Source organism: Pelmatolapia mariae, linkage group LG15 (genome assembly GCF_036321145.2).
Source record: "Pelmatolapia mariae isolate MD_Pm_ZW linkage group LG15, Pm_UMD_F_2, whole genome shotgun sequence".
Lineage (NCBI taxonomy): Eukaryota > Metazoa > Chordata > Actinopteri > Cichliformes > Cichlidae > Pelmatolapia > Pelmatolapia mariae.
Window position 1 is genome coordinate 16,591,672 of NC_086240.1, and position 144,179 is coordinate 16,735,850.

A 144,179-nucleotide genomic window follows, 5' to 3' on the forward strand; every position below is an offset into this window, starting at 1 on the left:
TGCTCCCTTTAGGTGTTGTCTCAAAGGATAGTGTGCCTGCACCTCACTCTATCCTCTGCATCCTTCTCTTTCACACCACTTCCCTGCATGTCCTCCTTAAATGCATCCTTCTTTGGCTTCCGCATATGCAACATGATCCTTTGCCCAAGATATTCAATCTCCCTCCTCTGAATAGGATAAGCAGATGATTGATGGATGGATGGTTAACATTTCATGTTAACAGCTGTCAGTCAAGCACATTTGGAGCAGAGAATTTAGTTTTACTCTTTGCTTTAAAGTAGACTTGCTATGCTCAATACCAGCCCCGTATTTTTCTTGTTGACCTGCTAGGGTAGCATTGCATGATTCCTCTCATATGAAATCACCCTCTACATGAAATCCGTTATGTTAGCTACAACTACCCCTCTCTTCCCTAACCCTACTTTTTTCAGCTTGATTGCCCTTCATAAAGACAAAGGGCCAGATTTACAAAACGGGGCACAACAGCATCCGTGGGCAATCTCAAAACAGCACTAACAGGCATGATTAGTTTTACGGGTAATTTACAAAAGTGGGACTGTTTTCGAAACACAGGCGCAGTCAGTTCATTTCAATAGCAAGCACAAAAAATAAGACTTTTTTTTTGTTAAATATTAGTTTAGATTTTTTAAAATCATGTTTTCATCCAGCACCACAAATAAATTGACACAAGTGGAGAAATGTTTCACTTTTCTAGCACGCGCTCTTAAATCTCTGCAGTGCCGCCTTTGTGCAGCAACAACTACCACTGTATCAGACACACTGGACTTCTTTTGTTTTGTGAAGACGTGTCACCTCTCATCTTCTGTTCTAAAAATCAAATGATGGAGAGTCCCAGGTATTTAAACCCTAGTGGGGGTTGCCTCCTAAGAGGGTCGTTGACCCACTATTAATCATGTGCCTCATCATATGAGCCAAGGTGTGGGTCATTACTACCAGAGGTTTCTGGTGAAACCACTGTGACACATTACCTCACCATATTATGTAACCTATTTTAAGTAATCGAAGAACTGAAGAAGCCTCTCGGATGAGAGGTCAAAACTCTTCATGAAACAAAAGAAGTCCATCCGCTTTCTTTGACTGATTTAAATACTCTCCTGCCTATATTTTACACCTTGAGAAAGGAACTCCCAGAAATGCATATGCAACAGGGTCAGTTACAAAAATCTGTTTTCCCTCCTCCTCCACGCAATCTTGTCAATGTGCTCTCTTTGCAAATACAGGCAGTACTTTTTGTACCCCCAAAACCCAGTTTGCCCTGGAGGGGTGTGTTAGTAAATCTGGCCCAAGGTTTGAGCAGCAGGGAGGTGTGGCTGATGGAGAGAGCTACGGCTGAAAAGACCACATTAAGGATATCTATTCTCACTAATACCAGAGCCAAGAGTGGTAAAAAAAACAGCCTTAAACAAAGCATTTTGAAGGCTGAGCTCTGTAATGATAGGGTTTACTTGTGTTTTACTATCAGAGGGAGTTTCACACATTCCCAGTTAAACCTACAACAATCCACTGATGAAGTTAACGATCAAAACTATTAAACTATCGTAAGACTGAAGCTGAAGCAAACCACAATTATCCTTTAAAACACCATTGTACACGATAATAACAATATTAGATCCACAGCCATCATTATCCTGCATTATTATGACATCATTGCTAATAACACACTCGGTCTTCATCTGGCTGGTATAACAAAGAGCTTTGTCTGGTTTACAACAAAGGAAGAAACAGAGAGTCGAGCGACTGCAGCTCAATTATCTGTGGCATAACCCAGCTCTCAGACCAGCTGTGCTCTTTGTGAAACAACTTGCTGTGAACAGTGTTCTGCTTTTATTTTTAACTAAAAATCAGTACACCGCTCTTAATACGAAATGGAGGTTTACAGGTATAGTACTTTAAATCTAGTATCACCAAATTTAGTGTACCATATGTAAAGTTGAAGATTGTCAGCAACTACCAGTGACTTATGGAAAATGTAATATATATCAATAGATATATATTTGTCCTTGCACAATGCATCACAATCAGGAATCCTGATGCTCACATTATGGATTTACACCTGCTTCCAAGTCATCTCCTGAAAAGCCTGAGCGCATTGTTTCTTTCAGTTAAACCAAATGGATTTTGCCACTGCCTTTGTCTCTGAGCCATTTATTTTAATAATAGTAACAATAATGTTTATTCATATAGTACCTTTGAATTCAGGGTTATGCAGCGCTTTATACCCCTCAGAGCAAACAAGCACAGCGATACAGGGAGGAAAAAAAATAAATGAAAAATAATATTAAAATGTCACTCATAAGAAAAGGGATAAAAATGAGTTTTAAAAGATAACTTAAAAGAACAGCGCTTTGATGAGCCCGAGCTCCTCTGTCAGATCAGTCAAAGACCTGGCTCACTTTAGTCTTAAAGCCAGACAGGGAAACAGCCAGCAGGTTCCTGTCGGAGGACTTCAGGCTGTGCACAGTTTGGTGGTGGTGGTTATGGTGGGGAAGCCCGGCCAAGAAGAGACTTAAGAGTAATCAATCAAATCTTTAAAAGACTATTCCTTTCTCTGCTGCTGTCAGCTATCATTTCAGTGTCTGATTGATGAAACTCTTCTCTGCCTCATTCATCTTCAGTTTTCCTCAGAACCGGCATCCGGTGAGCTCATCAGCTCACATCACATCCATCCAACTCAACGACAACAACTGCTGTTAATTTCTTTCTCCACCAATGCTAGGGAGTGGATTCCATCAGGCAATATTCCTGATCAGTTAATGTCAAAATAGCCTCACTTAACAACACGTAAAACAAATAAATATGTCTAACTTTTGAGACTGTCCTGGTCTAAGTATAGTGTTTCTCACAACTAAAGAAGTGAAGCAAAGTAATAAATCCTTTCAAATTTCTTTCTTACTATCATAACATCAGCCTCAGAAGGAGAGCGAACCTGCTAAACTGATCTTGTAAGAACAATTTAAAAAAATAACAAAGCCTATAATTTGTGCTGTATATAAATATAAATAAGATGCCAGGGTTTGCGGTGGTTTTTATTTTCCAAATAATATAGTCTCCGGTGAGTCAGCACTCCATTAAAACTACTGATTTAGTGCATTCACAGCAGGGATCATAGCGAAGTGCAGCACATGTGCCAAATAAAATGCCTTTGTGCCTCTGAGCGATGATGTGTTTCTTAACCACTTTAGCTGAGCCCGCTCCGTGCCAAAAAACAGCTTTATAGAATGAGCTTCATAGTGACGCGAGATAACAGCTGGGTTAAAAAACAAATAAAAAAACAGAGCTAATAAAATCCAAACCCATGCTAATTGCTGAGTTGATTTAAAGTGATGATGGGAAAGATTGTCACCTACAGTCTTCGCCCTGTAAAAACCTGACCATTTCTAGTTGGAGTTCCTCCCCTCAGCTTTGATGTGGGCCAGCTACCGTGGGGCAGACTTCACTTGTTACTGCTGTGCCAACAGAGTACTGATTGGAGCCAGCCTGGACTACAATAATCATTTCCATTCCCTCTCCCTTTTTTCATGAGTCAGTCAGAATTAATTCAGCTGCCCTTTACAAGATTAGAATTCCACAAGGCGATGGGGAAACCACTTATCTATAATATGAATTCCATCAGTTACACGGCCACATTGAAATCTCAGTCTGTTCCCACAAACTTAAAAGGTAGGCTCACATTTTTGAAACAACAATCACATGTCCTCACGTACATTGAAGAGTTATTAGTCACCAGATTGGCTCTGAAGTAATCGTCACCTTCAGGTCACTTAACTGTAAGAAAGAGGGCAATGCGAAGTCCTTGAGATCAGATCAGCAAGAGCCAAAATGAAGCTTTCCCAGTCCGAGCTTGTCTGATTTAAATGCTCGACACACTAGCCTCTTGATTTTATGCATGGCAAGGATCATGCTTGTCTATTCTCTGAAGTCTATTCTCTTTATAGTCTTTTCTTCTTCTTCTGTCATCTTGTTCCTCTCACCAGCCCAACAAGTTGCGGCAGATGGTTTCCCCTTCCTGAGCCTCGTTCTGTTGATGGTCTCTTCCTCTTGTGCTAAAGTCACACAAGAGAAAACGATGACTGGAGACCGAGGCAAGGATGAAATTCTTGAAACCATGTGCAATGAACTTGCAATCTTTTCAATTTTGAAATGGCTGCTTCAAAGACAGAATGATTTTGGTGCATCAAGACGACAAAAAAAATGGGAAAAAGCACCAAGGACGACTGCTATCAGTCTGCGGTTGAATCAGGTCAAGTTGGCAATTATAAAATTGGCAAAAATTGAATATCTGTTAGCTTCTATATACACAGAAATTCACATTAACTAATTACTTTTAAACCACTCTCACAGTATAAAGCCTGTACTAATACTATTTAATTCGTCATCCTGCTGTTGTAACACAATAATTTCCTTGTGGGGTCGATAAACCATCCAATTAATAAACCTGTAGCTGCTGCAGACCAGCAATTTAACTGTAAAATGACATAGGTGCTTGGCAATAATAATGGCAATAAAATACATATATGAATTAGATGGTAATTATTTGCAAACCTTTGTCAGTTTGTCTAAGAGAGATTGGAGTCAGTTTAAAGGTTTGAAGACGGGTCGCCTCACACCAGGTGAACTGTGCAATTGCCTTGCAACCAGTAGCGGAGCGTGCAACAACCTCAACCTCTGGGCAACCAACTTGAATGAGCAGGCAATCACCAGTTATTCCTAAAGAAGCCTGACAACCTATTTTTACACTAGTGTAACTGAACAGTTTAGAGGCTTCAGTTTTATCTCTCTATAAATATAATTAAATAATTTTGGACTGATTTATCAATTTCTTTGGTCCAGACAGAAATATACAGAAAAAAAATGTTATTCCATTTGCAGGCATTGACCTCCACCAACTTAGGTGCTCACTTTTTCATGCTGAAAGTGAAATATCCAGGTATGGTTGAATTGTTATGAACTTTAGATATTTAAGTTCTATCTGTCGTTTGTATGCTTTGACAGCTGTTTGTTCTTTTAAACAACTGCCATTACCATGAGCTCTACCTTAACATCATGAACTCTTTCTATGGTGAACTGTACATGCAGTCACCTACAAACTTACATATTAGGATGCTCTGGTTAGCGTTTTGTTCACAACTCTGGTCTCATAGACCCAGAATTGCTGGCAGTGAGGACAGTTTTCTATGCTTCTGGTTTTTATCTGTTGCAGTGTAATCACATTGATAGGGGGTCTCTTTATGACTCGCAGGAAGTTTGTCTTTTAAATCTATGTTTGTGTGAATATTGCTCTATTAGTCTAAGGGAGAACTGAAAAAAAAATGGTGGAACTGTGGAGAAAACGCATGCATTTGGAACTGAGTGAGGTAATCAGTTGCGACAATTTCCCTTTTAACACACAACTGCATGTGGGGGGTCCACAAATGGCCTTGCAGTGCTTTCAAAGAGCCGTGCAACAATTACACCAGAAGTGCAGAGAAAGAAAGCTGCCTGCTGCAAAATCTGAACGCTTTCTATCAGGAGCGGTGGCCAATTAACAGAATAATTAACTGAACTAACGTCTCTCTTAAACAACTGTTACAGGCCACTGTGACAGCAACGAGTGTATTTTAATTAAAGTGCCCTCCAGTTAGCTGCGTTTATATAAAGCCCACGAGGGACTCTTTTTCCAGTGAAAAAGAGATGTTCAATGAACTGCTGCACACTGCATGTGCATTGTGAATGCTTTGTCGACGTGCGCTAAATTGGTTGTGGATTGTTGTCAAGCGTTGGAGGGGGAGGGGGAAACAAAAAAAGCAATAAAACTATTATTCTCCCTCAATCGTACCAAAAAGCTCATCATCTCTACCAGTACCACGGCTTTCCTTATGGGTGTCCAATGAAGCATGCAGATCAGCGTCGAAATTAAAGAGGGATCTGTAATGAAACTCCCAGAGCCCCCTGAGTAAGAAAGTAACAAGACAGCCCATAAATAAGACACAGAGAACAAGATCATAAACGATTTAGACACGCAGGAAGTAGGAAATAGGACAGCAGACAAGAGCAGGAAGTTTATGAATGCCTCGCTGACGTACCTACATTGTGAGTCCACAGGGAAACCTGTTTGGCATTTGGGGCAGAAATGTCATGTAGCTGTCACAAGCTATATTTAAATGAAGGATGGCAATGTCTCAGTTGTGAAGGTAGTGATCTTGGTGTTCAGTTTGAAATGTAAATCAAAAGACAAATTTAAAGAGTTCCTGCTTTGAAATGACTCAAATAAATTCACTTTCTTGCTGAATGATTTATAAAACAAACTACTGCTGCTTTTGAAGTTAGGAGCTGGCTCTAATCTGAGGGTTCCAAAATGATATCACTTTGAGAGTCGGCAGGGGCGTAACTTCCAGGGGGGTTCGGGGGGTTATGATCCCCCCAATAATCAGACCCAACCAATATAACCCCCCTCAATAAAATTATGAATTATCTTGCACAAATAGGCTGTTGATTTTCTTTACTAATTTCAGGTATTACCAGCAAAATAGTTGCATGTTTAATCATCTGGGAATTTACCCAGATTTATTTATTTATTTAGACAGCGATCTTGACACCCCCACCCCCCCAATGTTCAGCACAAAGTTGCGCCGATGAGAGTCGAGGTTCTCCTGTTTTTTTACTTTTTTTTTTTTTAATGGAGATACTGAAAGATCAACTTCGGGCGATGAGTTATGCTCTTGAAAAATGGATGGATGCCCTTCAGAATATGAAGCCTCGATTCTCAGCTTGTAATGAGTGCAGTGTAGCTGAAGCATGTTTAGCCTGATTGAGTGAAGCGCTTGTTGAGAGTTAAGAGACGGAGGAGCAGATGGTGAACAGAACCAGACCGGAGGGGAAAAAAATGCAGTGTTGGTTTCTCAAGTTTATTCGATCTGTGGTTATCAAAGACAATGCCCAAGAACATAAGTTATGAAAAACAAAAAAGCCTTCATGATGGGGAATTTTGATATGACATATCATTATTATTTTCAACATAGGCATATTTTCCTCATTTATTTTAAAATAGCAATGTTAAAATTTTAAAAAACAAACAACAAACAAAAAGAAAAACAGATGGACAGAAGAAACAGCAAAGATGCCGAAAAGGACATTATCTCAGTGGAGTGCTTCGTTTGGTGAGCCCCGGGACGGCTCTTGTGTCTGCGTGTGTGTCTGTGCGCGTGCACTGTGAGTTCACCACACTCCACATAATCTTACCATTGTTCGTTACTGGCGGAGTGACTGGTGTTCCCCGTTGTTCTGAGGGGCTGAGGACAGTCCCCACTGTCGCTGCCAGTCTCAACTGCACAAACATTCATTCGGGGAAGGGAAGGAAGAAATAAAAAAACAACAAAAAAAAAAACTGCTCACCAGTAACCAGGCACCTGGTCATGACATGGCCCCTTAGATTTAAACAGCACACACAGGCACACTTTGATCGCACCCATTCATCCTCTCTTTCAACACACACTCACACACACGGACACAGTACAGTATACAATGCACAAGCCCCATACATACAAAATTAAGACCTTAAAAAGACACTTGATAAAAGCACAACATGGTATTGTAAAATTAATTGCATGTGAAGAGACGAGATGGAGGAAGCACAGTAAGAGGGGTAAGGAGGAAGGGGATCGAGGGGGGTGTTGGGGCGGTGAGCATGGCGAGAAGAGGGTCCAGTACATTCAGTAAACAAAAACAAGAGAAAACGAACAACAAAAAAAGGCAAGATTAGAATCAAAACCACTGAAAATAATTAAATAAAAAAAAAATCAAAACACTTCTTTTCCAGTTTGTCATTTTTTTTCTCTCCTCAGTCATTGATTCGAAGCTCACTCTACAGTAGTCCCAGCGCCGTCTCGGGAGAGAGACAGCTCGGTCGGTTGTGTAGATTTTTAATTGTTTTCTTGCTTTATTTAAAATCAATGTTCACGTCTAAATGTCTACGGACCCGATATCAGAACGTCAGGCGGGGGAGTAGTGGTAGGGTGCAAGTCTTCCATGACCTGACATATGCACAGGCATTTACACAAGTGCGCACACGCGTTCTCTCCCACATACACACACATTCACGCTCACGCATTAACACAGAGTGCATTCGCATTCCTATCACCCCTGGGTACAGGCCTCCTCTTTTCTTCTCAGCTTAGCGCACTAAGTACGCCTCTCTCTTCTGTACAAAAGCAGCCTCCTTCTCTGGAATCGGAGACTACATGTTTTTTTCCTCACTCCTTCTCTTAATTTTTTTTCGATCATTTCTTCTTTTACTTATTTTGAGAGTTGAGCAGTTTGTCTGCCTCGGGGTACGTCGGGTACTTCACGGTCTCGATTTTCTCTCTGACCTTGTAGGAAGGGTAGAGGCCGGTGCGGCCCAGTTTGCGGTTGATGCCTTTGGAGTAGCCGTCCCAGTGGTTCCCGGCCACGCCGATCACGTCGCCGGGCTCCAGGGGAATGTCCTCGCTATTGCGGGGCTGGTGGGGGTAGACAGCAATCTGATTGTGGGCGTTTTGACCTCCGAAGTAGTAGATGTCATCCAGAGAGTAGAAGAAGGAGGAGGCGTCTGGATGCAGTGTCTGCATAATCTCATAAGCCACACGGCAGACCTGAAACAGAAGCACAGAAAGGTGTTATTTTTATAGAAACATCCATACATGCTCAAGATCTAAAGCAGTCTTGGTGATAATCGTGTTGAAAGACGAAGAGGGACTTCTTAGAGACATAGACATTTTCAGTCCTAGCCAAAGAGAGATAGAACATCATAAGTGACTTATGGATGGGAACTGTGTGTTTGTTGGTGACCGCATGACTGATTATCAAAGTGGATCACACTGATAAATTCGAAAGCTTCCTCACATAGATTTGACTTTTTATTCCTACAGCACATTTATGAATGTGTACCGACTCTCTCAGGTGCCTCTAACAGACTTTGGGCTGATCTCAGTGTAAGGAGCATTCATTTGTGGATAAGCAAAGAGCAGGAATTTAATGCTTGCTCCCGAGTGCCGTGGCTCTTAAGCTCTGCAATAGTGCCAATAGTGAGCAATGCTAGCTAACGACAGCTTGTTGATGTGGAGTCCATTAATCACTATAGACTCCCCCCATACTGGCCTAGAGACCGGACCACGACCATCCTTCTATTACTGTCACTACATGACAGAAAAATGTGAATTCCCAGTCTGGTTGGCAAGTATTATGCTAGGAAATCACCTGGTAAAGCCTCTATTACACAAACCTAGAGACCAGTCAGCAACTCCCTAGAAACCACTGGTTGCTATGGAAAAATGTGTATTCCCTGACATGTTGGCAAAAACCTCCTCGTGATTGCTTTGCTTGCTAGCAGATTCGCACGCTCGCCTGTAGTTTGAATGAAAAAAGCAGACTTCTCTACAAACACACCAGTGAAATTGTGATAAGCATGATCCAAACCAGAGATGGAGAAAAATTCCCCTTCAAAATAAAAGTTTTGCCTTTTAAAATGTGCTGGCTACATTTCTGATTTGTGTTACACTGTTTAAAGTCAAAAGGCTGGTAGTAAGCAAGTGTTTGCAAATAAGTCAGTGGCTTCCATGTAAACTAAACAACCATAATATGACCGGCTTCACCGAGTGACAGCCAAGAACCTCTAGGATACATTTGTCAGTTAGTCTGGAAATACATGATCTTCCCTAGTGACTGGTGGGTTCATACTGAGGTGCACAATCCCCAATATGCCATAAAACGTCATGCAATGCAAGCATGAAGTCATGTTTATTTGCTAATGTTTTTGATTTTTAAAAAAAAAATCCTGTCAGAGGGTAAATGCTACATGGTGAAAGCTAACGCTATCATCATAATATGGTATGTAGTATGCTAAATGCTAAATCCCACATGCTAAATGCAAGGCCTGTGGTCCTTTAAGTTATATAAAGTGCCAGCTATAATATGTCTCTCAAAACAGGCATGCACAAGCACACCAGTTGGACTACACCCAGGCTGTATTGCGATAGCTGGTATGTTGGCATGTTAATTATGGCCTCTTGACTCTTGACTGACATACTCAGAGTCCTGTGATCATCCAGTCGTTTTGAGTTAAAGAAATGAACAAACAAAAGCCGGACTTTCAATACAGGTGGGAGGAAGAGCATCTGCTCAATAACATAAGACAAACAAGTTTATCCTTTATGTGTGGAGCTCATGTGGAAAAATGAAAGAAAATACCATCAGACGACATGAGCAAATGAAGCACCAAAACAAGCACTGGGATGTGCACATACAGCAGAAACTCCAGAAGGTAGAAGAGTTAAAAACAAAAAAAAGAAAAAGAAAAAAATAGTCTGGTGTCACAGCAGACAAAAATCAAATCTCAAAGTAAAGCTGCTGTAAAAGCCAGATTTACTGTGGTGGAAGAAATAACTACATCGCAGCATTTACTGAAGTTGAGTTTTTGAACCAATGTATGGTTAAAGTGCGCAATGTCATGTGTCAAAGTCAAAAAGCAAGCAGTTTTTGAGGTGAAGCTTAAGCAGAAAGGAGTGCCCGCTATGTGCAGAGAAAAGAGCAGCCGTGTGAGCATGCTGAAAGAAAAACTGCACACTGCGTCACACACCAGGAAGGTTTGTGTGTTAAAACTCTGAAAACTAAACATGTAATGAGCACAGCAACACCCACAGTTAACTTTACATGAGCCAAAGGTTTGAATCGTCGCTAATTTCCTTCACCTCTGGAGGAGGTGAGTTCCCAACGTGAAGCTCCGTCACACTGAGGTGCGCTGGCTAAGCCGATGGAAAGTGCTGAACAGATGTTTCGAGTTGTCTGAGGAAATTTGTCAGTACATGGAAAGCAAGGGCAGAGACGCCACAGAGCTCTGACATGAAAAGTGGCAGTGTGAGTTGGGGTTTCTGTGCAACATAATGAAACATCTCAAAGCGCTAAACCTCCGGCTTTAGGAGTGGGACCGTGTGAGTATAGACATGTACGCTGCAGTCAGAGCTCTTAAAATGTGGGAAAAGCGGGAAACGCTGGTCTCTTCCTGCATGCTGCCAATCGATGACAAAACAGGTCTCTACTGCTACATTTGCTACAAGTGGACGTTTTGCTGAAAAAAAAAACTGAGCATGCATAGTACCGAGCGCACGTGGACATTTGCCCAGAAAATTAAGTTTCACTTTCTCAGTAAATTATTCTGGAAAGAGCACCTGCAAACATTTAAATCAAACTCCAGTTTACTGAAACACTCAAGACAAAGTATGGCTACGTGGGCGCTGCGCAGTTCCCACGTTTTATCGCCAAAACGATGCCCCAGCTCCGCCTACAAGCTGTGAGAAAATGATTTCATTAGAAATGACTCAGACTTTAAAGAAAGTAAGACACAAAAACTAATGTCACTTATGTATCTTTTATTTTTAATGTGATCTCATCTGTTTGTTTACTCTCTAAGATCGGTTTAGATCTTAAATCTGAATTCTAAGAAGTCTTGGGAGAAGATAGTCATAGAACAGATGGAAAAAACACAATAAATTCAAGTATGTTTCTCAATAAATATCAACACAGTGTGGCTGTTTGAGTTGGATCCAGGTATTAATTTTCTGTGACTGAGTTTGACACCCCTGTGCTAAGTGGTGCTGATTTTATATATTTCACTATTTCAGCACTAGCCAAGAACAAAGTAAGGCGCTGGCTATAAGCCAGCCAAATCAAATTCACCATCAATATACTTATACTTGGGTATATAGTATAAACACTTTTTTAGTTAGTGTACAAAACAAATTACAGGCAACATAATAGTGCGGGAAAGTGTCATGCATGCCTCGTTATTGTTTTGGCCAAAGCTAAACTACACCTCAGAGTGTGAGAGCACACTACAAAGGCAAAATATAGGATGCTGACAACAGATCACTGAAAGGCTGCAGGTCTTATCAATAAAGCAGCTTTTACGCAGGTTATGAAAAGAACCTTTAAGCGTAAGCTTGAGAATACTTGAAATATAGTTAACAGCACATCCTGACAGATTACAAGGTTTATTTTTACTCCACATCAACTATATTTGCTTTCTCGCCTCCGTGTCTGAAAGCATCAACATTCCAGTCAGCTCTCCGAGTTACTCCGAGCTGCTTTCATCCCAACATCAAATCCATCCTGACCTTCAGTTTCATGTGAAAACATATCAAAGACACCGTTTCGTGCTCTCTCCAAAAATGAACTGGAAAGCGTGAACTGACCTGTGAAGAGAAAGTGCAGACCAAGAAGTCGGTTTGGGAGAGGAAGTGGATGTCAAGAATGACTCCTCTAAGTGAGTTCTCGGTGTAGCGGTTGTGAAGGCCGGCCGACCACGAGATGGAGTTATCGCTAATGAACTCATAGTCTGGGTACCTGAAAGTGATATGCACACAGAAACACAAATAAACTTTAAATACACACTAAGGAAGCAAAATGAACACGGGCAGATACAAAAACACGCTGTCACGTACACATCAGTCGGACATAAACACTCTTACAGATTACACACACACACACACACACACACTCCTAGACACTGACTTGGTCTTAGCTTCTTGCAGCAAAGATGGGTCATCGGTAGCTAGGTAAACCCGTTTCTTGTCGACGTGAACACGCCTGGCCAGATGTTGGAACTGCTCCTCCACGTGCAGCATGTACTCCTCTATGGGATGGAAGGCTGCCTCAGTCCCCACTTTATCTGTCCTCCTCACATGGACTCTGGAGACAGAGAGAGACAAAGATAGGGCAACAAATTAGTCATCTATGTTAAACTTACACCATTAGGTTACTACTAAGCAAAGGTTTTTCATTGCATTAAACTGGTTATTTGTTTGGCTGTCTGATATCTTGAATGAAGTCTGTGTTGAAATGTTCGGCATTTTCTTTCCAGGCCACAAAACAGTCGTAACACAGTTATGATGGTGCAACTCATAATTGCGTCACACGGTGCCTAGTTCTTGTGCTTACACTGCTGGAGGAACGTATTTTCTTTCAATACTGATTACTGGTTGACTAAGCTAAAAATTTAATCTACAACAACTGGAACATCTGCAACTGCTGAAGTATTTTGAAGATCCCAGTGATTGATCACAATATTTTTACTGCGCCTTACAAACCCCCCCCAAAAACTAAATAAATAAATAAAGAAAAAACAAGTCTATATTCAAACACATTCAGGGAACCCAAACTCTTATGACTTCCAAAGGAATTACAAGTGCAAGTAGCAACCAAGTGTGATAATCAGATGAACCTGGTTTATTGATCATCACCACATGCGGCTGCCTCTATAAAAAACACAGGTTTTGGCATTTTGCTAGTGTGGAGCAGTCACCACAATATGAGAAAAAGACAAGTATGGCTCATCTTGAAGGGTTTCTAAGAAAACGCCTTATCTCTCTAAAAAAGAGCATAACGCACAGATTAGATTTGCAAAGTTTCATCTGAACAAACCACAACACTGGAAAAATGTCCTTTTGACAAATAAAGGTGGAGATGTTTGGCCATAAAACATGGTGCCATGTCTGGTGAAAGACATATAGCACATTAGCACAAATGATGCATGGTGGTGGGTTTGTTTTGGAGCCACAGGAGCGGAGCACCTTGAACTGATTATGAACTCCTACCAAAGTATTTAAGAGTGAAAGAGGCCACATGTATGACACCAAAAGCTTGGCCAATCCTGAGTCATGCAACAGGACAATGATCATAAGCACAGGAGTAAATCTTCAACAGAGTGGCTGAAAAAGACTGCATAGAGTCCAGTGAAAACTTTCACATGACTGCAATGCTGATGGATGTTCAATAAATATGGCCAAAGTTCCTAATAATGAGGAATGGAAAATATTCAGATTAACTGAGGTGACAAAGTTAAGGCATTTATTTTTAAAACGGTTAGAAGTCAATAACAGTCGGGGGAAAAGAAGCACACAGTCGTGACGAGAAAAGAAAATACACCGTCATTGACGAAACCTAGTTTTAAATCTACACCGATCTCAAAATAACAGTAAATTCATGTTTTGTTCACAACTGCATTTATTCTGCTGCAAACGTAAAAAGGAAACAGCACTTTTACTTTAATGGCATGTTTTGGGAATCTTTCTATTGTTGGTGTAAATGCACACCCACAAAAAAAAAATGCTAGGACAGAGACAAAGTAAACAAGAAAGGCCAACAGTGACAAGAGAGAGAAGTTTAAAGGATGTAGCGAGACAGAAAAATGGACAGAAAGAGCAATAACCAACCCAGCTGTTTTTATTCCTTTCTTTTTTTTTAAGTATCCTTGTCCTCGCTTCCAGTAAGAAAGGACAAAGAGAGAGTGCTGTCACTGCTGTACATTTGACAAAAAGAGCACAGCTTGAAAACGGAACAAACGATGAGAACTCCTCCTAGGACACAAAACCATCTGTCAACCTGATGGGTGCAGAAACACAATTTTATTCCAACCATAACTATTCACTTACGCAACTACCCAGCTATATCTACATTGTGACTTCTGCCCTCAGGGAGAAAATGAAATTTATAAATATGAGACTGGAGAAAAAGACATTTTAAGTGTTCACTTCTTTTTTGGGGGGGCAAACATGTGTGCCTTTTCCACATTAATATAATTCCATTATGGGAGCCGGCCAGTACAACCAGCTGTCTGCTGCTGGACAAGAAGCAGTTCCACTGGAAAATCTACAGTCAGAGGCACCTAGGTGAAACCTATTAGTCTTTTACTTCCACTTATTCGGGATCTCTCAGCTGCTTTGGGAGTTGAAAAAGTTCTGTAACCTCCCGGTTGCCTTGATCTCTTTTGTGAGAATGAAGCAGAAGTAGAAAAAGTTAGAAGAGTCAGACGTTGAGAGAATAAACACTTTGTCTCTAATTTCTACCACTGGCCACAGATCAATCAGTAACTATTGAGTTTGCTCGCCTTTATTTACGTGGCAATGAAACCCACAGAATGGAGGTGAGAACAGGAGGTGAATGGGCGCCGTGAGTCTTTCATTCAGCGTCGATGTCTCTGATCGGACAGAGGTCTCGACATCAGGCTTTCCCATCCTTTGTTACGGTGCCTCTCTCCTGCTCCTGTTCTTCTTTCATGTCTCCCATTTTTTTGTTCCCACAAACCCTCGTTTTATCTCGCTCTTTTCTCTCTCTGTCAGAGCGGCAGAGGCCGCCGTGAGGTACTGCTTCGCTCTTAGCCCCCCCAATCCCACCAGCGCTCTCCCACACAACTGCCACAATAATTCAATTCACTCCTCCCTATTCATACAATATTGCCAAGGCAGACTAATTCTCATGGTGGGTGTAAAAACATACATTATAGACATCAAACACCCGCACCCTAGACACAGCAAGCGCTGATCCTGGCAGACTACGACAATAGCATACAGACAAAATGAATTATTTGTTTGAGTATGACCTCAGTACTCTGCCCACCAGAGCTCTGGGCTGCTGGGCTTTGGAACTGTAGCTGCTATTAACATTTGAATCTTTAGAAAACAGCTCATATGATAATTACATACACAAAAGCTGTAGAATCACTGCTGATGCAACTTGTACTTTGACACCAAAACATGTCAAAGTTGTTATTAAGATTTATCTCCAGTGCTCATAATTATAGATTATGACAAATTAAATATAATGCCATCATCAAGTATCCTAATGAGCTGTCAGGGCTACAGTAAGCCTCTATGAGAGACTAAATTATATTCTCTGTTGGCAATTTGGTGATGGGTAGTGTGGGTAGTGCTATTATATCACCCCTAAATGACTTTAATGGATGAATATTTGGTGACTGTGATGGTCATATCATGATCCAGATCACACTCGGTGAGCACTCATGAAACAAAAAAGGTTATACTTTACATTCCTTTTAGTGTACACCAGACCTTATATAGAAAATAGATCAACTCAGATATGTATAATATATATGAAAGGCATGGAAAACTACAGTTTTGCTTTTCATATCAGCACATTTTAAAACTTGTTAGCATGTCATCTATTATGAGATTACCGCCAACACAAAAAAGGGAAAAAAGATGCTACTTCACGAGTAATATGATAGATTGAAAATTACCTGGATTGTTTTTAAAGGAACCAAAAAGCTTTAAAAAAGTTGAATAAAAAGCAAATATGCTGCTGTTTATACACTAGAGTCTCTTTAAGGACAGAAAAAAATGTCAGTGAAAAATATCTAAAGCTTTTTTTTTTAAATGTAGATTTTTGTATTATTGATTTTTTTTATGTTTGTTCCAAAAGATATATTTTAGCCTGAGTTTACAATGAGCTGAGAGATTTTAAATGTGCACAGTCTAATAGAAGCTGTTACAAAAAAAAGGAAAAAAAAAAAAGGAAAAACAGAATACACATGACACAAGACTTCACGGTAAATTCACCACTTGGGAACCCCTCTATATCTGCAGTAGTGGCAGTGTTCCCACTTGCTTTTTTCCCCCTCTCTGTACCTCTAATATTAAATCGCAGCAGGCCGGACCTGCTGCTTTTAGTCCGTGGCTTCCAGCTTTTCTGCAGCTCGCATCCAAAGGGAGCAGCGGGGCATGAGTGGTGGTGTGGTGGCCGAGGCACGTGAGGTCGGCTGGCAGTTGCTGGTTGCTCTGGGGACAAGCTGCCTTTCTATCCCCTCTTGGTACTCTCTCCATCAACCCTAGCCTTTCCCACCAGTGCCGCCCTCTTGCCTTTTCCTTTCAGTCCAACTTTCACATCTTACATCCACCAACCCCCCACTCTACAGACACACTTATAATGCCTTCCCCCACAGTGCTGATAGAAGCACACAGGCACTTTGTTGCAACATCACTACAGAGTGGAGTGGCTATATCAAGAGCTGAGAAGGGAAGAGGGGGGAAAAGGGATAAAAACTTTGTTCTACCCAGCGCCTCATTTCAATAACCCTTTTCCCCAGCGATATGTAGGGAGAAAAGGGTGGGATATACGTATGTAGGGAGGGGGGAACACAAAGAACTGTGATAGAGATGTGTAGAAAATGATGAGAGAATTGTGGGTATAGATCTATGCCTTGGGAACATGAGGAAGAAGTGAGGGAGAAGCATAAAAACGGAAAAAATCCTGGAGCAGAATGAACAAATGAAGACAGAAGAACAATCATAAATGAGCGGATGTGAGACGATGGTAGAGATTGACTACGCTGGGATGAGTCACTGAATTTGAAAAAGAAAAAAGTGAAAAAGGAAGGGGCGGGGGGCTAAAAGAGGACGGGGAGAATGAGACACAGTGACAGGGGTGATGAAAGGCAGAGAAGTTAAAAAAAAAGCCCACAAAGAATAAGGACAGAGAGTCAGAGGAAGAAAGAGAGTGAGTGGAACAAGCCGGAGTGAGAACTAAAGCAGAGCAGGACAGGAAAAGTGAGGAGACCTGGGAAGCTCGCTTGCAGCAAAATGTAAAGAAGAAAAAAGAGAAGTTATGAAGGCCAAGAAGCTGGCACAAAAGACTAGGAACATATGGATGTGAGAGTTATGAAGAGGATGACAGAACTAATCCAGGCTGACTTCAAAAAATATTAGAAGATATCTCTTAGCTTTTTTTTTTTAAATTTAATTTTATTTTGAACTACTTCCTTCACCCAGGCGGAGGAGTCAGTCTCGTGGGATGGAGCAGAATTTCAAGATGATCTCAGCAAAGTACCTGGCACTCATTTCACATACTTTCAGATGACTGACAGCTTACTAGTGATTATGTGTCTTGTCCTAATATATAAAAATCCTCCTCCCTACTTCTAGACCAAGATGGTTAAAACAACTGCCGAGATATATTCGCAAAGTCTCATTTGATCCAGGTTTGAAGTGGTGCAGGAAGGAATTATTTATGAGCCAAGAGGGGCTGGCAGACAGCACATGGATGTTGGTTGACTGAGTGCCTGACAGGGATACAGAGAAAAGTAAACAAGTAAATAAACAGCTACATGTCTAACCCATTTCTTAGAAGGCTGCTGTCAAAAGTGGCTTACAGTACTGTGACTGTGTGCGTTCCCACAAAGGAGTGGCCCTCGTGGGAACGGATCTCGTCATACTTGTGACTACTTTTCAACAATGCTGCGCTGGACAATAAGGAGTATCAAATCACTTTCAAGCAGTGCGAGCCAAATCTCTGGAGGTGGCACAATACTAAGCATTAAGAATAAAAGCGAACACATTATCGATGACTGAAATCAGACCTGGTGATGACATATTTGGCAAAGATGCTCTCATCCGCACAGCTTATGCCAAGTTTCCTAAAAAGTAATGATGGGTTCGAATGATGCCAGTGATAGAGGATATCCTCAATAAGGTCACATGACTGTTTCCATAGAAGCCCCACTCACTTGACGTTCAAACCTTCTGTTTGCAGTGGGCAGCCAATCAAAAGAAAGAAGTCTTAAAGGTAGGGAGAGGAGCTGAAATGGCCTGTTTTTGATAGAGGATGAACTGAAATGGCTGCACCAAAGCCTAGTAAAAGATAACTAATGACCATTTTGAAATATGAACCATACAATGCTCTCCAGTGCTCCGGGAGTTGCCAAGAAGAAACTGTGGAATATTATAACGCTTCTGAAAAACATTTTCCCAAATTTTGTTTGTAAGCTCCCCTGAAATGTTACATATGCTACTATAGTTTATAGTAAACAGGTAGATGCAATGTATTCAGTATTGTGAATTAGGGTTGGGCGATATGTACAAATTTTTCAACCGACAATCATCTGTCCAATAATCGACGATGGGCGATGTGTTCGCGCATGCGCAGTCTTTTTGATGGGCGGTGCAATGTAATCATGCACGGACTTATTTGCGCGTTTACAACACAGAAGTCCAAACATGGACGAACTAATTTCCCCCAAAAAACATTAGGGCTGTCAGCGTTAACGTTAACGCGATTAAAATTTTTAAGGCGGTCAACCCATCTGGAGTGCAGAATGAACAAACTTTGGACAAACTGCCTGAAATGTGTTGACACAGGCATTTCAGGGATTTTGACTCAGTGTGCCGCGTGAGCAGACGTATAGAGCGAGCAAAGTACTCAAACACGACTAACTTGCATGAGCATGTGTCCACCATCCGGCTGAGTATGCTAGGCTATCACCGGCTTCTGCAGCTCCATCAACAAGCATTTGGGCGCACTCTGAGGAGGGTGCATTTGCTCGCACATGAAAGAGGGTCCTGTTAAAACAGCGCTATTATTTTTTTTCCTGTTGACTGCTTCTATTAGCTCCATCATTATTAGCAAACTTACTCATGGGCAAATAAATAAATAATAAAAACGATCGATAGTCGATATATTCGTTCAATCGTCCAATCCTATTGTGAATAACTGAACCTAAATGGGAATACTCCCTTTTAAATGTTAGAAGTTCTCTTTTTGGTTTGCTAACATTTCCAAATGACAAGCAGGTAGTCACAGAAGACCTTCGTCTACATGTGCCAAATCCAAAATGCAAAGATTTTTCACTTAAACTCATACAGTAAACTTTGAAATGCAGCATCTTAAATAGCTAAAAAAAAAAAAAAAAAAAAAGGATGCTTGAGGATAATTTCTCAACTTCATTGTGGAAAGCTACATACAACTTTGACTACTCACACAACACATGCTAGTGGAATAGATTCATTTTTCTTTATGATTTCCTTCAGCATAACAACAAATAAAAATAGCCAGGCTTAACCTTTAGGTAACAAGGACTGATGAAGGTAAAAGAAAAGCTGCCAGGCCACTCGTTTTTAATACCGTCGTAAAGGTACCGCTTTCTTGTCAGGTTTGACTGATTCTGAAATCACACACACCTTTAGCATTTATTTATATTTATAAGTCAAAATATCAAATCAGTATTCTCCATGGATATAGTAATAGGGCCATTACAATAAAAATGAGGCACACTCCGGTATAGCATGCGACTGCTATTAGAAAAACACTCAGTGATGGGTACTGAGTGATGACATTTCTTTAAATAGGCTGATTTGCATGAATATAAGATGTCTGAGTATTGACGGTGTGGTAATGGAAAAAGCGAAAGCATTCTAAGGGTGAAGGTAAGAGAAAATAAATAAATAAAAATAAGCAAACAAAACACGATTATCAAATTAAGTTAATTTTAATACTATTCTATTAACCTCATATTAACCTCACCCAAAGCAGTGTTTGTATTCCACCACAGCTCTCACAGCTATGTCTTTGTTTTCTCTCATTTCGTTTACTACAGAGCAATGCTATAGAAAAAAGCCATTATTACTCCGCGGCAAAGTAACATGCACATACAGACAAGAAAGCTGAACATATTTACCCAATTATGGGGTGTTTGAAGCCCAGCTTGGCAGTGGTCTGCTGGATCTCCTTCTCAAGCCACGCCTGAGGACGCACCAGGTACTTGACAAACTGGGACACCCACCATACGGACGGGTCGCCGTGCAGACGCTGCAAGCGTGGGGCTAGGTCCTCGGGGATCGCAAGGGGCAGGTATGGAGGGCGAGGGTGGAGACTGTCCACTATGGGCAGCTCCACAACTTGGACGTCCTTATCATGGGCCTCACCTACATGGATCAGAGCAGAGCAGGTAGCTTTAAAACTTCAAGGGCTTTGTCACAGTTTCTCAAAGGCCAAAAAACACAGCATGTTTCCTGAATACCAACTGAAAACCGAAAGATACTCCCTTTACACTGGAAGAAAGAAGAAGAGCACTAAATGAATACTTGAGTTTTTCCCTAACTGTTCAAACTCTTACAGGCGAGTTTTCCCCCCAATTATTCTAATCAGGGGTTAAAGCATAGAAGAAATGTGGAATAATTTGCAATGCCCTCTGTGGAAAATTTGTGACATTGGGCTATGCAAATAAAAATTAATTCATTTCCCTTGAAAGGCTTGGGATCAAACAGAGGTTAGATTGGGCAACTGACCAATTAAGGTAAGAAAACAGTATATGAAATCTGGAGGAAAACCATATGGCCTAAAATAAAAACAGGCAGTCAATTAAAAACTAGGTCTCACATGACACTTTTATTTCATTCCAACAAGTCATGTCAGAATGTGCACTCGGTTCACTTTCTTGTTAAAAGTTTGGACAGGCTTTTACTAGCCAGGGTTTACGTGTAGGACTAGGTCAGAGTGCAGACTACCACAATAACCAAAGCTAATGCCCAAGGTCGCAACTGCAAATGTCTCTGCTGCATCTTAGGAGATTCACATCTTGGATGTGCAGCAGTGTGATGCTATCATGTCAGTATGGATCAATATCTCCTCTAAATGTTTCCACAAAGAATTAAGCTAGTTCTAAAGGTAAACTGTGGTCAACCTGTTACTACCCACTACCATCACTTTTAACAGACTGATCAAGCAGCAATGCTAAGATTTCAATATCTGAAAAGGGCTAAATAAATGAAGGGCCCCAAACAAAAAACAAGTGAGGGGGGTACAGATGCATATGATATGCCTGGAAAAAATATTTCACAATAAAAAATTTTCTACTGGAACACAAAAGTATTCCATCTGAAATCGTTACAGGAACTGTTAAGTTTGCAGTGCAGCGCCTGGCGTGGACGTGTCAGGTAAGCTCTAAGAGTGCAGTTGTAATGCTTACAGACGTCAGCATGTTCTGATATAATTAGTTGTCCTGCAATGGTTCCATTATGTGTAAAGTTCCATCGCTCATTATATATTCCATGTTAAATTAGTGAGGCTGACAGTGAAAGCACTGGGTAGTTGGTTTAAAGACCATCCCTACCCATATGTTAACACAGAAAACTGTGTGCGGGTGATGCTCTGGCTGTTACTTAAACAAAGAGTTATGGCAGAGAAACTCAATCTTGCTGATCTGTCTAAAGAGCCAAACGCTGCTCACTACAGAATAACGAGTGAAACAAAGCAACTTGAAATAGCAAACAGCTGTAGAGACTGAAGGAAGTCTCTGTGCACATGACTATAACCAGCTTTCCTAAAAACTCTTGGAAATAAAAGCTTTTCAAGCCAAATGAAAGATGTAAATGATGCAGATAGAAAACAATCAGCATTCCTTTCAGACTTTTTTTTTTTGTCAACTTAAATGCTCACTCTATATACAGTATGATGAGTGTCATAGTTTCTATATTAATTCCTATTCTGGTTCCACTATCAGTCCAAATCCTCAACCGTAGTGTGTCCAGCTTTGATGACTGACAGCTATTGTTCACCTCTCCTTGCTGAAAGGCCAAGTCAAGCTCCTTTCTGTCAAGGTTGTAGAGGGCCAGAGGGCTGAGGCAAAGATTTGGATTTGAGGGTTTGGGGAGAGGGGTTGAAGGGGTGGCTGGTGGTGTGGCACCCTTAGGCTAAGTCCTTCTTGGAAGAAGCCCTGAGCAGAAGGGTTGAGCACGGCTGATTATGAAGGTCACCTCTTTGGGAAATAAAGAGCCCCTGAGCACTGCCAGACCTCCCCTAGCTTTCAAGGCCAACTGCCTCTACACAAAGACACTTGCAGGTGCATGACACACACCTGCATGTGTGAACAAAAGTGGGGAAACGCACACAAGCATGCAAACATAGATGCACCCAGTCACAAAAATGCCAGTGGGAACACGGACACATGAGCGTGCACATGTACAGAAGCTTCTGAACAGCGGAACAAGGGGTGGTTTGACAATGATAACTAATGGAGACCCAAATAAAAAGGGAAATATGTATTCACACACAAAAACACAGACAAAGAGCTCCAGCTAATCTCATCTCACCAGAAGGGATATGGCTGGCAGACACAACCTCCACTCTCTTTCAGTCTTAAAGCCTGAGCAGAGTTTGCGCGTAAACCCCGGATTTAGGTAAAAACAAGTTTGAGGCCTGTGTTCTGTCAAACTTAAGTGGCTTTTGTAACTGCCACAGACAGCCCCTAGTACAGCTGCAAACACTGCCTCCATAGCACACTTCAAGATAAATGGCATAATGAGTCATTAAAAATGGCCTTTCACAGAAAGGGTACATAAAAAACATGTTAAAAACAAGGGCAGCAACAGAGGCTTCAATTTGTGTGTGTGTGCATGCAGGAGCATGAACTGAATATAAATTGGTTGCAAGCATTAAATATTGAAAAGAAAAAATATTCCCAAGTCTGTCTTTGCTTATATAACAGAATTGGCATGATTCACATAAGGGGGAATGGGCATATTTTGAGGCCTTCACTTCTTGGCACAAATGTACAGATATGCAGTATGTCTTCCTCCCACAGCTACTTAATTAGATCACAAAGCTACTCTAAATTGTATCTCAGCTCCAAAACCCCTACATTCATTTCCTGTATGCATCACCACTTAGAGCATATGGGTCTGCACTGACACAGAATTCCTAAACTTAAGTCGCTGATGTATACCGAGCCTAATGAATATTTTATGAGATTAACATGGCTAAGAAACTGTTGAGCTGTGAGTGACACCATCCAGACTCAAACTATGGAGCCTCTCCATTCATAATACATTTGAGACTTAGTTTATGAACTTGGAGATCTCTTGTTCCAGTCTATCCATGGCAGGGAACATTATGTTTCTCCTGCTGCTCTCAGACTCGCACATAAGGCAGTAATATCTCTACAAAGAACCTCAAAGGAATATTCTCTCTTTGGCAAATTAGCTCTTTGATCAACGAACCATTGTTCCAAAAGAAGCCTGGTTTCCTCTCTGTGTGTCGAGACTTTAGTCTGTTATACCAGATGAGTGACGGTGTTAAGCTCTCCAGCTGTCCACTGAAAACAAAAGTTGTGGCAGAAGAGCAACATGAACGAGTGGAACAAACAGTCAGCAGGGGTAGATATGGAAATGCATTATTTTTTGCCATTTTTTGCAAAGTGTAAGTGTTTAAGAACGGCAGCAACTCAGTCACAAAGTAGCAGACCACGTAAAGTTACAGAGCGGTGGTTGTCGAGTGTGGATGCCTGGTGTGTCATAGTTGTTAACACTCTGCTAACTCAAAAAGCGCAGTGTTTTCCAAACCTCCTCTGGCATTAACATCAGCACAACAACTGTGTGCCAGAAGCTTCACTGAATGGGTTTATGGTTCTATCCATATAGTCTTTTTCTGTAGTTAGAGGGCCTATCTGGTGTAAATTATGTTTACCGTATTTACCGCACTATAAGGCGCACGTAAAATCCTTAAATCTTCACAAAAATCAACAGTGCGCCTTATAATCTGGTGCGCCTTATGTATGAATTTTGGTTTGTGCTTACTGACCTCGAACCGGTTTTATGTGGCACACTATGCTCAAAAATCTGTCAAAAAATATTTTTAGTGCCACTTTTTTGGAGCATTACGGTTACCGTTGCCAGGCGCCTCGCGGAGTAATACGTACTGTGCTTCAACACAACATTACCGTGTTGTGTGTGTATAACGATTCAAAAATGGCACCCGCGAAGAGACACGCTTATGACGCGGATTTTAAACTTCGAGCAGTTAGTTATGCAGAAGAGAATGGAAATAGAGCAGCTGCGAGACAATTCGGCATTAATGAGTCCATGGTGCGCAAGTGGAGGAAGCAAAAAGATGACCTAAAACAAGTAAAGAAGACCAAAAGGAGTTTCCGAGGGAACAAGGCGCGATGGCCGCAGTTAGAGGACAAAATTGAACAGTGGGTTATTGAACAGAGAACAGCAGGTAGAAGTGTCTCTACAGTCTCTATTCGACTCAAGGCAACAGCGGTAGCACGTGACATGCAGATCAATGACTTTCGAGGGGGACCTTCTTGGTGCTTCCGTTTTATGAAAAGGCATAATCTCTCAATCCGCACAAGAACTACTGTCTCACAGCAACTGCCAAATGATTACAAAGAAAAGTTGGCCATTTTCCGCACCTACTGCCAGAATAAGATCACTGAAAAGAAGATCCGGCCAGAACACATCACTAACATGGACGAGGTCCCCCTCACCTTTGACATCCCCGTGAACCGTACTGTCGAGAAAACGGGGACCAGTACGGTATCTATACGCACCACAGGGAACGAGAAGTCATCCTTCACTGTACCCATGGTCATTTTCAAGAGGAAGACTTTGCCAAAAGAAAAGTTTCCGGCCGGCGTCATCGTCAAGGCTAACTCAAAGGGCTGGATGGACGAAGAGAAAATGAGCGAGTGGCTGAGGGAAGTTTATGTCAAGAGACCGGATGGCTTTTTCCACAAATCTCCGTCTCTTTTGATCTACGACTCCATGCGCGCCCATCTCACCGAGACTGTCAAAACCCAAGTGAAGCAAACTAATTCGGAGCTTGCCGTCATTCCGGGTGGATTAACCAAAGAACTCCAACCACTAGATATTGGTGTCAACAGGTCGTTCAAAGTTAAATTACGAGCTGCGTGGGAGCATTGGATGACAGAAGGCGAACACACATTCACCAAGACAGGGAGGCAACGCCGAGCGAGTTACGCCACTATCTGCCAGTGGATCGTGGATGCTTGGGCTAAGGTATCAGTCCCAACTGTCGTCCGAGCTTTCACGAAGGCTGGAATAATCACTGAACAGCTAAGTTACAGCAACGAGACTGATTCAGATAATGATGAGAGGGATCCGGGCATGCTTGATGCCGAAATTGCCCAGCTGTTTAACTCAGACACTGAAGGTGAAGAGTTTGATGGATTTGTGGAAGTTGAATGAACTGAAAACGTAAGTGTATTGTTCAATATTTGATGTTTTACAGCTTAACAATGTTAATAGTTACTGTGAATGAGTTGGTTAAAGTTTAACTCATCCGATTGTTTTATTTTGCTGAATGCACTTTAAACGCCTTTTAATCCGGCGTGAGAGGGATCTGGGCATGCTTGATGCCGAAATTGCCCAGCTGTTTACCGTAACTCAGACACGGAAGGTGAAGAGTTTGATGGATTTGTGGAAGTTGAATGTACTGGAAAAAGTAAGTGTATTGTTCAATATTTGATGTTTTACAGCTTAACAATGTTAATAGTTACTGTGAATGAGTTGGTTAAAGTTTAACTCATCCGATTGTTTTATTTTGCTGAATGCACTTTAAACGCCTTTTAATCCGGTGTCAGAGGGATCTGGGCATGTTTGATGCTGAAGCTGCCCAGCTGTTTACCGTAACTCAGACAGGGAAGGTAAAGAATTTGATGGAACTGTGGAAGTTGAATGTACTGGAAAAAGTAAGTGTATTTTTCAATATTTAATGTGTTACAGCTTAACAGTGTTAAGAGTTACTGTGAATGAGCTTAATAAAGTTTGACTTATCTGACTGTTTTCTTTGTCTTAATGCGCCTTATAATATGATGCGCCTTATGTATGAAAACAGAGCCAGTCTTCAACAGTGCGCCTTATAATCTGGTGAGCCTTATAGTGCGGTAAATACGGTATATTTACTGTCCAAAAGTTGATTCTGTTCATCTGGATCAGGGGTGCCCAATCCCAGTCCTCGAGAGCTACTGTCCTGCAGCTTTTAGATGCATCCCTACTCCAACACAGCTGAATCAAATGGTTTGATTGCCTCTTCAGCATGCCATCAAGTTTGGCACATGCCTGATAACAAGCCATTCATTTGATTCAGATGTGTTGGAACAAGGATCCATCTAAAAGCTGCAGGACGGTAGCTCTCGAGGACTGGGATTGGGCACCCCTGATCTGGATGTAGCATTTTCAGTGGGAGAAACATTTTGTCACTCATCCAAGTGACCTCTTCAGTCTGAAGAAGTCACTTGGATGAGTCCAAAACCAACAGAGAAAAGAGACTAGAAAATACAAATACTGTATATTTATCACTATCCCAATCCCTAAAAATTGTTATATTTTATATTAGGGCTGTTTGATATAATGATATATATCGGATGACGATATAAAAACGTCTATCGTTTCATTTCACGCTATCGTTTGTTTCGTGGTGTCGCAAAATAAACTGTTTACGGCAATATTTTTTTCATCGTTTTGATGGTCACTGTAGTGGCTATATTAATTTCTTAAAGTTCTCTCTTTCTCTTATATTTAATATAACCACACAAGAGCCTGTTTTTTGTGCGTTGTCGTTAGCAACAACGGCGGTCCGCTTGTTTATTTTCCACATAAACCTTTCAGAATAAAGCTCAAGATCCTGTTGAGACCTTTCAAAATAAACTGAATCACGTGAAAGATGGATGAGAAGCAAAAAAGAGCAGTCAGGTGCTAAAAAATAAACCTTAGACTCAAACGTTAGAACAGGCTGTTCCCCGCAGCATGCTGTGTAATAAATACTCACAACGAAAACGGCGGCCGTTACCACTTATGTCTAAAAATGTATAGTTTCATGCATCGATTAAAACATTCGACTCCAGGTACACAATGCCCAGCTGGAAACACGTGTTTCGACTTGCGTGAAGTACTTCACGCAAGTCGAGCTGCCTGAGATTCACAGAATTTTCAGAAAATGTAAAATTTTTGTGATTTATATCGTTATCGGGACGATAGATGTCTTATATCGGGATATGAGATTTTAGTCATATCGCACAGCCCTATTTTATATTTTTTAGCCATACTTCCTATTGAAAGGCACATTTCTTGGTGTCAAAAGCAAAATTTGGGTAGAATCACAATGGTATACAGCTATTTTTTTCTATCCTTCTTTTTTTTTCAGCTGTAGAGCAAACCATAGAATGCAACCCTGTATGTCCTGATTATTTCAGGGTGGATCGTCTTGTAATGTTTTGTTTTTTGTTTCCCATTTGCGGAAAGAAAATCAGCGGGTCCCATAATGACTTTGTTGCTATCTTTGATGTTTCCCGCAAGCATTATGTTTTCCTGATAGAAACACCCTGTCACATACGCATAAACCATGGATCCTCTCTAGGTCTATAAATGTCACGTCCTGGGGGAAAACACTTAACAGAAAGTGGGATAACTATGTATAGATATACAAGGAAATTGGAATTGTGAAGGGCTGCTACACAATATACCAGAAAAGTCAATTTCACCACATAAACAGAAACAATACAAAGGCATAACTCAGTACAGGACAACCCAAAGCATGTTTCTACATGAATGTAAACACAAACAAGTGGTGACATTCACAACCAAATGATAAAGAACATTTTGAAGAGGAGAATTTGAGAGAAACAAAAGTAGAAAATAAAGTGTCCTCAAAAGGGAGCGCTCACTACCATCTGGGAATTCAGCTTGTATTGGCACTACTACAAGTTCTGAAGAGATCAGTATTCACTACATTAAACACTGTAATTGCACTGGCATGGGCAAACACTCCACTTAATTAGCGAGATATTCAATGTATATCTACTTATTAATCCAAGGCTTTAGCATCCCTTTGTGGTCTAGTGCCCAAAGGAAAGTACTTGCTTGCACTGTTAACAAAACAGGCATGACCACAGGCGTAGCCAAGTACCCAACAGGATTACATTAGCTATGCCCAGCTAGTTAGCTGGCTTGATTATCAGAAACTACTGCCTCTGCAAATTGCAGGCTTTTATAAGGACAACAATTCAGAATGCTAAAAGGCCTAAGGAGGGTAGTGACATTTGGAGGGAGCTGCCTGCTGATGTGAGCTGCCAGATGGCATATATGGATCTATAGGAGACTGTTTGCAAGACAAACTCCTACGAAATACATTAAAAAGTGGAAAAGGACACATGAAAGGCAGGAGAATAAGAGAGGGAAGGCAGAGGGAGAGCAGGAGATAAGAAGGGAGAGCCCAGGAGAGCACAAGTAAAATAATGTGATAGGAGAAAAATGAAGAGCTGAAAGGACATGGCGACGAGAACGAGGAGGCAGTGGAAGATAACGTGATAAAGAGGGAGGCAGGTACAGTCTCATAGTAACACTTCTAAGTCATAACTGAGCTCCCTTTACATATGCTCCGGTAATGTCAGCTTAGAAGTGGAAAAACAAACATATACTGTGGGACTCAGTCATATTAAAATTGCACTTTCACTTTATAAAACGGTTGAATTCATTTATAAATGATTCTGCTGCCTGTGCATTAGTAGGGAGACCTTTTTCCTCCCAACAGCCCCATCACTCTTTGGCCTAAGGTATTCTGGTATCAGCTGTACATACGAACTAACTTTTGCTTCAACGGTGTTCACAATGAAGCAAAGTGTGCAGAATTCTAATATCACGCAAAAATAACAACACCATGAATCAACAGCCATACTAGCATTGTCTGTATGTAAATCTGAAGGTGATGAGTATGACACTGGTTTTGCTGCCAGAGTATTCCTTTGGCAAATGCCTAAAGCTGTGCTGGTATGGGCATTTCTACTGTTGCAAAAAATACAAATGTGAAATATGAAATAAGAGACTCGGGTTTAAAGCTATGCCCAAAACCTGCATGAATATTTATATTCCCTTTAAGCGTCCCCTGGCATATACTTAAAATGTCTTCAAAATATAAAAAAAAATCAAGCATAGAATTAGTTCAGGCAGGCCACAAACTATGGCAGTCAGCTGATTTCAGCACCAGCACTTGTTGGCTGGCTTTTTAGCCAATATCCTTCCACATGTACTATGGACAGAGCTCACCTGGAATATGTGCTATTTCAGGTCCCCCAGGCACACAGCCCTAGTACCAATCAGTGATCCATATCAGCCACTGGTCGCTAAAGGAAATATATATTTCCTAACTGGTCGGCAAGTGGTTTCTGGAGGTTGAAGAGGGTGCTGCACCAAAAACCCTCTTGAGACCGCTTTGGTCGCTTAGCATATTGTCATGGTTTCTTGTTGTTTGCATGGAAGATACCAACTTCTCTGGAAATGGCTGCTAAGGCTTAGTGTGAAAGCAAATTTTCTTTTCTGGTTTGTTTGCACATTTCAGCTTTACTATTGATAATAAAAAAAAAAAAAACAGGTGGCAAGGGTTTGCAGACAAGTCAATTTGCATCTTCCATGCAAACTACGGTCAACTAATTCTTTTTGCAAAAATAATCACAAAGGGGATTTTTGTGCAGCACCCCTTACTGACTATCAGCCATCTGCACCCACTTGCCAGTCAGTTGGATAATACAGTCTTTTCCATAGCAACTTGTGGTTATGGGGGAGTCATTGACTGATCAACCTTCAGCAACCACTTGCAAGCCAAACAAGGAATACACATTTTTCTTGTGTGACTGGAGGTCGCCAGTTTCTAGGTTGATGTTGTATCTGGAAGATGCTTTGCAATTGACCTCTACCCTTGTTCCTCCATTTCACGCTGTTTCTAACTAAATCATTAATCATGTCATTGTCTTTCCATGTTTGTGCACTGAAGGGCAGGGTGTACCAGAACAGAGCAATGGTGCTAAATGTAAAGTACTGCAGATGGAATAACAATCCTACTTTGATGAAAAATGGTCCATGGACTGTTTATAAATTAAAGAGATCCTGTTTATTTTCACTAACATATGTGTAAAAAAGCATTTTTACATTCAGCTGAAAATTAACTTGGTGTCAAAATAGATTTTTGACAGGAAAATGATGCAATAGTGAAGCTGTATGGGAATATAAGACCCTTCAGTCAGTCTCTGCCACAGCCTGGGGCTACAACAGAAAAATGAGAACAGTCCTCTTAACTTAGGATTCCATAAATTAGCTCTAATTGATGCAGTTTATTTATGCTCGGTCTGTGATGAAACCTACAGGATGTGCAGGAAATTGTGAATCAGAATTTACCCTTCAATATCAGCCTCTAGGCTCTATCAGAGACTTTTGCACATATAAAATTACTGTAGGTCAGAGGAGTAAGGTGCATACAGAAAATGATTTTTTCTTTTTTGGCTATAAAATCTATGAACATTAACGTGCTGCTACACTGGCTGCCAAAACGTTTTAACAAGAATTGCATAGTAATGCTTAGCCAGGGAATTCACACTTTGCTTTCGCTGTAACAGCATGAAAGAAAAGGTCTGGCAAAGCCTGTTTTAGGTGGGATCGTCCAGAAATCAGCGCGCAACTAGTCACAACTGGCATCTCTGAGGCTTTCACTGTCTGTAATTCATTGTTGTGCTGTTAATTTTGTGTGTACTCACCTGACCAGTGTCCAGTGGTGGCCCCAGAGCGGTCAGTGCAGGTGTTACTGACGGGCAGAAAGACGGTTTCCCAGCCGCCGGGAGCATAGCGCCAGTTGTGAGACTCCAGAATGAGCGTGCGCTGGGTGCCATAAGCGATCATGAAGCAGTAGACGACATGGTGGAGCTGGCAGCCGTAACCACAGCCCTTATTGATGTTACACACCAGCTTTCTCGCCTTACTGCAGTCTGGGGGGTTCTAGGAGAAGGAAAGAGTGGTTCAACATTTTTTATTGCTTGACCTCCACCTTGTATCTCTCAAAGACCTACTCTGTGACTTTTAATATCAAATAGCTGATATTGTTTTGTGTCCTTTTCCTATGTAATACACCACTCTAATTTCACGATGCCTGCTTACTCCCAGGTTGCCTTTCCTGCTGTACATGCTATTTTTCTCTACTTTTTAAATTAATTTTGCCTCCTCCCCCTCTCCTTTTTAGTCTCATACCTTCTATTGTTAAAGGATATACATTCTATACTTCTTTACTTCTACAGTGTTACAGTGTTTAAGAATTATAGTGATTTTTATATAGACTCCCCTATTTTCAGAGGCTTAAATTAGTAGGATTATTCCCTGAAGAACAGTTTCATGGCCAGGTGAGGCCTCCCTCTTTACTACTGTATCTGTCAGACATGAGGGAGGCAGTGTTATGGAATAGGCATGTGTGGTTGGCAGTGGATCTGGGTCACTGGTGTTTTATTTATGGTAGAAACAGTGGGATGAATTGTGAAATGTACAGATCTATACTCTGCTCAGTTTTAACTAAAATTAAAATATTCTTTAATGGCCAAGTCAGTTGCATGATCTCAACCCAGCATAGCGTCCTTTCAGTCATTAGTTACAAAAATGAATGTAGAGAGGCCTACAGAAATAGCAACTAAAGGTGGCTTTGATAAAGGCCTGGAAGAGCATTTCAAGGGAGAAAAACCAGCATTTGAAGATGTCTATGAATTCTAGACTACAAGCAGCCACTGATGGGAAAGACTTTCATCTTCGTAATTAAAAACAATCCTTATATTTTAGATGATAATAGTCTGTTCAACTAATTTTGAGCATCTGACAATAGAGGACTGTGCACAAAAATGGCTATAATTCCCCCCCAAAATTCATCCAAAACCTTTTTGTTAAATCTCTTTAAGTATATCTACTTCAATCACATATTGATTACTACCAAAACCTTAATCCAACAAATTATGGCCCTAAAAATGTGTGAAACTGTTGTCTTCATTATAGTAAAAATAGTGACTGTAGAACATTTTCAGTTCCATACATATTTACTAGTGCATATAAACATTAAGCAAAGTATAGCTCCCAGTATTATATACCATGTATAAATATATAACACTTGATGACAGTTAAACTGCAGTTTACCACCTGTTTCAAGAAATTACTGAGCCTATAAAGACGACAAACTGTCAGATGAGCTCTTTTCCTGTGATTTGTTGACAGTAAGCAAAAACGTAGACTATTGAAAGCCTCATCATTTACTTTCGCTCATGCCTTCACGGTTCACAGCCCCTTTCTTTTGCTGCATTCTCAATGTTTCACCTTTACAACCACTCCTTTTACCACTCATGCTTTCTCTATACCGCTTTATTTCTTGCAACTTCCCTCCTGCTTGTTCCCTTTTCCGCTCCCTCTAATCCCCCATCTTCCCCACTACTTCAGTCTCATTCCTCTTCTTGAACATTAGCTTCAATATCATACAAAGTCTGAGGGCAAGAATACCAAATGAGAGGCGCTGGGGAAAGAAACAAGGATTTCTCTCTCTCTCTTTTTTTAACATTAAAAAAAATAAATAAAAAAATTGGAAACCAGAAGAGAGTGACACATGCTGTGCTGTCGATGAGTTGCCGGGCGGGTAGCGATTCGCTCAGCAGCCGGTCTGAGCGACTCCACAACGCTCATGCCAACCAGCTTCCTAAACAGCAATTACCGGCTGATGGGAGTGTTTTCCTCATTAGGCTGCTGCAGCTGTGGATGGTTCACAGTAATCAGGCCGCCCGGCACCCACCGGCTAACACGGCCTATCATACACTAGCAGGAGAGGAAAAGGAAGAGAGGGTGGAGGAGGAGGGAAGGAGAGGGAAGCGGCGAGGAAAAGGGATGAAAGCATTAAAAAAAACCAAAAAAAACTGTGGTGATGAATGTAAAAAGAGGACAGGAGGCAATAAAAAAAAGGAAAAGGAAAAAAAGGAAAGAAGAGAGGATCCTTTATGTGAAGAAAACTGATTACCACCGCTGCTGCTCAATAACATGAACAGAGTACAGCAGCCATAGAGGTGACAGAACAAGCCACACAGGTATTTCCCTTCGAGTTACAGGCTGCCGCTACTACCCCCATAGGTGTAGGCTAACTTACTGTACTAATAATCTACAGTGGCATCCTGAGCTTGTTTTCAGTGTCAAACCTGGCCCCCGAGTCACAGTGCGTGCATGAGATCATTCTGTAGAATGAATCTCGCGGCGTGGAGGCCACCGTTGGATGCCAGGGCGGTAATGGTGTAGCAGGAATGACTGCAGCGCTTAAGAGACGTGGTTCAAGGATAATGATGGCCGATGCATGCACAAAGGCAGCCTTCGAGTAGCGCTTTGTACTGTAGGTTAAGTGGCTGTTTAAATTGTTCTTTTTTTGAGTGTGAAACATTGCATCAGCTGCAGAGAGAGTCGCACTAGAGAGACCACGGAGATATTGTTTATTTAGGGACTATGGCTGAGGACCACTGAATTTGAGACAGAAGTATGCCGAGCTTAGGTAATTATCCACTGTGATGCTGAAAATCAATCATGACAAGTTGTTCAAAGGGCTCCTATTGTGTTTTCCTATTTTTGTCATATGCATTTAATGTTACCACACTGGATGATTATATTACATGTAAAAAAAACATGAGATCAGTGCACGTATGAATAAAAACCAGGACTTAAGACTGTTCTAAATGTTTGGTTTCAAGCAATTTTTCTACTCTTGGATCTGAGTGATGTCATAGAGAGGGGGCATGCTTAATACTGTCATCTCAGGCTCTGACTGTGAATGTTCTGTTTACAACAGGCAACCAATGAGAGGCCTACACTACAAAGAAGGATTTTGGCTTATCCAGGTAACATCTCTAAATCACCATGGTAACTTATGCTGTGAACCTAACCTGTGCTGGAGCAGGTTAAGATCCAGTTTAGAGATCAACAGGTATAAAATCACTACCTACTGATAAATCAGTTCTCCAGAAAATAGCGTCACAACTCCTGGAAGATCCCTCAGACGTCTGTGCCTGAACAGTAGAACGATTAACGATTCTTTTTAAATAGCATCAAATATCAGGAGCAGGTTATGTTCTGAGTTTCAGTTTCAAACCGGCTGGGACAAAATTAATTTCTCTTTGATCCGAATCAAATTGAAGCGATTTCAACTTCTTGTTTATTAGTTAGTAAACTTTAAGCAGGATCCATTTAAACGTTAAAGTTTGAGAGTTTTAAGGTGCAGCTGTCACCTTAGAAAATAAATAGCAGCACTTAGAACACAATCTATGATAAAACAATCAACTGGAATTAAAATGTTTATTTTAACTGTTCAATGCGCTAAAATTAATGATTAACGATCATTACGTGTCCTTTTTTCAACAGTGTTGAATTTTCTAGAAGTTCTCTATACATTTGATAATGTTTCTGTTGTAGGGGCTCATAGTGATCATTTTCATGGAAGAAGATGCCACTTTAAGGTGTGTCAGATGCTGCCAACACCAGCCCTTTTGTGTGAATGCAGGTTAACTTAGTGGATAACAACTTTTGTGTGATCATTTAAACAGATCGACAATGTTAGAGTAAACGAATGCAGTTAATGGAAAGATATCCTTGAACAAGCATCGTAGAGTAAGGCCCAGAACTTAAAGGGAAAGACAAAAGAGTGAAAACAGCTCATTTCAAACAGAGCACTGTAAGATGAGCAGTTATATATTAGTATTAGTTTGAACTAGTGCTGGGCGATATGACGATATATATCGTGTGGACGATAGAAAAGTGTCTATCGTGCCATTTGTCTTCTATCGTTTCTATCGTTTCTAACCCGAATTTTATAAATCATTACATAAAATATATCATTAACCCTTTACAACCGGTCGGAGCAGGCACACTCCGTTTTCCCTAACTATTTTTAAATCCCTGTAGAACTGTAACCACGTAAGGTAGCGCAATAATGTTTTTTTTTGCATATGAAACTGTAGGAGTTGTACTTACATCTTATTCCATTAGCTTGCCCTAGGTCACGGTTTTCTTCCACATATAGCTTTGCAAAAATTGCATAAAAAGCACTTCCAGCAACAAAAACATAATATTCCAGACTTGCAGCAACAAAAACATAATATTCCAGAAACAGGCTTTGCCGATCCGATCAGCTGTTCATAACACTTCCTACATTGGAATATAAGTCAGCGCAACTATCGCATGTCCGCCATTACCTGCCCGAAACCGGAAGTGACGTCATTTTCGCGGAAGATGTAGTTTTTTAAGCTTCAAAGCTTATGTTGGTGTTTTTAAAAGTCATGTTTGACTTTATGCTTTTCTGTATCATTTCTGGGATGCTTAGAAGTCAAATTACACTGTTGGAAATAGTTTATTTTGATGCACATACTGTGTTTTTGCAAATTTGCATTTATTTATTTTCATTTTTCCTGTAGTATATAAAAATTTGTGTATCACAAAAATAAAACTATGAAGACACTCAAAATAAATTTCTCGTGGTTGGAAACTATTTTGTCCAACTTTTTTGTATTTACAGTTTTGAGGGATAAGCCTCTTAAATTTCTCTAACTAGAAAATGTAAAAATGTATGTAAAAAAAAAAAAAAGATTTTCAATTTTTTGTAGTTTATTGCACTTTTTTGCAATTTATGTAGTTACTATGGACTTAATGCATACATATTATTAAAATTTGGGCTATAACAGTTGTATTGATGTATAGCAACTTGAAATGCTCCCACAAATGGCACTACAGCATGTAAAATGTAAAGATAAGCTCTGGCGGACTTGGTCCTATGGTAGATCTTAAAGGGTTAAATAGCCTGTGCAAATATATTAGTGTTGTCTTCTCACTATACATACTCTTAACTTTATGCAAGAGATAATAAAGTATAAAAAAAAAAGATATTTTTCGCAAAGAAACTCCATCTTGTGGTTTTGCGACATGGTGCTGTTTTACGTGCACCCGGATTTGCGACATGCTTTACGGTAACTCAAAACAAAGACTGCACCCTCTCCACTCGCTGTTTACAGACTGCATACTTTCCAGATGACCACAGGTCAGGTGGTATATCGTGATATATATCGTTATCGTGATATAAAATAATTCATATCGTGATAAATATTTTTTCCATATCGCCCAGCACTAGTTTGAACTGTGAATCGTGTGAAGTTACTCTAGTATAGTCCAAAAGTAGAATATACAATGCTGTAAATGAGCATAATAGACCCCCTCTAAAGTAAGACTCCAGCACATTTGAAGTAAAATCGGTGTTGCTGCACTTTGCTGGCAGGAGACTTACAATAATATGTTGATGTTTCAGCAATAAACTGCGTAATATATTCAGCTCATTAAAGCTTCTGCATTTTCCTCGCGGATGCCTTTTTAGGAAAAACACCTCTTGCTGACAGGCTGTGACATATTTTACACATGAAGGTGCAATAGCGTGTCATTTAGAGGGACTGGTTAATTAGCATGAACATCTACAACGGCTGCACGAGCTTCACCTGAGAAAAAACACAAAATCTAATATCATTATTAGAAAATCCAATGCAGGAAGAACTTTTTAAAAGGTTTTAGCATGCGTCGTTTCCTTCATTCATTCATGGATCATTTTATGAAATTATTTCAGATTCTGTTTTTCCTGATAGATTTTCTTTGTTGGAAGCAACGGCAAAATGTTTTGCATTTTGCAATTGGTTTTCTATTGAATTGTTTTTCCAGTTACACGAGAAGTCTCCTTTTTGTGAATGGGATTTAAACTCTATACCTACGCAAAAGGATACATGTAAGCACAACAGACAAAAGCTAACACCATAGAAAACAACATTCAATCATAGATCAAGTCTGACTGTCTTTTGATTCTTCAGCGTTAACAGTGTGATGGGATGAATGCTCGCATTCTTTATGTCTCTAGATGTGTTACTAACAGGTACACGATCTGCTTTCCTTCTTTGGCATTGACATGAGCACTTGATTTATGCCATGCCTTACTCCAAGTGATTAGTAAACATTACTCTGATTGGATCTCTGGCACTGAGGGGCATAGGTGATCAAATCTATCTGGACAACAATCTTAAAGCTGTAACAGGTGAACACAACCATAGAGCTGCCAAAGCTCCAGTTTTTACTGAGCTTGTTACAGTAGCTCTTTGAATCAAAACAGCTGCCTGCTGGGGCCAAAATTACACAAATAAAAGCAAAACAAATCAGCTGAAAGATGCAATAAAGCTTTGTAGAGCTGGCTAGGGTGATTGTGATTATAAGCACACCCTTTCGCACACAAGTACGCCATGCCAAGCACTGGACAGATTTATAGTGATAAGTGGTCTCTGGGAAATGGTGTGCAAAAGCACCAAAGATCAAAAACATGATTTTGTTCATTAGCTATTAACACCACTATGCAAAGGCTCATAGTGCAAAAATAGATGAAAGGCTTGTCCAACAGAGCGCCATCTGAAGAAGTGAGCCTCGATGTTGCGAGTGGACAGATGGAGCAGACGGAGAAATGGAGTTAGTTAAACCGGGAATGAAAGGAGAGGCTGGTGCGAGTGGCAGAGACAGGAGGACAGGAGGGAGGAGTCCGTCTGTGTGAGTATGTATATATGTGTGAGTATGGATAAGGGATGTTGAAAGAGACACACACACAAACTCACGTGCACACACTCTTCGGGTATGAGCATGTGCATATGTAAAGCTGAGGTTGTGTGAATGTGCGCCAGTTGCCCGCATAGGTGCGGATGAATCCATCTGTACACGAATGTGTGTATGTGTGTGTGATGAATTAGTGATGGCAGCTGGTAGAGCGGTGTGATCCCTCAGCGGTGGTGACAGCAGCTGTTAGTGGTGCTGTCTCCACCCAGCCAGACTGACTGGGTCCTCTTCGTCAAACGCACCGGCTCATTAATGCTGCAGGGCATGGTGCCGCACCACAACGCCCCGCCCGGGAACCCTGCAGCACCAGAGCTGGAGAAGGGGAGCAGGGCAGCTGAAGCGAGTGAATGCGTCCCGGGTCTTGAGTTGTGCATGCAGTGGCCTGTAAGTGTATGTGCATCTCTGTGACTCTTGGTGAGTGTGAGTGTGTGCATTTGTGTCTGTTATTGTAGCGCATTGAGATTTTTTGCATTCTCGCATATCCACATCTGCTGATCTGTCACTTTGCGTTTCTGTGCTTTGCTGCATGTGTGTAGGTGACACTAAACTGCTGACAAACAACAAGTTTTCAGCTTGTCGGATGTAACTGCTGAAACCGTCTGCTATCGTACCACTCACCTGCTAGTTGCGCAAACTGATGTTGACAGATATGGACGGTGCAAATGAGACAAGCAAGTGCGAAAGATATTTCTGGTGTATGCATATGTGCATTTATTTGTGTGAAGAAAATATTTTCATCGATGCTCACAGCATAGTTATGTCTCCGACACCTTTGTGTATGTTTGTGTGTGAAATGGTACAGTCCAGTTGGCTCAGCAGCTGGTGTGTCTGTGGATACCTGTAGATAGGTGATTCTGTTTTGGACCAGATCCGACAGGTCTTTAGCCTCCTTCATTCTCCATTCACCAACTCCATCTGCCTGGCTGAGGTAGTACAAGTCTGTCATGATGGACCTGCAGACACACAAATTTCAAAACTTTATCACTCGAGAAGTCTGCTAGGCACATGTAATTTGTTAGGTCTGCACCCCCCCCCCCAAAAAAAAACACCTTTTCCAGATGCGAGCATTGCCAGTAACGTCAGATTAAAAGCAGTGCATCTGCAAATCACTGCACTTCACATCTATGAGCATTGCTTTTAGTGCCAAACGCCCACAGTTCCTACCCAAAAAGCAAAAGTACATCTCTGAGAGGCTGGTACTTAATAACCTGACTGCAGTGAAACACACCACCCCGTATTTAGAACAGACACTCTTTTGCTCTCATTAACAGTGTCAACATCTGGCACAAAGCTTTTAAATGCAATTAGCGCACTTATATTAGGTACTCCTTGGTAATATGTGTACATTCTCAAAGATAATAAAACACACAACCTTATGTCCTTAACAGGTCAACAAGTTAATCATCTTTCGCTGTGCAAAGCATGAGCCTTTCAGGGTGTGTGAAAAGTATCCAGTCACAGGCTAATATTAATTAAGGACATAAAAAGTCAATTTGTTGGTAATATGAACATTGCTTAATATGAATTGTACTGGAAATAGAGATTACAATGTAAAATAATTAGAACTTTAATGACTAGTGGCTCATCTGGCTCACGATCAATCAGAATTCACAGGTTATAGTTCTGTGTGAAATACAGAAACAAAGCTATAGGCTTTGTTACCGCTGGTTGGCTGTAATTCACAAATTAATAGAATTCATTGCCACTGATATCAAGATATAAAAATATCAAAAAATAAAATTACATATTTAGTCCATAACCATATATGTTTGATATGTGGGCAGTATTAAATGTGCAACATCCATCTGCACTCATATGGAGATGGGCTGTGGGGGCAGCAGTGTAAACAGACAAGCTCAGACCTCCCTCACCCCAGCCACCTCCTCCAGTTCATCCAAGGGAACGCCGAGGCCAGCTGAGAGATATAAACTCTCCAGCGTGTCCTGGGTCTGCCCCAGGGCCTCCTCTTAGTAGGACATCCCAGCAACACCATGCCCAGGAGGCGCCTAGGAGGTATCCCCATCAGATGCTCGAACCACCTCGGCCGGCTCCTTTTATCTTTCATCTATATGATGAAATGATTCGAAAGGAGTTCTTACATAATATGTAATCAATTTTTATTCTAATCTCTATCTGCGCTTTCCTGGACATAAACTGTCCTCAATAAAAGGAAATGTTTCCTCTCCCTGTAGCATAACAGTTTCCCCAATGTTATAATGGTATACACCTTACCTGTGAAACACTTGGATAAGAAAATCAACCAGACAATAGTATATTGTGCGAGTAAAGCATTACAAAGTCTGAATAGTCTTTTATATTAACAGGAAAAATCTTTTAATGCTGACTGACAACAGTGTCTTTCTGGTTGTTTAGCTGCTTTTTGGATTAAGCTGGCCATCTGCATGCTGCTGGCAGTAAATTTGTGTATGTGTCACATGCCGCTTAATATCGTGACCATCCACTTCCAAAGTTACACGAGAACTGAGATATATGCAGCTAAGGGCAAATGCAAAAGCATCTCTCTCACACACACATATACACACAAACACACACGTGCAGACACACATAATTTATTAGTCCTTTGTTTTGACCCAAATCAGTCACATCCTGTGTGACTGAGAGTTCTTTAACGTATAATCAGCAGTGCATACAAGGACACACAGAGAAGATGAAAGTAATGCAGTGTTTCTTAAACATAAACTTCAGTTAGGTGTAGGTAGACCACCCAGGTATTTTAAGTCACCATTTTCTTATCTTTTTTTTTTTCTTTTTTAAACAAAAGCATCTCGATTTACTAGTAAATAATCTACTCACTCCAGTTTACCCCACCTGTTCCCATCTTGTATTTTTCCTATTGGGTGGCTTCCTGTCCAGGTTGTTATAGAGTTTTTTTTTCCAGGAAACTTTTTAAAGTGTTACAGCAGGGGACATGCATGTCAAATTATCAATAGATCAGTTCCGTTAAGAGACCCAAATGAGCTGCAACAGTGAAACAGCATGCACAAAAAATTGGAATTTCCTATTCATTTTACACCTGTGATTTACATACTGTGACAAGTCAAAACGTCAGCTCTGTAAGGCTCTATTGTGAGAGTCCTCTCTATATATATTTTGCTACTTTTCATGAGAGAATTTCATCCTGCCACTGGATGTGTGCCACATCCACTGTATAGACATGGGGCTTGCGACAGTAGCACTTCTTCTGTTTTGGGGGTCTGTTGAGAGCAGGAGCACCTCTTTAAGAAATTCTGCTGCAGAAAAGAGGTTCATATGCAGCTAAGGAAGTTCACTGAAGCTCCAGAACAAAACAGTCCAAGGCAGTTGAGTTGGTGTTAAGCCAAAGGACGAGAAACTGACTAGAGAGGCAGCTGAATATGCTGAAAAGTTAATAATATGTCTCCTTGACAATCCAAAACCCTGCAGAGGAGAAACCTGAAAAGTATTATTTCATAATTAATCTGAGAAAGCTTACGTGTCTCTTTTCCGCAACATATACGTCTGAAAATGCATTCTAAATGTGTGTGACACAAAACCGTACCATGGCCCCTTTTTAACAGTGTGGCACAGCGAATGGCATCTTACTTGTTAAAGCTAACGAAGACAGCATCATTAGTCACTGTCCCATTTTGAAGCTGGAACCACAGCGTGTAAATGGATGTCTCCTCCTGTAGTGCACAGGGGAGCCATAACCAACCCTCTGTGCAAAGGAAACGCAAACCTGGCCCGTTGCAAAAACCTAACAAGAAGGAATCCACAGACAAGCCCTGAGGGATTTGGCAGCAAGGCAGGAGAACACCACGCTGATATGAAACCTAGCATATGCACTGTATTATGTGCGGCTATGCGTGTGGGGTCTTATGGATATCTGAAGCTCGTGAGCTTTGCCACAGCCTTTGATTGGCCGAAAGTGAAGCGTTAAAGGCTGCAGCTGCACAACTTTTCTCAGCACCGACTGCAGAGCAATTACAGGTTTCAGATTAAAGCATAAATATCACCGAGTCAGTTGAGACAAATTATGTGCAAAAGGGAGGAAAGACAAGAGGTTCTTTTTTATCATCTAAATATTTTTTTAATTGCTGTGCTCTACTCTGTGAATTTATTCTGGTTTCAGTTACAGGCTTTCAGTGAGGCTTTCATTCTCTAGCAGCGCAGTTATATGAGTTTAGGCTACCCAGCGGATATGTTTGTAGCTCTGTTGAATATAACTTACAAATCCCTCCATCTTTCAGACATGTAGTAATTATCTCAACAGAAGTCATAAAAATTGCCAGATGTTCTGTAGCCCAAATTACACATTTCTTTCTCTGGGTGCTTTCTACAGTATGCAAATCAGTCTGATCAACTAGATTATTGGTGTTAGAAAAACAGAGTCTTTTTTCTGGAGATTTTGTCAATATCACATGATCTCCTTTAACCTCCTAGGACCTGCCGTCCACATATGTGGACATCACATTTTGGGTTATTTAGACCAAAATACTAAATTTTGCTCAACAATGGCCTGATATCCACTTACGAGGACATTATACTGCTACTGTTCTATCGAAATTTTAAACGAATATCCTCATACGTGGCTCTGATTTTTCTTAGAAACAAAAATCAGATTAAAAAAAAAAAAATCTGGTAATTCTTTGTTTTTACATTCATCAGGTCCCAATATGCCCAGATATCAAAGAGAAATTAAAAATGCATGCCGTGGAAGAGTTCGGGTCTTAGGAGGTTAACATGGCGTGCTTTTTAACTGTGATTTTAAACCGTTATCTCAGCTAGATTATTTTAGGCTTAAGGTTAAGTTTACACTGAGCTTACAGTGCTATTATAGCATATTACCGAGAAACCATAACACACACACACAGAGGCACCGCTACTGTGACACATTTTTGATTGCTTAATTTCCTGCTGCAGACAATCAAACTTTGACCTGCTGTTTTATGACAGTTCTTTATGAACTTCCACTTCATTTCAGCTACCTGTAAAACTTAGTCAAATTAAAAGCCCTCTATAATGCAGTGATCACTTTCAGCACTTTCAGTGGATAAAAGCAGGAAAGTACTTAGAGTCTTTTTTTTTTTTTTTTTAAGCGTGCTACATTTTTTGCCTTGGAAATTTTTAAGGCAATGACCTTTCAACCTTGCTGAGCAGAATTTAAATAAGGATTTATTTAAGTCAAACATTTCCCTGCTCTTTCCACCTCTGCTCCATCTTTGCAGCGAGAAGGGGAGGAGGGAGGGACGTTAGATGGAAAGCAAATGCGTGTGAAAGTCTGTGACTGTGTGCTCATGTCTGCCTGTGTATTAGGCGGTGAAATCAGTCTGTGGAAAGCTTCTTAGGCAGCAATGACTAAGACAATGGGTCTTATAAGCCACTTCATTGGGATTACAATGGAACCACTTGGCAAAGTGACACCCGGCTTTTCTCAGTTCAGCCCTCTGCAAAGCTGCAATCCAAATGACAGAAAGTGTGTCCATGACCTTTGCCCTTTATTACTCAGCAGCTATCGTAGCACTGCTTTCAAGATTATCAGGATTTTATCCCATTTATTACAGATGGCATTAGCACTAGTCACATCTATAATCCAAGTTCCTACAGTGTCTTTTTAAAAACCTGTTTTCCTAAATAATTAATTGGTTCCTTAATAATTATTTAGTCCTAAAGGTGACAAAAAAGTTTGAATTTATCAAAAGTAGCCATGACTGACAGTTGTGCAAGCCCTTTACACTTGGACACATGTATGATAAGCTGTGTGTGTGTGTTTTCAGTTTTACTTTAAAATCCTAACCAAAAGAACGGAGAGGCTCTGAAAAACACTTTACATATTAATAGGGCTCAGCGCCGTTTTTAATTTTTCAATACTGCTTTCGATGCGATACCCTAGTTTTTAAACTTATAAACTACTTTGTGAAATATGAAACACTTCTGATTAATTTAGCAACAAACAGATAAACTTATTTAACCAAGCATTTGATGTCAAGTTGGGATTTTTAACAGCTCCATTCTCCGTGGGATAATGAACTTATAGATTTCATCACTTGTCCTTACTGGCCTGGAGCACTAACCACAGGGACCATGAAACGAATTCCCCCGCAGATTGTCATTAACATCCCAAACAGCAGCATTATTGACCCTTCTGCTGCAAAAATACATATAATTGTCAGCACATTTATATGCTTTTATCCCGGGGGCGGTGTAAGGGTGGAATTACATGCGCTTTCGCAGGGACTTTTTTTTTTTTCTACTGGGATACTGCGCCAACTCCTGTATGTTAACTGCAAATGTTGAACATTTACAGGTGGTTTATATATTTTTGTTTCCTGATTTGAAAGGGTTGTGCTGTAGTTCTGTGGACTGTCCAGTGTTGGGGTCTCTTACATGACTAAAAAGTCTGAGTAGCTAACAGTTTGATAGGTGAGGGATTTTTAAATGCTTTTAGACCCTACAAAACAGTATAAAGTATATTATTTTCAGGATGTAGAATGCTTTTCCTCGACCGAACCTGCTGCAATTTTGCTCCGAAAAAAACAGAGAAAGCAAACCAACAGATAGCATTTATGTGCATATATTAAAATTTCCAAACCACATAAGCAACCACAATCACCCAGATTTTAATACAAGATGAAATCTTTGCAGACTTCATAAAGCCTTCCACACAGAAAGGAGCCATTAGTCAGGCCTACACCTTATTAAGGTGGCAACACTAAATCAAAGACATAAAACACAACAAAAAAAACCCCATGTTTTTTTTTTTAAATTTATCACTGGTTTCACTGTGAGTGTTTCCCACTTTTTTCCAAGCAGCAGCTTCATATGCCCACCTCTCCTGGTGTCCCAGGTCCTGCAGGAGTGTGTCAGCGTACTTCTGCCTCTCACTGGGCTCAACATTGGCCAGTTTCTTCACCTCACTGCGGACAAAGTACCAGAACTCCTTAACCCCATTCTCCACCCTCCGCCGCAGCTCCTCCTGAGTGGGCCCGGGACCTACAAGGACCAACAAAGACACTCAGCTTGTGTGACATTTTAGGCACAGGCGTAGAACTATTGAGTTACTCAGCTAGAAGAAACAAGGTGCCAGGAGGACTTTCAGAATATCTGAACATTAGATTATGAGAGCGTAAATAACCTACAAGCACAAAGCAAGGTCTGGGAACATAACCATTAGAGTCTTCTTCTTTCATACTCTGTCTCTGGGTGTTTTTTTGACCTCATTATTAACAACTTGATCACTTTTTCCCTCCTGCTTGTGATGGCGCTCTTGTGTTTTTCTAACACAGGGAGGATCTCTATACCCCTCCTGAGCCAAACAATGTGGAGTAACCTACATGGATAACACAGCTGCCTGCTCTCATTTTTGTGGAGAAAAACAGAAGAAAAAAAAATCGAGGGAAGGAAAGAACAGCCTCAAGCAGGGGAAGGAGTTGGTGAAGAGGGAAAAGCTCTTATTTTTTCCCTCGTTTCTCACATATTCTCTTTTCTCTTTACTGCCTCCCTTGTGGAAAAAAGCTGAAGGGTATTTTTAGCTTTTTCCTCCCCCTGCGGCAAGATGGAGAGACTGACCCTGCTCTGCCCTCCAAGCTCGCATGTCTTTTTTTCCCCCCTTTTCTCTAGGTCTGTTTTTTTCCCTCACCTTTCACTCTTGCCAATGGTACATCCACACTGCTTCCATTTCATTCACACATTTCTTTGCTCACCTGACAGCTTACCTGCCCCTCTGACCATGCTTAGGGTGGCAAATACACACCTAACCCTGTCCATCTCATCATGTGGCTTTGCCATTATTGCTCCAGAGCTAGAGCAGGCTTAACGCCAGACTAGACTCAGATTCTCGCTGCAGGAAAAAGCTCATAGGAGTCATAGACTCAAAGCTCATAGACAGCCCACACCTTGAAAATCAATTTTTTTTCCTCATATTTGTAAGCTCTGTGCCAAATTCTTCCCTGCAACCTTTTAGGTAACTCTACTCTGCTTACCATCTCCAGTAAGTTTCTGGAAGCTGTGGATCTTCTGTTTGGCTCTGGTTAGTTGGTCCTCCAGGGAGCGCAGCCTTCCTGCTGCCAAGGACCCGGCATCTGCTTGACCCTCTGGTATCCTGAGGGACACAATAGGAGATATAACAGGTGAATTTGGGAACATGCACATCACTAGTAAGAGAAAAAAGCAAAAATATCCATCTCTGCAGATAAGCTGTGCTGCAACTGTAAAATTAAATAGGTAAATAAAGGAGACACTGCAATAAATTCATTTTTCTAATCTCAATAATGAAGGGTCACACAATGTATATGTTGTGTACTTGTAAGTCTTTAAATTGCTTATTTAGAATTGACAAAATAAAGCCATGAGTTTTAAATTTACAGTAATTTTAATGGGCTAACAGCCAATATTTGACTTTTGATTCTTTGTTGGGTTTTAAAAAAATGTTTATCACAAATTTAGTTTAAGGGAAACAAATGGAACATTTTCCTAATTCTAAAATTGCAAATATATTTTCCAAATCATAACAAAGAAGAAAAAAATTCTCCAACATCTTTATAACTGACATATGCAGCAGGCAAGAGAACCTCAAAATCAAACTCTAATCCAAACAACCTCTAATTTGGTGTTTTACCCATTTATATCTTAAGCAGTAATCAGTTTGAGGCAAATCGTAAAAGTGTTGTGGTGACAAGCAGATGCACATACAGAAATTCTTTGATATATTAGAGAGTCTTTGAGCTCTTTGTCACACAATGCTTGAACATTTAGCCGGAGCGAAACTGACGTTTAACGACAGATAAAAATCGTTTGCACACATCAATGTCATGTTGTTTTTCCCCACCCAAGTCAAAAATCTATCAAAATGTCAGATTTTTGCAGATATGTCTTTGCATCTTTATTGAAAACAGGTAAAACACATGTAGTGCAAGGCTAAATTGATGTAAAAGTCGCTGGAACACAAACTCGATTACCACCAAACTGACTTTTTAACAGTCTAATAATGTAGCTGAGTATTCTGATGAATCAGTGAAAATGTTTATCTTCCATCATGCACTGGTTAGCGAACCACATCTCTTCTGACTTAAAAGCTGCTTTCAAAACTAAGCCACGAAAGCTGGCATCTTGCAGTTTTCGCCACTGAAAATTCCATTTCATTTACTAAAAACACCACAGCGCAGCGTTCCAGAGCCCTGTCCTGATTTATTTATTCAGAGCTCAAGATTATGCACAGGGCACGGAATCACTCTCCATGTTTGTTAAGGCCGACCTGTCTCCTACTCTACAGTTTCACAAAAATATCCCAAGAATCCACTGAGCAGTCTCTGAAGTGAAAGGCAAATGATGGTGAAATGCCATGTGTTACATTTGATCAAATAATGTAGAAGACAGAAAAAAATAAAAGCAACTCTTAAGCTAGAACATGGTTCTCCTTTTACTACAAGAATGGCAAATGCATTGAGTTTGTAATGCAATACCTCCATAGGCTAACGTTTTAACTCCTTAATGGATACAAATTTGATTTAGTGGCAGGATCATAGCACACAAAGATGACACTAAATTACCATTTCAGAAAAACCACAGCTACATAAAAGCTATACTAGAGCACTAAATTGATTATTTACAATTTGTTACTGTACTTTGACTGTTTATCGGCAGACGCAGTGGGAATTCCCTCTGATTACAGCATCTATCGTATGCTACATTAGTGCTCCGGAGACTATGGTGGCCCTTTTGTTACCAGGCACGACTGTGATGCTGGTACTGTTTTCGAAATCTGCGCTGGCGTCATGGCAAGATGCCGCCCCGGCGACACTCAGAGTAGTCGGATCTACTTAAAAGACAGGCATTAGTCCTTTGGCATGTATTTATACAACCGACAAACACAAACAATACAAAACTTTGACTTTCTATATGAATATGAATTACATGCATATAATAAAAATACAAATGAGCACTCTGACAACAGAGTTCAAATTAGCCAAAGGAAAAAAAATGCCACTGACATTATACAAAATCAATTTCTCTACATAAACTCATTAAAAATTGAATATGTCCAAATGCACAGGGGCATTAGTGAAGTGCTGCAAAGGCCATGTTAATGAGTCATCAAGGCATGCAAACTCAATTTGCTCCATGAATAAGGAACATCAGTCGCTGGCAGGCATAAAGATGAGACTTTTAAAGTTGCAGTAGCCTTTCTTGCCACACAACTTCCCCCTCACTCCCCAGAAGCCCTGGCCTCCCACTTCACTGAGCACTAACAGAGCATTGTGCTTCAAAGCCATGGAAACTGAAGAGAAAAGAGAGGTTATTTGACATCTAGGTTACGTAACTGCATCATGGAATGCTAAACCTCTGCATAACATTGTGGCACCACGGATATTTATATGCATTACTTAAATCAGGGCTTCTTTTCTCCGTGAAATCTATGATGTGTCCCGTTACAGCTTCCTGACACAGATCTTTTTTAAAAAAAGACCCAGGTGCATTTTCAAACCAAATATCAGCTGTAGTATCTTTTTTCACAGCTAACTCTGTTCAGAAAAGCCGTCCCTAAAGGCCTTAATCCAGTAGTTACTCCATTGTACAGGAAGTAGGACAGTTACAAAGTGACATCATTTCCTAGTGTTACTTTTTGTTCTTTGACAAAGCACACGGACACAAAAAACAGAAGACAAGGCGATCTATGTAACCTGAAATGTTTTTGGCATCTGCAGGGGATGAAAAGAGGCAGGGTTACATTGCAGTAGTGCAGTCTGTGGGGTTTTTATGTCCACAATTTCCCATTACAAATATAGATGTCTTTTTATGCAAGTATTTCTTTTGCTACTTATTTATTATCAAAAGTTCATTTTGCTGCCCTTTATGTAGAATTCAACAAAATGCTCTCAACATATCAAATCTTTAGTTATTTCTCTTTCACAGAGCTCAAAATCTACGATAAATATTGAGCCAATCTAGACTAAAAACTATTAACTTCCATTATTAAAAACATAAAAACAACAGCCAATTCCCACCACTGATCTAAGCTTGAAGTGGAAGACTTTGTCTTTACTGCCTACATATGTAGTAAAGACAGTCTACCTATATGTGACAAATTAAAGGGAAAAAAATAAGGTAAAATGTATTAGACCACCATTTGCCACCAATTCGGTTTTGAGAATAGTGCAACTCCCCTTAAATTAATGAAGTAATTTAAAAGTGTTTATTAGCTTATAAACCTTACAAAATTAATCAAATCACATTAAACAAATAAATTTCTACAGGTCAAGCAGAATTGATGCACTTGGACCCAAAGGAATTGAGGTTTCTCACATGATATCATGTGCACATTGGACTTGTCCTCCATACTACATTACCAGTTGCTAGGGAAGAAAATGTACTTCCTGACTGGTTGGCAGTGGTTCCTGGAGATTATCGGATCTTACTGGGTAAAATTTATTACAAAAAGGTGCTGCACCAAAAACCTCCTAGTGTTTGTTTTATTTGCTGGAAGACTTCCACTGTTGCCTGTATTTAACCATGTTTTCTGCATATACATACTAACTGCTAACCCAGACTTGAAAAAAAAAGTGCAATACAAACTGCCTTTAATGAAAATTTACCACCTTTTGAAACATGTTTTCGGTCTGTGCCCCACTTGGTCAACTGGTCTGTAGAAAGCTTCCATCACTCTCCAGCAACCACTCACAACAACTCGGGTAATACTCATTTTTGTTTCCCAACCAGTGATTGCCAGATGGATGTATATTGGTCTCTAGGCCTATGTGACTCGGCCTTTATTCACTTGATCCCACATTGGACATGTGACAATCATGATGACAAACTGATGAACAAATTAACGTCATATAGTCTGCAAAACCTTAATACATGTTCCATATATTAAATGCCTCAATGAGTGGATTTTTAACAGTGCTACAGTGTGGGTTCAACATAAGTATATCCAACCAAGATTCTGTATGCAGGAAAAAAAAAAAAGAATCTCTTGAGGATCTAAAATAGAGGCTAGACAAGGCAGCTGGATTCAACAGCATCTTAATCAAACAACACAGGAGAAGTAGCAGGTGAGAAAAAAAACTGAGTCAGGGGAGGTGGTACGTGAAGTAGGGGGGAAACAGCAGAGGAATGAAAGACAAAGCTGTGAAAGCAGGGGGTGATCTGCCCTGCAATTTTTGAGTACTGAACTGGAAAGCAGGTGAGGTTGAACATTCAACCCACTTTCTTCCAACCCAGTTTATCTGTGAACTGTTGCCATAGCTATCGCTCCACCACCTCCTGCACTTGGTAACCATGGAGTTCACAGGGTTATCAGACACGAGTAGAGCAGTAAGATTAAATAATCCTGAGGTTTACTTTTTAAGTCAACCAAGAAATGCCATGCATATGGATGGAGAGATCAAGAAATCTCGATGGTTTAGGGATGTAAAGACGAACACGATTTTCCTTTGCATTAATGAAAAACCTGCATGCTTATATACATCTCAATTATCACAAGCTTTTAAGGCTCGACTGACATGTTCCAGCCTTTTCTGGGAATTCAAACATCTTAAGTCACTTGACTCTAATAAGTCAAGCTAATAAACTACAACAATACAAGCATAGTGCATACTACAAATTGGTGGAAAAGCCTATTCTTACCATGAAAACTGCGACCAGTGTTCAACATTTGTTTTTAAAAACGGATAAATGCCATCACCATTTACAGTATTATTTGCTGACGTTATATGCGTAGATGTTTTGTAATTTTGCATAATATATTTCAACCCCGTGTCATATTAGTTACATTTTCTGCCTCCTTTCTTTGCTGCATCCACTGAGTCACTGTTCTTCCAAGTAAACTGATTCTGAATGGTGCATTTTTGCCTCGCATGCTTCAACGCCTCAGCATATCCAGGGCGAGCCAGCTCTGCTCTGAGTCCTACTTGACAGAGATGTCCAGACCCCAGACAGCTTCAACAATGGAGCTAGTGTCTATGGTAGTAGACCATCTCTCGCTGGGCCTGAGCGATGGCCGGGTCGATGGGAGTTCAGGTCTGTAAACGGCAGCAGCATCACAGCATAGGTAGATCTTCTCACTGCCCCTTTTCACACGAGAGAACAGTAGCCTCACAGAAAAGATATCTGTTCTAGAGATCAAATTTACATTTCTATTTAACATAAAAGGTAGCGACATATGAGGCAAATGTATGCAAAAAAGCACTGTGTAGATTTTACAACCTAATGTAGCCAGAAGCTAAACAACAAACAAGGACACACAGAAAGCAAGTAATTGAGGTCTAATGGCCAATGGCCTATACCATTAAAAGACAATTTTACCAAAGCCTGTAAAGACAATTTGTCTAAATCGTGCCCTTTTCTGTCCTAGATCAGGGCCACATGTTGTTGTGTATGCAAATAATTTCTTGTATCTGCTTTGAATCATGGACACTACATGCACTGGGTCACCTGAAACACTGAACTGTTTATCGAAGATAAATTTAGAGAACTGCCCGTTTTAGCGTCTAGTATTTGATTGTATATCTCAGCCTGTTAGCACTGGGGTAGGCTGAAATAACATTTAAAGCAGATTAAGGCAATGACTGTGGTCTCGGCAACCCTTCTCATCCCCTCGGTCCTCATTTTTCATTTCTTCCTTGCTGCTCTTTACTTAGCGCAGTCCTCACGCCATCCATCATGCTCCCATCCTCTTCTCCTTCTCTGCATTGTCCCCTCCCTCCCTCTGCTGGCATGCCTGGGGGAATCGATCAGGTCCTCATCGCTCAGCCCAGCTGTCACTCTCGCTCCTCGTTCTCTCCGATGTCAGACCATCAGGCTGGCGCGTGTCACCGTCTCCACAGGAGCACTGGCTTCACGCCTGAGGTGACAAGCAGCTGCAGAGAGGGTGGAGCCAGACAGACCGAGCAACTTGACCTCGTGCTCACCTCTCATTAATGCTACTGGGCGATTGGTAGGCTGGCACGCTGCCTGTCACTCAAATTGCACAGGAGTGGCCTGAATAACCGAATCGCTGCACTCGATCGGTAGGCCAGCCAGGTGATACTAATTTGAACCTAAGTGCTGATTGATTAATTTTATATGACAATTCCATTTCAGAAATGAAGAGTTCAGCAAAACTTTGTAAAAAGCGTGCAGAGAAATGGTTGTATAACTGAGCATTTTTTGTCATCTCAGCGACTTTCCTAATTTGTGATCAAGAAAATCAATATCCCGTGCAAACTGCTGCAGCTTCACTCTCTATTACAAAGAGAATGAGACAATGTAAACAAGATCCCTTCAGGTATATAATTAATGCACCACAATGCCTGATAATACATAACACATCTATCAAGTTCTGCTGCGGTGTGATGACAGTAACCGAGTTAAATTCTACTCTGAACTATACATCAGTGTCAGTGCAGTGGGTTTCTATTCAGCAAAATGTGCAATAACGCCGGTTTTATGGGTTTGAGGCCACTCGTGAAAAATGAGCGCACTAATGTGATAGTTAGGTACTTTAAAAGGATTGGCTCTGGTTCTTGTACAAGATTCAGAGATTCATGTTCTCGGACCAAATCTGCAGAACGTGTAAAACTGCGAATTGGGTTAGTCACGCGTTCCGCTAGTCTATCAGTGAGCTAGTGACTTGTTACATAGTCAGTCATTCTGTGACAACCTGCGGGATAGAGTCTGGCTCCGTGCCATACCTCTGTCAGCAGTTTGGTAGGAGAATGAGGCAGAGGAGAAGGAGGACGAGGAGGGAGGGTTGTAGGTGAAGGAGGAGTGAAACGAGGAACAAGAGGAGGCAATGAACAGAGAAGTAAGAGGCTGTGGCAGGGATGACGGGCAGCTCACTAACAGCCTTTTTGCGTCTATTAGAGCTCTAATATAGGGATAAGAGAGACGGCAGGATGAGGTGCTGGAGTTCTCTCTTGGACCTGTATCTGACTATTACGCAGACGCACACAAGCACACACATGCACAAAGAGACAACGACGTGAACAAGACAAACCAACCGCTGTTACTGTCGATAGCTCATAAAGCTTAACCTCAGAAAGCCCGTTGCCCGCTTTTGGCTTGCTGTGCTGGATACTTAGCAGAAGCTTAGAGGGACTTGTGAAGGCCCTGTAGCAGTGCCCCAGTAAACAACTGCGGAGGCCTCAGTCCCAGATCAACAACCGAACTCAATAACAAGCAACAAGCGTGCAGTGTGCCGGGGACCCATCTGGACACTGGCCGACTGAAAGCTGCACTTGTTTTTTATGCCATGAATTCCACCTTTGTTTTAAAGCCAATTTTGAATAATTACAAAAGCAAGGGATTTAATCAGGGACCAGCTGTCTGAAGCAATGTGCACGCGTGTGTTTTTTTTATGTTTGTGTACACTGATGAGGGCCCCGCATCAAAGTGAATCGGAATATCACAGAGGAGCAGCAATGGCAACATCTGAAGTTCCCTATTAATATGGCACACACTGGATCGCGCTACCACTTCCCGCCCACATGCATGCGCAGTCACAGGCACCCATGCACAGGCGTAGACTTTATGTGTGCATAGAAACATCGGCGGCATGCGGCGATAAGAGCAGAACCATCTGTCTCTCTATTACACATAGAGTGAATGTGCGAAAGACGCTGTGTGGTTAATGGGCTCGTACAATGTGCTATTGTCTTCCAAAATGACACAACAAAATCTGCTGAGGTGTGCGACAGACCATCCATCTGTCTGTCACAGGCAGCATCTGCAACACCCATGATCAGCTTTGAAACTGAACACTGATCAGCTGATAAAACCCATCTAAAGCATTTTAACTTTAAGCCAGATGCAAGATGCCGATTTAGACAGATGCTGCTTAAAGTTCCATAAATTCTTAGGAAACAATCATTTCATTGCCACATTCATTCATTTGAAAAACTACTGATTGGGCCACCAGGAATCTAGACTGTGTGCTCATTGCTGGACAGGAGGAAGGAGGCACTGCACAACAGAACTTTTATCAACTCAAAAGTTTACTTAAGAGGCAAAGCAAGAGATGCAATACATCTGTTCTCAAGTGTGTTTTGTGCCAAATGTCTGATCTCTAGATTTAGTAGTAACAAAACTCTGGGAACAGATCCATTTTAATAAAAACTTTTTAAAAAAACCTACAAATACAGATCAAAATGACAAACTCTAGCTTTGCTTTGATGCTACAGAACATCTTCAGAAAAGGAAAAAGAATAATAATTCAATGGATAATAATTCAATCCAGAAAGACACAACCAGTACTCATGTGCAGGTAAAGGGACTTAAACTGAAAAGAAATATTAACGGTTAATTATAGCATGCGAGTAAGTAAACATGCAGTTTACCTGAGCGATTCGGCCATGCGCCGCAGGTCCTCGTTCTGCTGCTTGAGTCGCTCCAACTTGGCCAAGATCTTGGAGAGCTCCCGGCTGGACCGCTCCGGATGCTCGCTGTCCCTCACCAAGTGACCACCAATGTAGAAGAGGAGTGTTCCCCAGGCCAAAAGCACCAGGGTAATCCAACGCCATGAACCCGCCCAGGGCCGCATGTTTCAGCAACGCAACCCAAAAATGCCTCTAGGTGTGCCTGTACACCCACCGACCCGCCGGCCTCCCAGCCGGATGCGCACACGCACTTTGTGCTCCGTCACCACAAATGCCACAGTGGCATTGACATCTCGGCAGGTGTGGGAAATGACAGATGGGAAATGTGTCTGTTTATGACCAAGGAGTGTTTGGTAAAAATACAGTGGGTGTTTCTCCGCCAGTAAACCAGCCTCTCCTCTGTGCTAAAGCATGATTGGCTAATATGCTCAAAAGTCTGAGTTTTCACAGCCTGATTGGTATCTTCTCTCCTCCACCCAGATCCCTGTTGACAAGGTCGTCCAACACCACCTTTCTGTGTCCTTCCACTCCCACAGGATATGTTTTATTCAAGTTGCATCCTGTAGAAACAAAGAAAGACATTGGACTTAGTTAAACCTGATGCACAAAGTTTTGATTTGCAAATACGTTCTGTGCTTGATAGGAAAACAGAAGCAAATTACAGCCACTGAATAGTTTGCCAAGTAGGTCAACTTGGCAGAGAAGTATTCCTGAAGAGGAGAAGCAGAGAGCAAAGCATCCGACAGAAGAGTGCAATACAGAAACAGTGCGGAACAGGCCAGACAAACAGACTGGCAGACAGACAGCCAAGATGCTGCTGACTAGTCCTGACATAACCCTGTCTCAGCAGCCTACAGGATTGATCAGTGTGACACTGCAATTTGCATATACGTAGCGATGTGCAGTCCCTGAGCTATGCTGCACTGCTGTCGAGGCAGGACAGGGACGCACACATATTCCAGTCTGTCAACAGTCACTTCCTCAACATGCACGCAGAAGTCGACATACAGAAGCCTCTATACAAAGACATTTTTATTTCACGAACCGGACACAACCACTAATTCACCTACATCCTCCTACAACCGCAATTCAGTCGTTAAAGCACGACTAAATCTGACATTTAACTATTTATTTTTGTGTGGAAGAATATTATTTTTTATTTTTTTGTGGAAGACTGACCATTCTTCTTCCCAAGTGTCCCCTGCCATCCTGGTAGCCTCAGTGACAGAATACAGCACTGCCAAGGTGATACAGTGAGTTAATAGGGCAGAGAAAAAAAAGGAATAAAAATCCCTGGATCATCACTTCCCTTCATTCTCAAAGCAGCGGGGGAGATTTTGATGGACGCGTGCCGGGTTTATGAAGCAACCTTCGCTGTCAACTCCCCAACAAAGCCCTGCCACGCAACAGAGACTAGTCCTGTGATGGGATGAAGACTGGCAGATACGCGTGCGTGTACAGTTCATCCAAGTGAATGTGTGTGTACGCTAACATCTCTGACTGTACACCACAGTGTGCTGGAGTAATGCCAAGCATCTTAGTCTTTATGTGAGCGGAGCTGGTGGGATGGGGTTGATTGACAACGTCACGGTGTCTCTGGTGTTTCTTGTTCTGAGCTTTTCAAGATAGAAGAAAACGTTCCTGCTGGAGTTCGCCTGGCAGCATGGAAGTAGGTTAAGAGTAACTAACCATGTATGCCATAGCAGCATAGCTGATATGTAGGCCACTAATGGTGCCATGTTGCAGTGCTATAGAAGCTGTTCATGCTTCAGTGGCGCAAACTGCCCAGAATGCAACAGCTGAGATCTCTGAAACAACGAGCTGTAAACAATTCATCTTCATTCCTCACCAAATGATGTGGGATTATTAAAATCTGAGCAGACATTCCTTCTTTGCCGGTGCTCCTGTTGTGACTAACCTGGGCTGACACAAGGGTGGCTCTCCTTTATGCATGCGGCACACAGATTTGCTGAGCTGTGTTTTATTATGGAAAATAAGAGGTGCGAGAGGATAGCACTCCACCAGCTAATGCACGACTGGGACTTTACTAAAAGCCAAGCTGCATAAACCCTTGTCACTGTGTTTGAGGGAATATAATGAGGTTCGTGTGCAGCAGACTAAAACTGATAAATGCGAAACTGCCGGATGAGACAGGCAACTGCTGCCAAATCGGATATGAGAAAATTCTGAGATAAAATTTCTAGCTATTGGTTCTACTTATACAAAAAAAAAGTTAAGCTGAGCTAGTAATATTTTAACCGGAATAATAAGAGAACTTTGGGGAAATTAACATAAGGAAATGGGCTTACTGGGACACCAACTAGTGAAGTGGTGTCAGTCAAGATAATGAAACGCTAAAAAGGACAAAATACACATATACACATACAATAAATACAAATTCAGGGCACTTTTTTGTAAACAAAAAAAAAGATTAAATTCATCTTCATGACAATCACTAACAGCACTTTAAAAAAAACAGCTGTATAAGCTATTCTGTGGCTCTGGATGAAGCCCTCAGAAGTCTGAGAGGTCACCAGTACTGGCTTGAGACAGGCTTCAAAAATATTTGACAGAGAAAGTGTGATATAAAGTGGAGACTTCACAGAAGAGGTTATTCAACAGCAGGGACTGGCAAATGAAGAGAATACCGCGTTGAATTATGGGGAACAGACCTATCCCTAAATCGTCACTCATACTAGACAAACTAAGTCTGAAAATGTTATGCTGTGCAAGTCCTCTTTATCACTTTAAGCTACTTTCGGCTGCCCCCTTATTCAGAAGGGGGTTGTCACATGATTTGGTGGATTTCCACACTGGATGCCTTTCTTGATGCAGCTCCAAAAGGGATTTCTGTCTCCTCTTGGGATCAAATAGGGAATCTTGTCCTTGTTCTCTCATAGGATGACAGACAAGGAGCACCTTTGATGGGTCACCAGTCTACTGCACGGCCGTGTAGTGTACACGGTATATCATATATGAAAACCAAGCACAATAATCTTCTGCACTAATGACTAAAGTTAGTAATGGAAAGCCACAAAGTCAAGCTCAGCCACTATACTGGCAGATCAGCCCATGGCTCATTTATTCTTCTTGGCAATCTCAGATATGTTGCATGATTTAACAGCTTGTCTCTCACTCCATATCCGCAAGCTGCTTTGCAACCCACCTCAGTGTGAGCTCCACTTTTTCGTGGGCTAATATCCATTCACTTATGGGCTAGATCTCAGTATGTCAATAAGGTTATTAAGCTCTCTAAATGCTGAAAGTGAGAAAAATTAGCCATGTCACTGAGAACACAAGGTGTCTAGATGTTAAATAACACAACCTTGGATCAACCACTTGCAGTTAAACCAAAAAAAAAAACAAAAAAACAAAACAAAACAAAACAAAAGAAACAACATAAAATAGAAATACTCATTAAGAGGTTGAAAACCTAGAGGATTATTGGTTAATTCTATCTCCTTATATTAAATCCATCTTTACTAACTGCACATTATGACAATTATCAAATCCTGTCAATGTCTCCATAAAATGAATGAGGAAGGTTTAACAATTCCTTTTCATCGTGCCTTACAGCTTAGCCTTGGCTGTGATGAAATGTCAAAGGAAAAGAGAATCACATACAATGACTCTTCTAATTAAATGAATGAGGAGACATCTATTCAATATGCAGAATGTGGCCTGATTAAAGAGAAAATGTTTTCTACTATGATACTTTTGATATAATTTATTCCACTGATGAAGATCTGTCAGTGAAATATGTTACTAGAAATATAGCTGAATCGAGCCAAGCACTGAAGATTTTTGCATTTTTGCAAACCTCTCACATCTGCCCTTGAGTCAAATGGGGGGTACATAAATAATGGAAATTATAATAATGTCAGTTAAATAAATGAAAGTTCCCCACTGTGGCACAATCATTTTTAAGCTGGACTGGTTGACAGATATGCTGACAATGAGATTTTAGAGAAGTTGGCCTTTTCGTGCCTCTTCTTTGTTCTGCTTCCTTCCCCCAAACCCCTCCTCCTTATCCCACCAAGTACAGAAGAACCCCCCCCCCCCCCCCCCCCAAGTACAGAAGACAGCCCCCCCCCCCCCTCAGGTTTTAGCAACTATAGACAAAATGAAATACGTGACTGCTTCGGCCTGAATGTGAAGTCCTACAATTTTATGAGTGGAAGGAATAAGTGCTGCTCATAAACAGAACCTTGGTCTGCGCCACCTACACGCTCCAAATCTTCCTTGTGACCTTGGGTTTCAAACATCATCATTCTCTCACTATGCCCTTCACGGTCAAGGCTGGTGTGGTACATGTGGCACTGCAGGGTGGACTGTCAGACCTGTCACAAAATGTCACTGTGCTGTGGCAACATAAAGAAGCCCGAGGGGTCAGCAGAGTTGACCTGTTTTCACTCCTGCTGGTGATTCTTCCGAGTGACTAAGGCTGCAGCAGAGGTTATCTCTTATCAACGGCCTCCGGTCTCCAGACAATAAGCGCCGGGATGAGGTCCACTACTGAATTATGCATGCAGCTCTGCTTAGGACGGCTTCTATTACGCCAACACAACCACTCTACTTCGAGGACAACTCTAAGAGAGTCACCTATACAGCTATAGATAGTAACTTATCGTTTTGTTGGCGGAGGAGATGCATTGGTGTGTGTTGCTAGGGCAACCCTGAGGAGGACATATAGCAGATTGTGTTTGTGCCGTGGTTTATAGCGCGGTGGCAGAGAGATATGATGCATGTGTCTAGAAAACAGACAGGTAGAAGAGGATAAGGAACAAATGCAGAGCAGCAGTGAAAGAATGCCGATGGGGGGAAAAAATGAAAGTGGAAAAGCCATTTACACATTCATAGCTCTGATGCAGAAATATCTCTTTGACAGATGAATCTAAATGTGACCTATGATTGAAAAGAAGATGTATTTTCTGCTGATACTGTCAACGTATTCAACAGAACTGTGAATTTTCCATCCCAGCATATCGCCAGTTGGAGACACGCGATTCTCCATATCAGCTTACGAGCACAAAGCAGGGGGCATTCTTGCTGGTGTTTGGACGGCACAGATGTAGCAGCGCTGGCGTCAATTTTTAACCATTATTTATCCTCCAGCGAGTGAACAAGCTGTTGTTGGAGAAGCAGCCTTTTAAAAAATAAATAAAGAAAAGCACAAAGCTGCGCTGGTTTCTTATGGTTTCCTTCCAAACGCTGTAGAGCAGCCTTTCTGATTATTTTCTCAGCTGGTGTTGAGGTGTAGTCCAGCGACCTTTGATTCCTTAGGCCTCCTGTTTACATGGGAAGGACGATATATGTAGTGGAGTCGTAGGGTTGACACGTTTTAAGTATTGTATAAATACATCAAATGTAAAATGAGTAAAAGAATCAGGGAATGGCATTTATCAGACTACCATTAATGTCTGCTAATATCACAGTGCCAAACAATGACATTTATCTTTGGCTGGTGCTTATCCAGGAATTATTCAGTGTGTTCACAACCCTGCTCTGTCATTAGAACAGACTGTGTCCCTTGTTCTTCATTCTCAAAGTGGGAGATAAAACCCTTGGTGTCTCAATGTCAGACTTGAGAGAGTAACAAGAGCTTCACCCACTGTTCCATTCAACATGCAAACTTATTTAAAAGAAACTCTAACTACCAGCCAAACTGTTATTTAAAAAACCATTATCGGGCCAGAATTTTAAAAACTGGTGCCTTCCTACTTAAAAAAGGATCCAAAAAGAAACAGCAACAGTTGAAATAGCATGGTTCAGGATTATGAATAACATACAATAGAGTATCCTAACCTGAAATGCTTGTCCTCCTGTTTTCAGCCATTTGCAACTAAATATTGAGATTGAATTTTGAGCGTGAATTTTTTTCCCCCCGCCAATATGAATACCAGCAAATGTATGAGTCATTCAATGCCAGAGTGCTCCCACTCGTTTCTCTGCTGGCTCAGAGCCAGGATACGGAGACACCCTTAGCTTTTTGGGGTGCCCCTTGTGTTTCATATGCATGCGTGTGACTCTGAGTGGGTGTGTGGGAGTCGCACGGCTTAGTACAGCCGACTGCACACACAGACACACACAGACACACACCTCCACACAGAGGAGAGCGGTGAATATTTCATGAGCTGCTGTTTACTTTACAACATTTCTAAGCAGAATGTGCAGGAGTCCATTAACTTAAGCTAAAAGGCAGGGTGAAAGCTTGGCGTGGGGAAAGAGGAGAATAACAGCTAGATGGTGAACTGGCAAGATGAAAGGGCATGATGTGCAAATGAATGTAATGTATTTTATATACATGAAAAGCCCATAGCTAATGCATTATACACTGAGATCATTTCAACACAGAGTTTAATTTCTGCAGTTGCAGGCAGGAAACACGGTAGCTTTAAAAAAAGAAAACAAAAAAAGGGGGGGTGCTGGCAGCAAACCAATACATTTATGCACGTAGATCTGGTCAAGAAAACCTGCTTAAGTTCAAACAAAATATTGGAATGGGAAGAAAGGTGATTTATATGATTTTCAGCGTGGCAGACAGGTGGTCTGAGTATTTCAAAACATTTTTTTGCTCAAAATCATCTCTAAAGTCTATAGAAAATGGTCAGAAAACGACATGATATCCAATGAGCCGCAGTTCTCTGGATGATGTCAATAGTCAGAAAATGGCCAGGATTTTTCTAGTTGATAGGAAGGTGACAGTAACTCATACAGCCACTTATTACGACAAAAAGCTAAAAGCACAACGACAAAATAAAGTCTTCGCAGGAATAATCTATGGTGGACCTGAAGCCATAAAACATTGCGCAAGCAAAGCCGTAACGGATGAGATATACAAGTGCGGCTCTTGCTGCACCACTTATTACAACAATGATGTGGAGAAGATCATTTCTGAATATGAACCCCGAAACAGATGGGCTCCAACAGCAGAAGACCACACCACCCGGTGTGGTACTCCTTTCAGTTAAGAATTGGAAACTGACGGTCCAACTAACAACAGAAATTTGCAAAAACAAAACAAAATTAAAAAAACAAAAACATTGTGCGGTCTGATAAATCTTGATATCTACTGTGAAGTTCAGGCCAAAAATTGGTGTAAAAAACATGAAAACATTGCCCCGTCTGCCTTGTATCAACAGTTCAGGCTGCTGTCGTTGTATTGGTGTAGGGGACAGTTTCCTTGGCACACTTTGGACCCTCTGGTACCAACTGAGCATTGTTTATACACCGCAGCCTATCTGAATATTGTTGTTGACAATGCCCATCCCCTTATGACCACAGTGTACCCATCTTGCGATGACTGCTTTCAGCAAGACGGCACACCATGTCACAAAGCTCAGATCATCTAAAACTGGTTTCCTGAACATGACAGTGCAAACATGCACTTTAGGTATGTGGTGGAACAGATGATTTGTATCATGGATATGAAGCCAACAAATCTAAGGCAACTATGTGATGCTATCATGGGAATATGTATCAAAATCTCCGAGGAATGTTTCCAACAGCTTGTTGAATCTGTGCCATGAAGAATTAATGCAGTTCTGAAGGCAAATAGGGGGATCCAACCCAGTACCACCAAGGTGGACTGAATAAAGCAGCTGGTAAGTGTGCTTGGGACATTATCAAAATATACTGAAATATCTGAACAAGAAGTATTTCATATAAATTAATATTTTAGTTTTATAACATTTTATAATACAACACAACCATCTACTATCCAGCCACCTAACATGTGACAGGTTGATTTATGATCTCTGATGTCTTAGAGATAACAGTACAGTAGAATCATAGAACCAAGGGTCACCAAATACAATGACTCCATACAAAATCTGGGTGAAAAAAAGAAAATAAAAAATTGTCTTCTGCCATTTACCACTCTCCAGTTTGTTATTTTGCTGGCCAAGATGCTGATTATCAAGGCTTAAATTCAAACTGGGCATAGTAAGCAACTGCGCTCCAGGGTGGATATTATTTACTTTATTGTTGCCAAGTATTTTTGCTGGAACATATGTTAATGTCTAGTTTGAGGAGCTTTATATTTTTAGTTTATAGTGATGCATAGTGTATCATTTTCTTAAACAGGTCTCACGGGAGCAAAGATTCGGTTTGAACTTTGTGAACACAAAGCAAATAACAGGCATTACTAAAACCAGCCCAACTTAATTTGTTTAATCAAAAAGGCTGAAAGCACAATGACAAAATAACAAAGTCTTCACAGGAATAATGTATGGTGGACCTGAAGCCATAAAACATTGCGTAAGCGGCTGAGATATATAAGTACAGCTCTTGCTACACCTGTTGGTGATTATAGTTCCCCACTGCCAGCATCCAAAAAACACCACCTCACAGTTAAACTCATTACAGTTACAGCATGCAAATAGCACAGAATGGAAACCCTAATGGTTGATGCATATGCGTAAAAACATTCTAGTTTTTTAAAATTTCCAGGTTACTGGAAAGAGCCCAATTCTTGAGAGTGTTGTAAATGTGACTGCATACATTCACACTTGAGCCACATTGACAGTAATTTGCAAATCTGTATGGGATATTAGGTCCAGGGTGCTTATTCAGGCAGTTGACTCCAAGTCTAAACTACTAAGTCCAGGGGTTTAAAACAGGTCTTTACAAACCAAACCAAAACAAACCATATATCCTTTAGATATAAACACTCTATGTAGAGCTGGGCGATTTATCGAGTTTTTTAAAAATATCGATATATTTTCATACGAGATATAAGATGTGACAATATCGTTTATATCGATATAGTATATGTTACGTTATAATTATACTTGTGGAGCCGCAAGTTTGCCTCTCTTTCGTCCATTTTTGTCACTACGCTGCGTTACTGGGCCTCACCTCTCCTTCACTGAACACAACTCCCCCTCCCCCATATCTTCACCTGCAGGCAACGACAAGATGAACACGGCAAATCTCCGTTAACGAGTTACCGCGGACCGCCCCGTGCGTGGGGCTGGACGGCGTCAACGTGTTAGCGAGCTAACCGCGCTAACGAGCTAGCCGCGCTAACGACCTAAAATCCTTTCATTTTCTCAAAAATCGACAGTGCGCCTTATGTATGAATTCTGGTTGTGCTTACTGACCGCGAACCGTTTTTATGTGGTACAGGGCGCTCAGCAATCTGTCAAAAATGTTTTAGTATGACTTTGGTAAGCTACGGAGCCGCACCGCTTGATGGATTGTCGGAGCATTACGGCTACCGTAGTGGAGCCTCGCGGAGTGATACGTACTGTGACAGCCTTGAGTTTGAGGATTTCAAACTCAAGGCTGTCAGTAATGCAGTAGAACTTGGGAACAGAGCAGCTGTGAAATCTGTCTCTTTGTTATTATGCTCAGCGTCTTTTAGTTTACATTTTGACTGCAGAATTGTGAGCTTTTTGTTATGCACAAAAACAACATTGTGTTTCTTTTATTTATGGAGCATTATTATTTAATAAATGCTGATAATTTATTTTTGAGTAATTTCTTCATGTACATCTATGCTGTATGTTAATAAAAGTGCCTGTGTGACATCTGGGACACAGCTTTGACTAAACTCTCTTTTTGTTCTTACCTTATGGGTTAAAAAAAATATCGAGATATATATCGTATATCGCCATCCAGCTAAAAAAATATCGAGATATGAATTTTGGGTCATATCGCCCAGCTCTAACTCTATGACACAAAACCAACATGGAACACAGCATATGTCTGAAAGGGGCTTTGATTAGGGCTGCTCAATTAATCGAATTTTAATCGTGATTACGATCTGGGCTTTCAACGATCATTAAAAATGACTGAGCCGATTATTAGCTCCTCCTCTCACGCTGCTCCGTGTGGCAAATCGAGCGCACCTCTCTGCGTTTCGAACACGCGTCACAACAATTAAGAGGAGGGAAGCTCGGAAAGCTCGGAAAGCTAAGCAGAAGTTGGTGAGGCGAGGATAATGGCTGCTGAAGAAAGAATGCCGTTGGTTGAAAAGAGAGGTAAAACGACTTAAGTGGTGTGGAAACATTATGGGTTCGTGGAGTCAGACGTGGATCAAGTAGACATAGTGTGGAAACTTTGCTACGGTGTCGTAGCTGCACCACGGAGCAACACTACAAAGTTATTCAATCATTTGAAGACCGCTCACAAAGTGACATACGATCAAACAATGAAGGAACATAGAGAAAAAACTCTTGACAACACCTGCTTCATCCTCACAGACTTCCATTCACGCTACCCTGTACAACGCGACTAAATATCCCACCAGCTCCCAGAGACACAAGGAGGTAACAAACGCGGTAATGTTTTCCTCGCCAAAGACCACTGCTCAATTAACACAGTGAACAACCAGTATTATGCAGTATTTTGAAGTTCACTAAACATAGATGTTTACATTTTTCATTTATTTTTTATATTGCAAACATTTGCACTGTTATCAGTATTTGCACACTATTTTATATTATTTTTTGACATCTTTAAAGCCATTATTCAATACATTGTTATTGTTAAATAAATATCGTCAAATAATCGAGATCTCAATTTCAGTGAAAATAATCGTGATTATCATTTTTGCCATAATCAAGCAGCCCTAGCTTTGATGATAACTTGGAGGCAGCAAGACCACTTCTGGCAGCCCACTTCATTGCAAGTTTGGGATTAAATCTCAGAGAAGTGGCTAAATGTCTCAGAGAAGTTCTAGCCACACAACCACTGAGACCACTGCAGCTTGGCATTCAGTATCAGAGCTCAGCACACAGCCTCTCCTTCAAGGTTATCTCTATGGAGAATTCGCTGACAGCAGGATACACGAGCACATGCATTCACACATGCACAGGTGCTCACATAGTGACAAAAGATGGGTACCCACAAACATGACTTCTCAAACTCATGCTTTAGTGCCCTCATGGGGTGTGGGTGGGCTAAGGCTTGTTTATGCCAGAGGTTTATACAAACAGGCTTTTAATTGGGACACAGGGACATATGATTAGCCGTAAAAATCCACCAATCAGTCCTGTATTTTATTACTTTTTATGCCCAAATGAAACTGGGCGGGTGCTCTGCCTGCCAAACCAATCTGTCTCCTGACGACTGAAGGTGGATCTCGGGGTCCAGACGTGGTCAAGGACATGATTGTAAATTCAACATTTCAGTGAGGGTGATGAACTGGCTTTGCAGGATTGCATTAGTGAATGTGTCTGAGAGAAGGGGGGGATAGAGCAAGTGTCAATGCCACTCATGCAGCTATATACATCATGGTTGGTGCATAAAGGGCATTAAGTTTCAGTGTGTGTGTTTATTAGGGGAAACTACAAATGGATTGTTTACTTTATGAATACCACAATTAAGTGGTATGCATAATGACCATCATTATTTATGAGCAGTAAAAAGGCACAAGCTCAAGGTCTGTGCTTTACCTCCACCGTGATCTATACTGCTGCTGGTACCCACACACACAGCTACTGTCCGTTCTAGTTTCTGTTACTCATAATGAGTCCCAATGACGGCTGACCTTTCACAGCCTGGGGTGCCGGGGACGAGCTAAAGTGATGGGGGCAGTGAGGGAGGGTGGCTGAGCCTGCAGTGACCCCATATAGAGGGTGCCAACCTTCATTCAGTCACTTCAAAGTGGTCTAATGAGTGGCAGAATACACAGGAGAAAGGCGAGTGGAGGGGGAGAAAAAAAAATGGGGATAATAGAAGAAAATCTGTGGCCAGAGAGGAAAGGTGAGAAGGAGGAATAAAGAGGACACAGAGAGCGACAGTGAGTGCATAGCTACAGTTACACTGTCCTCAACTGCCTGATTTTTATCATCGGAATATGCAGCGATGCATAATATGATATGTCCGTATCTACTGGATATGGATTTTTTCCCAGAATACAATCATACCTTTGGAACGAGACAGGGTGGACAGGCTCGCACTCTGTGACATTTCTTATAACTTGCCATCAAGTCACAATTAAATTGATAGTTAAAAAAAGGTGTTTTAAAAGTGCTCTAAACGGAGGACTTCAGTTATTACACTCTTAACAGTCTTTCTGATCCGCTACCAGAAGAAAAAAAGACAGAAAGGCAAAATCATGAGGAAATGACCTTATGTGTGACCAGCCCACGTAACAAGACCTGGAAGAAAGTAAAGGGAGAAAATAAGAAATGTCACTGCAGCGAGAACAGACAGAGGAAGAAGGTGTTTGAGGCTGGAAATCAGTGGTTAAGGGACACCAGCCACAGGGGGAGAGGGAGAGAAAATTTGTTCTGGTCTTCTATTGCAATCTTCCAATAAAAACCTAGATTGACGAGAACAGGGTCCTCGGCGGTCTCTTGTGTGATAAGTTACATTTTCAACACAATAAGCAGCGCGCCCAACCGCTGCACATTTCCTACCTCACTCATCCTCTGCAACAGAATTTACGGTCAGTGGTTAACTCCCATTAAACCCTGGCTCAGGGCAAATGTGGTTCCCCCTTCCACAAGCCAAAGTGCCCTTTTCCGAAGCCAAGGCTTGAATGATAAAGCAAGAAAACGAAGAGCTTTGGCTAAAAAAAAGAATTTTTTTTTTAAAAAGACAGCGAGATCTAGGCAACAACAGACAAGGAATACTAAGAATAAAGAAGAGGGAAAAGTAAACAGCACAAGAATGCCCAGACAGCAAGAATACCAAGATCTTAAAAAAAAAAAATAGTTGTATTGAAAGACAAAAAGGGAAAATAAAAACGAGTGTGGTACGAAAAGAGGAATCCATGGAGGTGGTAATCAGAAGAAAGATGGTGGTGGTAGACTCGAAGACAGAGGGAGAGATGAAAAATGTTCCCCGAGGGGCCCGAGTGCTGACTAATACAGAGAAGAAGTTCTATAAACAGCAGTAACACATAGCTCCCACAGATTCATCGCTCTCCGCTACATTACCTCCATCCTCTCGTCTTCACCTCTTAGCTACTTTGCTCTTTGACCTTAAATCCTCTACAATGCAAAAAAGACATATCACCAGTAACATGTGACATGCCTCTCTCTCTCTCTGTGTGTGTGTATACACACACACACACACACACACACACACACACACACACACACACACACACACACACGTACATACACACAGACCCCCCAAAATAATGAGGTGGTTCTATAAATTGGTGTCGGACACAGCAAGAGTGTCCTGGGCATTCCGTGTGAAGTTAGGTTAATTAGGAAATTAGGTGCTAACCACCTTGATCCAGGACACACTCTCAATTCTAAAGTTCTGTTTCTGAGTTTAAAAAAAGTTCAAATTATTTCTGATACGTTGCTAAACACCATGCTATTAAAAAAGAAAAAGAAAAAGCACTGAACAACATGAACAGGTCTCTCTGTTTGCGGGTGTGTTTGTGTGGAAGGGACAGGATTGAAACGCCCTTCCCTAAATTTATTACAACCTATCTGTCAGATATTCAAACTGAATAGTCAGGACTTCACCCTCCGTGTTTGCTTTCCGAGTTTCTCACAGCTTCGATGGTTTCCTGCTGCTCTCCAAAGACACGCATGTGAGATGAAATGAAAATTCAAATTTGCCAACAACTGCATGAATCGGCCTGTCTGGATCGGCCCTGTGATGGACTGGAAGCCAGCATGAATAAATGCTAAAGCAGACTCCAAAATTAATAATTGACAAGCTGAGATTGGGTGTTTTTGTGACTTACCCCTGCCTGACTGCTTCTTTGCAGGTGTGCTACTGTCCCCCTTTTAACTTCCCGCTTCACTCCCTTTTGCTTTATTCTGGTCGCTGGTTTCCTTTTAACTCCATTTCCTCTTCCTCATCTTTACAGATTTTTGTTAGAGCTTGACATTTAAACCCAAACCAAGCGGGACCTGCCTGGAGCAGACTTGGGTAAGCTTACACTGAGTTTTCCCATTTAATTGCTTGGCTTTGGGTGAGGGTTATTTGAGAATGTTAAAGTACTCTTACCCTCTTTTAATGACGAGAAAATACTTAGCACTGTTTGGATTGAGAGGTTTTGGATATTAACGAGTCTGGCTGTTGATTAGGCAGGAATTTGTAGAATCTGTGACACACGGAGTACAATTTTTTAAGTGAATATCCGATTTTTGCACGTTGCAGCCTATGTTTAACATCACTCTGTCCTTCTGCTTCCATGTTTTTTTTAAGCTTCTTGCCTTTTTTGTGTCCTTTCACCGCAGTGGCATGCATGCGTCACCACACAAGCCATATTGACAGACCTCCTCGTCCCCGTCAGGTTGTGTTTTCTGCTTCGGGTCCGTACTCGTTCGTCCGCCTCACTTCTCCTCTGTCTCTTCCACTCGGGCTCTACGTCTGGCACTGTGTTTGTCTGCTTTGCCCATCAGCTTCCGCTCGGATGCTCCTTCTACTTGATGTGAGTTGTTTGTAGGTCTTTTGTACTTAAATGTATAGACTGTGTAACAGTTTCCATGTGTGGACCATCAAGTGGAAGGTTTGTGGGATTTATAGGTAGCACGGCTGGCATGATTTCCTTCGCTTGTTTCGACAGGAGTTTATTCTGGTATTGTAGTAAAACAATCCTATCATCACACAGAAGCGTTTCTGCTTTAGTGGAGACACTAATCACATTCACTACATTCAGCCTTGACTTGCCTGAATTGGTTGTTAGTGTAATGAAACTGACAATTACAGGCTACAGAGCAAACATTCCCTCTGTGGTCTTTCATAACCAGAGGCCTTTTCAGTGTATTTATTCATGCTTGGCCCTAAATGGTTCAACTCTACGTTCCTCCAGAGGACAATAAAAAAAAAAAGTTACAAGAGTCCATGCAAAAAAAAAAAAAAAAAAAAAAAAAAAAAAGCAGCTCTAGGGAATGCTGTTTGCTAAATACTAAAAGGAAACACTGGCATGCAGTCTACCTTGACCCATATTAACAAGTCCTGAGAAAACAGTCACTACTTTTTTCCTCTCTACTAAGCAGAACCTGTTGCTCAAATTACATTAACAGCAGGTGAAAACAACTCAACGTGCCAAGCAGTGCTAACGCTGCACTGTTCAACTCAACTCTTACTACCGTCTCTTCCACAGGAAAATAAAGAAATTAATTAATGCGTTCCTGCAAAAACAGAAGTATGCGTTTTCTATCCAGGGAAGGCACCACTGAGACCTTATTAGTACTCTGTAAAGCCAGAGCAGGAGTTTACACAACGTGACTTTGTAAAATTTGGAAGTGAAGGGAGAGACTAAACAGTTCTTCCACTGCTGGCGGAACATTGTGATCCAACTGGGAGCAGCTGCATCCCTTGTTTCAATAACACGGCAACAACATACCGCACCCTTTACAGTTGCGAGGATCAGTCGGGAGAACCCGCAGGGAAAATGTCACGTTCTCCTTGGTGACGTTCTGGGATTCTACAAGACGGCCATGTTGCACATCAGACATGATGGCAACATTACACAGAATATGTAATCTTTCCTGCGCATCGAGTCAGCTGTCTTAAACATCAATGCTGAATCGAGTCTAGACAACAGGAAAGTCCATCAATCGTCCTCTGGGGAGGATGATATTTTGTTGCTTATTTAGTTCCCTTGGGGAATGATTGAGCTTTTACCCCACTACTTGCTTGCAGTGCCTATTTCCTAAGTGTGTAACAAGCTACTGTGCACAGCTGTCATGTGTCTAGGGAAAGCAGTGTGACTGACAGTCATTGTTCAAGACTGAATATGCATTTCTCCCTCCAGGACTGACGCATGCCAAATGAAGGACATTCCCCTGATTGATGACATCTATTTATAACAGAGCTCTCCCGTTTTGCTCTTGTACAGGCTTTCTCTACATTTCTCTCGGTCTGCCATGCTGACCTCTGACAGGCCCAGAGCTAGATTCCACCAGTGGGTAAACAGAAGGAGATGCACTTGAATGCCGAATCAAGAGTTATTGGAAATCTCTTATAGTTCACCCAAGTTTTCATTAGAGTGGGGGGGAGGAAAAAAATTCTCTGTTTTGCTGCAGAAATTATGCATAGGTAGGGAGGAGTAGGAGGGAAACGGGGAGGTGGGGGTACTCCCAAGCACCGAGGTTAGATCACAAACACAATCAATAATGCACTGCCTATTGTGTTTCAGCACTGCAGTCAGCTCAGCTCAGTTCCATTCAACTGAATCCACGATGCAGGACTGGCCGAACCCGTGCTAAGTCAACAGTTCACATGAAAGATGGGTCTTCCCGAAGGCACTGACAGAAAACAGCAAGGAAGGGAGAGAAAGGGATGATGGCCTGAGCAGATGAGAGGGAACAAAGGCGGTCTTGGCAGGAAAACGAGGCACTGAGGGAGTGCACGGTTGCCACTGCTGCAGATGTTGTTTATGAGTCTTTACACAATGTTGCATTCGATCTGCAGTTCACATAAAGAGATGGAGACCAAGCTGAGGCACATACTGGTAAAATGCCATCTTCTGTGGTAAAATGCATCTTGCTGGTGTATGTCTTTAAGATCTCCTGCCCTGGCTTTTCACTACTTCCTTGCCGCAAACTATCGATGCCGAGCATCAAAATCCTTCCTAAACAGCTAATCCACCCCTCAGGCAGCATCAGCGTTTTCATCTTCAGCTCTGCGAACCAAAATACTGGTAATCGAATTGAATTTAAATCCTTCAGCTTCTGTCCCTCATTGTTAATAGGTCCTTGGAGTGCATTAAAATATATATTGTCTCCACATATTTATTGCTACATGACATACATGTGGATTATTCACATTGATTTTCCGGGTAACCTTCAGTGGCCATGGTGACAAACAGTCTTTTCCATGTTACTGCCACTATATTGCCTTGTAATCCAGATGACTCGCCCTCTGAATTATTGATCTGGTCATACGTGATATCCATCTTCGACGGCACACTGCGATGCAACTGCGTATAGATCATTTATAAATAAAAATGTGGAAACTGCTCCATGTAAGATCATAGAAATAACTCAACTGTGAAATGTATTTTCAAATCACTTTCATGTGCTGAAACACCACAGGCACACTTTGTTTTTATTGTATTTTGTATCTGAGATAAAAGCAAATCTTATTTGATTGTGCTGGAAAACCCTGAGCGAAGATGTTGCCTATTACAAAGTTCTCCAATTCAAACAACCACATGGCTTAGAAATTCTAATCATATCTCTGTGAATACACGATCCTGGAGAATCACATAAACCTACGAGGCACATTCTGTACAAAGTGCACATTGATCTTGCTCAGCTAGCACAGATATAATCCCAGGTCTATGAACTGGCAGGGTGCTAGTTAGATCCCGCGTACTTGTGTGTGTGTCGGTAATGGTCTAGTTTGGTATCGGTCTGTCCGGAGGTAGAATTCGCCTCCCCTCTACACTCCTCCTTTCCTCCTCAGTCTGTCGGATCTGATCCTCCCAGTGTGTCCTCTGTGGTGTCTGCTTCTGTTCCCCTTCCTGTCGGTGAGCTGAGGGCCAGCAGAGGGGAACGGGCTGCCAGCGTCTTGGCCTGGTTGCCTGGCTCCCCACAGCCTAGTCATTACTGCTGGCTAACAAGCAGAGAGCGGGGGACGTCTGCGGCTGCTCTTTCCCTTAACTAACAAAGAAAAAGACCTCATGGGTAACTGTGGTAGTAGCAGCGGCACAGAGGCACGGGCTCCTGCTGGACCCATAATGGTGCCTTCTCATTATAGGCTGTCTCCTGGGGGAGAGAAAAAAAAAAAAAAAAAAAGTTGTACGCGCTGGGTTACAGGTCCTTTCAACTAGGCACTATGGGACTACAGGGGGAGTGAGGAAGGAACATTATGTACACAACCTGTGACATGCCATTGCTTTGAATTATCTTTATGTAGCGATGCTTGCGTTCGAGAATGTGCATGTGCTCTGCGTAACTCTCACGTGCGCTCAGCTGGATGTTAACACACTTTCTTAATGTCATCTCATATTTACGCTGGTGCCAGAAACATCAGGGGAGTTCCTTGAAAGTGGTGGGGGCGTTTGAAATGCATTTGACTTCATTTGATTTGATTCCAGCGGCTCTTTTAGAGACAGAGGTGAGGCAGTGGGAAAAGCAGGACTTTGAGAGAAATCATACCAACCACGCACACAAGCAAATTAGGCTTCATTAAATGCATAAAAACTTGTGGTATAAGCAGCATTTTCTAATAGTTGGCAGTCAGTTTTAGTGATGGGCGATGGAGGGGTGGAATATGCTTATTAATGGCTTGTAAAATACATCTAAATCTGCAGCCCACTGCTTGTTTGACACCTGTTTTTATTAATTTTCAGCTTTGTGTCCAAACTGAAGTAGGCTGTACTTTGGCTGCATTTCTGTTGACATTTCATCGACTCAGCTCAATATCTTATTTTCACTCAGCCAAGAAAGTCCCTTGCCGTTTCAAATTAATACGACTAATGTTACCTAACTTAGTCATGCAAATTTGCCATACTAATCCTTGAAACACTGTCACTGTACTGAATATGTTCTATGTTCTTTGGATGGTGGTTGTCTCCAAACAAGAGATAAAATATATACCATGAGATCTGTAAATTCTAATGAAATCCCATGCAACAGTTCTGCAATACAAATTGTACTTTTGTGAAGCCTTTAAGGCACTTTTTGTTAACCGTGTCAGAGGTTTATTACTGTAATTTCACAGGCTGTAATTTGTGATAGGGTTATACTGGAATATGCAGTATTGGAAGTGTTTTAATCTTTATTTAAAACAACAAGAATATACTTTTAGATTTTTTAACTTATTTTTTGGCCAATACAAAAGGGGCTTCACAAAATGTGCGTCATATTCAAGACTATTTTATTAAAAAGCATTACAACTTACAAGTTGATGTAATTATGTGCACCCACACCAATTTTACATACAAGTACAATTCATTATGCTAACTGTAGTTCAATACTTCACATATACTTCAATCTGGCTTTGAATCTGTAGCTTTTCATTTAAAATTGCAATAGAGAGAACTGCCTGGAGCCAGAAAAGAAACAAGAATAATTAGATCCAATTTCCTCCACCTGTGATACATTGAAGTTTGGCTATGCAACATTTTAATGAAGCACTTGCTATTATATTTAAAGTTAAACTTTTGTAAAAGATACTGTTACTACATAGTAGTGAGTTCCAGCTTTACTGAGGCATAAGATCACTCAGAAAATAAATGAATCTCTTTAACACTTTTATCTTGATTAGCCATCAAGACAAAGGCAGCTGGCAAGAATGACTTTGTTTATATATCATTTTAATTACCAGGGTTGGAATCAACCTTTGAAAGTCTTGGTTTTCTATTTTTATAGATGTAGCCTTCATATCCAGCTTGATCTGGGTGGAGCTGCTAATATTCACATTCACTGTTGCTGAACGTGCTTAATGTTGTAAAACTGTCAGTAGAGCAAATATATAAAATATCCAAGATCTTACAAGCTCATGTTGTGGTTGGTGGAACCACTTAAGCTGAACTTACTTGACAAGTTAGCCTATTGTTTTTGAACAAAATGCAGTGTTCTGTGACAATGACACGGCATGAATTAGTTTTTGCCAGCTCTGCGTAAACGTATAGTAAACGTTGATTGGGAAAAACAGTTTGATTCTATTAAGGTTTTTGTAGAAGTTTCTAGAAATCATCAGAACAAGGACATTTGGGGCAGTGCAAGCCATACTGACCAATCAATTGACCAGATGACCTGGACAATATAGGTCTATACTCCAAATTTTATCTCTTTTCGATTACCATGACCATCATTAATGGCAAACAGGCTTTTTATTCACATTCACCTGTTATGGCAGTGAATGTTCGGTAGATGGCATATGGTAGCTCACTGCCATGTGAGCTACCATCTGCCATCTACTCAAGAGAAACTTTGTGGAGTGAATGAGTTTCCTAAATAAAGGCTTCTGAAATCTTTCATTTAAAAAAATAACAGACCTAATTAGCATATATAAAGTCTAAAACGCCTTGCAGAGTTGTTAATTTCCCTAGACTTCCCAGTTTAAGTCAGTATGCACAGAAAAGCTAGTCATCCTCATTCCTTTTAGGGGCTTAACCACAGATGTTCCATACCAGCCACTAGTTACCTCCTCAAAATCCAGACGTGCCATATGCACCCAGATCACATGGGTGATCTTTGGCAGGTCGCACACTGTGGCCTGTGCAGCGCAGCTGCCTGGAGACCAGAACTCTGACCCTGGTAATGGGTCTCGGTGGGGGGTGGGGTGGGGACAAACCTATATTTCTGAATACAGATGTAAACTGCCCGACTTCTCTGCTGGGACCTCCACATGCTACCACCTCCCATCACGTACCCTTTCTCTTCCACAGAGATCATTACAATGTAATAATGTGACACTGTTGCCAAGGTTACATGGGGATGGGAAGGGCTGGGGGTGGGGCAGTATGCATATGGCTACATTGTTGATATGAGACAAAACATTACCATGAGCTGTCGAATATGAACGCTGTACGTGAATGTTTACTGGAATTGTTTTTGTCAGCAGATACTGTGAAATGTAACTAGGGACTGCAGCACTCCTGCCTGGCCTCAGTCAGAAGCCCCAGCAGGAACCTGCAGCCCCCCGCCAACACCTTGCTTTCCAGCTGACACTGTGATTTGCTCACTTCGTCTCTATTGCACGTGGAGATAAGTTGAGGTCGAGCAAAAAGAAGCAGTCACTCAGAATGCGTTATCATTTCCCAGGTATTTGATACGTGTACAACCGCAGCTATCTCCTAAGATTATTGCTCAAGGGAAGGTTCAATGCTGTAATCTAATCTAATGACAAATTAAACGATTAGCGTGGGGACTGATTAACCCTCTTCTGTGTTCTGTTCACCCATAGCCAAGCAAGTCTCATTTTATCTTTCCCCCGCTCAGTGGATGCGGCTCTACAAAGGTCAGAGTTAGCTGCAAGTGTCACTGGCTTGATGCATCGTGTTGTTCTGTATGTGCAAGGGTGGCTCTGCTGCACCCATGGCTCACCAGCCATCTGCAGCCCACTGAGGGACACAAGATGATGATGGCTGAGTCACCCATTAGCCCAAATTAGAGCCATCCTTCCACCATTCAAGACAGGGCCGTTGGCAATGCCACGAAGTCAAAGCCATTACAGAAAACACGCGCTAAACTGATTTCACTCTGCAAATACCATTAGCTGGTGCCCCAAGATTATAAATATCCGAACTCCCGATTTGACGAAGAAAATGAGCTTGGATGGGGAACCATGTTAAGAAAATCCTGCATCAATGTCATGGACTTCTTCACTGGCTGCCCGAGGGCAGAGAGAGGCGCATAATGGCTACAACAAGTCAAAGAAGATGAAGGAGCAACAACGGTGGCCAGAGTAGATGAATATGGAGAGTTATGCTTGCTGCAGGAGTTTAGTGAAGTGCGTTAAAGGTTCCTGAAATAAAAATAAAAACATCCTCTTTCTTTAGAAAAAAAAAACAACAAAAAAACAAAACAGTTAAATGCAAAGAAGTGTTACAATACCCCCCCCCCCCCCCCCCTAAAAAAAAAAACACTGTTTAAAATTATATAGATATGAGTAAGTGCTCTCTAAAGTGGCTGCAAAAATGGTGGGACATGCTGTTCAAATGGCCTTGGTTTGGTAAACAACTGTCCTACATGTGGGCCAATTTGTCAAAACAACACAGCCACTTCAAGCCTGGGGAAATTGCCATTTTGTTCATACAACCTATTTTGATCCACTCATGTTTCTGTTTTGCCACAAACGCACCCCAACCCGCCTGCCTCTTTCACCATCTCCTTTACTTGAGGATTCCTGTTGAATGCCAAAAACCGTTGCCTAGCAACTAAATATTCACCCTGCAGAAATCTGCTAGATTATTATTTCTTTCCAAGTTTCACATTTCTGAGAGGAAAGAAAAAGAGAGAGAGAGAGAGAGAGATATCTTTGTGATGTGAAGTTTACAAATCCCAGTTGTGCAAAAGCAGTGGTATGCTCTTCAAAAGAAATGTACAACCCTCCGTCACATCTACAGAGCTAAAAACAGCTGCAGACACACCAAGGGTGTTTCAGGGCAGAAAAAAAAAAATCCCTAATACCAATTTAATGTGCTCGGTGTAAACATGCCATCACTGATGATGCACCGTGCATTTGATTAGAACAATAATTCCAAGCTGGAAAAAGTTAAGTTAACCTCCATTCTAACAATCGCTTTAAAGGCTGCTCTTGGAGTCAGCGGTTTCAATTAAGATGATGAAATTGGAATTTTTCATACAAAGTCTGATTACTGATGAGATGTGTGCTTCTCCTAACAAAACACTGGTCTTGCCGAAACCAAAAAACTCTGTATTCTGCAACTGGTTGGCGAGTTGGTGATTGCAGTCACAAGTGTGAAATTGGATGCAAAGACACTGACTTGACTACAAAGACTTGCAATCTACTTCCAAATTGTGAGAAATAAAAACTATACTATTGAACGCGAATATTCTACATTGCACGTTTATGGTTTGCATCAAATGATTTTCAAGTTTCAACTTTCACTACAGCTCAGAGAGTAAATGGTAAGTGTTTGCAGTCAATATCTTCCATGCAAACCACGGGCGACTACAGCAATGTGCTAAAAGGTTTTCAATCCAGCACTCTTTGAAGCTAATTTCACCTAGCGACAGCCAACAAACTCCAGCAATCAATCATCAAATACATGTTTTCCTTTAGCAACTGGATGTTGCCAACCAGTCTCCAGGCCTGTGTGACTGAGGTCTTGCTGACTTTAACCAAAATGCTATGTTGCCAGAAATATTAATGTATGGTTTTCTATAGGAAGAAATATTTAAAAGTGGGTATAAGAGAGTTTCTAAAAGTCACTATGTTGAAAGCTTTCAGTTTTTCCATCCTGCAATGTCAATGAGTACTCAATATGACCAATAAAAATGTGAAAAATGCCACTTTTTGTGTTTTATTCGCTTAGTCAGATTAAGTGCGTCTGTAACTGTGACAATGGGTCAGGTCATACATATGAGTAATATGGAGGCAAGATTTTATCAAACTGCCACACACTTCCTTCTCCTAACCTCACGAGATTTAACTTCTAGATATGCTTTTGTTCAAGCAGGCATTCCAAGAAATAGTTTGTCAAGTCTTTATTTCTATAGCGCTGATGATCTTTTCTAAATCGTTAGAATCTTTCCTAAATATAGACCATTAAAGGTAAGAAATAGCCAACAAATGAACTTGTTTTTCCCCCTTGAAGACTGAGCATGTGCCTGTGGCTAACCAGCAGTGTGGGCTGCACTCTGGACTCACAGTAATATGTCTATTTATTCAAGACAACAAAGGCTCACTGTGAAAAATACCACTGGGTGGAGACTTGATGCACACAGCAAACATTGTGGTAATGTATCATTTCCAGTCCATATCTGAGTCTGATTGTAGAAGCGATGTGCCTCATGCTGTTGGCAGCAATTTTAAAAAAACCTTCCTGTGAATACATTTCACACTAATTGCTAACTTAGATATTTTACTTTTGTGAACAAGTTTTTTCCTCTTTTTTGGCAGTACTGCATCTGTTAACAGCTGGAGAGACATTATTTGCTTTAATCTTGGGCACAAAAGTAATGCAACTTCAAGTGAAGACAACATATATTATTGTAATCATAATGAACCTTTATGGATAATCACATTTGTGTTTTGTGCTTTATAAATTCACAAATGCATGTAAAATGAATGTGTATGTGTGTAAGACTACTCCCAATTTTAGGGTGCAAAATCATTCATTTAAGAGAATTAATTACTAGTTGAGGGATACAAGTTAATCATTCAGGGTTAGGAATTACGTTGGGGAAAAACTATCAAACATTTTGGCAAAGCCCTCTGAGATCTGTCTGTGAAGGTTCTCAAGTCATCCAGGTCATCGTACTTTAAGGATCTTGGAAAGAAAAGCGTCTAGACTTCTTTAAGTTGCTTGAAGACATTTTACTTCCCATAGGGCTTAAATCTGGGACTCGCCACCATTTGACCTTAGAACTGAAGAAGCTTCTCGGATGAGAGGTGAAATGTCTTCAAGCAACTTAAAGAAGTCCGGACGCTTTTCTTTCCAAGCTCCTTAGACCCCTCTGGGGTCTGCAAAATTGTTGAAGTAAAAATGTACATGTTGTTTGAAGATCCTGATGAGGGCTAAAACACATGCAACTGTCAACGTTGCACATTTTGCAAGAGAAAGTAAATCACTGACATTTTAGAAAAATCAATCTGTCTCTACTGGGATGTGCTTGAATCTGTCTTTTCACTAACATTGATTGGACATCCTCCGTAAAAATATTTAATGAAGCATAGGAGACTTCTGAGGTTTGAAATAAATGCATTTGCACATCCACCATCATGACTAGGTACTCAAGGAAATAAGGGAACAAGCGTAGCACACAAACAACTAAAGGAAGCCATTATTCTGAGACCTAAACAAGTCTTCTTATCTGATCTAGCTTGTATGCTTTGTTGCTTGTTAAGATAATGCCATATCTAATCTAATGGAGAAATATGAAAACAAAAAACGATGGCGAGAAAGCAGATTTGAAGCCGGCAAGCTGGTTAGTATTAATGGAAGGATCAACTCTGTTGATGGTTCCATCAAGAGATTCTCAACCTCGATAGAAATCCTTTTCACTCCCTAAAGTTTTGGATGTGTCAGAAAAACCACCACCACTGAAAGCCTGCTGTACTTTCACGCTTTTGCAAATATTTATCTAAATTCACACTTGCCTTTTTTCGACACGAGCAAGCCAATGTTGAATGGCTTTGGATGCAAAATGCTAATTACCCCTAAACGAAGCAGGGATAATGAACTTGTTAGCATGCTCGGCCTACTGGAATCCATCACACCACCCGACTCCTGATGGAGCAAAACCTGATCTGTTTTCATTCCCAACCGCTCCAAGCTATGTAGGCTGTTATGTGTCCAGCAGACACTTAAAACTACTTGTACACATAGAGCAAACCCAGAAGTATGAGTTCCGCTAATGAGAATGATTGCTCTCGTGTCTGCTTCCCACTGCCTCATGTGATTACACAGGACTTTTCACAGTAAAGCAGGATATGCACGCTCAGGTTAGAGTCATACAGCAGAACGCTTACTGTGAAAAATGTGAGCAAATCAAAGTTAAACCAAGTTATATAACATGTAGCATTAGTTAACGAACCAAGATTAATGAAGGATACTAACAACGTGACAATTAGACTGATTTAAAAAACGGATCGTTTTCTGGGACACAAGCTATTTGATAAGTTAAATAATTGTGAAACAGACAAGTGCTCTCTGGAGAGTGTAAGACTATCCTAAAAAAAATAAAAAAAATTCAATTTAAAACCCTTCTCCATGCGTGCATCATTACTGAGGCAATTACACATTGGTTTTACAAAGTTACAATTTCTGTTAAATTACAGCTGAGGAAAGCTTGAGACGTTTGATTATTAGTCATTACTTTTGTCAATTTGTAATCTTCCACATATATTTCAGTGGTAATCTTCTGCTTCATATTAAATACGGTTGTTGGTAAGAATTGCAAAAACTCTATTCCACATGAGGAAGTTGTTTTCTTCCTCATACTGTTTCTATTGTTCAGAGAAAACTTGCTCTGCTTGCCTATAGTTCCAATCCATTTGAGCAGACCAACAAAAAACAAGACATGCTTTCATTAATTATGGTTTAAAAAAAAGGTTATTTTTCACAGCAATGGCATCACACTGATGTTTAAGCAGAATCTGACACTTTCAAATTAAACTAAAAATTGACTTATCTCTATAAAGCAACCCATTCACAAAACACCCCTAGCATACTTACTCACATACTAGCATAATTACTTTACACTCCTGTGCTTAGCTAGGTCAAGGACAGATCACAGAGAGGCAACCCCCATTCAGCATTTGTCCTTTTTATCTAAGGAAAATGCTTGCAGGCAATCTGCCTGTTTGTCCAGCGTTTGAGTCAATCACACCCCCAAACAGGCTTACAATCAATACACACATTGCTGATTACATTTCAGATGGGTATTTGGGAGGTAAACATTTGAATGACAGTACAAACACACGCGGTGCTGTGACAGACACTGCTCTGATCCTTGCCAAGTCTGTCACACTGCAGCAACTGTAGATTCACGATCACATTCTGCCACAACGCAGCTATGCTAGCTCCTTGTACAGACTGATATTTATGCAATATTGGCACCCTGTACCGCTGGCAATTTATGACCATAAACTAATTCCATTGTTGCTGTCCTTGTGACTCACTCTGGATACAAGCATTGGCTAAATGACTAACAGCTTTTGACTAGTATAATTCAGCACCTAGCAGTGAGGCAGCTTTATTAAAGTTGTAGGGTACCTGGTGACACCCAAAGAGAGTTTCAGGGCTAAAGCAGTTATTAGAAACAGCTGGGCAGCATATGGGTTAATGTAATGGTTTTGCATGTTGAGCAGAAGCGGCGTTAATCTCAGACTATCAGAGAGTCATCGACAGAGCAGACCCGCCGCTTCATCTCTCTCATGCTCAGTGTCCCTGGCCCTGCATCTCCTGCTCTCCTTTTTCCACTCCCCTCTAAGCACCCATCAATTGAGGCAGTGAAGCCATCAGTGCCTACGCTTACCCCGCCTGTCTCATTGCTTGGATGGTCATGTGTATGTGAGAGAGGTTTAGTCTTTGAGAGTGCTTGTGTGTGGAGACCTCTGATTGGACTCTACAGCAAAAGCTGGAACATTAATGAACACTGTCTGTCACAGCCGCAGTCCTCTTTGCAGATCTCTCACCCATCTCTCTGGATGGATCAGCATGGCCAGATCTAAATGGGCTCTCCTTTCCTTTTATTTTTCTCATTCCTATGACGTGCTGCGCTGGCTAGAGATCGCCAAGATCAGTGGGGGTATCAAATCCTGACACCCAGCAGCTTCTCTGCCCATCTCCCAGAAGTGTTTGTTACAGCTATCCTGGCAGCGCTTAAATCAAATCAAGAGACAGAGGTGACGTCTAATACTGCAGGAGGCTGTCAGATTTTGATAAATGAACTATATTACAGATATTGCAGTACTCAAGAAGTTTTGAAATTTAAAATGGTCCACAAAATAAGTGGACTTTACAAGATTTTTGCTTTATGCCTGCAAAGGAAAAAAAATAAAATCAGCATTTAGTTGTACATCAATACCTTTAAATACCGAAGAATTCAAATTCTAAAATGAATAAAAACTGAAAATGCTGCATGAGAGACTGCTTCAGTTCATTGAGGTTTGTGGGCATTTGTTTATTCACAGGTTTCTTTAAGGTCCCACCACAGGTTGAGGTCTAGATTCTGACTTGGCCATTGCAAGTCTTTTCTTTTTTAGCCATTCGGTTGCAGATGTGCTGCTGTGCTTGGGATCATTGTCATGTTGCATGATCTATTTTTAGCCTAGCTTTAGCTGTCAGACTGCTGGCCTGCCTTGTTCTTTTTAGAAAAAAAACAAATTTCTCTTGGCAACCCCTTTAAACAAGTCATTCTTGTTCAGCTTCCTGAACCGTCATGAACTTTAACATGCTAACCGAGGCCTGAGATGTAGCTGTTGAGGGTTTTCTTTTTTTTTTTTTTTTTTTGAAACTATCTGCACTGCACGGCCTGACCTTGGATTTCATTTTCTGGGACATCAGCTCTTGTGTTAACACACACCTGAATGCTTCATTTCATTAGCAGCACCTGGGTGCTACTTAGCCTCTTAATTCCAATGGAAGTCAAAAAGGTGTACTTTTTCTTTTTCACAGGACTAAGTGGTACAGCCAAAATGGAATGTGGTATTTAAATAACAAAAACACATAAACAAAGGAGAAGCACAATTTTCTTGAACATGAGGAGAATACTACCCTTCATTAGCTCTGGCAACAGTTACTAAGATTCATACTGTACTCCCTGCTCAGTCAAACTTCATACCACTCAGGTGTGGATATATCAGTGGATTAGAGTGCTACTGAATTTTAATTTTAAAGTATTTTATTTCTTTATGGTTGTACATGTCTATTACTGTGTTTACTCCCAGAAAGCCTCAGATCAGCTGAAACACTCAGTTTATTTAAATCCAGGTTGAAGACTCACCTATTCTCAGCTGCTTTTGAATAAAGCACCAAATCCACACTTTTAAGCTTAAATTTCAAAACTTACATTTTAACTACTGACTTTATCTACTGTTCTGATTTTATCTACTGTTCTGATTTTATCTACTGTTTTGATTTTTGATTTTAAATACTGTTTTGTTTGTTTGTTTGTTTGCTTGTCTTAATCAATTTTAAATCATGCTTTTTATTTGTTTTTGCTTTTAATGTCTCTGTAAAGCACTTTGAATCACCTTGTTGTTGAATTGTGCTATATAAATAAACTTGCCTTGCCTTGCCTTTACGAAAATCATAAATCAACATGACATTAAGAATGGAGAAGTACCAGTTTATTTACTTTCTTTACATCAACCAGCCGGCATACATTCCTGCCAGTGGCTGCACAATATCTCAGTCATTTACAGCTGGCAGTAAAGAACCAACAAAGGTAGTCTTTAGAAATATTTTTAAGGGGATGGAAATGAATTTAACACATTTGCTACACATATTAGGTTTTAGTCAGTAATCCTAAATGCAACTTTTGTGTGGTTACAAGTAAGTGCCAAAGGCTATCTTTTGAACTGTAAAATTTAGTGTTTTATTCAGTAACGGCCCATCAAGTGATTTTCAGTGCTAGCAGTTCCTGCTGGTATCCCTTGTTTTCTGTATTTGCAAGATAACATCAGCAATTTAATACCGTGCAAGGAATAAAAAGGTTAGATTGCTGCATCCTCAGTAATTACTGAAACAATAACAATTTGAATGCTTTTGCTGACAAATAACTCCTAGCCAGTAGTAGAGGAGCAATCTCAACCAAGTTTTTTTCCTTAAATTATTGAAATATCTAAAATAATGGCCTAAAATGTAAGAGCCCTTAAATAAGTCAAATTACATTTTTTGGTACATTTTATTTTTTATTTTGCTCCATGCTTTATTACTTATTTCTGTTTTTTTAACTAAAAAGAAAGACCTACCATTTATGGTTTTTATTATCTCACTGCAACAGATTTTAGGATGCAGATAAATTTGGTGGCACAGTCTATAAAAGGAAAGTATGTACCAGATCAAAACGCAATAATATTTCAGCATGAGGACCACACAAAGCCAAAATTAGTCTTGCAGAAGCCAAACCTCATACTACAGGACCCTGCAGAACAACAGGACATAGTTAAGAAGCACACAGCCACATGATGTCAACCTGCATAACATCTATCCACTTCACATTAGGGAGGAGCACTTATTATGAATGTGCAAGGTTACAGTATGAGGAGGAATTTGTCCCTACCCCCATGTTTTATTTAATGAGCCTGGGGTTGGCTTGATTTGATTTGCATGTGCTTATTACAGAATCATGCAGCAACATTGCTCATGCCCACACACTCCCCAATATAGTGACATTTTGATTCCATTTTTTGCTTGGCTTGCCTGTCAGTGTATGCGAGCAGAAGGACCATGACTCAATTTTCCACCGAGGAGTCTGCCGCTGCTGCCATTTGTATGCACTTTCACATCAAGGGCGGAAGTTCTGCTGCTCAAAGTGCATGTGAGCATATGCGCGCGTGTGATCTGAGGTGTGTCGTTTGAAGCCGAGTGTGCATCGAAGAGGTAGCTCCCTTGTGAGGGACAGCTCTGAAGAGAATAGTGCTGATGTGGTCCCTCTAGCCGACAACAACCAAAGAATACCAAGTAAGGAGACAGCGGGATACGAACTACATGAAAAGGCCTAAAAATCTGCAGCCAGTTAGTGCAGGTCTTTGATAAAAGAAAAAGAAAGGGGGAGAAAAAAAAAGGACGAAGATATAAAAATTCTCATGTCTCTTTCTTCTTTTAATCTGAAAATGGCATGGATGCTCATACCATACTTGGCAATTAATAACCCCCGGGGCAGAAACGTGTCTCATTTTTGATGATGTCAGTGCTTTGCAGTGAGGGACAGGTCAGCGCCAGCGCCACGGACATCAGAAGCCTGTAGCTCTGCGGCGAGATGTCAGCCCAGCTAGCGCCATCACCGTGTGATGAGGCCTGGACAGACGCGCACGGGGGCCAAACGTGACAAGGCAAGCAGAAACGGGGATGATTCAACCCTGCAGTAAGGACGGAGACAGGGAGGGAGAGCGAAATGCAAGGAGAGGGGGAGGTGGTTGTGGGAGGATGGGTACACAGAGCACATGGCGAGGAAGACTAAAAGGGAGGGGATGAAAAGGAACAGGGGGAATGGGCGGCAGGAGAGATGATCATGATGGGGATTTAAAAAAAATTGGGAGTTTATAATATACAGCACAAAAGAATTCACTTGGGGGGTGAAAGGAGGAATGTATTAACAGAACAGTGTGGAGTGAATGAAGCACGTTAATGAAAAGGGGTGCTGCTGAGCATAGAGAGCAAATGGGAATACATCTTTTGAATAGCTGAGGCTTGTAGCAATAATGAGAGAAAGGTGTGATGATGGGAACCAAATTAAAGGATTAACACGTGGCTTGAATCAAGGTTGATAAATGGAGACCAGGAACAAGTCAAACACATGGCAGTATGACCAGAAGTTCCCCCAATGATGCTAAATGACCCCTTCCCCCCCCCCCCCCCCCCCTCCCCCACTCCCACATGTACCCACTGGTAAAGTACACACTATCCAATCTGCTCGGGCATAGCTGTGGCGTACTGTAAGAAACAAACATGTGGTTCTCCTGCAGGACTCCCCCAGTGAATCTGAGCTGCTGTATGAATGTGAAACAGGGCATTGCAAAACAAGAGCGCACATTCTCTGCAGACTTTCACTGAATAATTTAATGATCTGTGTTTAAAAAAAAAAAGAAGAAAGAAATAAAAAAATTCAAGTCAGTTTTTCCTGTTTTTGTGTTGCTGACATATCCAGCAAATTCAATCTTTGGACCATTTATAAAAGCTGTTTCATTTTCGCCTACAAGATAAATATAGTGAGTGCCTGGTGGGTCTTTCCCATGACTAAAGCTTCTGCACCAGGAACCTGCTAGTGATTCTTCCCTTTTTTGCTGTACAAATTTACATGATTCTCTATCTCTGATTTTTTTTTTTTTTTTTACTTCCTTATTGCGAAAACGCAAATCTAGAATTTGACTGAAAAAAGGAAGAGTTTGCTTGAAATGCTGGCCGTTTACTACGCTTTTGTTTACAGAACACCAGGAAACAAGCTATTTTTAAACCCTAAAGTTTTCGATTTGACCAGTGTAAATGTCAGATGCTGAATTGCATGGTGGTCCTTATCCTGCCAGGTCCCTAGTGTGATGTCCAACTTTAGACAACGTCCCAGTTTGATTCTCCAGAGATTTTTCCCAGACTTCATGTGCTAAAAAAGCCAAAAAGACACCACACCTGTTTCAAGTAATTCAAGACGGGACTAAGTAATTATAACTATAAAAAATAAATACAAAAGAGACTGACAAAATGACTGGTGAAGCATCAGTGGTGATAGGGATGCTACACCTGTCTGCTGTGATGATGAGATAGCTAAGAGCTAAAGCAAAGCCATTAATTTACTGGTCGATCTACGTTCCAACCCTCACCTATGACCACAGGCTCCAGGTAGTGACCGGAAGCATTAGATTGTAGACCAGCAGAAATGAGCTTCTTCCAAAAGGTAGCTGAGCTCTCCCTACGAGAAAGGAAGAAAAGCTCAATCACTCTGGAAGGATAACGAAACATAAAGTTGAAGTTGAAGTGGTTTAGCCATCTGACCAGGAAACCTCCTGGAGGCTAAGTTATGTGTTTCTGGGCTTGCCCTACCACAAGGTTGTGTAATGACATAATGATGCTCTTGTATTGTCTTGTGTTTTGAATCCAGCACATCTCTCTACTTTACAGCAGTGTTTTCACCCAAACTGCTTAAGCAAAATAATGGAGAGTCATAACAAAGTTTATGTATCCTTCCTCATGTGGAAATATCATTAATGGTAAGCAGCAGCAGCAATTACTGTGGTGGAGTCTGCAGCCAACAGGGACTGCCAGTGGCTTTTGTGAGATGGGGTCAAAAACACCCTCTAGTGTGGGTCTAACTCTAGCAGATGGTGCAAGCCCCACCCACACCCACCCCATTTATTTATTTATTTATCTATTTGGTTTTCAGTTGGATTAAAATTAAACACACAAAGGAAACGGCCCTAAGCAATTATGTCTAAATGACTTAAATAGTGACCACAGTAATCAAAGTTATCAAATCAAAATTACATTATCCCTATCTACAGTCATTCATTTACATATATAAACTTTAAAGGTTTTCTGGCTTGTGGCTTTCTCAGAATTAAGCCTTTCAATAGAAATAGAAAGTGTTTTGTAGCTTTGACCTTTTCAGTATATTTCACTTTGCAATTCACTTTGGAAGTAAGTACCAGAAATCCCTAAACTGTAATTGCTACAAGATTAATACTAATGAGAATTTTTCTATGTGTGCAAAACATCTTTCTCTTCATTTGCAATTTTGTACTTTGCTAAAGGGAGCAGGGGCTGGAAGGACACGGGGAGTGTCATGTGAGCAGAAGGCGTGGAGCCGACTCCAATGGCCATCTGGAAAGTTGGTGGGAGCTCAGGATCTGACAGGGAGCGCAGACTGTCACCTCATATCCACACCTGAGCTCATGCCAGTGTCTGCCTTCATGTGTGCGGAAAGAGAGAAAGAGACGGATCGAGTACAAGCAATGTTACAGTTATCAGGAGGCCATGATGAGTTTGTGTAACTCTACATATCTGTCAGCAACCCGTGTTTATATAACGGGAGAAATAAAGGAAGAGCAGGGGGACAGATGGAGAGAAAATGAGATATTGTAAGTGTGTCAGATCATATTGACAGGGGCATCCCTTAACAGAACTGCTGGTCCTTTGATATTAATCACATGACCTGAGCCTTTTGCATTCACATGCCACAGAAAATCACGAAGAGGCTGACAAATATGATGAAAGACATGAAATGAAAATATTAATGTAGCAGGAGACAGAAAAATCCACGTCGAGAAACAAAAAAAAAAAGAAAAAGAAGAAAAAAAAGCAACGTTTTTAAACTCATGGCCACGGAATTAAATGGGATCAATGCTTTACGGAAAAAGGGAAGTGAACAGAAAACCAGCTAGAATCCTTCACCACCTTTATTCTAGGGCAGCGGCCCCTCTCAGGCAGAGCTAACTGCCTCTAAAGCCAGTGGCAAACCTACTGTAAAATTAATTTCAGTGCTTTCTCAAAGACAGAAAGAGACATTTTAAGGCTAGAGAAAGAAAACAAAGCTCCATAGTGGCACTGGAGTTCAGTGTGGACGGGCAGGAAGGCTGCCTGGATCAAGTCCTTCGCAAACAGGTCTTCACTAAAGGACTGCTGACTGTGTAGTCCTGATGGGGCATCTCAGATTTACTCAGATTTCACATTAGCAGTTATTTATTAACTTATTTGCATTTAGCCTTTATTTGACTGACTTAGAAACATTAATTACACCTTCATTTAACTGGTTGTCTGTAAGGTTAAGATGCAGCTCTATAAAAAGAGGAGCTGTTATGCTTTTTCTTACCTGCTATAAATGTTCAGTTTTATTTATTTATTTGTTTACAACTCTTGGCTTTATACGATGTGCATGAGCGGAGACTGAACGTACAGGAGCACCACCTACCCATTACTTAAATCTTCTGGTTGCAAAGGAAAGCCAATCAGCCTTAATGGGAGCAGGAAGGAAGCTGAAACAGCTTTGTCCAGGAAGTGGATTAACTGAGGGGCTGCACAAAGACCCTGCATGAGGTAAATAAGGATTACTTTTAAACCGCAAAGCTACTCTTACAGGGCCCAGGAATAAAGTTATGGAGTTGTATATGAACATAATAGGTCCCGTTTGCAGAGAGGCTTACAGCTCCAGCGTTTTCATCGTCTTTCCAGCATCCAGTAGTCAGCTTTTTCAAAGCGCATCATTTACGGCATTACTTGCTTAGCTTGATAAAAGGGTATCCTCACCTTTTCAGCATCCCCTCATATAGTGATTCATTCCGCTGTTCTTTTACCCAACTGTGTTTTAACTGTGTGCCTGACTTGACCCGTTTCCATTAGTGTAGTAGTGCTGGAAAAAGATGTTCCTAAACAATGAAATATCTCATATCTCATAGCTCCAGTTTAGAGCCTTTAGTTTATTTGTTCTTTATTTTTTGGACAGACTTACATTCCAAAACTCAAAGATTTTTTTTTAAACTGAAAGCTTACAAAACTCAAAACTGTTATTTTAATTCTTATTCAGCTTAATCAGTTGACGATTTAAACCTCTATTTTTCAGTTTCCCAGAGTTATGTTGACCAATGCTTTAGACTGCACATGAACAAGCAATGCAAAGCTGCATGCTGTGAGTGTACACAAATTTGCCCGCTGTGCACTGGTCCCCTGCTTCTCCTTCTGGCAAGTTTGACTGATGCCATTACACCACTGCCTTAAGCCTGGTTAGAGCAGGTCTGACACAGTCTGGGTCTAGTGCTTCTTGCAGTGTAGCCACCATAGTAGGTCAATGCACAAACTAACACAATCATGGATAAAAACACACTAGTATGCATACAAAAACATCCACACTGTGGCCCCCTTGGCTATATAACTCCTCTTTCTCTGCCTCCAATATAATATATGTTGTTTGTTTGCTGGATCTGTGCTAGCCAGCAGCATTACCCTGATGCAGCCAAGCGTAGCCTGCACTGGACACACACTATGTCAACGGCAGTAAGCAAACAGAGCACTGCACTGCCAGAGATGTGGAGCAACAAATCTATACCTTTCACAGAATGGGAGGCTGCGGATGGAGGGGGGTGGGGGTAGAGGGTATCCAGCTACAGTATATGATAGAATTTGATAAACAGCAAGGGTCAGGAGGTAGGTCAGCACACCATTTAGTTATTCTGACAATTTTGATCCATTGTGCGCTGGGATGAAGCACTGGATGTCGCCTGAGATGAGAAGGCTTAAATAAAAAAAATAAAAAAAAAAGTAAAAAGAAAGAGCTGGCAGGAAGCATAAAACAAACAGAGACAGTCTTTACTGCAGGAGATGAGAGGAGATAAAGCACATCAGAGGGAGCGTTTGCTTTATCAGAATGCAAAAAGAAACCAGGAGGAGAAACACACTCCCTCTAGAGAGTTTGGAAGACGGAAAGGGCAACACGGAGGTGTAGAGCTGTGTTTAAAAAAGAAAATTAAAGAATAACACTTTTGACTTATTCTGAGATTTCAGCATTAGTAATGACAAGTGTGTGTATGTGTGTGTGTGGCTTATGTGGACTTTACTGTATGCAATAGTCTTCATCTCAGCGAGGGAGGTTTGGGACTCAGTAGGGGGGAACTAAGGCCTTTTCTTTAATTAACAGTTCAATTATCAGGCAGCTAATGGCTTTGTAAATATAATGGGTTAATAACTCCGCAAGTACGATCAATCATCTGATTTTCACTTTTTGAAGCAAGAGAAAGTTCTAAATTTGGAATGCACATGTGCAGTACATTGTATGTGTGTGTGTGTGTGTGTGTTTCTCTGCTGTTATAATAATGAAGAAAGTGGAGCAGCAGCCATTCCTCAGATGGGTTTTCCATTTGAGTTTAGGAAAAACTGAGCTGGTATCAGCTCTGCAAAGTTACTGCTGGCAGCTCGTTGACTGTAGGTTAACCGTCTCAAATGAGGAAGAAAATCTATACAGTGTAGTGGGCAAAATGATTGTGTGTGGGGGAAATATTTTAAACAGTCTTTATATCCTAAAGGTAAGCTGAATCAATTTCACTTCACAGTAACTGAATGTACAGTGGCTTCATTCTGATGTATTTAAAAATGTGGTGTGTGTGTGTGGGCATGAGCCCAATGAGGCAGAAAGGGTGCCAGTAGCCTTTGAGGAAGGAGCATGTGTCCAGCATCCACCACTGTTGTGCTGGGTCACAGATGTCACCTCCTCCAGCAGCCTACCTCATACCACTCGCCCTCCCCCACTGCTCAGCCCTATGTTGCAGGTGAATACAACGAGCCAGTGTTAATCATTATTTAGATTTTTTTTTTTAACCAAAAAAAAAAAAAAAGGGTCAAAGAATGGTCGCAAAACTTCGTCAGATTTAATATGAGAAATGTTATGCAGAGCTACTGGCTATGTTATGTTGCCAAGGTCTTGCCAAGTGAAAGTTAAACTGAATTAAACACTGTTGGCTCCTGGGTTTAAGAACCAGCTAATCAGAATGGGGAAGCTTGGCAAAGGGATAACACACTTAGATAATTTCAGCCGCAGGAAAACGAGTGAAACCAGCATCCCACAAAATAAAAAGGACAAAGAAGGGTGTGTGTGTGTGTGTGTGTTTGTGTGTGTGGCAAAAGCATATAGAGTCTGCTAATCGTAAAAAGGAGCTTCCTTTTAATGGTGTGGTCATCTTTTTCAGAGGGCCTGAAATTCCTTTTGCACGGCTCACCATTTGTTTGCTTGAGACGCTGAGAATGGTTTACCACAGGAATCCTCCATGGGGATTGTTGCGTGTGCATCATTCTCTCCATCTCTCTCGCTCTCACTCATACGCACACATTAAATGTGTCCACCCACACATCGCTGACATTTCTTTTCGGAGTGTCTTTAAATTACCACGCGTATTAGTGAAGCACTGCAAAGACCTCTTTTTATTATTCTTCCTAATCTCGTGTGCTTACGAGGTCAGCGGCTGCCCCCACTCCCCCATATGCCTTTCCTCTCCGCTTCACTCCTCCGCCTCTCTCCCAGCTCCCCTCTGCCAGCAGGCACAGACAAGTGGTTACACCCAATCTCCCATGGGAGCCCCTTCTGCAGTGCACCGGCAGATTAGGAAAGGACATCATAGCGTGCTCCTGTTACATGCCTGCCTCCTCTCCCTACACTTGCCACCAGCCGCCCACTTTCTCCCAGCTGTGACTCACTTCTCACAAATCCAGCCAGGCATTTCTGCATGCCATTTTGAATGTTATATTAATGTTACATGGGCATAATTTGAATTAGTTTGAATATTTTTCACATTTGTAGGTAAGACTTTGGTGTCTGCTAGGTTACAATTTCCAACAAAGATTAAAGTGTCAGTGTGCTCAAGCAGGAATTGAAATATCCATCGCCTCCAACAATTTTTGTAACATTCTGAAACAAACTGAGCATTTGAATAGCACGCTCCCTTCATGTAGACAGGCATTTAAAAAAACAAAAAACACTCTGGTGAGGTATCCAAAGATTTAAAAAGTACAAAGAGTTTTAAATTTAGTCTCTGTACCAACTTTTTTCGCACCTCTGAAAGGTCTAAACACTTTTAAATTGTTGGCAGGGCAAATATTAACTAGTTCGTTTGAAGCATATTGAACCACGTGCTTTCACACACAATTTATTTCTGGAGCGAGCAGAAGGAGGTGCATTTTAAGAATAATTGGTTAAGGAAACAATCGGTAGATAAGAGATTGGTTTTTTTTTTTTAGAAAAATGGGTCAAAGGAAGACAGAGCATCAACTTGAGCACTGAGTTATTTGTGAGTGAGTTGGAGGTGCAGAGCAAGTGTAGGGGCAGGGCTGCCTGAAAGTTACAAGCATTGGCACATCAGAAAAGAGATTAGAAAACTTTATGTAATGTGATATCAAATTGTATACAGTACTGTGCAAAAATCTTGCACTGGCCCTCATTTCTTAATACTTCTAATGAGGAGGATGACATGGGCCGTTTTTTCACTCATTTTCAATTCAGTCCATATACGTGACCATGTTCAAAAGAATGTTGCCCCCCAATTTGTTCAGCCACTTAACACTAACTTATTAAACACTAAAGCACAGCAGCAAGGCGCCTAACTCAGGGGATAACGATGAACGTAGCGAGAGAATTGATGATTTCTTTAGACACTTTGTTACTAGCAGTCTGTCGCAAAGAGCTGTTAACTGAAAACTTGAAATGGTGTGCAGTGTACCCTTTAAAAAATTTGAGGTAGCAGGACAAAAAGAAGAAGTGGCATGCCTACATCACATAAACAGTATTTGAAATTCATTTCTTTAAGAACTACACCTGACACAGCACCACAGAGATGCATCTGGGCCTTGCGTTGATTCACCACTGAACCTCCTGAGAAAGGTCTCAGTTGCAGAGTAGATTTAACGAAACTATTCTTAAGGAAGGAAAACAGGGACAAAAGGCAGAGGTATGACAAATTACAAAACAACTGGAATGAAAATCAGTGTCAACTGAGTGATGAATGTAAATTAAAAGTTTTTGTTCAAGTTGTTATCAATATGTAGGGGAAGAGTCATGCGAAGCCTGGAAGAAAAAAGCTTGCCCAAGAACGTTTAGGCACCAATTCCATAGTAAAATATTTAAAAAAAATGACAGGAGGCTCAATATGTTTGCACGTACTGTAGCTATAAACTGCATTGTTTCATCCTTTATCTTATCTGAAAATATATTGATTTATCTTCAAAACCTAAGACCCAAGAACAGCATTAAATCCATTTTGTACAAACAATACTCTACAAGCTGCTTGGACAAAGCTAGCAGTTGTGTTTTCCTTTCTCTTGCTATAAATAGATAATCTTAATAACTCACATCCTAGGAGAGCAGGGCAGGATGAAGCCTAGTTAATGGACCTGAGTACTTGAATAGATGATGGAGATTCACATTTTTCCTCCCAACTTTGAAATGCTCAAAAATGATTAGGTAAAAATCATTTCTGTAAGAAACATCCAAAGGCACTGAGCGAGTTCAAATAACTATGAGGACAGGGGCGGGAGCGCAATGTGAGGGCCTATGATTCTAATCCCAGTTAAGACAAGCCTGGCAGGCGAGCCGACACAAAGGAGCTTGGTCCAGTGTTAGAGGAATTAAAGCAAAAGCCTCTTCTCTGTTGTTATGCTAATCCACAAGACAATGATTATCTGCAGGGCAACGTTGCCACGGTGATAAACATGGCTCAAGAGTGCCTCAATTAGGGCGCCAATTGCCAGAGGAGAGCAAAAAGTGAGTAAGGCGGATGATGCTGCCATGAAGGAACAAGAGACAGAGTGCATGAGGTCTTTTGTTATTTCAGTCGAGTGGATGGGTCAGCTTTCGATTGATGGGGTAGCTTACAGATGAACTTTGACCTTTACAGCTTGACCTTCGTCGGGCTTGACCCTGTTCACGCTGTAAAGACCTGCTCGTTCACTAGGACAAGTAGTTCAAGAGGGGATATGTAAATCAGCTCTCGAATCAAGGACACAACTATAGGGTAACACTATGACTCTCGAGTACGCGCTCTGTGCAGTGCAAGTGGAGTGGCGAAAAATAAAAAGGCATCCGGGGTTGCGGCTCTTTTCATTCATCCTCCAACATGATAGCACCGCCGTTCGGGTGGCTGTAACTGTTTTCATTTTTATATAAACATCAAAAGTTGGAGGACAACCATAACACTTGATTCATCTATGAAAATCCTTCATTTACTCCACAAATCAAAGTGAGGAGGCAAAGCCCTTGCTAGGTGTTGAAAAGCTCCTCACTGAGTTGATGTGCCAACTTCAATTCTTTGCTGTTGTAACAAGATCAAAGTAAAGTTTAAAAAAAAAGAAAGAAAGAAAATCAGGCTAGGAGAGGCTGTTTTCTGTTTCTGGAGCAGCTTGTCACTCAGCTTTTTCACAGATGCATATTTGAAAATCTGGTCATGTGGTTGGCATCACACGAGTGTCTCCTCGATCCTCGTCAAAACTAGCTCTGGGCCACCAACGTAGACAAACAGAATGCATCCCCACTGCTTCAGAATACCTCCATCCTGTCTATTTGGTCTTGTGCTCCACTTTCCTGCCGTTTCTATGAGGAATGTTTCAAGTTTTGCCTTTTTTGATCCAGTCAGTCACTTGCTCTCTTTTGTCTTCTCTCCCCATCTGTCCTATACAGATCCAACTGCATAATAGGCCTTGGACTGCTGTGTCATCTCACTGAGTCCCCATTAGGGGCTCTTATATCTGACTGGCATGTTGTTATTACTCTCCCAGACCACAGCTAAAACTGAGAAATGGGTCTGCCAAGCAGGCCCTTTAAAGTCCACTGCACTGATAGCTCTGGCACTGAGGAGCAGTGGGGTTGTGGTGGGGATGGTACAGCGACAGCACATAAAGATGGGAAGAGTAGGAGGTGAGGCTATATGATGCAACACCTCTAGGGCAACATGACAAGAATGTCAGATGCAAATGGTCTCATGCTGGTTTACCAAGGGGCTTTGCCATAGGTGAATGCCAGTGCTGCCACTCTCACAAACACAGAGGAGAACTCAGTGGCATCAACAATCTTGCAGAGACAGCAAGATACAAAATTTAAAAGAAAAGTGCTGATGTGGGAAAGCAAAGGTGGCCTATGAACCTGACTCAGAGCTAAAGCACAGGTGCCGGATCTGGAGAACAGGTCCCGCAGGATTCAGAGTCTTTCCCGGGTAAACAAACAGAGCAAGATGTTACAGCTGCAGTGTTTTTTTGTTGGGTTTTTCTTTCTTTCTTTCTTTCTTTTCTTGAGAAATAATATCCTCCTCTCCAACAATCAGAAATTAAAACAAGTAGGAACCAAAGCTGGGACAAAGATACATGATGAGAGAGAAAATGAAAATGTTTGCTTTGTTCCTCCTTTCTTTCCGGCTGTCAGAAATAAAATGAGCTTCCAACACACTTCTCCACATCAAAACCTTTAGTCTCAGGCTGGTTTCTTCCTCCAAGCAAACTGCTAATATATAGAAGTCTGGTTGATGTTACAGAAACACCAGAGAACACTTAACCTTGCACTGTAGCAGCCACTAGTTCAAGTTGTACCCGAGTAACAGAAAAGAAACTGCACTCTGCTGCAGCAGACTTCTACACTACGCTCAACAACAAATAACACAGGAAGATGTTTGTTCCTTAAACACTATTTTGTGAAGCAACTGTGAAGGCGTAACCTTACAGGAAAGATGTCAGTACATGTAAAAAAAGACGCATGTAAAACCCTCAGACACTGCTTTGCACCAAAAGTACAGCTTGATTCATTTGTACAGTTGCGGTTACCGTTTGCAAAAGAACATCTTTTTCACTTCTCCAATTACATATTTTAGGAGTGATGTGGAACTGAGAAAAAGAAAAAAAAATCAATGTGCTCTTATTTGATGGATGGACAACTTGATGTAAATGATGTCTTGGGAATAAACACACACACTCATTTTTTGTACTGCAACCCACAAACAACTGGCGTCTGCACTATACTTGGACTGGAAATTCATCCTGACACTGCTCTAATGCAAAGCCTGCAACATGAGCATTACAAATTCATTTTATAACTCAATCAATAAATGAAAGATTGGAAGTGAGACTTCTCTGGCACACAGTACTCCTTAATACCCAGAAATACCATTAACCAGCATGAGACTGGACATCAAGGAGGTCCGATGAGACACATTTCAACTATATTCCAAAAGCACAAGCTCCTGGAAATGTTTCAAGTTACATCTATTAAGCTAACTAATAAAACCTTGAATCCATTCTGCAAACGCATCGCAACTGCAGTATGCGTCAAACGCGCTGATGTGATGCTTTGTCCCCATTTTGCAGTGTTGCTCTCTTTTGTCTTTGGGCGAGCACGCTGCACAGGTATAATCATCGTGAGGAACACGCTGTAATCTGTTTTGAGAGACCCCAGTTTGCAGAATGAGCAAACATTTCTCTTTATCTGGAAAATTAACCAAAAAAAAAAAAAAAAAAAAAAAAAAAGTTCTGTCCACCACAATCAATACTGAGTTACTGTCTTTGAGGAACACCAGGACTGCAGTGCTTTAGGATAATTTGCTGACATCTTGCAGTCCTTCCAAAGATCAGATTTATGAGAGTAGCAGACAGACAAAATTAAAGAAAATAAACGGACTGCACACCGATCTGGGCTGTGTTTGCGTTTGTTGATGTGATGTTATCTACCAGATACATAGTTGTGGAGGATGAGCAGACAGTGTTTGAATTCCAACAAATTCAATCTAACCCCCCCCCCCCAAAATAAAATACACATATACATACACATGTCATGTTTTATTCTTTCTGCATTTGCATAGAAGTAGCTGTGTTTAAAATTTTAATAAAATATGTACTTTGTACAAGTTTAAATCCAAGGAAACAACAATGCCAATCATTTGAAAGTAAAAGCAGAAAGACGCTTCCAAGATGGGCTTTATACATAGAAACTGAACTAGGAGTTGACTGCTTATATCCACTTCAATTTGAATCTGTTAGACAGACCTTAATATGTTAGGTTTAAGGACTTAATTGGTTAAAGTATGTTAATGATTACAGATGAACACACCTTTTGCTGTTATCTAGTTAAGATTCCAGTCCTTCTCTGTTTAAAAAAAGAAAAATACCATCTGACTTTTGGCTGCTGTCTTCAATTAAATCCACTAAAGGAAAGCACTAAAAGAGAGCTTTGAGAAAACAACAACAAAAAAATCTTCTATAAGATGCTCTCACAGCACTGAAAACCATCAATATGTGATGAACAATGCATTCCAGGAGTTATTCTGTGATTTTTATAATTACTATTTTGTTGTGCCCACTTTCCTTCAGCTTTCCTCATCTAATTCTACTTCAGTTAGTGATTTCCTATATTTCCCAGAGTGCTTTTCAACAACCCCCAGTGAAAAGGCTCGACAAGCTCAATGGAGCAAGCTGTTTTATTCAGCTTAGGGAAACAGACAGTCCATATTTAGGAGGGAAAGAGAGTGGGCATATCTGAGCTTTTAGGATCTTTTTTGGTGTATCGGTTCGTCAGTATGGGATGACTATATCATCACTAATTTGAAAAATACAGACTAACGATCGTAATATAGAAATGCCCCATCGTTTTAGCCTTTTCAATCTAACTTTAACATACCGAGTCCATACTTGGTGTACTGAATACTATCTACAAATTACAATCAGCTCTAAACTATCCAGTATTACTCAGAAAACACTAAATATCTTTTAACTGCATTGTATGCAGGTCTCTTGAGGCTGGTTAAAATAAATAAATAAATAAATAAATCTGTGAGTCATCATTTACGGTACAGAGAAAGTGCAATCTAATATTTTCTTTTTTACGGTGAATGCTTGGGTCCGCAATGCCTGAATGCAAATTTTGCTGTATATTCACAGTGTGACTGCTGTCTGATTGCTACCCTGCTGTCTTCCAGAGCACCATGCTGTGCCAGGTGACAAGCCTCCTACAACGGAAATCCAATCAGGCCAATCCTCTACGATCCCACTCAATCCTCTCAGCCGCCGCCCTACACCGACAACCATCAGTAACACACGCAGCAAATGTCACACACACTCATAGTGAACTCTGTGACAAATATAGAGATGGACAGATTCACATTAACCACCTCTGTGAACTTGGCACACACATTGGGGGGGGCTCGGTGCTAAACACAGCATCTCTTCCAGCTACAATGGCCACACAGTGTGGCTGACCCTGCATTCTGACCTCTCAATGGAGGTTACAGAGATGAATTTATCCCTTAAGGATCAATAGTGCGACTGCAAAAATCCGCAAACACTCTCCCCACCAAGGCAAATAAACCCTTCAGGAAGCAGAACTGGCAACAGTGACACAAATAGGCCCCCTGCCTGGGAGAACGATAATGCACGCCTTTCATCACAGTCCAGGTCCCACTTTCACAGGAGCCTGGGGTTGAACCCTCTCTGGACCTGCATAGAGGTCACATGCAGGCCATCCAATACTGGCTAGTACCATTGGATACCACTGGCTAAATGGAGGACATTCAGCAGTCCTTGTGTGCTGCTGGGAATTTGGGTTTGATGCTGAAAACAGAATAATATCCACAAACCCCCGTGCACGCCTGTCACACAACCTTTTTACCCAAGTGTGGGAAATGCACCCATTCTGTCAGATGAGCTCATAGTCGTGTGCTTTTCTGCCCTGTGTGTGTGTGTTGTGGAGGGCCTGTGCATTCTGTGTTCGAATGAATGCGAATTATTGTCACTGTGATCCTAATGTCCAGCATCTGGCTCTCTGACTCTGTTTTTTTTTTTTTTAAAGCAGGGGTGAGGTAGGCAATCTGAGCATTTGTGCTTCAAGCTACACAGCTGCCCCAGTTACTGAGACTCTCTTCCCTCCTAATTTTCCATCCATACCCATCTGCCTCTTCTTTACTCCAAAATATCTGTCCCGTTCAGCCTTGGATGACACTAGTGACGACTTGTACTTTCTGGAGTCTCCTGTGCTCGAAACATTCCTTAGAGTCTGTTAATTTTAGATCTTGTTTTAACTTAGACAGTGTAGGGTCCATAAAAACCACACAGCACAGTAAACTTGTCAGACGGCAAAGAATTTTTAGCATCTCTGAATCCCTCCAGCCCTCCATGCCTGTGCTGATCCTGGCCTGAGCTGTGGACTCAGAGGGGCTAACAAGCCTGTTTGATGGGCCATGGGCACTGAGCATCAGGGGTTTTGTGGGTAGATGGGTGGTTTCGGGGGCTGTCTGTGTCCCACAGTGAATCCCTGAGCAACTTGTGATGAGCTAAAAATTCCCACTGTGTCTCATACCCATATGAATTCAGTTCCACAAGCAGAGAAGGCACTGCTTGCATTCTATTTGTCTTCGTGTGATGCTTACACAGAGATACAAAACTAGAATACATACATATATTACATAGAAAGACATAAATTAATGCAAAGGCACATGGGAGAGTGTGCAGCAAGGGGGACTTAAGTGCCTCCTACTGAAAAGCAGAAGAAACAGGGGAAGGAGGGAATTTAAGAGCTGCAAGTGGATGGGTACATGCCTATTTATGGATGGCTCCAATGAGCCGAGAAGAAATGTCGTAAGACCCACTTCCCACCTCAGACTGCTGCAGCAATAACTCCCCAAGAAAAAGCAAAAGTAAGCCTACACAAGTGAGTGTGCACGCACAAGTACACATTCTCAGTGATGCGGGTGAACTGCAGGCTGGGCAACCTCCCTGCAGGGCCAAACAGAGAGGGGGCAGCATACTCTTCTAGGGGGAGCCCTGGTCCGAATGTCTGACTGGTCACAACAAAAGTAACAGGAACAGGGTACACTCAGAGCTATCCCTCAACCCCAGTGCATGTTCTAACATCCTCCAACCCCACCCGAGATAGATGTAGCAAAGACATGTGATCTATCTCCACTCCCTACACAAATCAAATCTGATGGCACATGGCTATCGGCTCAAGCTCCTATTGCGCCTGTCTAACTGAATTCCTATTCCAAACTTCTTCTTCTATCCTGTCCTTAGATATTCAAGTGAGTAAAGATGGGAAGACAAACAACAAGACAATTAGACAGGCAGACAGCAAGGCAGGCCTTCCAGGGCCCTTTTCTTCTTCTGCTGCCGGAGAATGCTATCAGCCTGGATCAGGCTAGCCTACTCAAGTTGAGCTTCAGCAACCTCACGGGCCAGCCCGCTTTTCACCATGGAAACCTGCCCTATACTCGCCCCGTGATTGGCTCATGCAATCACTAGACAGTCACTCTGTCTTACAATACGGATAATAATGGCCCTCCAGCAGGATGACAGCAGGAGAAGAGTGATGCAGAAAGGTCTTTTCCTACAGATTTTGCCCTTTAGAAATGCTGCATTCTGCAGGTGCACAAAAAGTACAATACCTGAATGCTGCTCAGCTCGTTTCTTGTACAGATCCTAGCCAAACCAACAAAACACAGTCCCAACAAACTCATTAACATCTTAATATGTTAGTGATTATTTTCTCATCTCCATAAGGACATTTTCAAATCCTAGAGGGCAAAAGAGAGATAAAACAAACCCCAAACAACCACTCTAATATGAAAAATGCCAGCCAAATGCCAGCACTGGTCATACAGCAATTGCTCACTGAACCGCATTCATGAACCAGCTATTCTTTATCTCTTCTATCTTTACAGACCGAGCTCCTAATAATACGGCTCAAAAATGGGTATGTGTCCATGTTTCCATACATAATCATTTCCGCCTTTTTCTTCCCAAAAGCAGGGACAACAAAAGCAAAAGCTTCTTTTCAATGGCCTCTGCTCTATTTACAGTACATTGTCTGGAATTCGAATACCCAGCACAGAGATTAACAATACCAACAAATCAATGCTTGCGGATGAGCCTCTTTTGGTAACATTGTTACTGCATCTCCCTACAAACATTGCCATGTCTTGCATAGCCTCTTCACTTCAGTTGTTCTTTGTGTTTATAGCATGAGGCCCCAAAACTGGGAGCATGTCTTCAAAATGTGCTGTTTGTTTCCTCCACAGCACAATTCAGCCTTCTCATCCGTCTGACGTTTTTAGAGAGGGGAAAAAGAAAAAAAGGATATATCTGGGACAACAGGGGGAGAAAGGGGATGTATACACAGCACCCTGAAGCCAACATCAAGCATTATACACACACAAACTGTACACTAAGCCAAAACACTGTGATGCTTGAAATTAGAATGGCTTTTCATGCAAACAGAGGCGCTTGCTGTGCAGGTGACAGGCTGGTGCTGCAGAAAGAATTGAAATGAAAAACAAATCCAAATGCTATTTTAAATAAAAACACCACTTGGCAGAGACTCGCTGCGCTAAGCCAAACAGAGGAACGGTGCTCGCCACGTGACAAACGTGCACACGTTAAATACACCTATTAAATGAGTCACCGCCCATTTTTGCTCATCGCCCCGCATCCAACCTCCTTGCCAGAGCAACAGTAATATGTTTAATGAAGTCATTAGTCAAAAAAAAATGAAGACAGACAGCGGCATGAGGCACTGAAGGTGGAAGCACAAAGGGCAGAGACAGAGGCAGGAAAACAAAAGGGGAATGGGGGGAAATGGATCAGCTGAAGTGTACTTCTCTGGAAAGCACATTCTCGTGCATTATAGATGCAGCATCATGCGTGCCAGCAGCTACATAGCTGCAAATGTAATATGTGTCTATTCTAATAAACCCAACAAACAGAAGGAACACAATCAGGGGTGGCATTTTACAAAAAAAAAGTTCAAACATGCCAAGTAAATTTTCAGGGTAACTGCATGTGAGCGTTATCACTGTTGCTTGATCTAAGTGCTTCATCCAAATAAGACACCCGCGAATGAACTACTCTAATGAAATTATTAATACTTGGCTGGTATAAATGGATCCACCCATGGCTATGCCCATTCATTCCTCAAATGGCAAAGCCCAGATCAAAGCAAATTGTCGCCAAAGCGTGAGTCACAGTTGCTTTTATGTAAAATAATTGCCCCCTGACAGTTTAAAGCAGCTCAAATATAACCACGCGTCTATCTGAAGCAGCACAGTGGCTGCCACTGGAATCCAAGACCGAGCTCCCCTGCCGTGGCATAGACTGCTGTCCCAGCAATATATACAGCTGTTTACTTATTCATGAGTGGATGGATTAGGGCTACTAACTCAATCAATCTGCTTCCAGTTACCAAGGCTGACTTTATTAGATAACATTAATGATGAATTAGTTGTCCATAGGTGTTGCGTTTCTCCCTTGTCAGCAAATACAATTCAAATGGGAGCACAAGGGATATCGGCAGCAAATGGATCAACACTCTGGGGATAATTGTGGCACTATACAACACTACCGACTAATAAATTATAGTCGGGTCATATGCCACTGAAGAAAGAAAAATCACTTGTGTGCTTCATGGAGATGAAATATGTCTTGTAATATCTGCTCCAGACATTAAGTGATATGAAATAATAAAGTCAAGCAAAAAAAAAAGAGCCATGCTTTATGAATCGATTTTCATGAAAAAGAAATAAGATACCGCACTTATAATCTGTCTTATGGAACACAATTAAACAAGAGCCTTTCACTATGCTTCTCCCTGACATGCTTTGATTTTAGCTCGAGCTCTGACATCATCGCAGTATTACAGCCATTCATATACCAAGAGCTTTTGCTGCCTAAGTTGTACATTTATCACGAGCTATTTGGTGGTACTTAAATCACTATGAAGGAATACATCTTCTAATGGGTGCCCCTGCTGGGAGTTGAACCTCAGGCCTTACCAGCCCTGACGGTCCAGATTCTTATCAGTTGAACTACACCACACACAAAACACATACTTCCTCCGTGCGTGTGGGCGATGCCGTGCACATCATCGCCAGCTTTATCGGAACGTGCACGCGTGCGAGTGGAGATGGGAAACAGAGCTCACCCCCTCTGACCTACCTGACGCGATGCAGCATGAACTTAACTGAGCAGTTTTTATTTCTCAAAAACCCCATATTAGAGGCCTCAGCAAACACTACCCACACCTCCAGATACCGAAAACAAACGCACGTCTGGCTCTGGTGATACAAAGCGATTCTAGATACTAGCAGTTGTGCACTGAGGCTTACACACAGGCAGTTGCTTTGTCTGCCCGCCACGCATAAATACAACACAGCAAAGGAAGGGAGGCACACACTTGTCAAACACACACGCCGGTGTCATGTGTCTTTATTAACACGTTGTGTGCGCGAGACTGGAGGTCAAAAGCATTGCATCCTTATTTAACGACACATAGAAAAGCGGCTAGCATATAGGCTACACATTTCTAGCACTGTTGATGTCAAAAATTAACCCGCTGCTCGTTCATTCAGGTGATTATTGGGTCTTAAAAGGCGCTTTCACACTAACTACCCGGGTCCTGACGCGGTCACACTGTAAACCAATTTGTTCCGAGCACTTGCTTTTCTCAACGCGAACGAGCGATAAAAAACACAAAAACGGGGGGGTCGCGAGGCAGTTTGTGGGTATGTAAAGCAGCCAGGTATCAACAAGAGAGACCCCCTGATGGAGAGTAAAAAGCGCGGATGTAACGGGACCTGAAATCGCTTCTACCGTGACCGCTGTTTGATCTAACCAGCGACGCAGTCAACAGGCCGGGATGTAAGGGGCTGAGCACTGCCTCCGCTGCTTCAACATTTCCGCCATGCGAGCAGCGTGATCCGCTACCTACCTTGACTTGATACGCCGGCTTCCAGAGGCATCCGACCCGAGCTGCGGAGGCTGGGTCCTGAAGCAGCAGACAGCCGAGACGTGTTGCTCCACAAAACAGAGTAGGACGGCTGCGGCGGAAACAGGAACTGAGGGGAGCTGGGGTCTGTGAATCCAGCAGTCGAGGCTGCTCTGTGGGGATCTGCTGAATGGCCGGTGTCAACAGAGATCGGAGAAAGAGGAGGGGGATGAGACTCCACATCCGGTGAGATAATTTCAAAATAAAGAATGCGCGCGCTTCAGGTGCAGTAGCTTAAAGTGGAGCTGGAGTTATATATACTTTAGGGTTGGAACTAAATATATTATTTATTCTTTATGTAGTTTTACTTAAAAATACAACAAATACATCATAAAAAAACATGTAAACAGATACAAATTCATTGCACATTTCTAAACACCACAGTGTGTTCAACTGTGTTGTTTTAACCTGTGTTCAGTATATTGTCTGGCCTGGCAAATAAAACAAAAGAAAACTTATTTATTATTTCTGTTTTGGAAAGGACTAAGACATCTCAAATACCCCTACAGTTGCTGATTTTCTCAGGTTAGTTAATCCGAGTTATTTCGTTTTATTGTGAAACAGAAGAGCCTTGTCTTGATGCATGCTCAACCATCCAGGTAAGTAAATGATCTAAGACAGAAGAAGTCACCTGGATGACTGACGAAACGTTTCTCCCATTGAAAACGCTACGTCCAGATGAACAGAATCAACCTGTTGGGTACAGAAGAACCTTATTTTGTCCTGTTTCTTCCTTATTTTGAATTGTGTTTCCTCTTTTTATAGTATATCCGGCGGTGATACAGAAGCACTTTACTGCTCTGTGCCAGTGCGAAGTTCATTTGCAAACCATATTGTTTCATTTATTTTGAAGGCGCGTAGGTCCAATTTCCTGATTGCGCGTCGTTCTCAGTGATGCAGACTCTGATGGGAATCGTTGACTTGAAAGCGGCAGTGCGCACACCCGCGTTGGATTGGTGAATTGCATGGGAGCTCACAGACTGACAGACCCGGTGTCACCGGCCAATGGAGGGCACGACTCCCCCGTAAGCGTGGTACTCGACCTTGTGACTGGTACAGTGCAGAATAGAGATACAGTCCACAGTATTAGGTCACCAGCTCTCACTCGCCATCACTTATCTGTTACAGCCTCTTGCATTACTCTTGGCATATTCTTTCCTCATAATAACCGTATGTCTAAACTGAGCGATAAGACAAATAGCTTTAATATCCAACATTTCTGTCTTGCTTTACACAGTAAATGCAGTTGGGAGTATGTGTAGACAGAATAAGAAAACTACCCCACATTTTTCCACCAGGTAAAGGGATGACAGGAATTCACATTAGAGTGAGTCATGTTTTTCTCAGTAGTTCGCTGACACAGATTTTCCAAATTATGTTATTAATATTTTACATCCGTCTACCAAAATGAAAACTCGAAGAACTGCACAGTACACAGGCAAGGACTTGCCTCTAAAGTATTTTACAGTCTGGGTAGTGCTTTTAAAAAAAAATTTTTTACGAAGTTTTAGCCACAATGTGTGTGTGTGTGTGTGTTCACCTTAAATACAAAAGATTGTGAGATATTAATAAACCCAAAGACGTTTTTATAAAGTGGTTAGGACTGTCACCTCACAGCAAAAGAGCCCTGGGTTTGAAACCACTGACCTGTGCCCACATGTGCTCTCTCTGGGTACCTGAGCTTCCTCCCACAGTTCAGAGATAAGACTGTTAGGATAATAGTTGATTCTAAATAGGTTATTTCTCTGTGTTAGAGCCCCGTGATGGAGTGGTGACTTGTCTAGGTTGTACCCTGTCTCTTATTCCGCGACAGCTAAAATATTCCCACCTTGACTCTGGTTAGGAAACTGGATGTATGTAATTTGCTATGTGGCTATGACCTAAATTTCATAAATAAAACGCTTCTTAAGGTTAGATGGCCACTGAGCAGTCAGAACATCTGTTGTTTTTGGGGGCCTGTACAAAGCTATTGAACTAACACACTATAGACAACAGTACAACATAAAGGTGTAGCAAAGTGCCATGCACAGGATTTTTATGTAATGCAGCTCTGTGATGTTTTTGCAAAGCTCATTCATTTTACATTCGGTAACAGCATTCTTGAGTGGACTCTGCTTCTGCACAAGTCATCAGTCACCCGGCTGTAAACCACTCCTGTGAAGGTTGTGCATGATCACCCTTAGGTGTCCGTGCCAAGACCTGTTTATTTATTAATTCACAGTCATGGTCACAGTATATTCATTTTTAATTGCAGCTCACTAACGTTATGCACAGAGGGTCATCAACTTGGAGTTGATGCAACAAAAAAACATACTGTCTGTCATAAATGTAAGTACGCCTTTGCTGTATCTCTCTAAATTAACCCCACTTGGCTTGAAATAGTGCCAAGCAATAGCTGAAAAAAAGGAAAAGGGAAGTGTATGGATGCCCTTAAAGATGTATTCCATCTGTACTATTCTCTATGAACTGCTACACAGATGTTTTTCTATCCACTGGTTTCAGTTTCACTTGAGAAATAAGCCAGTAAATCAAATTCATAATGCCCAGAGGCTTTTTATTTGTTGCTGCTTTTCCATCCATCTTTGAAAAATATCTGTTGTGCCTCTGAGAGGTCTCTCTCCTGTGGCAGGAGCAAGCCCAGTCTTGCCCGTAAACCGTCACGTAGTGGTGGTCGAACGGGTTAAAGCACAAATACAACCCCCACCTACAAATTTGCTTGAGTGGTTTGAGTCATAAAGCTGATGCCAGAGCGCCATCATGTGGTGCAAAGGCAACTTTTTAGTACTGTAGAGAAATGAGCAGATAAACCAGGCATTTTCTTGCTACTGTAGGCAGTATTTTAATTAGAAAGGTGTGACTAAGAAGATGTTTCATTTTTGCTTCATCATCCAGGCTCAAAACTGGCACACAAACACACGCATACACATGCACACTATATTTTTATGACTTCATAGGCTTCGGAATGACGACCAACCTAACCATAACTACAGGCTAAACAGTACATGACTAATCCTAATCATTATCCATCCCAACTGAAGTTTACTATCACCCTTAACAAAATCTTCATACCTAAACGGATGGATTCATTTCAATGAAGGCTTTTATTTATATATTTATTTATTGTTATTGAAAAAGAGGAGAATGGTCACCACAATGTAAACATTTGAATGCCCCATAACATAATATGAGTATAGCAAAAACATGCACACACTCACCCTACCTCCAGCAACAGAAGGCTGTTGATGCCATATTCAGCACTGTTCTACAGGCCAAAGACAGGTCGATCCCTCTTGACCTTTTTTTTCTTCTTTCTTTCAGTGTGTGCTGACCTTTTCAGATTGAGATACAGAGTTCCTGTAGTAAAACACATGAGCTCTGTTCACCTAAAGGTAAAACCTGAATTTGAAGGTAGCAGTGGGAAATAAAGCATAAGTGCTGCCTTATGTTTACAACACATGAAATTAAAAGTTATTGGATTAAAAAAAAAAATCTTTAAGCAGGCTTGGCATGCATCACTCTTCAGGCCATGAAATCCATCTGATACTACAAAACAGAAACAAAATGGAGCAGACTAATTAAAAGCTCATTAGAGTATCATTAGAATATCATTATCATATGAATTTGTAACACTTTGGAAGAGAAGCACTGCCATGACACTTTCCAAAATGTATTCAGTGCAACAAAACATTTTTATGAATGGGTGACATTTACAACATTTTAATGATGACATATGGGATATTTAATGGGTGTCCTGGTGGTGAACAGTCAAAGAGCTCATATTCATAACATGTAATAGAAAACACCTGCTTCACTTCTGTCTGGAGAGCTTTGTTTTTGATGAGTGCATTGGGGATGGTAACACCCTCTTTCCCCCAAGTGACATGATTAATGAAACAAGATATTGTGAGTGTAAACTCTCTACACAGTGCAATTCACGTGCAGAGAGTTGGGAATTGTTCCAATGCAGAACAACTGGAGTAATAGCATCAGATATAATATATTAGAAAATATATTATGACCTCCATTCCTTGGATTTAGAAAATGATCCCACCTGGGTTTATATCACATGGGAAACTTTGAAATAAAAGTTGTTTTTAATGTTATTAATTTCAATAGTGTTCCTAAAGGCGCTGGTAAAGAGGCACAGGATAATTTGAAACCCTGCCCTATAGAGTTACAGAATTACATTACAAATAATAGACACTTGCAGTGCCTGTAGATGATGACACTTATGTATGTTACCGGCATCGCTAAACAATTGCAAAAGTGAGAGACTTCACTTGTTTGGGCTTACTTAAAATAGCAACTAAGCTACTGAGTAACCTGCTGGTAAGTGAGCACTTACTAAATGTAAACATAGTAGGAATAATGTTTAAACTGACTGAGGCCTCTAAGGATCTAACACTGTACTGTATTTAAAGCAAGAAGAATTTATTGTATAACAAAGGGTTGAGTTGCAGGAAATTACAAGTCAAAAGTTTTAATAATTGTAAATGGAGTGAAGTGAAAACTGATAAAACTCCTCCAGCATCAAATGTTGGCAGAGAATACATTTTCATCTATAACAAAAGCGTTATTATGACTTGTTTAACTGTGTGGAGTGTCTAGCCTGCTTTTAATGATGTCAACTTCATAGGAAGGTTTGCTGAAGATTGAGCTTAGGTGCCACGGAAATATCTGTGCACTGTTTATGAAAGTGTATTTATATTTTATGTAGTGCAGTAGTGCTCAAACACAATATACTTCGATATAATATTTGAATATGAGGAATGTTATGAATTTGGCATACATTTTTTTTAAAGGCGCATTAAAAATGGGGTAATCAGAGTATAATAGCAACACATTTGAAATTTGAAAGAAGAAAAAGCACCTGTCCCAACTTAAAACAGAATAAAATGAAAAAAAAAAAAAAAACGGACATCAGCATTAAAAAAAAACTAATAAAGATGTTGAAAATGGTGATCCTGGGCACACATAAAGAGTACAGATATGGATCTGGAGCTGATATTGATGATAGCTATAATGCTGATTCTGTTAGAGACAGCAGTTCTTAAGATTCAAATTGCTTGCTCATTAAGATTGCATAAGTTTTGCTCCCCTGAGTATTTTTATATGCTGGGACATTCAGCCGAAGGACATAATTAATTAATACTGAAATACCTACTCAGTGCCCTGGAATTGTAAAGGATGGTGGTGGGGGCAAGGGCCCAAAACATCAGTGTTAAGGTTAAAGGGAGAACCCCTTATATCTTTCATGGGTGGATGATGGTTTAATGAGCATAATAACATTTGTTTTTCATAGGTGGGGAACTGATTGATTTAGATGAAAAAAAAGAAGAAGCGTTTGTTTACATTTATGCAAACTGAACAGATTCATACTGATTGATTCACTGATGTGTGCAGCGTGAGCCTCCGCCTGCTTTCATTTTCCACTGCTGCTAATTAGGCGCTGTATTGACACTCAGATGTTTATGAGTGCAGCTCTGCCTGCGTGTAACACACTAATGTTTTAACTCTTTTGGGACTGTATGAGGATGAAATGCTTATATTGTGTTTTGCTGGAACTTCTTGTCATTTGATTTATTGTAGTGTGAATGAAAATATTTCTTGTCACAAGTCACATTTACGCTAAGAGCTTTGTCACAGCTTTCAGAATGTTGTAATAGGAAATGGGTGAACAAAGGATAACATTAACACACAATATGCTATAACTGCACTCATTAATCTACAGATAGCGCAGGTATTGATTCTTACAACTTGATGGTGACTTTTACAGGTTTAAGCAGTTTTTAAAATGATGATAACGGTGATTCAACTAGATTAAGACCATCGCTGGTTCGCCGTTACTTCCAGCACTTGTTCAGAAACGTCAGGACAGAATCAGCCCCATCGGGATATATCAGCTGATATCAATCTATACACCCAATTACCAAATCTCATACAGGAGACTTAAACTTTAGCTTGACTCTTCACCCCAAAAGGTTTTAGGAGCCAAATGTAACCCTATTTTCTCTTTATAGTGCTGCCAGAACTAACTACTACTGTCATATCTGTTGTCACTGATTGCTTCTTTTATGTGATGCAGATACATCTTGCTGCTCATTTCTATTCCTTAGGCTTTTAATTTATGTGCATGGATGGGCAGTGAGGTGTGCTCGTTCTTCGTGTGTAGCAGAGCCACGCTACCAAACATAAATTACTGCAGATGGAATAATTATTTTTATTGACTAACAGCAATTTGTGTGAGGTTTAGCCGATGTCATTATATACTGCATACATTCAATGAGGTTATAAATTTGACAGCCATCAGAGATGTTGCATTCTCTTTACACTGAAAGCGTTGGGCATTGCTGCGATGTACAAGATTTACAGAACGGATATGTTGGTCTGTTGGGCTTTTTAATTATACGTAAAGTTTATTTTTATTAGTTTACAATATAAAGTCAGACACAAAGCCAAAGAGTTTATTTAATGAAATGGTTCTTTTTACTGCATACACACTGGACTCCCCACTGTCACAAAGGGGCCTTTCTCTAAGCATTGTTAATTACTCTGATATTGATACACCTCTTACGCTGTATCACTTCATTTCACCTTATTTATGTTGTGCAGCGCATTGCACCTGGGGCAGCAAGGTACATTTTGTGCTTGTCAAAAAATTTCATGCCACATTGCATGGTATAAACACATTAAATGCAGCATATGATCCTTGGGGGTCTACAGTTAAATGAGCTGTCTAATTTACTAGTTTGAGATTTTCAAAGTGCAGTTTACAATAAGCAAACAAAGCAGGTTATTAGTAAAACAGATTCAACAGTAACGCAAAATTTCAACAGTTTCATTTGGCAGTTTGCTTACATTGATTTTCTTCCCTTCTTTGAGTTTAGGCTCCTCTTTGAAAGCAAATATTTTGCAATTTCTGCGTTTTTGCTACAACAAAAGACAATTTTAGTGATTAATTCAAAAGGTAAGGTCATTTGAGATTTGCTGAGTGTTTTGTACATAAAAATGAAATTCCAGCTCTTGAATACAATACAACATAAGCCTGGGGAAAAATGAAAATAAATATATCTCAAATAATAAATGAACTACAGGACAAATTTTTTAAATTGTAATAAATTATATTATTGTTAGACTACTAAACTTGACATGAACAGGAAGTCCTAAGGAGGTCCTAGATTTAAGTCCTTCTAAGCTGCTTTAAATTCTTAATGTAAGTTGTGTATTTTCTTGTAATTATATGGTAATAAATGATACAACCTTGAATGAAAAATCAAAATAAAGACACTGGTCCTAACATGTTGCACAGGTTATAAATGTACAAGATACAAAACAAACATCATGCTCATAAAAGTAAATCTTCAGATTTTTATCTTGTATATTAGGTCAGGGAATTTTGGGGAGTTTAATGAACAACAAACTACTTTAAAATGCAGCAAGTAACTGGTAAGAAAATAAATATTCTGTGACATTTACCTTTAAATTATCATTTTTATTTAAACACTAGATGGCGATGTATCATAATTTCTCATGTCTTATTTCTCATGAGCGTCAGTTCATTCATTGTCCTATCAGTAAATCCAACGTTTCTACATTATGGTCATTAGATTTTTGTCGTTTTATTTAAATATTGTATTTAGCTCTGTGTCTGGATTATAGGCTGTGACATTCGTTGTTTATTCTTCGGTTCTCAGGTGTTTATGCTTCTGCTCAATGTCACCTCAGCAGTGCTTACTCCTGGGGTATGTAAATACACCCGGTGATTAAACTCACAAAAGAAATAATGTGGCACTTTTCTGCTGGTCAAATTTAGAAAACTCTGGAGCGCTCTCATGGGATCTCTTGTGTCAGTACACCAGCAGGTGTCACTGAAGCCTCCTCACTTGAGAGGAAGCTGTGCTGTGATAAGGCAGCTCAGTTTCTGTCACCTCTGTCATTAATGTCATCATCTTTTTAAATCATGTTGGAATTTGGCATGATGACATGTCAATGGCAGCTTATAAATGAATGAAGATAGAAAGATAATGAAGATAGTTTAAAAAAAAAAAAAGATCAAACATGAAAAATCAGACTGAAACGAACGGATTTATATAATAAATACAGAAAAATGCCATCGTGTGTTATTTATTATTATTATAATAATAATAATAATTATTATTATTATTGAATTAGTTAATTTTTGTCTGTACAGCCAAACCAGGGAGAATAAAAAATGGGAACGACAAGACATTTTACGGTGGAGCCTACAGGTGGATGCTGGGTTGGTGGAAGAGAATCAGCAGATGGCAGCGGAAAGAAAAAGTAGCACTGACATGTCATGACCAAAATTACTGTGACTGTGCGCAGTATGCTCTGTGATCTCATTGCTTTTGAAATAGTTGCTTCAAGAATGGGGACCAGGTCTGTGATCACTCACAGTCAGCTTCTGTCTTCAAACAGACTTTGTTGCAAGAGATGGCGGCAAAATGGTGATCGAATGGGGTCAAGTTGCCAATTTCATCCAGTCTGCTTGTGATAATTCAACAGTTAACTGATAGATCATGAAATCTATTAAAGCTTGTTGCAAATTTCTTGTAACATACATACACAGAAGTATGTATGAAACAGTCTAACTAGAAGCTCAGATTTGAGATGGAAATTCAGAAATTCCTTCACAATGAGTGATATAGTTGCTGCTGGATGGCAATTTAACTGCAAAGTGACATAGGTGCTTGGCAACCTCGGCTGTTATATAGGAGTATAGGCAAAAAACAACCAGCTGAGTCGAGTCTCTCATTGAAAATACATGGACTGCAGATCGGTACAGACTGGCAGTAGTGTGTTAGTAGTCTGTCTGTGCTTATAAATTAGGCAAATATTTGCAACCTTCAGACTATTTTGCCATCTATGTGACCAGCCGGTCACTGCAATGACTTGTAGTTGGTGGCTGAATGTGCAAAAAATTCAATGTAATCACCGGGTAACCACCCCCCCCCCTTTTTTTTTTTCATTTTTCATAGTTGCAAAGAGATTGCCGTCCTATTTTTACTCTAGCGTGACTGAGACATAATATGAGGAGAAGACTGGATGTTTGCAGCTTAAACAGACTGCCAAACTGAGAGAATGTGTTATGACACGAGGAGAGTCAGACATGTTACGCGCAAATAACACAGTGTAAATTTAGCCTGAACTTGCCTGCAGATTTAATTTGCTCCTCTATATTAATATGCATAAAGCTCATATCTTACATACTGAGACTAGGGGATGTCTGGCATCTTTGCTTGGAAACTTACCAAACTGTTTAATGCATTATTAAAATAATCACTTAATTAACCAATCTTTTAACCATACACAATAAACAAGGAAATTATTTAGCCATTGGACTTGACAGTGTTTGTTTGACAAGGTGTGGAGCTAGAACATGAAAACACTGATGAAAATAGTGCCAAAACAATTAACTGATTAGGAATGAACAATACAACAACACAACAACAGTTCTGATAACAGATTAATTTAAGAGCATCAAAAGCTGCTTCCAGCTTCTCAAATGTGGGGATTTGTTAATTATCTGTTTTATATCACTTATATCTCCGGCTTTTGGGATGCATTGCTAGGAAAAAACAAGGTAATAAACAACATGTTTGTGTTGGGTAAATTTTGATGAGCAACTTTAAGGTTTTAAATGAAATAATAAAAATTACCATAAAAGTGTATTGTATCAAGTGGTAATGGCTAAAACCTCAACTGGAAACAAAGCATTTCTTTGCCCTCAAAGCAATAAGGTGCACAATATACTGTATATTTGAAGTTTAGCCTGTCAGTTATTTTACCACTCATTCCTGAGGGTTCATTAATTCTGCTGTCTGGCGAGTTCCCAGCATTTGTTCATTTTCAATGCACCCTTCCCAGCATTTTCAATTTCATCTCTCTTGTGTGATTCATACCTTTATTTCCCATAAAAGCCATTGAGTCACATTTTTTTGCGCCGCAGAGCAAAGACTGCTTCACAACATGCTGAGGTCAAGAACTTTCAGTGTATTCGACTATGCTGAGAAGGTTCAAGGTTTATGATATGTGATTTTAAGAGCGCTGTACTGAAAGGGAGGCTGACATCTGCTACCAAATTGTTGTACCTGCACCGCTTCTTGGTTGATAGCAGTAGCTGTGTTTACTGTCACAAGCTAGGTTAAATGACTCCATCTGTGGCAGTGCCTGACATTTAGACTTAATGAGGGAGTAAAGCTGTGCAACTATGAAACTCATCAGTAGCTACACTCAGTTTGAAAATGCCACCCATTTGACTGCATTGTAAAACAAGCAAGCAAGGTCAAGCTCTGCACATAAGGGCATTTCCAAATCACGCACCATAGTCAGCAGTGAAACTTGCCTCGGTGGAAAATCCTTGTCACCTCCGCAAGAAAGATTGTTCTAAAGCACCATCTCATACTCAGCATGTCAAGTGGAGAGTTAAATTGAATCCTGGTGGTGGAGACTGTCACAAATCTGCTGCGGTTAAGGAATGTGCTGAAGAGGAGCTGGCTGAGTGACTATTCTAATTTGTGAGATAGTGGGTTATCTGGAAGATCTCTTGCTGTAAATGGGAGATGCAGAGGCAGTGAATGGTTGGAGAGATACAGCGTGTGTTGTGTGCATCGTGTGTGTGTATGTATCAGGTATCAGCATTAAATATATATGCCTTTGCAGACCGTATGAATGAATTCCAAAGCACACAGAAGGAGAGAGCATGTATTTTATTTTCATGCCACGCTAAATGCTTTTTATAAAAAAGGTGGGAAAGAATTAAGGAGGGTTATAAATAAAAAGACTTCTTTTGAGTGTCTGATAAACTTTCTAGATGGGCAAAAACCCACCAAATGAAGTGGAGAGAGTGAAAGCACTACAAAAGAAGCACAACAGATAAATAAAAGACTTATGTAATTAGATCACAATGTGATAATATCTGTAAATTACAGAGAAAAAATAGGGGAATTAATGACAGTTATTAACCAAACAACTTCCTTTTTTGGCTTATTTGGGTGATGTTTTATTCCCATTTATATTTGTGCATCAGTGCGTCTGGATTGCTCTGAAATCACAACCGAAACTGAGGTGATCATGTTGGACTTGGAGTTAATAGATCTTAACCAACAACTCACTTTTTCTGAAATGCAGTGTGAGAAAGAGAAAAGACTCCAACAAACTGAGTTTGTACATGGATCGTCACAGCTATGAAAATACGGAAATGACATACAGTAGTGTGTAAAAGTCTGAAGCCACCTTTATATTTTGCTAGGAAAATGGGGACTAGGTTACACAATTTATTGACACATCTGCACATATGCATAGAAGTATGATATATAAGGCAAGAAAAGATGTTGTACAGCTTGAACGTCAAGATTTTGTATTCCCACTTTTATTTTTCAACTCAACCTGAACAGTGTTAGCCAAACTTTTTTAGTCTTTAGGAATAATTCTCCAGGCCCCTTGAAGTACAATCCAAGCTCTTCTTTGAATCTTGGCTGTCTTTTGTTCTGTTCTCTGTCGAGCTGATTCCACAGTGCTTCAGTAATGTTGAGATCTGAACTCTAGGGAGACCAATCCATGTCTGTGTCATGATCCTGGGTTTTGGACCCAACGTTTTCACTTTTGGATTTCCAGTTTCTGTTATATTATATTCTCTGTTTGACTTGAACCGGTTTTGAGTTTATCTAAAATTACATTTGTTCAGGTTGTGTGTTTGTTCATATTCAGTATTGATAGTTATAATTTTTAGTTATTTGAGATTTTTCTGTGTCTAGTCTGTGTTTGTGTTACGTCTCCCATGTCAGTCTTGTCTTTATGTTTGTCTACCTTTTGTCTATGTCAAGTTTGTGTGTTTTTGTCTCTGTCTCAGTGTTAATGCTTCCTGATTTATTATGGTGGCTTGTTTATGGTTTCTTGTGCGTTATGTTCAGTTTTGTTTCCCATGCCTCATTACTCCTGATTTGCCCCTGCTGTGTGGGGTGTGTGGGTGTCTCCACTTTCCTATCGCCTCCTGTGTGTGTATATATTGTCTGCATCTCTTTCTATTCCTTGTTTTGTCCTCCTGATTTATTGTGTACTTGTCCATCCATATGTTCCTTTCCTAGTCTTAATCTCCCAACCACCCAGTTTCTGCTTGCCATGTTTGATCATTTATTAATTCAATTTGTTATCAGCAATAAAGCTGCGATTTAAATTCACCTTCTGTTTGCTGAGTCCAGGTTTGTGTCCCACCTGTCTGCTTCACAGCCAACATATGACAGCCTGATGGTTTTCCATTTTGTGTTTTTCTGTCCAGGGACGCTTTTACTGTATTGGCAGTGTTTAGGATTATTGTCATGCTGAAAAATGAAGCCATTGTCAATTAAATGCTCTCCAGATGGTATTTAATGGATCAAAAATCTGGTACTTTCCTATGCTCATAAGTCCATCAATTTTGAAAAGATGTTTATCTGCTGTCGGTGGTTTTTGGGCCTGACACTTCTTTTGTTCTCCATTTGTCCAGTTTACATTAATTTTTATAAGGACACATGGCACGTCATGCTGAAGTGTGACATGTTTTTGGCAAATATCTCTTTGGAAATCACCTTGTTTACTAACAGGTATAAAAATACCATTTTATACCCGTTAAGTTTTAAAATCTAAATAAAACTAAAGAAATGTGGAAAAATAATGTGTTTTAGCGACAGGCTAACAAAGTGCCTTTAGATACAACGCAAAATATGTTCCTTACAAAACTGATGACTATGTGTGGACACAACCACTGGTGCCTTAGGTTAAGTGCCTTTTTTTATTCTTCATTCAATTCAGCTATAAGTCAGTATTTAATGTCTTAACCACCAAACAGGGAAAAGTGAAAAAGCAGCCAATGCCCAAAGAAACTTTGAAAGAGCTTCAGACAGCCTGGCAGTGGCGGTCCTAGCCTGTTTGGCGCCCTGGGCGAACACCCCCTCTGGCATTAAGAGGGCGTTGTCAGTCTGTCTTTCACTGGTTTGATTTTGACAGAGAGGAGGGCTGGGTAGCCGTAGTTTTTGTTGACCGCAGCACAACGAGTTTCCCCTTGTTGCATTAGAGCCTGTGATGTTTTAAGAGTTTGAATCGCGAGCCGATCACATTGCTCTGTAAACTTTTCAAGCACTTTAATAAACAAGCAAGCAATTCCACCGCTCGCATTATTGCGTAAAGTTGACAGCGCGTCAGGCAAATAGGCAGGCTCCATCCCCGGCCTCTTAGCGACTGTAGAAGTCGCTACACTCCTCCTCTTCTTTTCTCTCTTTTTTTTTAAACTTTAAAAACGGGTTGTGTGTGAGACTTTAAATCAACAAAATATAAAATATACATTTTAAATCGTTATTGATCCCTTTACCCCTCGTCCTAAAGTGTATATTTATTTTCTTACTCTTCTTATATTTATTGTTCGTTTACTTGCACTGCTGTAACTGGAGCCTCGTCGTCTCGTCTCTCTATATACTGGATTGTATGTAGCGGAGATGACAATAAAGTTTACTTTGACTTCAGCAGCAAGCAGGCGCACCGAGGGCTCTCGCGCTCACTTTTCACGTATAGAATTTTGAAAAAACATCGGTGCAAATTATAAGTCTGTATCATAATGTCTGCTGTTTTCGTGTTTGTTGGTTTGTTTTTATTTTGTTTTATTTTGCGAGTTGGTAAATTTTGCTGCTCCAGCCGCCCCGCCCTCTCCTCCCTGTGCCGCAAGCAGCAGGTGCACCTCGCAAATGGAGGGCGCCGTTACTCCCAGCTAATGGGCGATAGAAAACCGATCGGTGCCTATGCCATTCCCTTTTTTTTTTTTTTTTTTTTGAAATGTATTAACTTTGTATTGTCAAACATGAAACAAAAGCATAACTAGAGTAGTTAAAAGCTTTTTTTTTTTTTTTTTTTGTCTGTCCCATTTGGTTCTTTAGCCGTCAGAATTGTTGTCTGAAGACCAACAAGGATACCAAATGGGTTTATTTTGCCAAATGGATCATCATGGCATTGCCGTATTGGTCCATTTGATCAACTTTTGTTGTTATTATTTGTTTTATTTTCAGTAGCTACAGATGAGACAGACATGATTGGGGGATAGGAAAGGGAGAAAGAAAGAGAGGAAGGAAAAGAAAAACAGAAGGGAAGAGGGACAGTGAGAAAGGGCACTTACAAAGACAAAGAGAAAAAAAAATCTCCTGGATCACCTGTTGAGAGAAAAAGAAGAGAAAACAAGCAAAAAAAAAAACAAAGCAACATACTAAACGCAACACCATCATGTTAATCTAGGTAAGTGTAAACAGCAATAAATACTAAATATTGAATGTTGTTGTGCAGCACAGACAGCGCACAATGTGCTTTGAAATAGCAGCTAAGAAAGGTGTAGTTTATGTCTACGAACAGTGAACACCCATGTGCACACCCGTGTGGATCAGCGCGCTTGTATACAGAAGGTTTCCCCATGTAACGGTCTGCTAGAGGGTGTGGAGGGCCATAGCCCCGTCCCCCAGGGCATGAAGCAGGCATGGAGGAGATCCAGGCTCCAGACATCCAGGGACCCCAGAGTGCGAGAGCCCAAGGAGTACCACCGGAGGGGCATCCGTGCCACCCTCCTGGGAAGGGCTGAGGAGATCCCCAGACGAGGGGTCACCCAGTAGCCACGGAGCAGAAGCCAGAGGGGGCTGCACTGGCGCGCCCGCCGGCTCTGCCGGCAGCCAGCTGTGCCAGAGTGAACCGAGCTGCAGGCCCCGAGGCCGGAGGTTCGAGGGCCCCTTTGCCCCGGAAGAGGCCTGACCGAGCGACAGGCACCAGGCCCCGCCAAGTAGCCACCGGGAGTGAGCTGGTGTATACCTGAGCGCCCAGCCCCGGACACCAAGAACCACCAATGCACGGACCCCTGAGTGCATCAGTTACCGGCAGGGAGTGTGGTGAGGGGAGATAGGCCTCCACACTTTGGAGGGCCTGGGTGTTCCCAGGGAGGTGGAGTCTAAGACCTGACCTGACATATAAACACAGACAAACAGGCACACACAGACACAAACATGCATTCCCACCCTCATGCACACATATACAAACACTCAGCACTCATCCAACGTAGGAATAGACATATATGGAGAGTGGGAGAGGTAGGAGAGTGGGAGAGGTAAGTGACGGAAGTGACGGACAAGGTAAGCGACTCATGTTGTCAAGGCTGTCCTTGGTGGAGATTCTTCACCGGGAATTTAAATCCTTGCGAGAGTCCCTGGAGTTCAGCCAGCAGCAGGTGGAAACGCTCGCTGCTGAAAATGCCACGCTGAGTCGGTGAAATGTCTCACAGACAATGTTACTCAGCTAAATAGAGAAAATAAAAAAATAAAAGAAACAGTTATAGATCTACAAGCTCGTAGCATGCGTGATAATCTGGTATTTTCTGGTATTCCAGAAGCCGCTGGAGAGGACGCGGAGACCACGGTAAAAAGCTTCATCAAAACCCACCTGAAGCTGCCCGAGGACACGGTGAAGAACATCGTCTTTGATAGGGTGCATCGCCTCGGCCCCATTCGGGCTGCGGCCGGGAGACCACGTCCTATCGTGGCCAAATTCGGCCACTACAAACAAAAGGAACAGGTGAAAAGCCGCGGCAGGGAATTAAAAGGAACGGACTTCAGCGTGAACGACCAGTTCCCCAAAGAGATCCTGGAACGACGCAGGGTCCTCTTCCCAATCCGACGCAGCTTTATCCAGAAGGGCTCCCGCGCTGTCATCGCTGTGGACCGGCTGTACGTGGACGGACAGCTCCACCGCGACCCCGACATCACTCCGTGGCTGTATTAACTTCACACCAGATAAGAATCCGCTACACCCTTTCCCCACCCACTCACACTAACTTGCATTAACATCTGTTTAACTTACTAGTATCAAATCACATCTTAGGTGTGATTTCATAGCAGAATTAACACCGTCACTCTCCGTCAATGGTTTGATCGGAATGTTTCCGGATTTTTTTTTTTTCTTCTCGTTTTTTGTTCTCTTTTCCCCCTCTTGTTTTTATGCTGCTCACCCTTGTCCTTGGTTTCTTTCTTTCTTTTTTCTTTCTTTCACTGCTTCGATCACCTGCTTCCACACTCATCCACAAACAACATCCTTTATTTGGACACATACGCACAGCACGATCACGCACAGCCATGCGCTCAACGGCAGCACATTTACATCAGACAGCGCACACAGTTGTATAGGATACACACACTTAAACCAAGCGTACTCATATTAGTAAATATGCACACACATAGTCAGACTCAGGGAGCATCTCACCACACATTTTTTCTCTCTCCCCCTCTTTTTATTTACGAACAAGTGATGTATTCTCTCCACCTGTCTAAGCGACACACACAGCGCACACCCCTAGTTATACACAGACATCTATGGGTGCACTAAGATTCGTTACATGGAATGTAAATGGAGCTGGCTCCAGAGAAAAGAGGTTAAAAATATTTAACCAACTCAAAAAACTACAGGCAGATGTTGTCCTTTTACAAGAGACCCACAGACCTCTTAGAGGTTCGAATGAACTTAAAACACCTGAGTTTCCTAATGTGTTCTCAGCTTGTTATAATTCTAGACAAAGGGGAGTAGCAATTTTAATCCATAAAAAAATTAATTTCACAGTACTCGATACAATTATAGATCCAGAGGGCAGATTCTTAATCATTAAACTATCTATACTTGATAAAAAGCTATGTATTGTAAGTGTATATGGTCCAAATGTTGATGATCCCTCATTCTTTCACGGTTTTTTCAGTGCACTCTCTGAACACTTAGATGGCACACTTGTTCTTGGAGGCGACCTCAACCTTGGACTAAATGAAGAAATGGATAGGCTCAATACAGCAGGAACTCAGCGTAATTGGCAGTCCATAAATATAATCAAACAGTATATGAGCGACTTTGGTCTTTGCGATGCATGGCGCTCCCTTCACCCCACCAGTAAGGAATATACTTTTTTCTCACATGTCCATCACTCCTACTCTCGTCTGGATTATTTTTTGGTCAGCAGCTCACTGCTGAGGGACATTTCAGACACTGAGATTCACCCTATAGCTGTCAGCGATCATGCTCCTGTATCTTTAACACTAATGCACAAGAATAATACTACGCCTAGTAAAAACTGGAGATTTAATACATCACTGCTTAAAGATGAAGACTTTATTAAATATTTTAAAAAAGAGTGGACTTCATATTTAGACTTTAATGACACTCCCGGAACATCAGCTTCTGTTCTATGGGAAGCAGGGAAAGCTGTGATGAGAGGTAAAATAATTTCTTTCTCATCACATAAAAAGAAAAAAGAAAACAAAAATATCCAGGAATTAGAAAAAACCATCAAATCACTAGAAGAAGCCTATGCGTCCGACCAAGATCAGGAAACATTGAACAAAATACGCAAAACAAAACTAGAATTAAATGAGATAATTGATAAAAAAAAACAAAATTCTTAGTACAAAGACTACGCTTACAAAATTATGAACATGGTAATAAATCCGGTCAATTTCTAGCAAACCAGCTAAAAATAAATAAAGAAAAAACAACTCTATGTGCTGTTCAAGACTCATCTGGGAATACAGTATATGACCCGAAACAAATAAACAACATCTTCAGGGATTTCTATAAAACGTTGTATTCACCACAAATAAACCCATCTAAAAAGGAAATTGATCAGTTTTTAGACAACATAACTCTCCCAAAATTATTAGACTCTCAAGCAATGGCATTGGATTTGCCACTGACACCAGGTGAACTCCAGGAAGCCCTGATAAGTATGCCCAATAATAAGGCTCCAGGTCCAGACGGCTTTCCTGCAGAATTCTACAAAGAATTCTGGACGATTTTAGCCCCAATTTTTTACAGAACGCTGTTGGAAATCAAAGGAAATGGCAGACTCCCATCAAATATGAATTCTGCAAACATTAATCTCCTGCTAAAACCAGGCAAAGACCCTGTATATCCCTCAAGCTATGGTCCAATATCCCTTATAAATGTAGACCTTAAAATAATCTGCAAAGCTCTCTCGAAGAGACTAGAGAGAATAACCCCCCTCTTAATTCATCCTGACCAAACTGGTTTCATAAAAGGTAGGCACTCATCAACAAATACACGTAGATTACTTAATTTGATAGACTACTCATACAGTAAAAACCTTGAAACTACAATATTTTCTTTAGATGCAGAAAAAGCGTTTGACAGAGTTAACTGGAAATTTCTATTTGCAACTTTACACAAATTTGGTTTTGGATCTTCTTTCATCAGCTGGTTAAAAATATTATATAATTCCCCAACAGCTTGTGTCAGAACAAATGACCAGACATCCTCCAGCTTCTGTCTCCTGAGGGGCACCAGGCAGGGATGCCCACTCTCCCCTTCACTGTTTGCAATTTTTATTGAACCACTAGCAGCAGCAATTAGACAGAATTCAGTAATTAAGGGCATAAAATGCAAGAACGTGGAACATAAAATCAGCCTTTATGCGGATGATGTGCTACTCTTTCTCCAAAATTCACAAACCAATATCTCTGGGGTGATTGAATTGATAAACTCTTTTGCAAGAATATCAGATTACTCAATTAACTGGTCAAAATCTACAGTCCTTCCGATTAATTGCTCCTTCCATAATTCCTCTTCTACTCCCCTGCAATCGGGAAATATAAAATATTTAGGTATTAATGTTTCTCCCAAGCTTGCAGATCTAACTAAATTAAACTATATCCCACTTTTAAAGAAAGTAGAAGGCGATCTGGCTAGGTGGAAATGTCTACCCATATCACTCATGGGAAGGGTTGCCGCTATAAAAATGATGGTCTTACCAAAAATAAATTATTTATTCTCAATGATCCCAACTAAACCGCCACAAGATTGGTTCAGATCTCTAGATTCATATATGTCCAAATTCCTTTGGAAAAATAAGCCCCCACGTATAAGCTTAAAAACACTACAAAAGACCAAGGATAAAGGAGGATTAGAACTACCTAACTTTCAGCACTACTTCTTAGCCAACAGGCTCCAATTTATCTCAGGATGGCTAAAACATACCCTCTTAGATGAACCTTGGCTAGATGTAGAACAAGCACTTTGCAATAATCTAGAGATTTCAGATCTACCATTTATCAGCTCAAACATTCAACGACATGAATGCTTCAAAGCGTCAACATTAGCTCCTCTCTGACAGCATGGTGGGAGTTTCTGAAGTTGACAGAGTCTTCATTAATCCCATGCAAACGTACACCTATCTGGAACAACCCTGACATATTACAAAACAATAATATGATAAACTTTTCAGATTGGAGTGGTAAAGGAATCAAATATTTAGAACATATACTAGAAGGAACAGAATTTATTTCATTTGACAGACTAGTTACACAATATGGGATCAACAAGAAAAGATTTTTAGAATATCAACAAATTAAATCCATAGTAAAAAAGAAATTTAAACCGGGTCAAGTTGAACTACAAACACCACCAAGTGTGGTTCAATTTCTTACTCTTAAAACCCCCAAATTACTATCCAAAATATACAGAATGCTTTCTAAAATAGATGAATCAATATCACTTCCTATTGCAAAATGGGAAGCGGATTTATCAGTTAACTTAGACCAAACCTTTTGGTCTCAGATTTGCTTAAAAACCTTTCATCTAATTAGAAATCCCAGTCTTCAATTAATTCAATACAAAATACTACATAGAGTGCACTATACAGGTCATCGGATGTTCAAGATGGGCTTTACGTCTACCAACAACTGCTCACACTGCCAAACCAATTCACCGGACAATTATATCCACGCTCTTTGGTTCTGTCCACCAGTTCAGAAGTTTTGGCATGAGATATGTGAAGACTTATCGAAGTGTCTGAAATGTAACATTCCAACTTCCCCTTTAGTGTGTTTGTTGGGCAGCTTAGATAATGTCACTTCAGAAAAGAATATAGCCCACATGGTTTTCACTGCCCTATGCATAGCCAAGAAAACAGTCCTCATGAACTGGAAAAATAAAAATAATCTTAATTCTAACCAGTATAGAAATTATCTATTAGATTACATTAGTCTTGATACAGCCTCTGCCACCACATCAGATCAATTGCTCTGGGCTCCTTTGATCAGCTCCATCACCTAGTGGGGGTGGGGGGTCATAGTTTGGTCCCACCTTCACTGTTGTGATTGGTGTGGGGGTAGGGACAGGCTTAGGGCGTCGGGGGGTTCCCCAGGAGCATCTTCCTTGGGGGGCTCAACCCGGGGTAGCGGTCATGGCCAATTAAGGGCTCTGTTGGCTCTTAGGTGACGGTTTCCTCGTGGCTGCATGCAGCGGGGCTAGGGGAGGGTCTGTGCTGATGGACGTGGGTTACTGACCTGGTAGCCTGGCTGCTCCTGGGTGGGTCCGGGACAGCCGTGAGGTTCTGGGGGCGCTCCGTCTCTGGGCTGGGGCCCTGGCCGGGCCTCGGGGGCTCGGGTCCTGGTTGGTGTGTTGCTGGGGTTGTGGGCGGGTGGGTATATGGGGGCCCAGTCCTGGCGCAGGGCGCCGCCGGTGCATCGAGCCACCTGGGGGACTCTTCAGCTGGTGGGGGAGGTTGTCACATCTTGCAGGAGCTTTCCTCTCCTCAGGAATTCTCTCTGCAGGAGGGGGAGATATAGGAGAGGTGGAGGAAGATCTCAGCCTGGGCGTCTATTGTCTTGTGTAGTCTGGAAGATGAGTGGATGATGGGGTGGGTGCAGTTTTCTCTGTAGTGGGGTCGGGTGGGCTGTCCCGGGCTCTGTGGGGCCGGGCGGCGCTGCTGCACTGGGCCCTGGTCCGGATGGGCCTGGGCCCCCTTTCCCTGGCGGGTTGCAGAGCATGGGGGTGCCTACTGGGGTCAGCGGGGGAGCTGGCCCCAGGGAGGGGTCACTTGCCCCTCCCTTTCTTCCCTCCCCATCTCCAGCTGCCTCCCTCTTCCCGCTCCACCACAATCACCCACACATGCAGGGCCTTGGGGTAGGGGTGTGTCACCAGGGTGCAGAGGAGGCATCCCCCCCCCTCTGTCCCCTTCTGGCTGCCTCTGCCTCAATTTTATCTCACAACTTAGACATTCACATTACTCACACTCTCATAACACATACATATAGGATCTTGGGGGTGGGCTCACAACACGGACTCCAAATTACCATCAGGGTGTACACCGCACCCCTGGCGTCGTTGCCCACCTCTCAATTTTAAATACACGTAGACATTGAGGGCTATCAGGAGGGGCTATGCGCTTACCTGCTGCTCTCTGGCAGGTAGCTCCATGCCCTCCTGGGTTTTAATTGCACCTTAGAACACATATACATCAACACTACATATGAGCGGGTAGAGGGAGGTTTGGAGTCTTCTCACACCCCCGGTCTCTGCGGCCTGCTGGAGCGGGGGGGCTAGGAGGAGGAGTTGGCCGTCCGACTGGGGTCTGGTGTGTGGGGCCTCCCTGCTGCTGCGGAGTCGGGGCAGTCTGCTTCTCCCCACTGCAGGGAAAAGGGTAACACCACCTGGGTCTGGGTGCAGTTTCCCCCTCCAGGGGCAAGGGTACCTAGACCCGGTTCTTAGAGTACGCTTGGGGAGTGTGATTGTGTGTACAGCGTCTCTTTATGTCTGTCTCCACGTTGGTTGAGTGTGGAGTAATTGCCTATGAGAGCATGAGGGTGGGAATGGATGTTTGTATTTGAGTGTGCCTGTATGTCTGTGTCTATATGTCAGGTTGGGTATCAGACGCCACCTCTCTGGGGACATCTCAGGCCCTCCAAGGTTTGGAGGCCTATCTCCCCCCACCACTTCCCCTGCCGGTGGCAGACGCCCTCAGACATCGATGCGTTGGTGGTTCTTTGTGTCCGGGGGTGGGCGTCCGGGTACACACCGGCTCACTCCTTGGTGGCTGCTTATCCGGGCCTGGAACCTGGGGCTCGCTCGGGCCACTTCGGGGGTGGGGTGCCCTCGGCCTCTCGGCCTGGGGCTCGGTCACTCAGGCACAGCTGGCTGCCGGCGGAGCTCACGGGCACGTCACTGCAACCCCCCCTGGCTTCTGCTCCGCGGCTGCTGAGTGATCCCTCATCTGGGACTCTCCTCAGCTCTTTCTGGGACAGTGGCGCGGCTGCCCCTCTGTTGGTCTTCCTTGGTCTCTTGTGTTCTGGGGGCCTCTGGATGTCTGGAGTTTTGATCTCCTCCATACCTGCTTCATGCCCTGGAGGATGGGACTGTGGCCCCCCACACCCTCTAGCAGATCATTACATTAAGGAACCTTTTAAATACAAGCGCGCTCATGCTCACAGGTGTACACACAGGTGATCACACACACAAACTACACCCTTTTTGGCTCCTACCTCAAAGCACACTGTGCGCTGTCGATCTTACGTGCTGCACAATAATGTTTAATATTAAGTATTTAGTGTTATATTCCCATATATCATTGTGATGTTGTTTATTCTATTACTCTCGTTTTCTTCTGCTTGTTTTCTTTTTTCTTTCTCAACAGGTGATCCAGGTGATCGATATATGTATTTTTTGTCTGCTTATTTTGTTGGTTTTTGTTTTTTGCCCTTTATCCCCGTCCCTCTTCTCCGCTGTTTTTTTTTTTTGTTTTGTTTTGTTTTGTTTTTTCCCCCCTCTTTCTTTCTCCCTTTTCTTTTCCCCTGTCCCGTATCTAGCAAGTAAAAAAAATAAAATAAAATAAAATAAACAATAAAAGGTAAATCAAATGGACCATTACGGCAAGGCTGGGATGGTCCATTTGGTAAAGTAAATCCGTTGGGCATCTTTCTTCGCCTTTAGACAATAATTCTGATGGCAAAAGAACCAAACGGGACAGGTTTAAAAAAAAAAAAAAAGAAAAAAAAAAAAAAAGGAATAGACATATATGCACATGTACACACAATCGCACTCCCCAAACATACTCTATACCCCGGGTCCAGGTACCCTCGCCCCCAGAGGGGGAAACGGCACCCAGACCCAAGAGATGTGACCCTTTCCCCCCGGGGTGGAGGCAAGCAGACCGCCCCAGGCCTCGCAGAAGCAGGGAGGCCAATCTGTCAGCCAACACCTCCTCCCAGCCCCCCGCCCCGATGGCTGGCAGAGAACGGGGGTGTGTGAAGACCCCATACCTCCCTCCTCCCGCTCATGTGTAGTGTTGCTGCGTGTTGTTCTAAAGTGCATTTAAAACAGGGGAGGGCATGGTGCTGCTGCCGGAGAGCAGCAGGTGTTAGCACGGCCCCTCCCGAGAACCCTCAATGTCTACATGGATTTAAAATTGAGAGGTGGGCACCGGCGCCAGAGGTAGGGTTGAGGTAATTACTCTAATAAACTGGTTTTCAAGAGTTTCAGATTATTCAATTAACTGGTCAAAATCTACAGTTCTTCCCATTAACTGCTCCTTCCATAACTCTTCTTCTGCCCCACTACAATCTGGAAACATTAAATATTTGGGTATTAATGTTTCTCCTAAGCTTTCAGACTTAACTAAATTAAACCACATCCCACTTCTAAAGAAAGTAGAAGGCGATCTGACTAGATGGAAATCTTTACCCATATCACTCATGGGAAGGGTCGCCACTATAAAAATGATGATCTTGCCAAAAATAAATTACTTATTTTTAATGATCCCTAACAAACCATCACAAGATTGGTTCAGATCTCTGGATTCATATATTTCTAAATTCCTTTGGAAAGATAAACCCCCGCGTATCAGCTTAAAAACGCTACAAAGAACTAAGGATAAAGGAGGATTAGATCTGCCTAATTTTCAACAATACTTTTTAGCCAACAGGCTTCAGTTCATTTCAGAATGGTTAAAACATACCCTCTTAGATGAGCCCTGGCTAGATGTTGAACAGGCACTATGCAATGATCTAGAGATTTCAGACCTACCATTTATCAGCTCAAACATCAAAAGATATGAATGCTTCAAAAGTGTTAACATCAGCTCTTCTCTGACAGCATGGTGGGAGTTTCTAAAAATAACGGAGTCTTCATTAATCCCATGCAAACGTACACCTATCTGGAATAACCCTGACATATTACAAAACAATAATATGATTAATTTTCCAGAATGGAGTTGTAAAGGAATTAAATACTTAGAACATATATTAGAGGGAACAGAATTTATTTCATTTGACAGACTAGTTGCACAATATGGGATCAACAAGAAAAGGTTTTTAGAATATCAACAAATTAAATCCATAGTAAAAAAGAAATTTTACCCCAGTCAAGCTGAATTACAAACACCACCAAGTGTGGTACATTTTCTTACTCTTAAATCCCCCAAATTATTATCTAAAATATACAGAACACTTTCTAAAATAGATGAATCAGTATCCCTTCCTATTGCAAAGTGGGAAGCAGATTTATCAGTAAGCTTAGACCAAAACTTCTGGTCTCAGGTATGCTTAAAAACCTTTAAATTGATTAAAAATCCCAGTCTGCAATTAATACAATACAAAATACTACATAGAGTGCACTATACTGGTCATCGGATGTTCAAGATGGGCTTTACATCTTCCAACAACTGCTCACACTGTCAAGGCAATACACCAGACAATTACATCCACGCTCTTTGGTTCTGTTCACCAGTTCAGAAGTTTTGGCGTGAGATATGTGAAGACTTATCAAAGTGTCTGAAATGTAAAATTCCAGCCTCCCCTTTAGTGTGCTTGTTGGGAAAATTGGATGATGTCACTACAGAAACTAATACAGTCCACATGGTTTTTACTGCCCTATGCATCGCCAAGAAAACGATCCTCATGAACTGGAAAAATAAAAATAATCTTAATTCTAGCCAATATAGAAACCATCTAATAGATCACATTAGTCTTGATACAGCCTCTGCCACCACATTAGATCAATCCCTCTGGGCTCCTTTGATCGGCTCCGTCACCTAGAGGGGGTGGGGGGTCGTGGTTTGGTCCCATCTTAGCTACTGTGGTTGATGTGGAGGTTGGGACGGGCTTAGGGCGCCTGGAGGACCCCTAGAGACGTTATCCCGGGAGGGCTCAACCCGGGGGGCTGTGGTCATAACCTGGTCAGTGGCTCTGGTCGCTCTTAGAGGGTGTTCTCCTCGTGGCTGCGTGCAGCGGGGGTTGGGGGATGGTCTGTGCTGGCGGACGTAGGTTACTGGCCTGGTGGCCTGGCTGCCCCTGAGTGGATCCGGGGCAGGCGGGGGGGCTTGGGGTTCGGGGGTGCTTCGTCTCCGTGATGGGGCTCTGGCTGGGCCTTGGGGCTTCGGTCCTAGTCGGTGTGTCGCCGAGGTTGTGGGCGGGTGGGTGCACGGGGGCTCAGCCCTGGCGCAGGGGGCCTCTGGTGCATCGGCCTAACTGGGGGGCTCTTTAACTGGCGGGGAAGTTGTTCCATCCTTGCAGAAGTCCACTCTGCAGGTGGGGGAGAGACATAGGAGAGGTGGAGAACAAACCTAACCTGGGTGTCTGTTGTCTTGTGTAGTCTGGGAGATGATTGAATGTTAGGGTGGGTACAGTTTCCTCTGCGGTGGGGTAGGGTGGGCTTCCCTGGGTCCTGTGGGGCTTGGCGGTGCTGCTGCCGTAGGCCCCGGTCTGGATGGGCCTGGACTCCCTTGCCTTGGTGGGTGCCAGAGGACGGGGGTGCCTACTGGGGTCAGCGGGGGAGCTGGCCCTAGGGAGGAGCATCTTGCCCCTCCTTTCTTTTCCTCCCCATCCCCGGCTGCCTCCCTCTTCCCGCTCCACCACACCCACCCACACAGGTAGGGCCTTGGGGTGTGGGTGTGTCACCAGGGTGCAGGGGAGACATCCCCCCCCTCTGTCCCCTTCTGGCCACCTGTGCCTCAATTTTATTCCACAACTTAGACATCCACATTATTCACACTGTCATAACACACACATATATATATAGGGCCTTGAGGGTGACCACGCCAACGGCGTCCAGTGAATGGTCTGAGTATTCAACCCTGCCTATGCCATTCCCAATATGTGCTGGCATGATGTCGGGGCAGCATGAGTACGAGCAATTTTTTTTTGCCGATGCCCGTGATGCCGCCCCCCACCACGATGCCGCCCCGGGCAACCGCCCGTGTCGCCCGTATCTAAAACCGCTACTGCAGCCTGGAGAACTATTGCTCACCACGTTTCACACAGTACTACACATTGGCAATATGCTAGAAGGATATTGTGACCAAACTTGATACAATGGCCTATTTCATTTTATTTAATTTAAGGATTATCCTGTTGCTAATCAATATACTGCATTTATTGGGCATATTAGTGGTGGATCTATCACAGTTGTGTAGTTACTTTCTTTGGAAGTTAAAAGCCAGTCTACATCACGGATCATGGTGTTGGTTATACAGCAATTTCATGCTATTTCTATAAATCAAACTTTACAAGAAGCTGCCTCTACATGTAGACAGGCTCATTTTATGGTATGCACTCAGGTTTTAAGTACCATTTTTGACTGTCGGAATCTGCGTGGCCTCTTGTGTACCAATCTTGTCGATGAACATTGCTCAGAGGAGCTTGAGTTTGCTGTGCCTGCTACCAGGCGATCACGCCAAAACAGGTGGCCATGTTGTTAGACAAAATTGCTTTTTCAGTGCTGAAATTCAATATTTTCTTTGGAAATTAGAAAAGGGTTCTAACATTACTATGCAGAGTAAATCTTGTTCACCAGCAGTAAAAATATTGTCAACCTTGTCAATGCTATTGAAAAATCTACAGAGGCATATGTGTATATAGCTTTTAAATTTTTTAAAGGGTAAATGATGATCTGTTGCTTAATACAGCTCAAATACAGGCAACCTTTCTAACATTGTTTACCACCTTTTGTAAAGAGAAATGTCACATTTAAAAGAACAAAACCAGCCTTTTTTTGGCCTCACAGTATACCAATACCATGAAACCACAGGAAGAAAACTCTAAACAAGAAATGAAAAACACAGTGCCTGTTCTCATTCCCATGTTGGCCATATCTTCCATCTCACAGATATGAAGAAGTTGTGCTTTGCATGAGTGCCATCATGCACAAGGTTACGGCAGCAGTGAGATGGGACTTTCACTTCCAACTCATTACATATGCATGCTTGTAAAGGGCCCCTTGGCATCACATTTAAAAATTTACATAGTGTTTTTTATAAAGTTAATATTGTGAAGACGCATATTTAACCAAAAATTAATTAACAACAGTTAATTAGTTAGTGGAGAAAAAAAAAGTTACTGACGATGGGTGAAATGGGACATAAACCACATTATGCTGGCTAACAAACATGTGATTTACTCCATCAGCACTCCAAATCTCCTAATGTGGACTTTGGCATTTTCCATACCTGATCTGATGTAGATATGTCACACATTCCTGTGCTTACGGTACACACACGCCACAAAAGATGAGACGGGTGAAGTGAGATAATAAAAATGACAGTAATATTGCATAAAAGGTATTAAAGAAAACATTAAGGTGAGAGCAAGAGAGAAGGCGTCATTGTTGTTCGAGATTTTCAGGTTTGTCAACTCACTTGATCGCAGTTTGCAGTTAAATTAAAAACCAAGCTCCAAGTGATCAACAGGTATGAAATCACCATCTACTGACCAAACAATTCTACCGAAAATGGCGTCAGCATCCCTGGAAGCTGCCTCGTAGCTCTGTGCACATGTACTGTTTCCCTGATAAGCATCATTAATAAATACTGATTCTTAGATGCAACTTTATTCCTTGATTCTTTCGAGTCCCAAAAATGTTATTTTTCTATAAGCATTCATATATGATCCTAAAATATAGCACCTATTTGTACATGTGCACCTTAAAACAAAGGAGCTAAGTCTACATTTGAATTCACTTTTTCCATTTCTTTATTCTTACTGTGTAAAACACCACTGTGGCTGGAGCTGAAGGAATAAAACGGACATATAAACATTAACTTCATGGAATAGCAATCGTAAAATTCTCTAATTCTCATTAAATGAAACCACATCATCATCAAATTCCTTCATTAGTCATGAGTTTTGTTAACCTACACAATCAGCTTTCTTTCCTGGCTTCAAATAGGTTAGACTTTATTAATATGGTAGCTCTTTTACAGTCTTTTTGACCACACACATTCATACAGTGCTTTAAATACTGTGAGCTCTCACACACACTCAGCACTGATTTATCTACGCTCTGTGTTGCTGTTTCGTGTCGTTAACCTCTTAATATTTTTCAAATATCATCTTTTATCTTCCTTTTTAAGATCAGCTGCTCTGTTGCCCGTTGTCTTTGACTGGTCATATATATTGCCTACGCCACACCTTTCATGTGAATGTGCTCGTAGCTAGATTGATATTGCAAGTGTGTTACCCAGGGTATTTTTTACAGGCCTAACCTGTAAGGTAAGGCATCATGTCAATTCGTCTGCAGGACCTCTGGCTTATTTGATGCCCTGCAATAAGAAAACTAATGTTCATAAATGTCGCTGTTTTGTAATTTACCAAAGTGACAAAGTAAAAGCTTCATATTTACCTGGAAGTTTCTTTTTGCCATATAGGCAAGGAGTTGAATAACATCTTGAAATAGCTCCTGGACCTATTTCAGAGTCTAATTCTGAGTTAAACTCATGGATTTCACAATGGCTTTATGGAAAAACACACATTATTAGTAAGGCTTAAGCTGCATGTTCAGCCAATATCTCCAACAACATCACAATCAATATACTTGAAATTGAAAGTAAACACGTCCTCATTCCTCCACACCGATGGTCTAATGAACAACACGATGTGCCAGGAAACATACGTTCATCTACCAACCTAAAACAAACAGCACGATGTATTGTGATGAGAAAAAACTGAATACATATAACTGTTTGTTTACAAGACAAAAAATAAAAAATCCACAGGCTAATTTAAAGATGCCATCTGCTCTCACAGTGGGAAAAATATAATTAAAATGCCATGCCTTTACATCATTCCACACTCCAGACTAGACAGGCAGAAACCATTCCTACAAACCTGGCTACAAAATTCATTGTGATAAAAACTCCACACCTTATTTCCACAAGTTAACCAAATTTCCAGCTGAGCGTGAACACAGATTAAAAAAAAATAAATTCAGTAAAACCCCAATTGATTTTCTTCCTGTGGAGTACACAGACCCAAGATTAACCCACTCACCAGGAATTCATTCCCCCAGCTTATCAAACAGAACATTCAGCCCTCTTAAAACAAACCGAACCCTAAGATGCCGAAGAAAAACAGTCCTTTCGCTTTCAGACTGACAATGAGAGGGCAAAAGACGAAAAGAGAGAGACCTGCCACATCGATCGTCGAGTGGCCTCCTGTTTCTTTCCTCTCTGCTATCTGTCTTCTGTTAATGATAACACACCCAGAGTGACAAGCATGGATGCAACAGTGACCATGCTGGCTTCAGTCTGCTAACCAGCAGGACTGGAGTTGGGGCTTCATTCCCACTGTTATGCTATGTAAAAGAGACTGCAAAAATAATGACAAACCGCCCACAGAAATGCACCAACACAAAGACAGGTGTGTGTCTTGAGTTTGATTTCGGTGCTTTCAGAGAAAGTCAGCAACAGTGATATAAAATAGGTCACATCGGTGGCAAAGAACAAAACCAAAACCTCACATTACAAATTGGCATATTGAGCAATCCCACACATTTACAAACATGCACACTGTTCTAACCTAACAGAAAAAAACAAACCCCTTGTACCAAATCACTGTGACTCAGCACAATGTGAGAATATGTAGTGCAAGCGTATGCAAAGTCAGTGAAAGATGAAGTTGTAAAGATGTTGACGGAGGACGTCATCACCCCAACCTTGTTTGGCAAGGGCGTCTCTTCCCTCTGACTAGGGAGAGACACCACTCAATAAAGCTGGATGGCAATCTGGAGCCTAAATTGAGCCACGTCTCGGCTTCTGACAAGATGAATTCACTTAATAATGAGAGCAGTTGGGATTTATGTATGACGTCGAGGTGAGCACCATCTTTCGTTGGGCACGGGCTCTTAATTTCAGACAAATCCATTGACTCACGCCCTCTCTGTGGATGTAGCACCTTTTCACTCTTGTCTGCACTGCACTGCCAGGAAATGCAGTTTCTCCAATGAAGCCTGTCCTGCTCTATATTTGCAGATCAGGGTGAGAAGGCCGTGTTGCCAAGAAGACAAGACCGTGGAAGAAATATTTGGACAGCTGTGACAGAGAAATACCTCTCTTGTGTTTTCACTTACAAACTTTTCAGCTCTTTCCAAGTAGGGGAAAAGTGGAGCAATAGAATACACGTTTGCTTCTTTGCTAAATATATTCAAACGTTGATTATACCTTCAGGAAATACTTTTTGGCCTTGATAATACTGTGTTCTTGTCCCTAAAATGGATGCTTTTCCTCCCAAGGGAGTTGCTTCTGAATATAGCCAAATGCTTTTTATGCACATACCTGACACATTTGAGGCATAAAGCTGCTTCCTAATAGGTGGATGGGGCCCTGAATTGCAACATGAAAGTGACAGACCGCAAGATGAATGAAATCCTAAAAATACATCTGCTTTTTGGTCATCTAATACTCAATACCTTCACGTTTTCATATCTCAAAAAAAAAATAAATTGAAAATTCTTATGTTGACAGGTCACAATCCATTGACGTTTATAAGTCTGGATCATAAGTAGGCTTTTTTTTTTATTTTTTAACACAAAACATTAAAACAAATCACCTAAGGTGGTGTCCAAGGACACTGGCAGTGGATACTTGTATACTATGGGTTGCAGGGTGAAGCCCCTGTGGAGGCTTGTTCCAGTGTATGCTGCATAACCTTGGTTGGAATAGGAGTTTAAGGGTTTTGCTGTGTTCCTGAAGTCATTACTGAGCACTTTTCAGAAACATACTTTCCATTAAACTGTTATGGTCTGGGGATTTTGCCTTTTCCTTGCTTTCACATGGAGATAGGCAGGCTCTGCCCTGGACTCCACCTACTGGTTTCCCACTTGTTGGTGGAGACACCTGCTCCTCATTTGTTCATCACTCGCCAGTACTTAAGGACCAGCTCAAGATTGTTGTTGAAAGTGGTTGTGGTAATCAGCCTCTCTTATGATGGTAAAAGCTCCTTGTGTTTCTCTCTGCCTCTCAGCAACCTGCTGCGTCAGCTGAAGGACTCTTCCTGTGCAAATAACTTCTCAAATTCTGAACCGATTCTCTCCTGCAGAAAGAGCAGTTGTGAATTCCCTTACCTCCAGAAACTCACCGGTCTGCCCACCCTCTACTGTTATCTTCTTGGAAAATTCCTGATCAGTCAGTCTTCTCGCTGCCTTAAATTAAGGATCAAAAGCAAAATAAATTCTCAACATAAGTCTTTCTCTTTGACAAAACCTGCTCCTGTTTAGTGAACTAAACCTCACCTGTGGTCACCTCTGCTGCAGCTCACCCTTGGTTTATTCAAGTGACTTTGCAAAATAAATATTTCTGAGCCACACACTGAATGTGTCTTTTGGGTTTTGATTCAGAGTCCACAAAAAAACCTTTTCTCTCCTTTTGTTTTTCAATTCGCAGTATTTCCCAGTGGATACTAAAAATTCACTTCACCTCTCGATGTTTCTAATGTTGTGGATCTACTTTGTATTTTAAAGATGTAAATCTTAACAATTAATACTATATGACCCCGATATAGCACTTTATTCTCAGACTGCAGGCTTATTCGTGGTTACTAGGATATTTAAAAGTAGAATGAGAGGTGGAGGCTTCAGCCTGTCATCTGTGAAACCAGCTCCCAGTTTAGATTTGGGAGGCAGACACCCTCTCTACTTTTAAGATTAGGCTGAAACCTTGTATTATTGTAGGGTTTTATACAACAATATAAAGAGCCTTGAGGTGATTGTTGGGATTTTGTGCTGTATAAAAACAACTGAATTTCATTGAGCAATTCTGCTTTCTTTGAGCAATATTTTTTAATCAAGTGGTTAGAGCTTTCACATAACATGCCCACATGTGTTGACTCTAATGCTACACTGCTGGCTACATCACTGCTGATGTGCACGTATTTAAAAATGCTGCGACGTGTCAGGGCCATGGAGACCAGCTGTTTCTGGCTGCTTGCGGTTTTTTTGTGTCCATTCTTCAGAGTGAAGACCCCATTAAAGAACTGGAATTAAACCACAGATGGTTAATACCTTTCAGGAATACATGAACGGCAGAACCACTTTCACAGCAAAGCCTCTGGGCGATGCTGCACCCAGTATAAAAGTCAACAAAGGAGTATAAAGTAATAGCATGACGATAGATAGTGATGCAGCAGTGACACAATGCAAAACAGATCTGACCTGAATGTAACCCCCAGTGTTACAAGTTCTGATGGTTAAATCCACCATGTTTATATTATAATGACTATATTAAAAACATGAAGTGGTGTAATGTGGGTGGCGCTGTCACTTGGTGTTTCGCTCGCTTTGTGGTAGAGTATCACTTCCTGTTCCTGCTCAAACACAGTGGTGTTTCTGAGTAGCTTTTCTGCTTAGCAATTTAAATCTTTTGATACATCCCTTTTTCATAGTATAATCTTAACGTGCTTCATCTGAATCACCCTTTCTGTGTGCTCACTACCTAATTTATAGCCAAAGTATTCACTCACTGTCTCTTTACTGTTTCGCTAGCTTAGCTTAGCTCGTAGCCGACTCGTTAGCACCATGGCTACTTCACCTGTCCCTGTTGCACTTTCCTGCTCATTGTGTCAGATGTTTAGTTACTCCTCGGCCTCCTTTAGCAGTAATGATACCTGTAACAAATGTAGCATATTTGCAGCTCTGGAGGCCAGGATTACTGAATTGGAGACTCGGCTTCGCACCCTTCATTCACCCGTAGCTAGCCAGGCCCCTGTAGCTGGTGCAGCCGACGATAGCGTAGGCCCCGCTAGCTCTCCCCCGGCAGACCCCAAGCAGCTGGGGAACGAGGGCGGTTGGGTGACGGTGAGGAGGAAGCATAGTCTTAAACAGAAGCCCCAGGTACACCACCAACCTGTTCATGTGTCTAACCGTTTTTCCCCACTCGGCGACACACCCGCCGGGGGTCAAACTCTGGTAATTGGTGATTCTGTTCTCAGACATGTGAAGCTAGAGACACCGGCAACCATAGTCAATTGTCTTCCAGGGGCCAGAGCAGGCGACATTGAAGGAAATTTAAAACTGCTGGCTAAGGGTAAACGTAAATTCAGTAAGATCATAATTCACGTCGGCAGTAATGACACCCGATTACGCCAATCTGAGGTCACTAAAATCAATATTGAATCGGTGTGTAACTTTGCCAAAACAATGTCGGACTCTGTAGTTTTCTCTGGTCCCCTCCCCAATCAGACCAGGAGTGACATGTTTAGCCGCATGTTCTCCTTAAATTGCTGGCTGTCTGAGTGGTGTCCCAGAAACGATGTGGGCTTCATAGATAATTGGCAAACCTTCTGGAGGAAACCTGGTCTTGTTAGGAGAGACGGCATCCATCCCACTTTGGATGGAGCAGCTCTCATTTCTAGAAATATGGACCAATTTATTAAACCCCCCAAAATATGACTATCCAGAGTTGGGACCAGGAAGCAGAGTTGCAGTCTTACACGCCTCTCTGCAGCTTCTCTCCTCCTGCTACCCCCCCAAAAACCCATCTCCATTGAGACTGTGTCAGCTCCCAAAAAGACAAAAAACAAACCAAAAACCAGCAATAAAAAACTTAAACATAAAAAATCAAAAAGAAAGAACAATACAGAATCCACATCTGAACCAAAGAGTAAAACAGTGAAATGTGGATTATTAAATATTAGGTCTCTCTCCTCCAAGTCTCTGTTAGTACATGACTTAATAATTGACCAACAAATCGATTTACTCTGCCTTACAGAAACCTGGTTGCAGCAGGATGATTATGTTAGTTTAAATGAATCAACACCCCCGAGTCATTCTAACTACCAGAAACCTCGAAGCACAGGCCGAGGGGGCGGTGTGGCAGCAATTTTTCACACCAGTCTATTAATTAACGAAAGACCAAGATAGACTTATAATTCATTTGAAAGCCTGATGCTTAGCCTTGTCCAACCCAGCTGTAAAACTCAGAAACCAGTCTTACTTGTTATCATCTATCGTCCACCTGGGCCTTACACAGAGTTTCTCTCTGATTTCTCAGACTTTTTATCTGATTTAGTGCTCAGCTCTGATAAAATAATTATTGTGGGTGATTTTAACATCCATGTAGATGCTAAAAATGACAGCCTCAACATTGCATTTAATCTGTTATTAGACTCAATTGGCTTCTCTCAAAATGTAAAAGAACCCACCCACCACTCTAATCACACTCTAGATCTTGTTTTAACATATGGCATAGAAACTGAACATTTAACAGTGTTTCCTGAAAACCCTCTGCTGTCTGATCATTTCCTGATAACATTTACATTTACAATGATTGATTACACAGCAATGGAGAGTAGACTTTATCAAAGTAGATGTCTTTCTGAAAGTGCTGTAACTAAGTTTAAGAATATAATCCACCCACTGTTATCATCTTCAATGCCCTGTACCAACATAGAGCAGGGCAGCTATCTGAACGCTACTCCAACAGAGGTCGATTATCTTGTTAATAATTTTACCTCCTCACTACGTACGACTCTGGATACTGTAGCTCCAGTGAAAACTAAGGCCTCAAATCCGAAGTCCCTGACTCCGTGGTATAATTCTCAAACACGTAGCCTAAAGCAGATAACTCGTAAGCTGGAGAGGAAATGGCGTGTCACAAATTTAGAGGATCATCATTTAGCCTGGAGAAATAGTTTGCTGCTTTATAAGAAAGCCCTCCGCAAAGCCAGAACATCTTACTATTCGTCACTGATTGAAGAAAATAAGAACAACCCCAGGTTTCTCTTCAGCACTGTAGCCAGGCTGACAAAAAGTCAGAGCTCTACTGAGCCAACCATCCCTTTAACGTTAACTAGTAATGACTTCATGAACTTCTTCAGAAATAAAATTTTTATCATTAGAGAAAAAATTACCAATAATCATCCCACAGATGTAATGTTATCTACAGCTACTTTTAGTACCATTGATGTTAAGTTAGACTCTTTTTCTCCAATCGATCTTTCTGAGTTAACTTCAATAATTAATTCCTCCAAACCATCAACGTGTCTTTTAGACCCCATTCCTACAACACTGCTTAAAGAAGTCCTGCCATTAATTAATTCTTCAATCTTAAATATAATCAACCTATCTCTAATAATTGGCTATGTACCACAGGCCTTCAAGGTGGCTGTAGTTAAACCCTTACTTAAAAAGCAATCTCTAGACCCAGCTGTCTTAGCTAATTATAGGCCAATCTCCAACCTTCCTTTCATATCAAAAATCCTTGAAAGAGTAGTTGTCAAACAGCTAACAGATCATCTGCAGAGGAATGGCTTATTTGAAGAGTTTCAGTCAGGTTTCAGAGCTCATCACAGCACAGAAACAGCTTTAGTGAAGGTTACAAATGATCTTCTTATGGCCTCTGACAGTGGACTCATCTCTGTGCTTGTCCTGCTAGACCTTAGTGCAGCGTTCGATACTGTTGATCATAATATCCTATTAGAGCGATTGGAACATGCTGTAGGTATTACAGGTACTGCGCTGCAGTGGTTTGTATCATATCTATCTAATAGACGCCAATTTGTTCAAGTAAATGAAGAGTCCTCTTCACACACTAAGGTCTATTATGGTGTTCCTCAGGGTTCAGTGCTAGGACCAATTCTATTTACATTATACATGCTTCCCCTAGGCAGCATCATTAGAAGACATAGCATAAATTTTCACTGCTATGCAGATGATACGCAGCTCTATCTATCCATGAAGCCAGGTAACACACACCAATTAGTTAAACTGCAGGAATGTCTTAAAGACATAAAGACCTGGATGGCCGCTAACTTTCTGCTTCTTAATTCAGATAAAACTGAGGTTATTGTACTCGGCCCTGAAAATCTTAGAAATATGGTATCTAACCAGATTCTTACTCTGGATGGCATTACCTTGGCCTCCAGTAATGCTGTGAGGAACCTTGGAGTCATTTTTGACCAGGACATGTCCTTCAAGGCACATATTAAACAAATATGTAAGACTGCTTTCTTCCATTTGCGCAACATCTCTAAAATTAGAAATATCCTGTCTCAGAGTGATGCTGAAAAACTAGTTCATGCCTTCATTACTTCCAGGCTGGACTACTGTAATTCTTTATTATCAGGATGTCCTAAAAACTCGCTGAAAAGTCTTCAGCTAATCCAAAATGCTGCAGCAAGAGTACTGACAGGGACTAGGAAGAGAGAGCATATTTCTCCTGTTTTGGCTTCCCTTCATTGGCTTCCTGTTAAATCCAGAATTGAATTCAAAATCCTGCTCCTCACTTACAAGGTCTTAAATAATCAGGCCCCATCTTATCTTAATGACCTTGTAGTACCATATCACCCTATTAGAGCACTTCGCTCTCGCTCTGCAGGCCTACTTGTTGTCCCTAGGGTATTTAAAAGTAGAATGGGAGGGAGAGCCTTCAGTTTTCAGGCCCCTCTTCTGTGGAACCAGCTTCCATTTTGGATTCGGGAGACAGACACTATCTATACTTTCAAGATTAGGCTTAAAACTTTCCTTTTTGCTAAAGCATATAGTTAGGGCTGGACCAGGTGACCCTGAATCCTCCCTTAGTTATGCTGCAATAGACGTAGGCTGCCGGGGATTCCCATGATGCATCGAGTTTTTCCTTTCCAGTCACCTTCTCACTCACTATGTGTTAATAGACCTCTCTGCATCGAATCATATCTGTTATTAATCTCTGTCTCTCTTCCACAGCATGTCTTTATCCTGTTTTCCTTCTTTCACCCTAACCGGTCGCAGCAGATGGCCGCCCCTCCCTGAGCCTGGTTCTGCCGGAGGTTTCTTCCTGTTAAAAGGGAGTTTTTCCTTCCCACTGTTGCCAAAGTGCTTGCTCATAGGGGGTCATATGATATGATTGTTGGGTTTTTCTCTGTATTTAATATTGTGCTATCTACTGTACAATATAAAGCGCCTTGAGGCGACTTTTGTTGTGATTTGGCGCTATATAAATAAAATAAAATTGAAATTGAAATTGAAAATTAATGACATAGGATACTGTCACAATGCTGGGAGTGGACCGAAATGCAGGACTCTGGAGACTGATGATAAACTCAAAGGCGGCTTCACTGCTGTACACAGAACACAAAGGGAGGATTGACAATGATGTGATAATTAACAAAGGGAAACGGAAGACTTAAATACACTCATGAGATGAGGGGAGAGTGGAGATACCTGGGGAACACGGCTGAACAGAATCCAACTAATAAACCAAGGGAAGCAAAACTGAACATAATGCACACAAGACGAGAGACTATCAAAGTAAAACAGGAAGCATAACACTTAGACAGAGACCCAGACTTAGGATGTACAAACTTGGCAGGGAAAAGGTAAACGAGTGCAGAGACATGACTAACTGGGGAGAACAAGGCTCACTCTGGTCTCTCAGGGAAACCAGACAACCACAGACAGGGAACACAAATGATAATTAAATATTACAAAATGTAGAAGATTAACTATAATATAAATTGGCTGCAAATGTAATATAATAAATGCCTGAAGATCCTAGAAACTAAGACCGCACACATTTTTTAACTTTTGTTTGTGCAGGCATATTGGTACCAAAACTAGCAATATCAAAGCAATGACAAAGCTTTGGGATGCTGAGCACAATAATTGCATCAGGACATTGTCTGCCAAAAAGTTGTTACAGCAAATTGGTTTGCTGAAACACAAAGTGTCCTTTTCATGATTCAATTTGTGCAGGGTAAAGATTTTAATTAATAAGCTTTAGAGGTGTTTGCAGTTGTTCATTTTCACTTTGATAAAATCAGCTGCTCACGAGCTCAACTCTTTCTGTTTAGCTAAAACAATTTACCAAAAAGAACTAAATACGTTTAGTCGTCCAAAAACCATTTCTTTAAGAGATGTTTGTGGGAACGACTTAAAAACAAGATTTCACCTTTTGTGTTCAACAACAAAAACATATTGCCAGATGTGTTTTGGGTTTTTTTTTGCCTGACTTTAAGAAGAGATGTTAATATTGAAGGTGGAGAGGAGCAGGCTGTCAGGGCACAGCAGGATTCTTCAGTCATTACTGCAGCCCGGCCAGACAGGGTTGGTGTTTACTGTGAGCAGAGCAGCTTCTTAGTCATATCATTGCCCAGCAGGCTCATTTCCTCCACAACTTCACCCCATGCTGGTTTAAAGCAAAGCTTTGTGCTGGATATAAGTCATGCAGTGGAAGGCAAAGGCACAGCGCAAAGTGTTCCTGCATTCATGTCTTAGGAACATGATTAACAAATGCTGTATTGCGACTATCTAGTGTTTCATTACAAACACATGATGGATCGGAGTTCTGTTGAAGACTGCAGATGAAAGCTGCAGTTCTTTTTGGCCTAGCTAAGTGCAGCTCACCCTGCCTTAACCACTGTAAATGAGTTCTCGCTCACAAAGGAAGGCTGCCCGGCTGCTTGGCCTCACCGGGCCCCTCCTCGCTCCACTGGCCCCTGGACTCGCCACTCAAAGCCTACTTTTTCCATTTTCCAATGCGGCCAGGAGCCAGCTGGCTTTATTGGAGTTTTTAAAAGCTATAGCCTCAAACATTCATCCTCTGTCTCAACACATTCTAGACAGTTTCATTTTTTCTCTCTGCCTCACTTCATCTTCATTTCTCACTCATATACCCCCGCCCCCCTCGTTGCTGTAGACACTTTCTCTCGTTTTTGAAACTTCTTTCCCGTTGCCCCGGTCTTCCTTTCCCCCCCTTAATCCTTCAACTTATCCCCAGAGCTTATTCCAGTGGTTCAGTTTGGCCTGGCTTCTTTTAAACCACTCTCTCATACAATCAACACTGCCAACACAAATGCTAGTTTCAGCCATATTAAATTCTGCTCCTGCTTCCTTCTTTCACACAGAAACAAAGTCCTCAGAGGATTGGGGGCCTGCTCTCATCTACTTAGATTTAATTTAGGTTTCACAAAATGATACAAACACATTCTGCTGTCTGACTCATGTCGAATGAAAGACCTGAGACTGGAGAGAGTGGCCTCAATTTTCTTCTTGTGCTTTATTATTATTCTGCTGGCAGCGTGTCCCAGGGCAAGTTTGTGGTCAGCGGATCTCTGCGGTTCTCCTGCTAAATAATTACAAAAGACAATTGGAGAAACCACAATCAGTGGCATATGGGTTGCACTGGGCACAGTTATTCTTCCAATTTGACGTGTTTTTTCTTGCCCACATTTTGCATATGCGCTTAAGACTTCATTCGGTGGATCACACAACACGCGGTCCTTTTTTTCAGTCTGCAGCCTAATTACCACTGTTACTTGAAAGTGACATAAGAGCACAGTTCTGAGTAGAGCTGCGTTCATATAAACAAGACTCTTGCCCAAATGAGACAGGAACTGTCCTCAGCAGAATTGCTTAGCCAAGTATTTCTATATCATTAGTGGGAATATGTCCAAATTCTGCACAGAGGCATGTCATTTCCCTTTGCCCAGGGAAATGAGCGCATCTGTGGGGAGTTTGAGGCTCTCGGCAAAGCAAACAACACAGCATCTGTGTTCTTGGAGATGCATATCCGCAAGGGATAGGGCCTGCTTCAAAATCCCAATGAATCCCCTAAAAAGAGAGACAAATTGGGATGCCATTTTTGAGATAAAGGGGGATGATAATTCAGTGGGAAATTAGCTAAATGCAAGTATGAATTGAAGCTTTGTAACTAATTTGGACCCTTATGCCATCAGTGATATTACATTGAGATAAATGGTTGCTATGGTTGCTTTCCAGCTCTCTTAATTGTTTGTTTCACGATGGGGAGCAGTTTTTTCAGTGCTGTTTCCCTCATATGAAGACAGGCCTGAGCTTACTTGTTGGCTTAGTTAGTGCAAACCTGCCACTAGCTTCTATTCCCTCTCATTTTGCCCTCATTAGTGCTGCTGTCTTTACTCTTTAGCATTTCATTTGTCATGTCATTCTCATCATTAGCACAATCATTATCATATTAGCCATTATATCATTTATATCCACTCACCAGTCTCTTCCTCAGCAGTAACCAATTTGTTATCATTATTATAAAGACAAAGCATGGACGTCCAATAATTATAGAATCAAGTCCTGCAATATTTTGGAGCTCAAATAAAAATGTAAAAATGTTTTGGGATAGTTACAGAAAACAATAAAACAATAAAAAGCAATGAGACAATTCAAAGTATTTTCACAGATAACAAAGCTTAGAAGACTCTGCTTCAATCAAGTGGCAGTCCCTATCCGGTCTTTAAGTCTGACGTCATTAGCCGTGCCTGGGCCCAAACTCCGCTGCAAGTCCCTAAGTCACACGATCACTGTGGCATCACTGAGAGTTAAAAACTGTCTAAATCCTTTCATCTGCAATAAAATGATCAGCGTTGCTGCTCTACCAGGTTTAACAATTAAGTTTAACATCCAGACATCCATGAAAACCGCATTTATGAAATTTAACGGAGTTAGAACTTAGCAGGAAGTTAGCTCGCTAGTTTCCATCTAAATATAATATACCATGTTCTGACTGAGGGAATTCGGAAACAAATTAAGACGTACAGCTCTGCTATCACTTCCAACATAAATGAAGACAGAAAACTAAACAGCAGTGATGTTTGTAGGGTTACTGAAATTGGGCTAGCTGGTATATAATGATGTGCTACTTGATTGCTAGCGACACAGCTATGTTAGCATAATATAAACAGTGAAGCTGGCCGATGAATGCTAACCTTTTTCCACTTAATAAAAGTTAATGTGAGGGTTCCTGTAGGTTCAGGACAAATGCAATCGCATGGCAGGATGCTGTAAACGGACCGAACTTCAGTCGGGAGAACAACTGAGATAATCCATCCACAATACCAGGTTAGTTATTAATATACTGCTGCATGGGCTGGGCTGTAATTACATTGTAAGGTTTTAAAAACTGAACTTTATAATGATTAGCGGTTATAATACCGGAGAGAGGCCGACAATGA

General features: G+C 41.3%; 1 protein-coding gene across 1 annotated transcript; it reads right to left on the reverse strand.

The window, feature by feature from the left end:
- Positions 1-6,891: 6,891 nt before the first annotated feature.
- fut8b (fucosyltransferase 8b (alpha (1,6) fucosyltransferase)) lies at positions 6,892-103,304 on the reverse strand. Its single transcript, XM_063495821.1, has 10 exons — positions 103,108-103,304; positions 54,134-54,732; positions 45,803-45,921; positions 44,651-44,813; positions 38,680-38,794; positions 30,920-31,157; positions 20,273-20,519; positions 12,541-12,717; positions 12,222-12,372; positions 6,892-8,627 (listed from the first exon to the last, which is right to left on the reverse strand). The coding sequence occupies exons 2-10, from the start codon at positions 54,334-54,336 to the stop codon at positions 8,289-8,291; spliced, it is 1,752 nt and encodes a 583-aa protein (XP_063351891.1). The 5' UTR covers positions 54,337-54,732; positions 103,108-103,304; the 3' UTR covers positions 6,892-8,288.
- Positions 103,305-144,179: the final 40,875 nt, after the last annotated feature.

Coding starts and splice junctions, on each gene's coding strand:
- fut8b (XM_063495821.1), bottom strand. CDS start 54,336: ATGCGGCCCTGGGCGGGTTCATGGCGTTGGATTACCCTGGTGCTTTTG. Junction 44,814..45,802: donor CCAGAAACTTACTGGAGATG/GTAAGCAGAGTA, acceptor TGGTCCTTGTAG/GTCCCGGGCCCACTCAGGAG. Junction 12,373..12,540: donor CTGCAAGAAGCTAAGACCAA/GTCAGTGTCTAG, acceptor TATCACTTTCAG/GTACCCAGACTATGAGTTCA.